General features: G+C 41.3%; 1 protein-coding gene and 1 long non-coding RNA gene across 4 annotated transcripts; one reads left to right on the forward strand and one right to left on the reverse strand.

The window, feature by feature from the left end:
• Positions 1-23,228: 23,228 nt before the first annotated feature.
• On the forward strand, positions 23,229-29,850 carry LOC118901224. The gene is made up of 2 exons (XR_005021302.1): positions 23,229-23,358; positions 27,502-29,850. It is a non-coding gene; the product is annotated as an uncharacterized LOC118901224 (long non-coding RNA).
• SNX10 (sorting nexin 10) lies at positions 25,158-101,384 on the reverse strand. Of its 3 annotated transcripts, none has more exons than XM_036864323.1 (7): positions 101,173-101,384; positions 51,280-51,326; positions 38,960-39,046; positions 35,091-35,191; positions 34,422-34,520; positions 27,447-27,659; positions 25,158-26,991 (listed from the first exon to the last, which is right to left on the reverse strand). In XM_036864323.1, exons 2-7 carry the CDS (start codon positions 51,301-51,303, stop codon positions 26,910-26,912), a joined length of 606 nt encoding a protein of 201 aa, XP_036720218.1. In that variant the 5' UTR covers positions 51,304-51,326; positions 101,173-101,384; the 3' UTR covers positions 25,158-26,909. The 3 variants fall into 3 exon arrangements, with proteins under 3 accessions (XP_036720218.1, XP_036720216.1, XP_036720217.1); XM_036864321.1 differs by lacking the exon at positions 101,173-101,384 and adding an exon at positions 66,131-66,151; XM_036864322.1 differs by lacking the exons at positions 51,280-51,326; positions 101,173-101,384 and adding an exon at positions 35,353-35,473 and having other exon boundaries at positions 38,960-39,045.
• Between the last annotated feature and the right edge of the window lie 42,795 nt (positions 101,385-144,179).

Genomic DNA, 144,179 nt, shown 5'->3' on the forward strand with positions numbered 1-144,179 from the left:
GGCTTTCTCTAGCTGCGGTGAGCAGGGGCTACTCTTCGTTGCGGTGCGCGGGCTTCTTATTGCGGTGCCTTCTCTTGTTGCAGAGCATGGGCTCTAGGTGCACGGGCTTCAGTAGTTGTGGCACACGGGCTTAGTTGCTCCGCGGCATGTGGGATCTTCCCGGCCCAGAGTTCAAACCCGTGTACCCTGCATTGGCAGGCGGATTCTTAACCACTGCGCCACCAGGGAAGCCCCTAGTTCTCTTTTAACTTTTATATACCTGAGGTAAAAAAAAGAAAGTTCTTAAGTGGTGGCTACAGTTAGATTCATATCATTTACTAAAATAATACATGGTCTTCCTTTTGTGATTATATCTTCCATCTTCTTATAAATGTATAGCTGCCTCTATAACAATACGTAGTCAGATGATGAATGTTCATATATTAATGCTACCTCTCACCTCTTTTTTCCCAAGAAGCTCAGGGCACTGCTTGCACAAAATTGGATGTATTTCAACATCACCTCTGTGAATTGTAGACCATTAAAGCCAGAATTACAGCCCTCTCATTTGATGAGTGAAGAAAGAGCCTAAAGAATTTTCTGGACGTTTCCAGGCTAGCTAGTGGTAGTGTGAGATCTCATTATCTTGTTTCCTGGTTGACTGCCCTTTACACCACATAATACTATTAATGATTAACCTTTAGGACAGAACTAAGTTTAACCAGGTTATCAAGTCAAATTCCTTATGGAGTTGGTGGCACCCACTCAGCCTAGTCCCTGCAGGGTCAGGGTTCCCATTATATCCTCAGGGGCAGAGAGCTTGTCCTCTACCTCCAGCCCATCATATCCAGAGATCCCACCTAGCACTACGAACCATCAAGCCCCACTCACAGGTAAGACCTCCTCAAGATCTCCCAAGATCTCCTCAAATCCCTGTTTTATAACATGTCCCAGCAGCCCAGGCAAAACCAGGGTACAAGAAACGTACTTGATAAGGTGCTTCTCTCTTCCACGCCTGTTTAGCTAGTGAGGAAAGGGGAAAATGGAAGAATGCAGTTGATGATGCATTGCTCTCCATCTTCTCACCATCGCAGTGAATTTAAAGCCAAATTTTAAGATTAGAATCTGACAGCTCAATCATATAAGTAGGTTTTTCGTTCTCAAATGTTAGTTGAATTTTCCCCCTTAAATAATTATCTGGACTTAGAAACCCTGGGGCCTGTATTTTCCCAATATGGAATTATTCCATTTGCATCATTTATTTAAACCCACAACTCATTTGTTCAAATCGTATACTTCTAAACAGGAGAAAGGAAAACACGCTCTAATTCTCTAATATCTTTAACAATTAAAGCATAACTAGAGAATGAAGCCTCTTCATCCCCCTCTTCCTCCTCCTACTCCTCCTCCTCTTCTTCTTTGACCAGCAATTGCTAAAATCCACAGTAATGAGGTAGACTGTGCTAAGAATTTTCTTCACTTAACATTTCTCATTATTAATAAATTTTACACTGACAACTATAAAGTGAACACTTAGGATTTATGCACCTAACCTAATTACATATGCTACATGTACGCATTTCATTATTTACTTGACAGATTCATTCCTTGATATCATAAATAATTGAACAAGAATCAAATATTAACAATCAGATACATGTTAATTCTCCTCAAATCTGTAGAAACAAACTATATTTTTATTTTCAGTTCAACAAGCACTGATTAAAATGTCTTCATTAGGCAGATTTCATAAGCAAATTTCTTGATCTACTTTTCGTACTTTCACTGAAAATTAAACCTGGACCAAATTATTCCAGGATCACTTCATGGAAAAAAAGGAATACAACAGTATTTCTAACAAGCCATTGGATTCATAATGTTTCTCAAGCACTGCTGTATCTTATATACGAAACATTAATCTGTGTGTTTTAAAAGAATTTGAAAAGGAATTTTCAAATATAGCTTTTATTATAAGCTAGGAACCAGCACCATATTGGTTCTTAGTAGTATATTACCAGAGCTTCTTGTCTTATGGGATGATGGGTTTAACCACACAATAATTATATAACTTGTTTAAAGAATAATTTCTAGGCATTGTGGATAATAGTAGAACTAAATTTATTGGGGCTGAAAATTTGCCCTGAGATCAAAGTACAGCTGTTACTTTTTCTGCTTTCATGAGCTAGGTTTAAATTTTTTAATTCATGTATATCAACATCTTCACCGATCAAACTATTCCCACATTTTATCAGATTTGCTTTGGTAGAGCATACCATATAATTTCATCATTTAAAAAATATTAAAGATTCATAGATAGCCACATTATTCATAATACAAGATTAATGCCAGGCTGACAGGTTTTTGTAAAGATCTGACTCTTTTTTTCTAAGTGCATATACCATATCTGTGTGAAATGTACCTCTGATGTTGCATATTGATTACTCCCTTCTCTTCTCTTCTAATGCTAAAGAGAGAATATTATAGAATGATTGTCAGGGTTAGTGTGTCTCTGACCTACGCATGTACTATTAATAATTTATGAGCTGACTTGAAATACAGCACCAAGAAACCAACTGAGGACCACTGCCGCTGCCTGGAATGACATATACTCGGTTTTGACAGCATGTGCACCCGGATTTTGAGGTTCTGTTGTTAAAATACGTAGAGAGACACAAGTGCTGTAAGTGCCAGGGCTAACTGAATGGAAGGAAGCCATGCTTCTTTGTTAGAAATCTCAAGTAGCTACATTTATCTCTTTTCATCCTATCCTTTCCATGCCATGAAATTTCCTTTTTAAATTATTTAATCAGATTTCCAAGTGAACTCATGGTGTCTATAAACATTAGAGAATCTACATTCAAGCAATATGGAGGTGTAGAAAGCAAAAGATCAGGTCTTCTTATTTCCCACATTCCTTCACACTCAGAGTTTGTCTGGTGTGGATCCTTCCAGACTGTGTTCTATGCTCACGCAAAGATCGTGGAGGTAGGGATAGAGCTTCCCCTACCCTCAAAAATGGTATCACACTCTACATACTGCGCTGCAATTTGCTTTTTCACTCAACAATATATCAAAGACATTCCCCATATCAGCACATACATTTGTAGTTCAGTTTTTAAACAACAATATAGTGTTCTATTTTATAGAGGTACCATGGCTCATTTATCCATCCCCTTATTAACAGATTGTTAAGCTGTCTCAGATTTTTCACAATTAAAGAACAATGCCACATACACTGAACATACTATGCACTTGCTTAACTATTTCACTAAGGCAGCGTCCTGGAAGTGGAATTGCTAGGTCGGTAACTGATTGTTTAAATCCCCTTAACCGGTCAGTTAGGCGAGAACCAATAAATATTACCATTTAGGATTTAAATATTATAACATTTCATTAATAGATGTGTTCATAATATTTAAGTGTATTTTTAAAAAAACATACTTTTAAAACTTTAAGAATAGGGAGTAATTTAGGAAAAAGATTATGTAAGGTTTTAGTTACATTAATTTCATATGTGAGTAGCTTTCTGCAAAAGCAGACTAAAGCCGAAGTCATTTCTAATGGTTTAGCAATATGTCATCAAGCCACGTGTCTGTATATACTATTTTTAACATCAATGTCCAAAGCAGCCAGTCTTCATTCTAGCAGTGCTACCCATAACTAAGGATGTTTATAGAGATTGACAACTGTTAAACCACTGAATGTTTTTCAAAATATATTCAAAGAATTTTATGTTTGAAAACATTTCATCTAGGAAATCTAATTAAAAACAAGGTTATATTTATTTGAAACCACCACAGGTAAGTATATTTATAAAATGTTCTGCTTTTCACCTAAATTGTTTGAAGCCTTCTACAAACAGTGTAATGGTTACCTAGTGTGTCTGTCAAGTTCTATTATGTGAACTAGAATATGCTTTCAGAAAGATGCCTTGCATCTGATGACAGGCACTTCCTATCTGCTAGGATTCATAAAAATTGGAACATTGATCATTTCATGTAGAGATTTTCCTTAGCAAGAAGATAAAGGGAAACCTTATTATGCTAAATGACTTACTAGTCAAAAGTAGCCAGGACACTGAAACCTAGAAACTAGTTAATGGTTTGTAACAAGTCAGAAATATAAAGATGTTCAACCAAGAAAATGACATCAAGCAGCACTGGCTACAAGAGAAAAGAGCAGCCTGTCAGAATCACGCGAAGACTGTGGTGACAGGTAGACAATAAGATGGGATGACACCGGTTCCTCTCACCGGGGGTGTTTTCAACAGCTTTCTCTTGGGAGTTTCCATGCACTTCCTTTGTAGGAAACCTTCCCTCTAAAAATGGCAGCAGACCCCTTGGAGGTCTTGTTAAAATTCTTGTTCTGTGTTATGAAGTGTGTTGTTTAAGGCAGATGGCAGTATGCGAACAGTTCATTCTTTGTTGTATAAGGGAAAGTGGGAACAACAGTCACACCAGTAAGGTAGCTCATGGCTGACATATCCCAGTAATATTGCACAGTAGGCATCGTGAAACAGGAAATGAGTCAAAGGGGAAAATCGGTCCACAATCCCACCTAAGATGGCAGACAGCATGAATCCAAACAGAAGCAATATGGCACATAATGAATATTTCATATTCAGATTGGTATCCATTATATCTGCAAACAAATTTCATACACCAGCTGAAACCTCCACATCACCATTAGGATGAACATCGTTTTTAGTTTTAAGAGAAATTTTCTTTCATTCACTCTCCACTACAAAACTGCAGCTATAACAGTGTACCTCTACCTACCTCATTATGGACTATAAAGGCTATGCCACAAAAGAATTGAAAGAAAGCACGGAGCCCAACTATTGCCCAATGACTTCTTTAATACCAGTAATTTTAAGGAATCCATCTACTTTATCTAAAATAATGCATCTCTGTTTTTTACTTAACCCTGTTCTAATGTAAAGTTATATCATTTCCTATATGTCTACTTAAAGTGTTATAATACCACTAAACTATTTCCAATAGGGTAATAGCTGTTAAAACAGTCTTCTAAACTATTTCTCTCTTTTTTTATTCTATTCCCAACATATTTTAAGCTGTATGACAAAATAAACATTTCATAACCTTTTTCAGCTAAATTTTTTTTCTATTAATGTCATTTCAACCAGTGGGAGATCTGTATTTTCCGCACTGCAGTTCTACATCTAAAATTATTTCTGATATAGATTAGCTGTCCCTCAGTGAGCCATGAAAGACAAAATCTTAGCCTCTTTAAGCCCGTCTTGTTTGACAGCATGCAAGCATTTACATGAAATATAAAGCAAATATTTGTTCTTTTCATACAAGCTGTCAGCACAAACTTGGGTTGTTTAGAAACCTGTTCAGACAAACAGAATTGGCATTTACTACATGACATACGGTAAAAGGTCAACAATAGGTAAAATCAAAGATTACTGAAAAAGAAATAAAGAGTTGACATGCATTTGTGGAACCAAAGTTGATCACATTATGCCATAACTTATATAGTAAATTGACAATTAAAACTTCATTGTTTATTCATTTGATTGTTTAAGAAAATGTGGGGCTTGATTTTAGTTGCTTACTTACCAGATATTAACTTTTGGTTCACTGCAGGGATAGGTATAAGAAAATTCTTATTACCCTGAAAAGTTCCCAATTAAAGTTGCTTTTCAGCTTTTTTCTCCACGGAAGTTTCTAATAGCTAATAGGAATGTATTCTGGAGATTTCTTGATATTACTGCCACCTAATCAGGGCCACTAGGCCACCACCTCCAATTGCTCAGCAAAGTCAGGCTTCTGCTTTAAGGAACTGGTGATTCCTGAGTGTGCAGGAGCAGTGGTTTACCAAAAGATGCAAATTTGCTTTCCTCGTGCCTCTAGGATTTGCACTATAATGGCTTCCCTGGGGAATACCTCCATCGTGGAGGCACATTTCCTCTGACCCTAGACCCGCTCTGTTCTGAAGCCACAAGCATGGAACTTGTCCTGCTTCCTGTGGACAGCGTCCCATCTGCTGAACACACATTTTAATAAGGAAACTCTATTTCCAGGGAAATACCTATTGGTATTAACAAGAAAATAGCATCTCTACAAGATTCTCTGAAAAGAAATCCTGTCAGTGCCACTCATTCTGCTTTCAAAGACAAGTCCCTGTAATTACTTTCTCCCCTTCGTTTCCTTGTCTGGATAAAGCAACAAGATCAAGAGAATCTATCCATTTTCCCCAGATACCTTCCAAAATGTGCATCCACTTTGCAAGCTGGGATCAGAAATTTCATCATCTGTATTTGTATTAGTAATTCACTGCACAAAGAGAACAGGGGGCAGAGGAGGAGAGCAAGCATGCAAGCAAACATCAGACAGACAATTGTATATATGCAAATGCTTGCAAATTTCTGCCAGCATCTCCCTATCTATAACCAAGCAACATGGAAGCCTATTCACCCCTCAGCTTCTTCACTGCCAAATATGGTTGTGGATTTGGAGGAAGATACTCAGGAAACATTGAACTTTCAGCCACTGGGACTAAACCTAACTCAAAACCTACTATATAAAAAGCTAATGCATAAATATAATCAATGATTTTCTAGAAAGACACAAGATATGCAACCTCCTGGCTACATAGGGCAGAAGAACAAGATGCCCTGCGAGCGGGCAAGGGAAGGGAACGGTTGCAAGCGGCTCTCCAGCCCAACTGACAGAGGACTGAAGGGTTGCCTCCTGGCTTCAGGGCGGTGCATGTGCATAAACAGCCTGGGCAAGAAGGGGCATGGGAAACCAGAAAGAGGCAGCATGCAGAAAATGCCCCAAATTCAAATTCATAAATACAAAGTACTCACTTTCAAATGAATATATACATGGTGTTTGAAAATGACAGCAAAAATCATCCTGTATTTTGTTTTGTCTTGAAATCAATTATTCCCAAACAATATTGGTAATAGAAAATTTCATGACTTTCTTTATTCTTATATATTTATTTTACTCACTGCAAATCAGAAATAATGGTAATAACTCATATATACATGCTTTTCACAGACAGTAATTCCATTCATCCTCAAAATGATGCTTCGAGGTAGGGTCAGTATACCCATTTTATAGGTAAAGAAACCTGGACATGGAGGTTGAATCAGCTCCACTGCGAACTGAGAGTGAAAGGTGTGGCCCAAAGAAAGCCAAGAGACTTGTGAGAAGAGAAGGGACAGTGGGCAGGTGAAACAATGGATGTTTACTATGTCTACTAGTTGTCCCTCAGCTACCGCCCCTGATTCATTCTGTCTGGTATTATGGTTAGATGTTTTCATGTGTATCTGCCCTCGGATTGAGAGCCCCTGAGAACTATATATCTGGACTATGTATTTGTTATCACTGTATCTCCTGGAGGACCCAGGACAATCCTCCGAATATAGTATATGCTCAGTAAATATTTCTTGACATTATTGTTTCATTAAACTAGTTTAAACCAGTTCATCTTTTGCTCATTTTAAGTTCTGTGGTGCCTTGTTCTTTTTACTACATGGATATACATAAAATCTCACACATACATACACCTTTTAACACCATCAGAGACAGGATTTCAACAGCAGAAGCAAATATCCTATGTTCATAATTTACACATATATTGACTGTCCTGTAAAATCATTCCCTCAGCTAACTTTACACAGGTGAGAAAAAGCAAGCTTCTGCGGTGCCTTTCTAAATCATTTCATTTTGCTGTTCTGTTTTTGTTCAGCAAATGGTGTATTTGCTGAAAATTCAAGTGCCTACAACTCTGTGTCCTTTCACAAGGTGTTAGTATGCAGTTGTCATCATTTGGATTTTACTGCGGTGTAGAAATGTCCTTACTCTTTCCTTGAGTCATTTAATTTCCATCTCTCTGGCCTTTCTCAAGGACTCCCCTCAAAGCCTATAATCTCAAGTATGGCCTTCTTTCCTTCTTCCTGGGTTTACAGCTGCCCAGCTAGAGACTCTGCCCAGCCTTGCTTGTAGCTAGACGTGGCCATGTGACTGAGTTCCTACCAAGTGATGCAGCGATGTGTACAACTTCCAGATCATCTGCTTAAAGATGTCTGGGATTTGATTTCAAATAATCCAGCAAAGGAGGACATATCTGGGGGATATAATTGTACAAGTCCGACCATGTGAAGATAACTTGAAGCTGAGTGATGGGCACATGGGGATGTATTATACTACATTATCCCTACCTTTATATGGATATGTTTGTAATTTTCTATTGAAAAATAAATTCAAAGGTGCTTGCGCCAGATGTGTTGTCCCCTTTCCTTCTTACTGGCTGGAAATAGAAATGACTGGAGTGACCTTGGAAAGCACCTGTGGAGGATGGCAGAGCCACCCCACCAGACTGGGTCCCTGACTGACTTCCTGGAACAGGGCTTACTCACTTGCCTCGGAGACTTACTGAAAGAGAAATTGATTTCTCGCTCATTTGAGCCATTGCATTGTGGGGTCTCTTTGTTACAGCTACGGAGTTCTCTACATAACCCAGCCCCCTATTTACTTACATTCTGTTTCAAAAGTCTCCTTTACTCTAACAGAAAGTAGAATCTCACCTGCTTTCCCCATTCCTTTACTTTTCTCTGGCTCTCTTTTAGATTGGCAGAGTGTTAGAACTCAATCAACCTTTACTATGGTTACATTTTTTGTTCCTCTGGAGATCAGGCAGAACCACAAGCCACACAAATAACTAGATTGCACTAAGACCAACTTAAATTAAATTGCTCACAATCCAACTCACTGTCAAAACCCTTACAAAAATGTCACTTTTGAGTTTGAAAGTCTACTATTTAATATAGCTATTGACAAACTTTATTCAAAAAAAGAACCCTACATTATTACAGCAAAACTTAGGATGAAATAGTAATGTTGAAAACATTTCAGCTAGACAATAAAAGGTTAAGAAAAAATTTAATTTTCTCCACACAAAATATGGTTGTATTCTAAACCACCATTTAGGCTGCATCTGACCCATCAGTGTCTTGTCTCTCCCTCTCCAGGGCTGGCAGAGTCCAGCACAGTGCTTTTAGGACTTTTGAATTTCAGTGTGTGTACAGGGAAGATACTCTCCAGTCCAGAAGAGTTTCTGCCCTTCCCTGTGGCCTCACAGCAGCCTCTTCCACACTGACCCTGGCCATAGATTGGGCTTAACATGTAGCATGAGGCGTGTGGGTTAAAATAATTTTCTAAAAGGAGTCGTTAATCCTTGTAATAAATTGCCTAAGAAGGTCACAGACTCTCTCTCCAATAGTCCTTAGAAATAAGGTAGATTTTCACACAATGGCTTTTAGGGGAGGTCCTGTGAAGGTCAGAGGGTGAACTTGGTAGGTAAACCAACAAAGAGGAAAGCAAAAATGAGATGCAAACTAATGTTTCTTATTCACTGAAACTAAACAAAATGAGGAGTTTCGGGAAGTTCTCTTTGCAGGGTTAGACTGCAGGTTTCACTTTGCCCACTTTTGCTCACAGGAAAAAAAATAATCGGCTGTGAGTATAGCTGACCTGTTCCCACCCTCTGCCCCCCAGCACACTCCACACTCCACTCCCAGCCCTCCTGCCCCCACCCTTCAGGAGAATTCTGTCTTTGCCAGATTAGTTCCTGAGCTATGGCTGCACAGGTTGGAATTAGTGTGGGCAGGAATCGAGAGGATTGGGTTTACACCAAGAGCTACTGGGAGAAGTGCAAAGAAGGTTAGAGAAAAGGAGGAGAAAGACAAGAGCCAGTGTGGGCTGGGATCTGGAAGTTTGGAAAGAGGTTACAGTTGTCAGGAGTTTGAAAAAAGCTGACAAGGAATGTGAGGTGTACATAGATAGATAGACCTATATCTATCTACAGATAGAGAGGGAAGAGGGACTGGGGCTTTTAAGAAAGTTTTGGATGTTAATATTAGAATCCTTCAGTGTTTTTTAAGGAGAACTTAGTAAAGCTTTAAATTATTTTTCAATTGCTTTTTGAAAGCCAGACCGGGTTTCAGCTTTATGGGGTTATATGACATAGCAGCATACATTTGGAGAACATGCTAGTCTGTCCATATAGTCAAGTATTTCAACTTAATCATCAACCATTTATTGAACGTCAATCTAGTATGTACACACTGCGCTAGGCACAATGCCTTAGAAACAAGGTGACCAAATGAAATATTTCACCAAAGTATTTCATCAAATGGTCTCTTTGATCAAAGAAAAGAGGAATCTTGAGCAAAGCATTGATTGACCGCCACGTAGACCTCACGAATGGACAACTACATCACCATTTCAAGGTCTACTGCTGGAGAGAAATGAGAAATGAGGCACTGTAACAGAGGGTTCTCCTACACCCTCAGGACGACCAACATTTTCAAGTTCAAGGAGGCAGACATCTCTGAATTACCTACTACCATTCCTGAAGTTCTTCTTCAACTACTTTTGCTGGTTCTGCCACAGGAAAGGGGCTTTAAGAAGGGTCCTACATAGAGGAGACCTTCAAGATGGCAGAGGAGTAAGACGTGGAGATCACCTTCCTCCCCACAAATACATCAGAAATACATCTACATGTGGAACAACTCCTACAGAACACCTACTGAACGCTGGCAGAAGACCTCAGACTTCCCAAAAGGCAAGAAACTCCCCACGTACCTGGGTACAGCAAAAGAAAAAAGAAAAAACAGAGACAAAAGAATAGGGACGGGACCTGCACCAGTGGGAGGAAGCTGTGAAGGAGGAAAAGTTTCCACACACTAGAAGCCCCTTCACTGGTGGAGACGGGGGTGGGCAGGGAAGCTTCGGAGCCACGGAGGAGAGCTCAGCAACAGGGGTGCAGAGGGCAAAGCGGAGAGATTCCCGCACAGAGGATGGGTGCCAACCAGCACTCACCAGCCTGAGAGGCTTGTCTGCTCACCCGCCGGGGCGGGCGGGGCTGGGAGCTGAGACACGGGCTTCAGAGTTCGGATCCCAGGGAGAGGACTGGGGTTGGCGGCATGAACACAGCCTGAAGGGGGCTAGTGTGCCACGGCTAGCCGGGAGGGAGTCTGGGAAAAAGTCTGGAACAGCCTAAGAGGCAAGAGACCATTGTTTTGGGGTGTGTGAGGAGAGGGGATTCAGAGCACTGCCTAAACAAGCTCTGGAGATGGGTGCGAGCCGTGGCTATCAGCGCAGACCCCAGAGACGGGCATGAAACGCTAAGGCTGCTGTTGCCGCCACCAAGAAGCCTGTGTACAAGCACAGGTCACCATCCACACCTCCCCTCCCGGGAGCCTGTGCAGCCTGCCACTGCCAGGGTCCTGTGGTCCAGGGACAACTTCCCCGGAAGAACACATGGCGCGCCTCAGGCTGGTGCAACGTCACACCGGCCTCTGCCGCCACAGGCTCGCCCCACATTCCGTACCCTGCCCTCCACCCAGCCTGAGTGAGGCAGATCCCCCTAATAAGCCGCTCCTTTAACCCTGTGCTGTCTGAGCAAAGATCAGACACACTTAGGCGACCTACATGCAGAGGCGGGGCCAAATGCAAAGCTGAACCCCGGGAGCTGTGTGAACAAAGAAGAGAAAGGGAAATCTCTCCCAGCACCCTCAGGAGCAGCGGATTAAATCTCCACAATCAACGTGATGTACCCTGCATCTGTGGAATACCTGAATAGACAACGAATCATCCCAAAATTGAGGTGGTGTACTTTGGGAGCAATTGTAGACTTGGGGTTTGCTTTCTGCATCTAATTTGTTTCTGGTCTTATGTTTATCTTAGTTTAGTATGTAGAGTTTATTAGCATTAGATTTGTTTATTGATTTGGTTGCTCGCTTCCTTTTTTATTTTTATATATACAGACGTATATATTTTTTTCCTTTTTCTCTTTTTGTGAGTGTGTATGTGTATGCTTCTTTGTGTGATTTTTTCTGTATGGCTTTGCTTTTACCATTTGTTCTAGGGTTCTGTCTGTCCTTTTTTTTTTTTTTTTTTAGTATAGTTTTTAGCGCTTGTTATCATTGGTGCATTTGTTTTTTGGTTTGGTTGATCTATTCTTTCTTTCTTTCTTTTTTCTTTTAGTTTAGGTTTTAGCACTTGTTATCATTGGTGGATTTCTTTTTTGGTTTGGCTGCTCTCTACTTTCATTATTTTTTTTTCTTTTTTTATTACTTTTTAATTTTTTATTTTAATAACTTTATTTTATTTCCTTCCTTCCTTTCTTCCTTTTTTTCTCACTTTTCTTCTGAGATGGGTGGCTGATAGGGTCTTTGTGCTCCAACCGGGTGTCAGGCCTGTACCTCTGAGGTGGGAGAGCCGAGTTCAGGACATTGGGCCACCGGAGACCTCCCCGCTCTATGTAATATCAAATGGCAAAAATCTCCCAGAGATCTCCATCTCAACGCAAAGACCCAGCTCCACTCAACGACCAGCAAGCTACAGTGCTGGACACCCTATGCCAAACAACTAGCAAGACAGGAACACAACCCCACCCATTAGCAGAGAGGCTGCCTAAAAGCATAATAAGGTCACAGACACCCCAAAACACACCACCAGACGCAGTCCTGCCCACCAGAAAGACAAGATCCAGTCTCCTCCACCAGAACACAGGCACCAGTCCCCTCCACCAGGAAGCCTACACAACCCACTGAACCAACCTTAGCCACTGAGGGCAGACACCAAAAACAACAGGAACTACCAACCTGCAGCCTGCAAAAAGAAGCCCCCAAACACAGTAAGTTAAGCAAAATGAGAAGACAGAAAAAAACAGAGCAGACGAAGGAGTAAGGTAAAAACCCATCAGACCAAACAAATGAAGAGGAAATAGGAAGTCTACCTGAAAAAGAATTCAGAGTAATGATAGTAAACGTGATCCAAAATCTTGGAAATAGAATGGAGAAAATACAAGAAACATTTAACAAGGACCTAGGGGAACTAAAGAGCAAACAAATGATGAACAACCCAATAAATGAAATTAAAAATTCTCTAGAAAGAATCAGTAGCAGAATAACTGAGGCAGAAGAACAGATAAGTGACCTGGAAGATAAACTAGTGGAAATAACTACCGCAGAGCAGAATAAAGAAAAAAGAATGAAAAGAATTGAGGGCAGTCTCAGAGACCTCTGGGACAACATTAAGCTCACCAACATTCGAATTATAGGGGTCCCAGAAGACGAAGAGAAAAAAAAAAGGACTGAGAAAATATTTGAAGAGATTATAGTTGAACACTTCCCTAATATGGGAAAGGAAATAGTCAATCAAGTCCAGGAAGCACAGAGAGTCCCATACAGGATAAATCCAAGGAGAAACATGCCAAGACACATATTAATCAAACTATCAAAAATTAAATACAAAGAAAACATATTAAAAGCAGCAAGGGAAAAACAACAAATAACATGTAAGGGAACCCCCATAAGGTTAACAGCTGATCTTTCAGCAGAAACTCTACAAGCCAGAAGGGAGTGGCAGGACATATTTAAAGTGATGAAAGGGAAAAACCTACAACCAAGATTACTCTACCCAGCAAGGATCTCATTCAGATTCCACGGAGAAATTAAAACCTTTACAGACAAGCAAAAGCTACGAGAGTTCAGCACCACCAAACCAGCTTTACAACAAATGCTAACGGAACTTCTTTAGGCAGGAAACACAAGAGAAGGAAAAGACCTACAATAACATCCAAAACAATTAAGAAAATGGTAATAGGAACATACATATTGATTACTACCTTAAATGTAAATGGATTAAATACTCCAACCAAAAGACATCGACTGGCTGAATGGATGCAAAAACAAGACCTGTATATATGCTGTTTACAAGAGACCCACTTCAGACATAGGGACACATACAGACTGAAAGTGAGGGGATGGAAAAAGATACTCCATGCAAATGGAAATCAAAAGAAAGCCGGAATAGCAATTCTCATATCAGACAAAATAGACTTTAAAATAAAGACTATTACAAGAGACAAAGAAGGACACTACATAATGATCAAGGGATCAATCCAAGAAGAAGATATAAAAATTGTAAATATTTATGCACCCAACAAAGGAGCATCTCAATACATAAGGCAAATGCTAACATCCATAAAAGGGGAAATCGACAGTAACACAATCATAGTAGAGGACTTTAACACCCCACTTTCACCAATGAACAGATCATCCAAAATGAAAATAAATAAGGAAACACAAGCTTTAAATGATACATTAAGCAGGATGGACTTAAATGATATTTATAGGACATTCCAGCCAAACACAACAGAATACACTTTCTTCTCAAGTGCTCATGGAACATTCTCCAGGAGAGACCATATCTTGGGTTACAAATCAAGCCTTGGTAAATTTAAGAAAACTGAAATCGTATCAAGTATCTTTTCCAACCACAATGCTATGAGACTAAATATCAATTACAGGAAAAAATCTGTAAAAAATACATATACATGGAGGCTAAACAATACACTACTAAATAACCAAGAGATCACTGAAGAAATCAAAAGAGGAAATCAAAAAATACCTAGAAACAAATGACAGTGAAAACACGACGACCAAAAACCTATGGGATGCAGCAAGAGCAGTTCTAAGAGGGAAGTTTATAGCAATACAATCTTACCTCAAGAAACAAGAAACATCTCAAATAAACAACCTAACCTTACACCTAAAGCAATTAGAGAAAGAAGAATAAAAAAACCCCAAAGTTAGCACAAGGAAAGAAATCATAAAGATCACATCAGAAATAAATGAAAAAGAAATGAAAGAAACAATAGCAAAGATCAATAAAACTAAAAGCTAGTTCTTTGAGAAGATAAACAAAATTGATAAACCATTAGCCAGACTCATCAAGAAAAAAAGGGAGAAGACTCAAATCAATTGAATTAGAAATGAAAAAGGAGAAGTAACAACAGACACTGCAGAAATACAAAGGATCATAAGAGATTACCACAAGCAACTATATGCCAATAAAATGGACAACCTGGAAGAAATGGACAACTTCTTAGAAAAGCACAACCTTCCGAGATTGAACCAGGAAGAAATAGAAAATATAAACAGACCAATCACAAGCACTGAAATTGAAACTGTGATTTAAAATATTCCAACAAACTAAAGTCCAGGACCAGATGGCTTCACAGGCGAATTCTATCAAACATTTAGAGAAGAGCTAACACCTATCCTTCTCAAACTCTTCCAAAATATAGCAGAGGGAGGAACACTCCCCAACTCATTCTACGAGGCCACCATCACCCTGATACCAAACCAGACAAAGATGTCACAAAGAAAGAAAACTACAGGCCAATATCACTGATGAACATAGATGCAAAAATCCTCAACAAAATACTAGCAAACAGAATCCAACAGCACATTAAAAGGACCATACACCATGATCAAGTGGGGTTTATCCCAGGAATGCAAGGATTCTTCAATATATGCAAATCAATCAATGTGATAAAACATATTAACAAATTGAAGGAGAAAAACCATATGATCATCACAATAAATGCAGAAAAAGCTTTTGACAAAATTCAACACCCATTTATGATGAAAACCCTCCAGAAAGTAGGCATGGAGGGAACTTACCTCAACATAATAAAGGCCATATATGACAAACCCACAGCCAACATTGTTCTCAATGGTGAAAAACTGAAACCATTTCCTCTAAGATCAGGAACAAGACAAGGCTGTCCACTCTCACCACTATTATTCAACATAGTTTTGGAAGTTTTAGCCCCAGCAATCAGAGAAGAAAAAGAAATAAAAGGAATCCAAATCAGAAAAGAGGACGTAAAACTGTCACTGTTTGCAGATGACATGACACTATACATAGAGAATCCTAAAGATGCTACCAGAAAACTACTAGAGCTAATCAATGAATTTGGTAGAGTAGCAGGATACAAAATTAATGCACAGAAATCTCTTGCATTCCTATACACTAATGATGAAAACTCTGAAAGAGAAATTAAGGAAACACTCCCATTTACCATTGCAACAAAAAGAATAAAATACCTAGGAATAAACCTACCTTAGGAGACAAAAGACCTGTATGCAGAAAACTATAAAACACTGATGAAAGAAATTAAAGACGATACTAACAGATGGAGAGATATACCATGTTCTTGGATTGGAAGAATCAACATTGTGAAAATGACTATACTACTCAAAGCAATCTACAGATTCAGTGCAATCCCTATCAGACTACCAATGGCATTTTTCACAGATCTAGAAAAAAATTTCAATTTGTATGGAAACACAAAAGACCCCAAATAGCCAAAGCAATATTGAGAAAGAAAAACGGAGCTGGAGGAATCAGGCTCCCAGACTTCAGACTATACTACAAAGCTACAGTAATCAAGACAGTATGGTACTGGCACAAAAACAGACATACAGATCAAGGGAACAGGATAGAAAGCCCAGAGATAAACCCACACACATATGGTCACCTTATTTTTGATAAAGGAAGCAAGAATATACAATGGAGAAAAGACAGTCTCTTCGATAAGTGGTGCTGGGAAAACTGGACAGCTACATGTAGAAGAATGAAATTAGAACACTCCCTAACACCATACACAAAAATAAACTCAAAATGGATTAAAGACCTAAATGTAAGGCCAGACACTATCAAACTCTTAGAGGAAAACACAGGCAGAACACTCTATGACATAAATCACAGCAAGATCCTTTTTGACCCACCTCCTAGAGAAATGGAAATAAAAACAAAAATAAACAAATGGGACCTAATGAAGCTTAAAAGCTTTTGCACAGCAAAGGAAAACATAAACAAGACGAAAAGACAACCCTCAGAATGGGAGAAAATATTTGCAAATGAAGCAACTGATAAAGGATTAATCTCTAAAATTTACAAGCAGCTCATGAAGCTCAACATCAAAAAAAACAAACAACCCAACCCAAAAATGGGCAAAAGGCCTAAATAGACATTTCTCCAATGAAGATATACAGATTGCCAACAAACACATGAAAGGATGCTCAACATCACTAATCATTAGAGAAATGCAAATCAAAACTACAGTGAGGTATCACCTCACACCAGTCAGAATGGCCATCATCAAAAAATCTAGAAACAATAAATGCTGGAGAGGGTGTGGAGAAAAGGGAACCCTCTTGCACTGTTGGTGGGAATGTAAATCGATACAGCCACTATGGAGAACAGTATGGAGGTTCCTTAAAAAACTAAAAACAGAACTACCATACGACCCAGCAATCCCACTGCTGGGCATATACCCTGAGAAAACCATAATTCAAAAAGAGTCATGGGGGCTTCCCTGGTGGCGCAGTGGTTGAGAATCTGCCTGCTAATGCAGGGGACACGGGTTCGAGCCCTGGTCTGGGAAGATCCCACATGCCGCAGAGCAACTAGGCCTGTGGGCCACAACTACTGAGCCTGCGCGTCTGGAGCCTGTGCTCCGCAACAAGAGAGGCCACGATAGTGAGAGGCCCGCGCACCGCGATGAAGAGTGGCCCCTGCTCGCCGCAACTAGAGAAAGCCCTCGCACAGAAATGAAGACCCAGCGCAGCCAAAAATAAATAAATAATTAAAAAAAAAAAAAAAAAAAGAGTCATGTACCACAATGTTCATTACAGCTCTATTTTCAATAGCCAGGACATGGAAACAACCTAAGTGTCCATCAACAGATGAATGGATAAAGAAGATGTGGCACATATATACAATGGAATATTGCTCAGCCATAAAAAGAAACAAAATTGAGTTATTGTAGTGAGGTGGATGGACCTAGAAACTGTCATACAGAGTGAAGTAAGTCATAAAGAGAAAAACAAATACCGTATGCAAAAACAAATAGTTCTGAAGAACCTAGGGGCAGGACAGGTATAAAGACGCAGACGCAGAGAATGGACTTGAGGACATGGGGAGGGGGAAGGGTAAGCTGGGACGAAGTGAGAGAGTGGCATGGACATATATACACTACCTAATGTAAAATAGACAGCTAGTGGGAAGCAGCTGCATGGCACAGGGAGATCAGCTCGGTGCTTTGTGACCACCTAGAGGGGTGGAATAGGGATGATGGGAGGGAGACACAAGAGGGAGGAGATACGGTGATATATGTATATGTATAGCTGATTCACTTTGTTATAAAGCAGAAACTAACACATCATTGTAAAGCAATTATACTCCAATAAAGATGTAATAAACAAATAAATAAATAAAATTAATAAAAAAAAAAAAAAAAAAGAAGAAGGGTCCTACGTAGGACAGTAATTCATCCCTGACTCTGGAACGTGCTCCTTATTAAACTGTGGCTGGCGCTGGGAGGGCGGGGCGGGTCAGAGATAAAATTCAGTCCTCGCCCTCCGGGGGCTACTGCCTGAAGAGAAGATGGGTGAACAACGATGCAGCACAGGGGGATGGGGGCTGCCAGAAAGGCATGTGCGAATGTGAGGCAGGTCCTGCCCAGAAAACACTGCAAGCGTCCCTGCTCTGTAGAGGGTGTGGTCAGAGTGGGCATCTGCACCAGGAGGCATTTCATCAGAGTCCTGAAAAGGAGAAATTAGCCAAGCAAGAAGGCATAGGAGGGGAAATGAAAAGACCCTTCCAAGTACCGGGAACACGCAGTGATTTCATCAGCACCTCACACCTGCTCTCAGGTTGTATTATTATCTTCATGTGGTAAATGAAGAAACAAACTCCAAAAGGTTGAGGGACCTGCCCCAAGTCACTCATCTTTAGACAGTGAACCTAAGATTTAAACTTAGCACCATACTCCCTGCCTCTTTACAGAATGTAGTCTCAGAAGGGGATTCCTTCTCATTTGGTGATGTCCACACATCCCTCACACCTTGGCCTCAGGAACACTTAGGATGAACACAAGTGTCCCTTAACCATTCTGGGAAGGAATCCAAAGTATTATAGATTCAAAAGATCATAAAATTTTTATTGTCTTCTTGGATACGGTTTTAAAAAACAGTATTCCCCCCCCCACCACACACACACACACACACACACACACACACACACTCTCTCTCTCTCTCACTCACTCACTGTATATCAACATATGAAAGGCACTGAGAAGTCCTGCAGAAATAACAGACCATGAAAACCTCTGCCCTCTCTCTTTCTTCCTTCCTTCCTTCTTCCCTTTCTTTTACTTTCTTTCTTCTTTCTTTCTTTCTCTTTCTTTTTCTTTCTTTCTTTCTTTCTCTTTCTCTCTCTCTCTTTCTTTCTTTCTTTCTTTCAATAACGCTTATTAACACCTTTAAAGACATTCTGTATTGTCTTCTTATTGTACTGATGAGGAAACTGCAGTCTACAGAGGGTGGGAGTTGCCTTTGGGTACACGTTAGTGGCAGAGCCAGAACCCCGTTCACTAGACTTCCTTCCTGTCAACACCCTCTTGGCTAAATCACACTTCAAAGTGTCCATTCCATACCTCCAATATATAAACAGTACATACAGCACATGAGCTGATAACCTTGTAATTGTCAACTTACAAATTACCCTTTTAAAAAAATACAAAGAAATCCCTAGGTGAGAGCTGAGATGGTGTATACAAATTTGAAGTGTGTTTATATACACTATTAATCGCCCTTGTCAAGGTTTATACTAGTTATCCAAGTCTTGTTGATATCAATTGTTTATCTTCACAGACTTCCCACTGAAATAATAATACCAACAACAACTACTAGCTCTTTTTTTGCTCTCAAAGTGAAGGATAATATTAATATACTGATGCAAATTTCCAGTCTTTATGCACGCACTTAAATGGAACCAAAGCTGAAGAAATCACACCTTAACAAGATAATCACAAAACAAATCTTTGTATCAAGCACTTCACTGCTAGATCATATCCCATTATAACTAAATTAAAAAAAAAAATTCTTTACTTTGGAATTTGGTTGGAATCAAGACAGCAAAAAAAGTGGGAGAGGAGATTGGAAATCCTTTCGTTTTTGCAAAGATTCACACTGTAACAATATTTCTTATATTAAAATTAAAGTTGTTTGGAAAATTTTTTAAGTAATATACAAATTTTAAAACATATTTCAAGAGCAGTCAGTATCCAACTTTGAAGAGTATTTATGAATATTCTAGTATGAATAACATACTAGAAAAGGTCAACTGGGCTTTATGTCTACAAAGTTAAATATGCAGTGCTTCTATTCTGCATTAGCAGAAGGAGGCAAATGATACCCTGAAAATGTTTTAAACGTGCAACTTTGCTTATCTTCCTGTATTAATGATCCTTATGGCAGTTGTTATTTAACCTTATCATGTTGCACAGTAATTGGGGAAACCTATTGTGAAAGAAAGGAAAAGAAAAAGCATTTAGTTTAATCTTGGAACTTTTTTCCAACCTAGCATTTTTCTGGTTATCAAGGAGGGTGAAAATGAAAGTTAGATTTCTACTGGATTTTCTTAAAATCTCAAAGAAGAAACTAGAGAGTTCCAAATGGGTGATTCATTAAACATCGTATTCTGTGAAAAGGACACAAATTAGATTATCGACGAACTGCTCATTATGTGAATTCTGGGTTTCATGAGGTCCACGAAGGAGCTCTGACTAGGAGACAGTCAGTGGCTCCTGAGAAAGCCAGTTTCTCCTTCAGGGCTCTGAATCGCTCATTTGTGGATATGATATTCAGAAAATGCCATTTGCCCCTCATAAGACTTCTATGTCCTTCTTCATACATTTCTGTGTGCACACAGAGGAAATTCAAAGCCTCCATCTTTTAGTCCCTTTTAACTTTGACAACTATACTAAACCTGACCCTGAGACCCTTCTACCTTCACATGCTCTCAAGGTGCTTGAGAAACCAGCTAACTTTATGATTGAAATTAATGTTTTCATTCAACTGCAGATGCTTGAGCTCAATACACATACCAGCAGTGTGAGCACCAGCCCCTTCTGCTCCTTCAGCCAGGTAATATGCTTTTTCCTTTTTTTTTTTCTCACTTTTTTTTTTCCCATTATCCTTTTAATACAGAGCAGGGCTACTGATTACAAAGAGGCAGTTTGACTCCAGCAATAGGTCTTCTTCACTAATCCTCACTGTCATGGAAATTCCAGCTGCTACAAGAATAAGAGGCTCAATCCATATTTGCCAGCTCTAATATGAAATCTGTCAGAACCCAAATTAATGAGATCCAAATTCCTTACATCACGATAACAGGTTAAGACTGGTCAATTAATTACATAAATCCTTCCCGATTCATTGTGCATTTGCAGCCCAGATTGTGTCTTACATTACTCCATGACACAAGGCCTTTTGGCTCCTGTTGTTCTGCAGAAAGGCCCCATTTAAGTGGAGGCTGCCTGCCACAGCAAAATGTTAAATGTCACACGTTAAATTTGCACTTTTCTGTAATTGCTTTTGTTAAAAAAAAAAAAAAAATTTAAACTACAGCACAGGGCTCCCAGTACACCACTATGCAGAGGGCTGGGATTGTACTGAATGGATCCCAGGGCAGGCAAGCTATCTTTTACAGTTTACACAGGTCTGAGAGTTTACAGTCTCCTTTGTACCTGGTGCCCAGTAGGCAGCAGAGCCCAGAACGTGCATGTTTGTGAAAATAAACCAAGTTTCCCTAAGATCTGTGGCAACAAAAGCATATATTCAGAAGATTCTTTTCCTTATGAAAGGATTAAAATAGGATTCTTTAGCCAGTTTCCTTTTTGTTTACCAGTAAAAGTATTAGATATATAAAACACTGTTGATCTACTCACCTTTTCAGGACCATATATTGTACAAATATATGTTATACTTGTGCAGGTCTTTGTGTAGGCTTTGCTATTTGTATTTGTAACTGGCACACACCTACAGAGGGAGAATAATTGAGGATTAAGATCTCAAAGGACTTCAAAAATTATCCTGGCCTTATCCTTCTTAAAACATCAAAATGCACCTGGAATCACAACTAGTTAGATTTAGACCTAGAACTATAGGCGTCCAGTGCCATCTCTCTTCACCACACTACATTTCCTGGTGGGGTGGACTTTTTAAGTACCTAGGTACTCTGTATCCAATGGAACTTGTTCCGGTTGTGTTTCCTGCATCATCCTTTTGAGGGCTGGGTGTTCTGCGAATACACAAGCGAGCAGGTGATGCACCGACGGAAAGCTGTGTGAGGCGTGGGTTCTTTCCACTTGGGAGCCCTAACACCACGCCACCACGCCACCACACAGACAGCTAGCCAGACCCCAGGCGGCGCGTTCTGCCGCGGACCGCCGGGCCACCGCGCTGGCCCGGCAGCGCCCCCCTCTGTCCTCCCGCAGCCTTGCATCGGGTCGCCACTGGCCGCGCGCTTTCTTCCAAGGTAAAGGAAGCTCGGCCTCCGGGCTCCGAGCCTGATGGGGTGAGGGACTTGTCCCTCCCTATACGTCCCCCACCCTCCCACACACACACATTAAACCCTGACCCTGGGCCGTTTCTGGACCCAGAGGCACGCGCTTCTTCCCCGGCGAGCCAGTCCCGACACCAAGCGTCGTCGGTCCGCTCCCTTCCCAGACAGATTAACGGATTAACGCGACGGCGCGCCCACCCGCAGGTTTTATTTAGGGTTCTGGGGAGACTAGAGGAGAAAGGGGTCGACTAATGTGTGCGGTGCGTGCGCAGGTAAAACTTTCGCAATGCGTGGTCTTGGCCCCAACCCCGCCGCGACCCCGGGACGCTCCGGGGCCGCTCTAGGCCTGAACCACACCCGCGCCGGCGGCGCGTCGTCGCCCCTTCTCGGGCCGGGCGGCGGGGCGGAGGCCTTAGTGCCGCGCGAGCATCTGCAGAACAAAGACTCGGGTCCAGCCCTAGACTGAGAACGGCCGCCGCCGTCTCCCCGGCCCGGCCGCCCTGACCCAGCTAAGCCCGAAACCCACCCGAGCAGCGGGGGCCGGCTCCACGCGCGCTGCCAAACCAGCGGGGCCCCGGAGACGACTGAACCCGGAGGCCCCAGGGGGTCCTCGGTATTCAAAGCTCCCTCCTGCACCAAACCCACCACCCCAGGCCCCTCTGCATCATTATTATTTTTTTTTCTCAAGCCGCCAAGCTGTCATTCTAACGCTGGGAAGGGGGCCTCGCGGTGCCCACGTTCGAGGCAGGTGGGCAGTGGAGGGGGCGCTGCAGGTCGGTGCTGTAAATCCTGTCTTTTTGCGGTTGTTGTTCCCACTCACCACCCGCCGCCCCCCTCCACCCGGGTCCCCCCCCTTTCTTTCCGCCGCGCAGTTGCTATGGGTTACCCGGGCGGTTGCCATGGGTTACCGGACCGAGGCCGACTGGCTCGCTACCTGCCACCCAGTCACCGCCGCCGCCGCCGGCGGAGCGGCCAGGGCGGGAGGCAGCGGGAGCGCGCGTGTGCGGGCCGCAGCGCGGGGAGTGTGCGCGAGCCGGCCGGGCGCTGCAGCCAACAGGCGGGCCGGGTGCCGCCGCGGGAGCGCCGCCGCCGGTGGGGTGGGGGGCAGAGCTATAAAGAAGGCCCAGAGGTAAGAAACAAGCAAAAACACAACCGCAAGTTATGCCCGTGCTGTGCCTCTAGCGGCAAAGACAAGCGGTGTGGGGCTTTGGATGCGTCTACACTTCTCGTCGGGGGAGAAAGGGTATTTTCCTCTTTAGCATAAACCATTTGCATAGTGTCTTTAGACCAGAGTTTAAATTCCGCATAAAATTGTAGCTTAATTTTTTTTTCTCGTTTCCTATCTTTTGAAAGCAAGTCTTTGGAATTTTGGAGAAAGAGAAAAGGGTCACTACCAGAGTTTGCGCAGCTAAAATAAATTAGTGTCCAATGCACTGTTCATAACAATGATCTAGAAAAGTTTCCAGCAAGAGTGAAGAGCAATTGTGCCTGACTTAAAAGAACAATGGTGACTCGTTTGTGAGCTGCATATGGCAAAGAATAGAGCCAAAATCCTTTGTTAATACTTCAAACTTAAAGAAATTGTTGCTTATTTACGTCCTAAACTTTTTGAACTCCATTCTACTAAAATGTATTAATTTCTTGTGACCTTTATGTGCAAAGGAAATTGTATCTATGCTTTGACTGTCAAACTGCAATAACTAATTTCAGACAGCTTTGTGTATTTGAAAATATGTGTATATATATTATATATATAATAAAGGTCTATATTCCAAACAAAAGCAGAAAATTGTATTGAAATAAGTTGTTCCTACATTGAAAAGATGCTGCATTGTATTCATAGGATACCAACTAAGTGATTTAAATATTAAGAGGAAAACTATTTAGAAATAGAATTAACTTTTGTTATTTTTATCTTAAAATTTTAGAGGCCTTTCATGGAAAAGGGTCTTCCTTTATAGCTGAAATACTGAAAACCTTATTTGTACCACAGTAGCTCAATAATGATGACTCCTTAAGGCACCAAAAAACATAAACTGAGTTCAAAACAACATTCAGTTTACTGTTGGGATATAATGGTAATTGTGGCTAGGCTAAATGAATTTGTTTAAATTCTTAATAGCCATAAAAGAAATTTTTTTTTTTACCAGACTATAGTAAGGTTATTGCGTATCACTTGTTTGTATTTAATTACTTAGTAAAATGTGAACTAGGCTTAAAAAGCTCCTGCAAGATATTTAATATCTTAATGGACATAACTACTTAAAGATTAACATTTCTGTTTTTCCTTAGTAATTTTTAAAACTTGAAATTTTAACTAGAATTTAAATCACTTTCTTCCAAGTGAGACTTTAAAAGAAGCCCTAAGTAACAGGTTATTGACTTTCATTGTTGACACCTTTGGGTTATATATAAAACCAGTTCTCAAACAGAACACATAAACTATCTTTATAGGTGAATAAGTGTGCCCTTTAAGAATTAGCCAGGGAAATACAGTTTTTTGTATGTAAATCATAAAGCAACCAGGATTAGAATTCTTTAAATCTGTTACATTTAAAATAGTTTTAAATAAACATCTATGCTATTTAGTTATTTAAGTAATTGTTTTCTTTTTCTAAAGAAAGCTTTATAAAAATATGGCAGAGAAAAATAAGAGACTTGAACAAAACAAGAAAGCCATTGGGGGCTGAAGTTCATTTAAATATCTCAGCTGCAGGAAATCAGTTTAAAGAAGCCAGTGCTTAGATATCAAAACAACCAAACCAAGGCTAAACGCCTTAAATGTACAAAACTACAGTGAATATGAAACCAAATTTTACCAAAATTATTCATTAAAAATTACTAATCATTCAGAAACACACTGAATTTAGATCTAACACAGAAGAAATATATTCTCTTGTATAAAATAAGCGATCCAACAAACTGAAGTTGATTTTTTCATGTTTAATGTGAAAATGAAGATCTCATGAAGTTTACATATCACAGTATTAGGCATTACTTAATATCAATTTTGATAGCTATAGTTACATCATCTAAAAATCACATGACGATTGGTGGCACGTTATATGCTTTTCAAAACTGCAGTAAAACAGAAATAACGTGAATGCAAATACGTATTGCCAAGGACCTAGGGATCACATTCAAATGACTGGATGGCAAACTACATGTTGGCAAGATAAAAAGAAATTGCTTAATCTTTTTTTCCCCCTGTATTAAAATAATGAGTCTTAAATGACAAAGTAACAAGATCCAAGATACCTTAAATCAAAATATTTACGAAAAGTTCAATAATGTTTTAGAGCAAACAAAAAACAAAAAGGCGAAATTAAGGAGATCATGCGTATTCTAAATTTAATTTTTTCTGTTGGTTCTTAGTTACAAGCATTTCAAAGGCTCTTTAAATAATACTTTTAAACTCCTAGTTAAAATAAAATGAGGTGAGGTAATATTTAATTAAAGCAACAAGTTATACCGGTTATGTAAAAATATCTTCCTGTTAATGTCAGAGATATTTTGTACCATTCAACAGGAAGAAACTTGAACAATTATCTCAAGAAAATGCTGCTTTATCTGAAAGTTTGAAGTTCAATGTACTTTATCTAAGACATTTAATCTTTGGGCCACTAAAAAAAGAAAAAAAACATTTAATTAATGCTTTATAAAATAAGCATTTATAGATGCTCAGGCAAATGCCTTAAAAGAAAGGACTTTTTAGAAATGAATAATTAATTCTGAAATTAGCAAGTTCATATCCTTTTCTAAATTATGGGAATATTTATTGGCAAAATTTATTAATTTTTATAAGATCCTACTTTTAACTTAAAAAAGTAACAAGCAACTGTCACTGACACTGAAAGTTATCTAGTGATAAGAAATTGCACATTAAGTCAGAAAATAAATCATGAACCTGTAATTCTAATTACACATAGATAATGAAAACAAATGGTTTGTTTCCAGAAACCATGTGTTAAAGCTGATTTTGGACAATGAAAATGTATTTCTGAATCTATATATTGCAAATATAAGCAAAATGACTAGTGCTATTTCTGGGCTTTTTCTCTAAGATGTAAACATTATTTTAACATGTCTCTCTATTCATAAGATACATTTTCCATTTACGTGTGAAATAGAATACTGGAAAGGTTAAACACTCTTAAAATATTTCAATCAACCACCCCAAAAGTAAGTGTTTTCCCAGTGCAGGGGAGGTACCCACAGAATTCCAACCGCCTGTCTGAGAGGCATTCTGGTCTGTGCCGAAAGTCGTAGTGGCTAAGACCATACCTGCTGTGTTTATGCTAACACTGCCCCAGTGATACAAGAAGGAATTCTCTATCTGGATTTCAAATGCTACCTATTTACCTATCTTTTAAAATGCAATAAAGCCAACTAGGTTTTTTTAAACATATAAATCATTTCATTTGAGGGCAGGATCTTGTTTTACCAATAGCGTGCGCCTATCAAGGAGAATACTGCATTCACTGGCTTTTAGCTTTTTACAGAAGCTTAGCCAAAATAGGACAACATAAAAATACCACTAATAAACAACACAACATCTTTACGAATTTAAATACTTAATATGACAGTGAGCTTTAGGTAAGAATATATTATTAGCAAGCTTTCTGCTCTATGACTGGACACAGTTTGCTATTCCTAAAATGGTAACATTACAATTATTTTTCAGGATTCCTGCAGAGCTGTGCTCATTTTACATCCGTGTGAACTGCTGTCATCACTACTATGTCCAAACCCAGAGGATGAACTGGAAAAGAAGAGAGGGGGAAAATAATAAAAAGAGGAAATTGGTTTTCACAACACACTCAAAGCCTGAGTAACAGAGGAGAACTTTAATTATCTCCAGTCACAGAGAGAGACAGGAAATTTGGACTTTTAATTAGCCATTTGGAGTGCAGTTGGATATTTTTTTAGCTAGATAATTTAAACGCGAATAATTCAAGTCTGACTAAATGAAAGTCACATAATCAGAATGCAGATAATTGAATTTCTACTGCATTCATTAATTCAGTGTGGAGGTGTGTGTGAAGACTTCTATGATGAACTGTCACAGCTCAATGAAATCTCAGTCAATTAATTTTTTCATTATCTTAGTATTACATCAACAAAAAAGTGGAGTGTGTGTATATATCTATACACACGCATATGTGCACGATGTGTTATATAAATACGTATACATTAAATCAAAATGCAAGGAAATACCTTTCCGAATCATAATCTATATCATTTTCTTTTTTTCCTTCTTCTTCTTCTTCAGGGAAACGTCTGTTCATCAAGGCAAACTTGTGAATTGCTTCTTCTACGGAGTACTTAGTCTGCCCGGAAACACATGCCTCAATGTCTTCTGAATTCAGATGGCTTTGCAGGAAGAGGTGAAGGCTGCTATCTGAAAGCAGAAGTGCATTCTGTAGGACCCTACATAAAAGAAAAAAGGAGACATGACCAGTGGACGGGGATGGACAATTATAGGGTGGGAAAGAGAAAAAACATTAGAAATGTGCCACTGAAGTAATTTCTCTACTATGGCAAACTTGGCATCAATTGCGACTCTTCCTATTAAAGGGATGAAAGCATATGTTAACTTTTATTCGATTATTTGGAAATTTAGGTGAGTAAAAACATGAAGCTAATAGTTAAGAACATCTGTTAAAAGAATAACTTCAAGGACATTTCTTCAGTTTAACCATCTGTTGTGACCATGTGGATTAATTATGGAAATATTTTGCTTAGATAGTCCCAGAAATTTATTCTGCTTTTAAAAAATTTACTGCCAACCAGCATGTCAATTCTGTGATCTTTATTGGCTAGGCTGTCATGAAACATCAAAACTTTCAACGACTATTAAAAACTATATTGAAAAGTCAATAGATTTCTCAGCATGTCTTACATTTTCAAACTTTACGAGGATGCTTATATACACGTTCACAAGGGCTCGTTGCGAGGTGGCTTTTTTGAATACTTAAAATTGACTGGAAATTTCTATAAAATCTTCAGCAGCACTGCGTATCTATTTTAAAATGAGTCCCTAAATAAAATTGCTCCCAGCCAATTTTACCATATATGTAATTAAAGTATGATAATTTTGTAATAAGTACATACTAGCCTTCCCACATGCAAGATCAAAGTTTACAAAGAGAGTACAAATTTCAGCAGGTGCATCAGAACTACATGGAGAATGAAAAACTGCCCTGTAGCAAAATCTGCACGTGCTCAAATTCATATTAGCAGTGAATGTGTCTTTTTCTGAAATGCATGTCAAAGAATACCCTTATATTTAAATAAAAACTGGTTTTCTCTTTTTAGCAAAGATTTTGATGTATGATAATTTAGTCTATTAATAGCTCGATAATGATATAACACAGACACTAAAACCAGATATAGGGGACAAAACTGAAACACTGAAACCCAAGTATAACTCTGTCCAACATGGGATTTTTCATATAGAGGTCTATGAAAAAGAGTATGTATTTCATACCAAACGAAACTTAGTTTATATTCTGCATTTTTTAAACAAGTAATTAGATAAGTAAATCTCTTTTGGCCATTCATATCAATTTACTAAAAATCCAAGGCCACTGGAATACTTCCTTCTCTTCCAAATAAAACAGAATTATTTCTTCAAGAAGGCGAGCGTCTAAAAATGCACAGTATCAAAACCAAAATCTAGCTGTCCTCTTTGCTTCAAATAAGCTTACAAATGTAGTTTGAGAAATATTCTTTACTGACCTACTAAAAGGAAAAGGAAAACCTTTGTGCCTTTTTAAAAGGCAAAGTCTCAAGCAAAGCAGTTAAATATTTACACTCCCTCCATGTCCTCTGCCCTGGGTGCCCTCAGAAGATGACCATATCACATGATAAAGATTAATTTACCAAGTATAAGGAGTAAAGTAGTAAATCCCTTTTACTACTCTTTGAGATTTATTTTCTACCTTTATAAATGTTTACCACTCTTGTTTTAAATGCTTCAAATCAAGAGAAGATTTATATAGCAACGACCCATTAATATTACCTTGCATTTGCTGTGAAGTTTGAACGGAGTGTTTCCTGTGTCCTTTTGTCAGTGGTTTCCTGCCAGCGATGTTACAAGTAACTGTTCATGGGATTATACTTACTGCTTTGTTTCTGTTGGAAATGTATTTTCTTGATAAAATAATGGGTAATCTTTAAAATTGATTTTAGATGGTTTGAGGCATTACACCACAAAAGTAATGAGCACTAATGCCAATGATATTGGACACAAATTCATTTTAGCGTTATTTCATGTCTAAAGCAATTCTACTGAGCCTTGAACTGGTCATACACTGTTATTAACTTGCTAGTAACCTAACACATGGGTACAGCAAACAAAAGTGATCGAGTCCAGGTTGATCGGGACCTCAAGGCTACTGTCCTTTTTCTTGAGCTATAATTCAATTTCCAATTTTACTGTGCATTAGACTCATTTCCCAGTGTTTTCTTTTCTGCTTAATACTGCCATCTGGAGGACACACAGGTGAACAGCCAGAGGGAGCCTGGCACACCCAGCTCACAATTCTAAACTGGGAGAAGGATGTTCAGGGAACATCTGAACACCCACACAGGCCCTGAGTTCAAAAACATCTGCCAGGCACAGTTTAGGTTTTTTGAATTGCTTCTGTCTGATTGGCTAAATTTATGCCACCGTACTCCATGGGTATGAGTTTTAAATAAGCAAAAATACTTCTTTATTGTATTTAGGATTTTTATTTTCAGTCCCGTATTTCATTCCAAAATTAAAAATACAAAATTTTTAGAGTGCTTTCCCATCCGGTTCAGTGAGCATAATTAGTTCATTTTAAGTAATATCTGGTTTATTATACATCAGAGAGTGTTGTGACTGCCATCATAATATTAAACCTTATTTTTACCTTAGTCATACTTGTGCCACATTTTCCACCAACAAATCTAACAGCAGAAAATCAACTTCAAACTTAATATAAAGAGTACTTTGTAAAACAGTCAATAAAATGTCATCTTTATAAGCCTCCATAAAAATAAATGTATACAATTTTCAAGCCTTTATAAAAGGAACAAAAAATAGCCTCTAGAATTTTAAGGGAATTTCTGAAAGGATATTTACAACACAAGTCAAAAGTTATTCCTTTCTCCATACCAACTTATAAATTAAACAAAGCAAAACCTGTTCTTCCTTGAATTAAACACAGCTGAAAATCTGGTTTTCCTCAACGTGATTTTATTAGGTGTATTATATATTGGTTCAGCTGAGAATATATATAGCTATGCAAAACCATGTAATCCTAACTAAGGATGCCCTGAGTCTACTGAACCCAATATAGTGATATATATACACATCTGTATAGCGTGTGGAAGGTTAGCAGTTTGATGTAGGAAAAAAAAATTAATTCAGCCTGTTTACCTCTTACCATGAGAAAAAAATAAAACCTACAAATCTTCATTGAAGACACTCATGATCTGTGCTGTGGTGCCCTCTATTGAACACAAAGTCTTATAAAAATTATGTGTGTGTGTGTGTGTGTGTGTGTGTGTGTGTATAAAACTAGCTGTAGTGTTTCCATGGTATCCTTGTGCAAAAAAAATTTTTTTATTCAATTCCTTAAATTTTTAAGAAATACAAAACTGTAATACAAAAGTCTACATTGTAAGGTACATGTAGTTATATTAATGGGGTGGATTCAGTAAAGAAGGAAAGCTGGCTCCCATGTGTGATAGCAATCAAATGTAAAAAATTAGTAGGAATGCCATTTTCATAGTTAGAGACTTACCAACAGTTTATAATTTAGTCTATAACTTCTTTTTTCATAACTATTAGTAAAAGTGACTTACAATTTAAAAGTAGCCGGGGGGCGGGGGGAGACCCAAAAGGGAGATTATAGCCAAGACTGAGGAAAAATGAATATATTTGAAAAATCTCACAATCATACTGACCAAATTTAGCTAGCATTTAAGAGTTCTAATTATAAACCTGCCAGTTCCTGGGATTAATATAGTGCCTCTACCTTTCTTATAATTTCCTTGTCTATAAAATTGAGATGAAACCTGACTCCTAACATTGTAAGTATTGAGATAAAACATGTAAAAAGCTAAACATAGCCAGTGTTCAATAAAATAGTATAAATTACTCTTATTTGATATCCTGGCAAAGAAACAACTTTCTAATTCCTCTATGAAGACCGGCCTGGATATGTACTTTGCTATTAATTATGTATTACTTCACAAATGACCTTGAAATGGAAAAAATATATATTTGTATTACAGACACACACCTATGCACAGAGACAGCAGCATTTTGGTTTCAAAGGGTTTGAACATATATAGCGCTCTTAGTTCATAACTTCAAAACTTACCTAAAAACCAAGTTTTAAAAATACCTGCTAAAAATCTACAACACAGGCATGTTTCACATTTTAATGCTGTGGTGTTTCCCTCTCAAGTTCCGAAAGTGCTCTACAAACAAGGTACAGGCTACTAACAGTGGCCCTACTTAATGGGTAACCAACAGGGCCTCAGAGGACATCAAGGTGGGGTCAGGACACAGATGGCTGAGTTGCATGTCACATCCAGTTTCCCAAAGTGGACTTAGGCTGGGGTGACAGAGGGGGTGTACCCAGGGCAAAGATATGCGAGGTTGCTATTTCTACACAAACTACACAAAGAACATAAAGACTATGCATCAGAATCTGAGGGGCACAGAAAAGAAGGTGGGAGGATTGGAAGGGCCACAGTATTCAGGGCATTTAGGTCAGGACTGAATCCAGCCGTGTGGTATTAGACTTCCTTCAGGTTCAAACCACGTAGAAGCACCAGCTTTCATTTTTAATGTGAAACTCATCACTTGGAGACTAATGTTCACAGACCATAATGGAACAAATAACATCACAAGAGAACTTGGTGTCTGTTTCATGATTTGACTTCTGGATGGTAATCCAGATCCAATTTTAATGAATCTAGCCATCCCTGGTATGTATATAGTTGCTTCCCACTAGAATGGAAGCTTCAAGAGGTCAAGGATATGTGTCCATCTTGTGCAGTCCTATATCCCCAGTACCCAGCCTGGTCCAAAGCAGTCACTTAATAAATAGGTTTGCAGAGTCCTTTCCAAGCCATCCTCTGAATGACTTAACTACCCATGAGGTCGGTAATACATGTGTTACATTATTGCATTCTTTCTAGCAAACCAAGGCTCACAGGAATGAAGTGACTTTTCCAAGGTCAAAGAGCCAGAAAACAATCAGGAGCCAAGATTCACAGGAGACCTGGAACCCCGTTCCTCAAGCCCCTGACCCACGACACTTTCCATTATGACCTCTGCATCAAATTCAACCAGCAAACTGCCAAACGACACAGCATGCCAAAACAACCTAGAGTAACTAAGCACAACCCCTCTGCAGCCCAATGACTCTCACTCTGGCATGAATCTGGTTGACCAATTGTGCAAGGAAAGGTCATGTTTAAAACAATGAAGTGATTCCTGGTCGAAAAACACATGCCCTGCACTTAACCAGCAACATAAATATAGAGACACAGGCTGTCCTTTGATCTCAAATAAGGAGATTTCTCTACCAAAAACACGTAGCTCCCCAACGCTTATGGGGACTGCAGGATTTGACTAGCTCTGTCCAGGCCTCACTGGCGATGGCCAGTCTGCAGCTTCCCTGAGCAGCATCTGGAGCGACAAGCCACTCTGCAAATTTGGCTGCGGGGACCACGTCTTAAGGGAGAGGCCATTAGCCACCTGGGTCCCATACAGACAGTTAAAATTGGAGCTATCCCCAAAGGGAAAGGGCAGAAGAAAGTTGACTGGGTCTTTGTCATGCCTATGATACCCCAAAGAACACCACTGTGAGGTTTTCCGAGAACTTGGCGGTTAATCAATTCTTCTGGTCTCTTGCCATTTTTATTCTTCTGCCTTCTTGTTCTCTTCCGGCCCTCCCTCAATTTATAATCTTGGATGTTTCTGTATGTCTCCATGACCCTCTCAAAGGAAAAGCATGATATCAATCTAATAGAAATAAATGTTAATATTCATGTGGATACTTAATACCCAAACCCTTGATGAGTGAGCCATATGGGGAGAGGGCAGTATATTATTTCAGGCTAGCTCAAAGTTACCGTGTAGCAAACTCAAAAGGAGATGGCTTCAGATCCTGAAGCTAGTAGAAAAAGACAGTTCAGGGTCTCCTGTTAGTGGCCCTGCCACTAACTAGTGGTCATAGGACTCATCCTATTTCCTTATCTACAAAATAGGAAGATAAAAAAATTAGCTCAAAGCTATTTCATTTAAGTGCATTAAAATAATGGCCGATACTTGGATACCACACATTATATGTCAGTCTGTTGTGAGTGCTTTACATTTGTTAACTGATTTAATCCTCTCGACAACCTTATGAAGTAGCTACTATTATTACCCCATTTTATAGATGGGCAAACACAGGCACAGAGGAGGTAAAAGACTTGCCCAAGTCCCCAGCTAATAAGTAGCAGAAGCAGGATTTGAACCCAGGCAGTCTGGCCTTAGGGTCTGTGTGCAAACCACTGTGTTGTCCCGTGGGATAGGTAGGTATTCCAGCATTCCAGAGTGGAAAAAAAGGGGAATTATAGCAGTGTGAATTCAAGTCACTTTCACTGCAGTACCAACCATCACCAAGTACCCCAGAGTTAATAACCCACCGAGACTATTCAAACACCAATTAATACTCCCTTATAAACATTCTCTCCAAAGAGTATCATTAAGCTATTCATTTAGAGGAGCTCAGAAGGGTATTAGCAGCCCAACGTAGAGCTGATTTTGGTCTGTCGATCCTAAATGTTGTAAATAAAGAGAATTTCTAAGAAGTGCCTTTTTAATAAGGCACATTTGTTTCCTGGCAAATTTTACTTTTGTCAGCTAAACTCTCAAGCAATTTGGCTCTGCTTTATAGCTTAAGGGAGTATATATTTATTATCTGATTCAATTAGTTTATTGTTTTCTTTCTGGAAAGTTTGGTCCTGAATATGCACTGTGTAATGTGAGCCACAAGATGGTGCTCTAATATAGGAAATGAACTACTGAGCGTCCCTCCAGAGCACATTACTAGCATTTTAGAAACGGGAACATTCTCTCCGACTTGATCACAGGACACTCAACTCTTGCAAAGAGTTATATCTCCCGTCTGGCTGCAAAAGTTTCTGCACACTTACTTTCTGAGGAAATCTTCCAAACCCTGACGGCGCTGATCTACATGCTGGCGATTGTTCATGTTGAAAAATAGGTTTTTAGATGGAAGTTCTGGCAGTTGTCTTATGAGAAAGAAAAAAAATGTTTTTAATCATCAAATTAAGGTGGTTTTGTTACAGAAATCCCTCAAAATGAAAGCAAATTGTGCATGCACACAACTATTATATACATATTATATGGTTATATTATACAATAAGGGTGTGAGAAAATCAATTAACTTAAAGAAAAAACATTTTTAAACATTTTTGAGGACTTTCATGGTCAATACTCATACAAGTTGGTATAATTCAAGTGATAAGTTTTGAATTCAGATGCAGTGGCCAAAAAAAATAACTAAAGCTATATATTGCGATCAAGAAGAAAGCCTACAAAATCCTTCATATTTTATATATCTTAATACATGTCAATTTTTTAATTGAAGTATAGTTGATTTACAATACTGTGTTAGTTTCAGGTGTTTTCCATTGTTTTTCAGATTGTTTTCCATTATAGGTTATCACAAGATATTGAATATAGTTCTCTGTGCTATACAGTAAATCACTGTTGTTTATTTTATATATAGTGGCATGTCAAATTTTAAAATATTGAATATAACAATAAGGTCTCCTCAATATACTCTTTAAATCACTTACACCAGTAATGCATTACTTTGGAGTCTCTGCCTCAGCCACACAAATTCTCTGTATCTTCTTCGTACACAGGATGTTTTCATTGTAAAACACATGCTATTGGTCTGTTTAAAGAAAACAAAAAATATAAGCCTCACTTGAGGAAAAAATGCTTTTCTTATATCTGTAACTCCCTATATGCCCCCAATATTCATCTAAAGTAGGATTTTAAAAATCAAAACTACATTTGCATTTATGCCAGACTCAAATCGTGCACATAACCCACCAATATAGCATCCATGAAGACAGCTGGGGTGACATAAATGAGCAGTGTTGTCCTGGGGCAAGGCATGACCCTGCCCTTCCCTGAGTCCTGAAGTAGCTTCCTGCTCACCTATTAGCACTCCCTTCAGAGACAAATCACAAACATTAAACAAATCCTGAAGAATAAATGACCAATAAGAGCTCAGGGTCATCCACTGCATTCAACCCCATCCATCCATCCGTGGAGAAGCCTTTGGGGATTAGAAACACCTTCTCTTGGTCCTTGACATGACATCGCAGAAGCTGTTGTGTCCTTGATATGGCCATCGCCACAGATCACACAAATGACCCAGAATCCTGAAATCACTTTTAAACAAGAGATCAGCATTTCCCTTCTCTACTTAGATGTGCAAGGAAGCATGATCAAGTAAAAAGAGACATGTGGTGCACAGGACGAGCATGTGCATGGAGGACCCAAATTCCAGTCCTGGCTCTGCTATAAGGCAAGTCACTTAAACTCCAGTGTCCTGAATGGTAAAATAGGGATGAAATAGTACATCCCAATTTCACAGGGTTGTTGTTATTAGGATTGATAATATGCACATGGCAAATGTTATCTCTTAATAGTATTATTAGTTACTAGACATTGGTTTCCTTCCAGCTACCTTAAGGCAGACTTAGAAAAAGCCACCCTCAGAGTCCCTACCCAAAGCAAAACAGCAATGCTTCTCCTTTGGGTAAACACAAGGCTGGTAAATATGTGTGTTTCTCCTTTCTGTAAAACAAGAGACTGGCTTATTTGTCTGTTGGTTTTGTAAGAAGATCTCTATTCTGCCTATTAATTTCAAAATTCTATTTCATAATCTTTACACTGCCAAATGGGAAATTTTTTTGCCCCCAAGATTTATATCATTTCAAAAACTGTTATCAATCTACCACTTAATAAGCACCCAGCCGCTGTTTTCCTTGGGAAGTGTCAGTGATGGCGTGCATTAGTTCCTAACCATTCCCATGAAATGTATGGCACAGTTCCTGGTATTCCTGAACTTCCTAAAATTCAAAGAACCTCAGGATGCAGAGAGGTTAAGAGACTTGCCCCCAAAATACTTACTGGCCTAAATCCCGTCATGGACGATACAGCAGCAAACGCACTGGATGGAGTCTGTGGCACAATAATAACGTTGTGGGACTTCCCTGGTGGCGCAGTGGTTGAGAATCCGTCTGCCAGTGCAGGGGACATGGGTTCGATCCCTGGTCCGGGAAGATCCCACGTGCCGCAGAGCAACTAAGCCTGTGCGCCACAACTACTGAGCCGGCGCTCTAGAGCCCACGAGCCGCAACTACCAAAGCCCGCATGCCTAGAGCCCGTGCTCCGCAACAAGAGAAGCCACCGCAATGAGAAGCCTGCGCACCACAACCAAGAGTAGGCCCCGCTCCCCCGCAACCAGAGAAAGCCTGAGCGCAGCAACGAAGACCCAACACAGCCATAAATAAATAAGTAAAATAAATTTATTAAAAAAAAAATAATAATAATGTTGTGTGTGTGGATTTCAAAGCACACCAGGGCCTCCCTCTAACGTGACCCTTAGGGACTCAGGCAGCAGGCGTTTACTCCAGAATTCGTGCCCTAACAAGGCCTGGGTGAGTATCCTCTCAGTGCTCTCTCCCCAGAGGGGACCAGGCCACTGCAGGGCCTCTTGAACCTCAGGCAGAGATGGAGTTCAGTTCAACTGCCTTTCATTTCTCTGCTCAGAATCACTGTGCATGCAATAAGTGGAGATCCATCTGGTGCCTGCACCAGACAAGGGTCTGTCTATAAGTCCTTCATTTGCAGGACAAGCTCAGGAGAGGATATATGAAGGACTACCCACCTCGGCAGTGCACTAGTTTAAAATTCCAGGTAAATGCTACAACTTCGGAGTTGCCTGGTATCATTTCCCTTGAGGTTAATTTAAGCGCGTTAAACACCAGCTTCTCTACCTGCAAAGCTCTATGGGTACAGCATCTAAGTGAGGGTAACTAGAACTCTCCAGTCTCCCCACCCATTCCTAATCGTACAACAATAGGTAGAAGCCTCTCCAGGATCAGGCTACACTGAGATCACTAATTTATTAAGTTCCTCTAAATCTAGTTGCTTGTTTCTGCTATCTATCAAGCCAAGAACATTTATTCATTGTCAGTTTATTAGCATCTCAGAGAAACACCAGAGCCGCCACCAAATAACATGTGTGGAACCCATCTTTTCTGGTTTTAGGTGGACATTTCTGAATTCACGTCATGTTATTTATGTAGAAGAGAAGGATCTATACTTTCATTAACTCCCTGAAGATAATTAAATGTCATGCCTACTATAGTGTGTCATAAGGACCCACAAATTTTTTAGAGGAAGTCAAAAGGCAACTAAAGAATTTCATTTCATTTTCAAATGCTTAGTCTTACGTATTTGTGTTATAATTTTCCACACAGAATGCATATCTGGTGTGACCTCATGAGTAAAACCAAGACAAAATCAAAATACATGGCATACCCTGGCAATGGCCTTCAACACAATCATCAAAAAAAGCAATTCTGAGTTTTTACTTTATGTTCTAAGTTGGGGAACTTTGAAAGAAAAAAGGGAAGAAAGGAGAAAAAAGAGAAGTTTTGTGGGTGGTATCTGGGTACCCAATATACCAATGTAGCTATTAACAATGTGAAGATCAAAGGATGGCTAAATTTTATCTCACCTGTTCTATACAGTCACAGATAAAATCTGAGCCCATTTCTATGCTCTCAAGAAAAGTCTGGACTAAATTAGACAAAAGAAGTGACTATCTTCATGATCAAGGGCCAATAAACTATATACACCTGTGGGCCAAATCCAGCCACCACCTGTCTTCACAAATAAATTTTTATTGGAACACAATTACACTCATTCATTTACGTATTGTTTATGGCTACTTTCGCCCTATGACAGCAGAACTGAGTAATTTTGAGAGTCTGTATGGCCCACAAAGCCAAAGATATTTACTACCTGGCCTTTTACAGAAAAAGATTGCTGACCCTTATTCAAGATAATCAGAGGAGGCGACACACCACACAACACTGCTCAAGAGATTATGATACAGTACTATTTCCAAGTAAAGTAAATCATTTCTAGTTATTTACTTATCTTAATTACTCAGAATTGAGACTAAGGCAAAATAATTCCATATATTCATTTCCTACTTTCCTGTTCTACATATAAAACACTGCACATCTCTTTTCCCAGAGAACTCTACATCCTCTCAAAACCTAAGATTTATCAGGCAATATAGTCTCCAGAAATATGCTGTAACAGATCATAAAGAAATACCATTAATGAGCTCTAAAAACTCTTTCTGAATTTTAGATGTATTCACATCTTCATACATGAAGGCAATAAACATTAAAATATTAACAAAGGTACAATAAGGAATTCAAATAAAGAACTTTAGGAACCATCGTACTACTTCATTTAAGAGACAAGCACTAATTGTAATCATTCAAATTCAGTTCTTTGAATTAGAAAAATTTTTATAAATTTCAATTAAGTATATCATAGTATCCCATCAAATGTATGCTACCTAAAAATTACTATGATTTCTATGGACTACTGACGGCATACTTACATGAATACATATCTCATAGTCAATATAAGAATGCCAGAAGTCCTCCTTCTGAATCCTAGGATCTCGAACCCAAACACTTACAAATTCCTGTAAGGGCATCACAAGCAAAGAAATAGGTTTCAGAATCGCAAGTAGGGCTAAGAAGGGCTGAGAGAAACGACTGTACAAGAACAAAACTGAAATGAGCTTTAACCGATGTGGTTGTAATCCTTTAAAAAACAAGAAGTTAATGAATCAGGCACCACAGGAAGTCTAAAAAACGCTGTTGCCACAAATGGAATTTTTACAATAACGCAAAACCGAGCTGGTTGCACTTTTGGATAGCTTTACAGGTTATGTGAAGACAATAAGAACAGATACTCTAAAACTGATTTTTAATTTTGCATCATGAAAAATAGGTTCACATTTTTATCAAGTTTTAAAAGTGGTCATTTCTTACCTTCTTCATTTCTCTCAATTAAAACTATAGGCCCTGGGCTTCCCTGGTGGCGCAGTGGTTGAGAGTCTGCCTGCCAATGCAGGGGACACGGGTTCGAGCCCTGGTCTGGGAAGACCCCACATGCCGCGGAGCAACTGGGCCTGTGAGCCACAACTACGGAGCCTGCGTGTCTGGAGCCTGTGCTCCGCAACAAGAGAGGCCGTGATAGTGAGAGGCCCGCGCACCGCGATGAAGAGTGGCCCCCACTTGCCACAACTAGAGAAAGCCCTCGCACAGAAACGAAGACCCAACACAGCCATAAATAAATAAATAAATTAATTAATTAATTAATTAATTTAAAAAAAAAAAAACAAAAAACTATAGGCCCTGCCTGATAAATCACTTGCTAGAACACAAGTAAGAAAGAGTGACAAAGGTCATGTGAAAAGCAAGCAAGGAGAGCTGAAAATGACTTTGTGTGTGCACCCCGACTTCCTGAGAATAAGCACTACTAACTTAGTAATAGAAAGATGAGCACCTTTGACACACTCTTCTATTTTAAAAATATACTTTCCTATGTAGTAAATCATTTCATCTTCATAACAACCTCATGTTATAGATAAGAGTTAGAAAAGTTAAGAAAAATACAAAGTAGATCATTTTGTTCCTTTTTAAAGATAATAAGAACAGGAGATAGGGGGTAAAGTTTAAAATACAATATTTTTTTTAAAAAGTGCTCTTCGCTAAATCAGCTTAATTTTAAAATATGAAAACGTACAACCAAAAAAGTGTTATGTTTGGCACAACAATTCATTGCTAACTGTATTTCATTTTAAATATTTTAACTTTCTGTTTTGAAAAAAAAAGACTTCAGGGCTGAAATTTTAGGCATTTTTTACTGCTTTGCTTTGGCACATCTGAAAAGCAGGCCGTCAGTGCTCTAGAGCAGAAGAAGAAAAAAGATTATGAGGTTTTCTGGACAGAGCACCTCCATTCTGTTATGCAGATAATAAAATGAGAATTTTCAGGACAGAGGATTAAGAGAGGAGGAGAAAAATAGTCCACATTCCCTTAAATCGCTTTTGCCACCTATCAAGTTCGCCTTCTAAAGTAATGCTTTGCTCTTGCATTGGAGACTTCTGCCCCACTGTTTGCCCTCAGTATATATACAGGGATGATGAGTTAATGTTCCAAAAAGTCTTATTTTAAAATCTTTTCATTATGTATTTTTAAAGTCATTTAGAAGACAGACAATAAAAACAAGACAACAATATAGCAATACTCTAAACGTTTTGGCCATTTTTCTTAACAGCGTACTCTAAATTATAAGAGGGACTGTAAAGACAATTGTTAATAAGAAGCCCTCTTACATATAGTGTGATTGGGTCAGGGTACAGTAGATCCTGCCCAGAGGTGGAAATGAAACAGAACCCAGGCACCCTGCCCTTAGTGCGTGTGTGTGCGTGTGTGTGTGTGTAACTCATTTTCCCAGAGTGCTTTTCACACATCCATAGTTCTTAGAAGGAGTGAATCAATCATCAATGAATCAATGAACAGAAGGACAAATAGGTCAGGAATAGGAGAGAAGACCAGAATCCAGGGTAGACCACATCTAACCCTCCAAATGCCCCCAACACACCCAGGGCAAGGCAGAATGTTGACAAGGGCTGACAAGGTTATCCTACCCCCGTTAAGCCAGCCTAAGGGAGAAGGCTGCTAGTCATCAGGTCACATGTAAGCCACACTCCCTCACAGGGTGCTGGCAGCTCCACTTTTCCACTGGAGAGGCAGAAGTTCTTGAATATCCCACAGGGGAAATTAAATATTTTCAACAGCTCAATGTTCCATATTAACAGTAGAAGATATGCACCTGTTACTGAAATAGTGGGCCTCCACTCAGGTTAAACAAAAATGAAAACACAAAGAAATGCATTTGTCAATTTTCTACAAACCTGTCATTTAAAAAAAGGTTTCTGAACTAAAATTATAAAATCCACAGTTACCACAGCATCACAGACCCCTTGAACACTCAACATATTATTAATTGAAGATGGTAGTAATGACAAATAGTTCTCAAAAAAATCAGGACTTTTCTCCCCGTATTTGTTCGCTACTGCCTAACTACTTACATCTACACTTTTGGTAACATGTCCCTTTTCATGGAAAGAGCATTGAAATTGTGGTCACAAGACCACGGGTAAATTCTGGTTCACTTACTTCCTAAATTATGAAATTATTCACTGAGCCTCCGTTTCTACATCAGGAAAATAGGAATGATGCCTGTCCAGCCCATCTCAGCTGTTGGTTAGGAGGATCAAATTTAAAAATACCTGTGAGAGCACTGGGAAAATTTTCATTAAGTGCTACATGAAAGTCAACTATTATTACATAGAAAGGAAAATGCTTATAAACCCAAAGCACAGAGGTCTTCCCATAGACCTTGGCAATAAGCAATTCAGAAAAGCTAATCCAGATGTATATCTTTTTTTAAGTAAAAATTTATTAATTTAAGAACCTAGTTGCAAATACTTTAATACTGTAATTTTTCAGGGAAAGGCAGAGTGACCTAAAGATTTCACAGAACTTGCTTGGAGCAGGCCCCTCATAATATTTGTAAAAGGAATGAACACCATAATGAATACTGTAGATTCTACAGTAAAGAATCTACTTTCCTCATCTTAGTGGACTGTAATTCTTGGATTGTACCATTATTATTACTCATTATGACTAATCTTTATGTAGGAAAGATATGTTGAAAACATATTCTAAAGCCATGCTGGAAAAAGAATCTCCTAAGAACACAGCAATGCACTTTAAATGAACACTCAAAATTAACTGTGGTGCTAAGGCTCCAAATGCTTTTTCAATCCTGAAAATCTTTAACTTGGTTGAAGTGCTAAATGGCGAACTTTCTTCCTTCTCGTTCCCTTCAACGTTGCTGTTGCCCTGAGAGCCATCCCAGGCTGCTGTTCTTCACACCCTGTTAGGATTCCAGGACGACCTCATCCAAACATATGATTTCAAGTGCTCAGCATGAGCTGATGATTCTCTCTCCATCCCAGCCCAGGCATCTCCCCACATACCCAGCCTCCTGCCTAGACAGCTCACTGGGAAATCCCACGAGCACAGAGAGTCCACACCCTTCCCACATCCTCCTCCGCATCTCATCCCCAGCAACCCCAGCCAGAAACCCAGAGTCCCCAGACTTCTCTATTTGACTCACTGACCACGTCCTCCAGATTCACCCTTCTTTGATCCACCCACAACTCTATTCCCTCTGTGAGTGCTTTGACCCAAGGACTGCTTGCCCAACATTAATGCAAGGGCTGCTAATTGATATCTGGGCCCGTAATTCATCCCCCACACTAAAACAAGAATGGTTCCAAAGCACACATCTGATGATGTCCTTTTCCCGCTGAAAATCCTACAAAACCTGCCCCATAACCTTCAAGATCAAGTTCAAACTCTGTAGTTAGCACAATATAGCCTTTCATGATTTTCACTCTCCTTATCTCCAAAGGCGAAGCTTACATCCCCATACACAACATGCAATTTCACACCTGCATGCCTTTGAACATGCTGTTCTCTCTGCCTGCACTGCTGTCCTCACTCCAGTTTCTGCTTTTTCTTTCATCGCCATCATCTGGTTCTTTCTTTTATGTTCTGCTAACTCCAATCCATTTTCAAAATGTAACTCAGTCTCCAGAAATTCTTCTGGAATTCCTCTGGAAATCCTCAGATTCACCCAGTCTGATTAATTTGACTCTACTCCGAGCCCCTACTGCCTCTGGGCATACCTTGGGCATCCTCCCTCTTCACCATGCCTTACTGCACTGTAATTACCTGCAGGCCTCCTCCACTAGATGCTAAGCTCCTTTAGGGTAGCTTAGGCTGTCCAGCATGACTTGAGTGCCTGGTACAACCAATGCAGTCCGTTAATATCATTTAATGAATAAATGCATGCCTGCAGGAATAAATGAACTGGCTTCAGGAAAAAAAAAAGATGAGATCAAACTTCAACTGAAATAAAAACCTCATCCACCTGGGTTCTTGGACTCCACGAATTAATGGTAAGTTATTTAGCAGCTGGTCTAAAGTTTATCTTAATTTAACAAACCCCTTCCTCTCAGGGTGTGCCAATTAACAGCACATGGCTACAAGAGCAATGCTTAAGATCTATGAGAATCAACTGTTTTCAAGCACCCTAAAGAACTCCAGAAGCACCTATTTACATAGAAATAATTGAAAATCATTCTGAGAGCGCCAATAACTTGAGTCCCCTAAGACTTGTACCAGACAACAATTTGTTCGCATAGTTGGAGTTAAAATATGTACTTGAAAGTAATAAAAGTACATTTATTTTAAAATATTCTATAATTCAGATGGGCCCCCCTCCCCCAATCTGCAATTAGTAGGAATTAGTGAAGTTTCGCGATACTTCCAGCTATGAATAGCACACCCAGGAAGCCAAGGTTCACCTATAATCTCTTAATTAGACGCATCCCTCATGACGCTGCCCACCATCCTTCAAAGGAATGTTGACAGCCTGTCAGCCGCAGAGGACAGCTCCAAGTTCCATAACTAGAATCATATGGATTTCCTATGAAAATTGCTTCAGTAGCAGCAGTTAGTCAATTTAATAACCTTATTAAACACTTTAATGACTTCTTGGGCCTAATGATTATATCTAGTATGAAGGAAGAAGTCAGGCCAAGGAGAATTAAAAATTTAAGCTAACTGATCCCTGTCAAGCTAACTGTTCTCCATGTGAAAACAAAGTTCTGAAGAAAGAGAACTGCACTCTTTGAAAATCGAATTCCTGTGTTGTCTTATAATAATCACTCTTCAATTTCAATGTACCCCCTTCCCTCCCCAACTCCCACCCCAGGTTCAACCTTTATCCATTTATCCATCTACCTCGTCTTTTTTTCCTTAGCCCTGATATATGAGAATAAATCAACAATAAAAATAACCATACTGAACAAGGCATGTGCATGTGCCAGGCACTGTGGTTAAGTGTTTTATACATGTTTTCCTTTCATCTTTATGACAATCCTAAGAGGTCAGTAATATTATCACCCCCTTTTTACAGATAAGAAAAATAAGGCTTCTTAAGCTTAAGCAACTGGCCCAAAGTCAAATGGCCAACAGGCTGAGCTAGGTTTCAAACTCTGTTCTGCCTTGCTCCAAAGCCTGTGCTCTCAAACATGTTCTACTGGGTGGTTCTTTAACAATAAATAATACATCTCCGATTTCACTATATTTCCAATGTCACATAAGTGCATTATTTTGGAGGGGAAAAAATTATTTTCTTTGCTATTAGCTAAAACATCAGTTCAAACAACATGTTCTTCTGAAACTCTGTCCCACTAGCTTCTCAAAGGCCTTGTATTTCATTTTTATATTTCTAGCACCAAGCACAGTATTGGCACTCATTAGTAAGTGCTCATGAAATGTTTGAGAATTAACCAATTGATTATAAAGAAGATTCAAAAACAAAGGATGTACAGGTTCTGTATGCTGAAAACTATAAGATGCTATTGAAAGAAATCGAAGAAGTATATACTTCTTTGTATATATCTGTGTAAGTATATTCTATACTGTGTTCATGTATTGGAAGAGTCAACACAGTAAAGAGATAAATTCTCCCCAAATTGATCTATAAGTTTAATGCAATTCCTGTAAAAATCCCAGCAAGATTTTTTGAAGACACAGCTGACCTTATTCTAAAATTTACATGGAAAGGAAAAGACCCTAGAATAGTCAAAATAATTCTGAAAGAGAATAAAGTGGGAGGAATCCTTCTTCCTGATGTTAAGGCTTACTATACAGCTATAGTAATCAGGATAGTGTGGTACGGGTAGAGGGGCACAGGTCAATGGAACAGAACAGAAAACCCAGAAATAGACTTATGCAAATATGCCCAACTGATTTTAGACAAGGGTGTAAAAACAATTCAATGGAGGAGAGATAGCCTTTTCAACAAGTGGTTCTGGACCAACTGGACATCCCCAGGCCAAAAGATGAACCTTGACCTGAACTTTGCCCCTTACGTAAAAATTAACTCAAAATGGACCGTAGATTTAAATGGAAACATAAAACCATAAAACTTTTAGAAAAAAACATAGGAGAAAATCTTTGTGACCTATGATTAGACAGAGTTCTTAGACTTGACACCAAAATGATAATCCACGTAAGGAAAGAGAGCTAAATTAGACCTCGCCAAACCTAAAAACCTTTGCTCTGCACCTCCTGTGAAGAGGTTGAAAAGAAAAATTACAGGCTGGAAAATATCTGCAAATCACTCATCCCTCCAAGGACTTGTAGCTAGAATACATAAAGAACTCTCAAAACTCAACATGTAAAAAAAACAAAGAATTCAATTAGAAAATAGGCAAAACACATAAAGAGGCATTTCACTAAGGAAGACATACAGATGGCAAACAAGCACATGAAAAGATGTTCAACATCATTAGCCATTAGGGAAATGTAAATTAACACCACAATGATATGTCACTACATACCTATCACAGTTTCTACTATTTTTATAGTACAGTAAACATAACTGTGTGCTAACTGTAAAAATATTTATTCTTATTACAAAAAGATGAGTACAGACAAAAGCTAACAAACAAAGAATCTCTAGGTGTTAGTATTAGTTTTTCATAGCCTTGATGAGAATCTTCTACCACAAAAATGAAAACTTGTTTCATTTTGTGCTCACTTTCTCAGGCCATTTTTATCCTATTCCAAAGTATATATACATTTTATATGTTTATGTATTTGAACTGGAGACTCATTCATTCAATTAAAATGTATTGAGTCCTGGTTCAGTGCGAGGCACTGACATTTAACCAATGTCTTATTCGCCAAGGTTCTATCCAGGACTCCCACATAACAATCTCAAAACTAAAATTTAGCCCCTTTAACACACTATACATTCTTTACAAATAACATGCTTGAAAGGCAGAAGGAATGTATCAAGTAACCTTCCTTTATTTCCTAATAATATTTATGACAAATAACCTAAAAGACATACTCCAAGGAATGTTACTTGTCACTTTATAGCTTTGAGTGTGTTTAAATGCCGTTCTCTGGCAGTTTTGAACGATGACTTTTAAGAAAGCTTTTATTACGTCGGGATAAATAGCTGTGAATGAAATTCAACTAGGCCTGCCTTTTACATGACTTATAATAATTCATGATGTTACGAGTTTCTTTACACAAGCAGTGTCCAGAATTAAGGAGAGTTACCTTTTGGTATTTCATAATACATTAGTGGAAAAAACTCATCTTTTACAACAAGAAATAACTGCCAACCTGTGTTAAACTACACCACAAGGACACGATCAACAAAATCCAGAATGTGAAAACATCTATAGGTCAAAAGATGCAGTTTCTTCAACAAATAAATTGCACAAGGGGGAAAATGGGCAGAATGAGAGGTTTTAAGCAATATATTAACCAAATGCAATGTGTAGTTCTTATTTGGATCATGATTAGAACAACCAAATATACAATTTTTTTTTCAACATCATCAGGGAGACTTGAACACTGACTGAATATTTGATGATATGAAGGAATTAATGTTAATTATTTAAGGTGTGATAATGTGGTTTGTTTCTAAGAAGGGTCATTTGTTATAAATGCATACTAAAATATTGACAGATGAAATTACACTATGCCTAAAATTCGTTTCAGATAATTCACTGTGTGGTAGCAGGAGGGAATGGGTGGCAGTGGGGCAATAGCTTGGTCATGAATTAATAACATGTTAACTCTTGAACCCTCAGGTACATAAGGGCTCATTATATTAGTCTCTCTATTTGTGTATGTTTAAAATTTATAATGAAAAGTTAAAACCAGTAAAGGAAGAGAAGGAAGGGAGGAAGGGAAGAAGGGAAGAGGTCATCTCAAGGGGACTGCTTTATGAAAAGAGACACATGTGGCACTTGAAAGCGAAACTAAGTCAGAAACATGAATCTGAAAGCATTAACCATGAGTTCAACAGGTACTGACACCGTTAACATAATGACATCCTAATACTTATCCACATTTGAAAAATTAGATTTTTTCATTATTATAAAAATAAAATACGTATGTGGTTAAAGAAAGAGAAAGAGATCATTTCAAGCACAGATGAGAACACCATGAAAATGAAGTCCCCCTCCTACTGGACTTCCAGTTTCCTGTCAGCCTATCTAGGACTTTTATATACTTTTTCTATTATACACATAATTGGCACATACATGTATATATATGTTTGTATATATACATGTATATATAATTTTTAATGCAAATGGGAGCACACTGTAAATACTGTTTTGTACCTTGGTTTATTCATTGCACAGTCTTTTAGAAATCTTTATGTGTGAGCACATATAATTCAATGTTATCTGTTTTAAAACTAACTGTTTTAGAGCAGTTTTAAAAATACAGAAAAATTGTTCAAAGACAGTAGAGAATTCCCATATATCCCATACCCAGTTTTCCCTATTATTACATCACGTCACATAGGCAGGGAGGAAAGGAGGAAGGAAGAAAAATTGAGTTTTGGGGATTGGGAAAGGGTCTTGTCTTGTCACTTCCCTTCAAAGTCCCCAGCATCGCAGGACACCAGGTGGAGGTCTTGCTTATGGGATATTCTTTAACGTTATTCACTGGTTCCAGCTCAGTCAGTTTCCAATCAGAAATCAATATTAAAACCATGCTTTCCTAGAGCAAGCCCAAAATGTTACCATCAATCAGTGTAAGTGTATCTTGAACACTTAAATGTTAAGCTTAGAGCCAACACATCCAAAACAGCAGCACATCCTTCCCACCTCTCCCTGTAGGGCCCTGTGTGGCAGGGTCCTCATGGTGCCTGGAACTGTCCCGGGCCCACTTGGGTCTGCTCCACTCAAGGGATCTCCTGCCACGGAGCTTTGGATTTACTGTCACTCAAGTGTCAATAAATGCTAATTGCCATTATATCCAATATAAAGCATGTAAATTTTGAAGGAGAAAAAACTCTTATACAAAAGGTATGAATCTCTAAAGGTAGAATTCAGCCATCATGATCCAGGAGAGTTGGGGAGATACACACACACACACACACACACACACACACACACACACACACACACACACACACACACAGAAAAGAGGTTTCAGCCCACCCTTCCAGTCACATCACATATGAAGGACTATCCCACTTCCACCAAGCAAGCCCTGGGCAGAGACACAAACACAGTTCCTTGGAGAGGCTAGAATGTCAGACTCCATGAAAGAGTGTAAACTGCTTATTTACATACCACATAAGATGAGCTCAATGTGACTGAAGCCAAAGGTCCTTAGTGATGCAGGAAAATCAACCTGTTCATTCTGGGTGTTAGAATATAAAGAGAACGAAAACGCCTGGCTCCACACAGGACGCCGTCTGAAACGCGTTTCCTGTCACAGCCACCTGCCTTTTCATTAGGGTTCTGAGTTCTGTCTCATTAAACAGAAGAGTTGATTCAGTTGGGTCCACCTAATTATTCTTATTAAAATATGTAACCATAATATTTTAATTGTAAATTAAAGCTGCATGCATGAATGAATCTGAATTCATTTTAATTTCACAATGGCCCAATGCCAAGGCCTTTTTACAGGGAAGATCCATCAGCACGGATACTGCTCTCGTGGGAGTTCAAACCAATGTGCAAATGGAACATGTTTAGCTAACAAGGGAGCCTCTCCCTCCCTGTTCTCCTCTCTCTAGATTTATTGCGGTAATAAAGCTATTTTAACAAGAGAGACTGCAATCGACTCCCCACTCTACCCACCCCATCTTTAAAAAAAAAATTTTACCAAACTCCTAAGCTGGCACTACCAGCTTAGGTAGAACCAAGATGTCAGTCCTGGGCCGTTTGCATCTTGAACAAGGATGGTAACTAGGTCTCAATTGACATGTCAACCTTACGATTAATTAGCAATGTCTCCTGTGGGCACCAAGCGCAAAGGGCTTACACACACGCTGCCCCCTGGTCTAGATTCTAGAACAATCAGTGATATTGCATTCAGCTCTTACATATGCAGTTAGGTGGGACTTGAATTATTTTCCACTAAACAACCACCAGCCACCAGGATATTTAAAGGCTCAGCCAAAACCTCCTCCACTTCTAACTGGCATTAACTACAGGGTGCTGATGCGGTAGCTGCTGAGATAAAAATATCTTGATAACTGAGGCTTTAGGAAAGCCTCTCCTTGACTTCTAAGCTGAGGCCTGAAAGATAAGAAGTCGTCAGCCTGTCAAGGTGGTGTGAAGGCTGGGGAGAGAGATTATTCCAGGCAGTGGGAAAAACATCTGTGAAACCCCAGGGGCCCAGGGCACACAGAGCAATCAAGTTTCCAAAATACGGCGTGAGAAGGGCAGTGGGCGGAGGGAGGAGCAGGAGACGAGCCTGGGGAAAGAAGTAGGGTCAGATCATACAGGGCCTTAGAAACCACATTTAGGAGTTTGGACTTTGTTCTAAGAGCAACATGAGAGAAACCAAGAAATTCTGGCCACACACAGAAAATGAATTGGTATGTGATGAACAGGAGTATGTTACGGCACATCCAGAATCTCGCCTTGCTGTGCTTATTTCTTGCTGACAGAGGCTCAAGTAAATTTCTGGGCATTATACCTCTTTCTCCTTAATGGTATTTTCCTTTTCAATTGAAGGACTTTCCAGTTTAAAACTGCTTAATGTTATAATATTATATAATTAATTATAATAAAGGACTTTGCAAGGTCAATATAATGCTTTCTTTATGCAGTTGGTTAAAGTTTGTGTCTAGGTTTTATTAACTGAAATGATCTTTAAAAATCATGATTAAACCAACCAAGCAAAAAAAAAAAAAAAAGAAAGAAAAAGCTTCTCATTGGAAAAAAGTCTTTGTTGCTTTCATGGGTAGCTTTCTCCCGCCGAGAACAATTTTTAAAATGTGCCTTTGGAATAGTGCCGGCTGTCAGCACAGCTCCACTCTCAGGCCAATACAGGTGTGTAGTGAAGCATTCAGCTTACCTGAAAGGAGGCCTGGCCTCTGCCCTTGGCTTCTGGGAGGTGATCTCTAGGCCCCTGGAATGTCTTGCCTGACAAGAGTATCTTTGTTTGCCTGGGCTTTGGCCACTGGACAGTCTAACAATGTGAATATGATGGAGGCTTAGGGCCACGCTCTATCAGCTGTGACCTCTGGAGGAACTAGAGACTAATGGTACTAGCCTGATCCCAGGAGAAGCGGACAAAAAGGTCGGCCATGCAGGCAGGATGAGCCCCAATAAAAACTCTGGACACCAAGGGCACAGGGGAGCTCCCCTGTGGAAATTATCACACACTGACTCCTTGTGGAGAGAATAAGCAGTAGCTCTGCGTTTGGGCCCCTTCCCAACTTGGCCCTCTGCATCTCTTCCTTCAGCTGGTTCCAACTGGTATCCTTTCCCTGTAATAAACCATAACGGTGAGTATAACTGCTCTCAGTGAGTTCTGTGAGTCTTTCTTGTGAATTATCAAAACTGAAGATGGTCTGGGGAACCTCCAAACTTGAAATTGGTATCAGAAGTGAGGGCAGTGTGGAGACTTGCAGTTTGGCCACCTTCACAGAGAAGGTATTTCCTGAAGCAGGCACCGTGGTCCCAGCACTGTTTAACACAGGGACAAAGAAGAAGCATGCCTGGTCTTCGTACTGGGTAGGGCCAAGAAGGCTGCACTGATGCTGGGGAGTGGGGGTCAGCAGGTTCAGGAGGGCAGCTGTTTTGTTCTTTCATTAGCCCCCTTCTATGATGTCCTGTGGTATATCTTGACTCTCCTCTACAGATTTATGGTTAGAGAATGAAGAACTAACCTGTAGTGAGTCAAAGCACATGGATTATCTATTTGGGGATTTCTGATGACATACCTCTTTCTGCTGTTCTGGAAACATCTTCAACACAGGACACGATCGACCTGAAAAATAAGATACCAACACTCAGTGATTTGGAACCTCCATACAGGAGCAGATATGCCTCTCAGGGCCTCCCACCCAGATCCCCCTTGAAAGCCTGCCCTCCCACAGTCTCTGAAAAGTATACCTATGCTTCTCCCCCACCCTGTCTCCTGCTGACCCAACCAAGGTGAACATCGGTCCATCTGGGAATTGGGAGTTTAGGACATGGCAAGGCCAAGACAGCCAGATGATGACCGGCCCTCAAACTGAAGGCCAGGCAGAGTCAGGCTGGAGGTGGAGCCTTGGGGAAATCAGAGGAGGCTGGAGATGTTGGGGAGCAGAGGACCACGAGGGGCAGCAGGGGATGCTGGTTGGCAGTGAGGTGAAGAGAATGGAAAAGATGCCCAGAGATCCACCACTGAGAACAGCCCTGACGGTTTCACCAGCAACCCAAGCTTTCAAGGGACAGGTCACTCCTGTGACATTTAAACTACTCCAGAGTTCAGATAAGAGACGGTGTGGCCCCAATAGGGATGAAGATCGGAACCTTGATTCTGAGCCTCCAGTCAGTGCAGTCAGCCTCTGGGCTGATTCCAGGCCCTGCAGGTTCCTAAGATTGTCTATTGTTCCTTAAAACCCCACTTAGCTAGTTGGACTTAACACCTACTCCCTGCCAAAAAAAAAAAAAATTTTAATCCCCTCACTCTATGCATGCACATGTATTTTACAACAGAAAGGTGGCTATGGCTGCATGGTCACGATTTGCCTTTATTTTGATAATATAAGTCTGACCCCACTTTCCAGATGATTATTATCATCCACAAGTATTTCCTGAGTCTCCACGAACGTCCCTGGCACTGCAGGGAATACGAGGAAGCAAGAATTCCAGTTCTGGTCTCCAGTCCCACATGGTGGGTGTCGGGGAGGAGAACCGAGAGCAGGCAGAGGAAAGAGCTCCCGAAGGAGGTGAGCGAGCCACACCGTGAGCAGTGGCTGTGCTTCCAAGGGGAAGGAAGGTCCTTTCAGCCAGAGTGAGTGAGCGAGCAGGAGGACCCACAGGGGAATTTCAGTGTTCACGGAAAGAGGAGGAAGAGGTGTGACAGTGGCATACACAGAGGATGGGGGAAAAGCGTGATGGACAATCCAGAGATGGGGGCCAGGCCCGTTCAGCTGAGGGAAAGGGTTCATGGAAGGTGGGAAGCTGCCAAAAAGGTAGGTCTGCATCCTAACCTCTGGAACCTGTGAAGGTGATCTTATTTGGAAAAGGTGTCTTTGCAGATGGGTGGGCCCCAAATCCAATGACAAGTGTCCTTATAAGAGACAGAAGAGAAGAAGTCATCCACACACAGAGGAGAAGGCCATGTGAAGATGGAGGCAGAGACTGGAGTGATGCAGCCACAAGCCAAGGACACCTGGAGTCACCAGAAGCTGGAAGAGCAAGAAAGCCTTCTCTCCTAGCGCCTACAGAGGGAGCGCAGTCCTGCCAACACCTTGATTGCAAATTTCTGGCCTCAGGAATGGTGACGAGAATAAATTTCTGTTGTTTTAAGCCACAAAGTTTGTGGTAATTTCTTATGGCAGCCACAGGAAACTAATACAGAGAGGTTCTCTGGGGATTAGACTAGAAAGGTAGGCTGGAAACGTAGCTGGGGAAGGGGGAATTCATTCATTCACTCACTCACTCACTCAGTATTTATGTGCCATGTGCTGGAGTAGGAGTGAAACATACAGTAGAGTGCAGAGCAGACTCAGAGCTTAGGAGATGACTTCATAAATATAGTGTAGAAATGACAGGAAAGGAAAGGAAAGGACAGCCTCTTGAAAGAACAGAGAGACTAAATAGGGAGGTGGGGGAATGTCGCCTGGGAAGGCTGTACTGAGAAAGTGGCACTTAAGCTGAGGCCTAAAGGGTGGTGTGACTTAGCCAGGAAGGCTACAGGAGAAAGGCATTTTAAGCAGAGGGCCTGGCGTGTGCAAAGGGGCGGAGGCTGGAAGGAGGAGCAGCTCAAGAGTTCGGGTTATTGAAGGAATCCCTGCATTGGCTGAAGGCTAGGCCATGGGTTACATCCATCTTGGGATTCCGCCCGAAACACTGATTGGGTGGGTCCTTGACCCCATGCCTCCACCCCTTCCAGATCCTCCTGCCACCTCCCACTCCTCTTCCCCACCCCTGCTCAGAAACCACTTCCCCGCTCCTGCCCCAGCTCTTCACCCCCATTACACAGCGTGTTGTGCAAGTCCCTGCTGGCATTAACCTCACTTGCATCATAATACTTGTATATTCTCTTTCTCCCAGTTGACTGAATGTCTCCAACAAAGCACATCTGCGTTTTCTTGTGTAAACTTCACAAGCATTCTGTGAGGGAGATTTGAGTGTCCTCACTTTACAGGTAAGAAAACAGAAGGTTGGAGGGAGCGGGTTGCCCCAAGTCACATAGGGAGGGAGAGAGCTCGATTAGTCCAGTGTGAACTCAAGCCAGTCTGCTTCCCAACCCAGGTCTTCCCGTTGCCTGAGGCTGCCTCCACGACTGTGTGGCTGGACAAACGGTTCAAATTTTGGGTCTTAATTTAATTCTCCCCAAAGGACTTGAGCTTTTCACCCACCCCCACCCAAGGCAGGAGGATTGAACAGTTCTCACAGGGCATTGGCCACCCTGAGATGCTACAGACCAAGTCAAACTGTACAAATAGGAAACTGAAAGTTTAAACTGGCTCCAAAACATCACAGATAACACACAATCAAGCTTTAATATTTTAAAGCTGGATAGAGGGATGGGGGTGGGGTTAGAGGGGAGAAGACTTTCATTTTCCACTCCATCCACTTCCACATTGTTTGAATTTTTCCAGTGAACACAAATTAATTTTACATTTTTTCAGGTAACAATCATTTAAAAATAAACACAATAATTCTATCAGAAGTATTAAAAAAGAAATGACAGGCCCAAAATGGAGACACCTGTGCTAAAACCAAGACTTAATACCTAACCAAACTGCCATTACAACCTTCCCCAGGAATGTAATCCCAACTAGAAAATGTGAAATTTTCTAGTCAGCACCAATTAGGTCACTCTTTTGATCCCCCCAAAGGAAGATGAGGTAACTCCTTCGGTCCCCCATAGGGAGGTTACCTAAGCCAGAAATAATCTTTTTGTTTGTTTATGGCTTGTCTTGCCTTTGAAAACCTCTCCCTCTCTGCAGCCCTTTGGAGCTCCCCTCTACTTGCTAGATGGGATGCTGCCCAATTCATGAATCGTTCAATAATGCTAATTAGATCTTTAAATCTACTTGGTTGAATTTTTGTTATTCAGCAGAAGAAATAATGACTCAAACATAAATTATGGAAGATTTTTACTTCATGTAAAATAAACAGCAGATTCAAACGTAGGAAAAGATGCTACCTTTATAACGTAATAGAAAATGTCATCTGGTACTAGACCTTGCCATGGCATTTACTGATGGGGAGAAGGAAATTAAATGATAGCACAATAGCATGGTTTGTGAGAAAAGTTAGATGTCTATAATTTAGCAAACCGAAGCCACTAGTCAGAAACTGCCCCCTGATAAACTATGCCCTCCTGGTGGGTTGTAAAATTTTTTATTTGTTTAGATTTCCAAATTCCCCAGGCTAGCCCCTATGCCTGTCAAAATAATGGATATGGAGAATTCTTGCCTCACTGAAAGACTTACAGGAACCAGTGTGGAGATCTGACCCCAGGTGACCATCAACAAGGCTGTGCTTGGAGCATTTTCTCTCCCCACCACAACCAGGGAACCCACAGCATACGTCCATGGTCACCCACTGCAATCCATTCTCCCTCCCGCTTACCTTCCTCACAAGAATTGGTCAATCTCACAGCCATTCCAAACAACAGGGATGATTTCTTAAACCTGTTATTCAGGTTAGAGTTGGGGACACACAGATGACGGAGCTACATGGTGACCCCCCCACTGGAAAATATGGCAGCTACCGAGAATCCTCTGAGAGACTCAACGTGTGTCTTCATGACTGCATCACCACCTTGAGAGTAGGATTTGCCAAAACCAGAAACTCCAGGAGAAACCTGCCTCCACTTTTCACCCTGGAATATTTCTTCTATAAAACAGAAAACATTTGTGAAACAAACAGAATACTCTAGAGCAGAGGTCAGCACTATTTTTCTATGAAGGGCCAAATGGTAAACATTTGAGGCTTTGCAGGTCATATGGACTCTGCTGCAACTATTCAAATCTGCCATTTGTAGTAAGAAAGTCCCCACAGACGGTAAGCAATCAAATGAACACGGCAGTGTTCCAGTAAAACTTTATCTACAAAAACAGGTGACAGTAGTTTGCAGACCCCTGCTACAGAGCAATTGAGTATTGTGCTTTCAGTTCTATACCTTAAAAGCCCTTTCTTAAATCAACAGGGGACAACCTTCGTATCTCTAAGCTTGGTCTGTACACCTAATGGTGGTCTCCTCTCTGCCAAGCAAATTACTGACCAAAACTAGGCTCTATATGTGAGTGGAGTGAAAAAGGGTTACACATGTTCTCCACCGGTAAAATAAGGAATAACAAGCACGGTTTATAGATTTCTTTAAAATGAAAATAGAAGGGGGTGAGGTTCAAGTAGCACAGTTTTGGGTTTTCCTACCATCCCATGTCCAAACAACAAATTGTTAATCATGAAACAAGATCTGAATTTACATCAAAGTCACAAGGATATCCTGAACAGAATGAAACTGGTTTTATCAAAAATCTACAGTTATTGACCCACCATAACAATATACAATTTCATAAACCAAATAGACACGTTTTCCTGTACTTCCAATACAGAAACCAAGAGAAACCTCCTGTGTTTCCAAACTAAAGTGCAGGTGGATTCATAACTAACCTCACGGTGGACAAGGCTTAAGCATAAGTGGAGATGAGTGTATTTTTATAAGGAAACAACTTTGTTATCTTTCTTTTCTTTGCTGTGTTAGGAGGAGTAGTCAACCCTCAAACAAAATATACTTAACCTCTTCTCCCTTCGGGAAGCGTGGCCAGGTTCCAAGAGTGGGGGGCTTCAGGCTGGGGACAGGCCTGTAAGTTGGGTGTGGAGAAGGCAAAAAACTAAAACAGATACCATCTGATTATTATTTCCCTCCGTGTCTCACCGTCTTGCTTTGACACTGCTTCCTGCCTAGTCTTAGAGAAGAGACTCCACTACGGGACACCCGTGCTTGGGGAATGGCATCACTTACCTGGTTCCTTTCCTATTACAATTCTGCCTCCAGAGAGGGTTATTTTATAGACAGTTAGACAAGAGCCTTGGTACTGAGGTGGGGGAAAGGGTGTGAGATAGGAACCCCAGGGAGCACCTGAGAGGGTCCAAGGGGAGTTGGCCGAATAGCCTGGGTCACTCTCAGAGGTATCTAAGAAGTGGGGGGGGGGGGGGCTTCCCTGGTGGTGCAGTGGTTGAGAATCTGCCTGCAAATGCAGGGGACACGGGTTCGAGCCCTGGTCTGGGAAGATCCCACATGCCGCGGAGCAACTAGGCCTGTGAGCCACGACTACTGAGCCTGCGCGTCTGGAGCCTGTGCTCCGCAACAAAAGAGGCCACGATAGTGAGAGGCCCGTGCACCGCGATGAAGAGTGGCCCCCGCTTGCCACAACTAGAGAAAGCCCTCGCACAGAAACGAAGACCCAACACAACCAAAAAAATAATTAATTAATTTAAAAAAAAAAAAGAATAGCTCTTTAAAAAAAAAAAAAAAAAAGAAGTGGTGGGCGGGGGGTGGCTACTTCCAGGGGCATCCAGTAGCTGTGTTGATCTGGGGTTCTCAAAAGCTTCGTGCCCACCCTTCAAAGGGAGAACTTCCTCCCACTGCACCAGTCCTGTGCCTGCGGCTCCTCGAGTGTGCACAGAGAAGAGAGCCGTGTTCTGCCATGCCTGTGTCTCACCAGCTCACTGCCTCACAGGGGAAAGGCTGGTCATGCCAGGGAGTTTATGCTGTGGCCATCATGCTCCCTAGGGCACTGAAGTCCCCAAGGAGTCCTCTAGGACACCGAGAGGAATTGGTCCTAGTAGTATGGTTAGTAAACATCTCCCTACCCTCACATAAACATAAAAACAATACAAAGAACTTGAGAAAACAGTGATAGACATGACCATATGAAAATTTAAACCTGCTGTATGTTTGAAAAGGGATTTAAAGACAAATGTCACATAATAATAATATTTATAATATGTATGACAAAGTATTAATATTTCTTAATTTGTGGAAAGCTCTTACAAATCCATAGCAAAGAATATTCCTGTAGAAAAGTGAACAAAGGTTACTAACAATCAGTTCACAAAACAACGACAATAAAGGTCAAACTCAACAAGAAAACAACCTGATTTTTAAAATGGGCAAAGGACCTGAATAGATATTTCTCCAAAGGTAATGTACAAATGGCCAAAAAGCTTATGAAATATACTCAATATCACCTCACATCCATAAGGATAGCTACTACCAAAAAAACAGAAAACAAGTATTGGTGAGGATATAGAGAAATTGGAACCTTTGTGCTGGTGGGTGGGAATGTAAAATGGTGTAGCTGCTATAGAAAATAGTATGGAGGTTCCTAAAAAAATTAAAGTAGAATTACCTTATGATCCAGTAATCCCACTTCCGGGTATATATCTAAAAGAGTGGAAAGCAGGATCTCAAAGAGACATTTGCACACCCATGTTCATAGCAGCGTTATTCATAACAGCCAAGAGGAGGAAGCAAATCAAGTGTCCATCAACAAACGAGGGATAAGCAAAATGTGGTGTGTGTATACACAATGGAATACCATTCAGCCTTTAAAAGGAAGGAAATTCTGACACACTCTACAACATGGATGAACCTTGAGGACATTATGCTAAGTGAAATAACCCAAACACAAAAAGACAAATATTTTATGATTACACTTACTTTATGAGGTTTCTGAAGTAGTCAAATTCATAGAAACAGAAAGTAGAACGGTGGTTTGCCAGGGCTGGGAGGAAGGGGAAATGGCGAGTTCTTGTTTAATGGGTATAGGGTTTCAGTTTCAAAGATCTGGAGATTTGTTACACAACAATGTGAATATACTCAACACTATTGAACTGTACGCTTAAAACAGGCAAGACGATAAATTCTATGTTTCTTACCACAATTAAAAATAACATTTTTTTTGATAAAAAGGTCAATAATCTATTTCAAGTGTTTAACCTTGCTGTAAGTGCAAATAAAAATGAGATGCCATATTTCTGTCTATCAAATTAGAATGTTTCTTCAATGATATCCATTGCTGGCAAGCATCATGGGAAATGGAACTGAATGCTGCTGGTAGGAATGTGAGCTATTTCAATATTTCTCAAAAACAATTTGGCCATATGTTTCAAAAGCATTTTGAAATTGCTTATGTTCTTTGACTCAATTATTCCACATCTGGAATCTCAACCTAAAAAAACTGGTCAGACATGTGCAAATAATTTTTGTATAAATGTTCACGATGCAGTATTTTTCATTTAAAAAATCAAATAAAATAGAAACCTAAATGTCCATAAGTAGTACACTAGGAAAAGTGAATTATGGTAGGGCTGCATAAGAGACCACCTTGTAGCCATTCCAAATTATGTTACAGAAGAATATTAAATGATAGGAACTGTTCAAGAAGTATTAAGTGATCTTTTTACATATGTTTTTATTTCTTTACTTATTTATTTAAGAACCGAAACCTACATTTGACAAGTCAACAGTGGTCACTTCTGTTTTATTTCCTTCTTTTCTGTATTTTTCCAAAAGTTTACAATGCGTCTGTTAAAGTAAGAAAACCATAATGATATCACTTATATTCAGAATCTTAAAAGATGATACAAATGAACTTATTTACAAAACAGAAATAGACTCACAGACATAGAAAGCAAACTTACAGTTACCAAAGTCGGGGGGGGGATAAATTGGGAATTTGGTATTAACAGATACACACTACTATATATGAAATAGGTAGACAACAAGGATACTGTATAGCACAGGAAAGTATATCAATATCTTGTAATAACCTATAATGGAAAAGAATCTGAAAAAATCTGTGTGTGTGTGTGTATGTGTGTGTGTGTGTATATATGACTGAATCACTTTGTACACCTGAAACGTAAATCAACTACATCCCAATAAGAAAGTGGGGGGAAAAAAAGAAAAAAAAAAAAAAATATATATGGATTTCTTTTCTTTTTTGGCCATATGGCTTGGCGTGCAGGATCTTAGTTCCCCAACCAGGGATTGAACCCAGGCTTACGGCAGTGGAAGCACCAAGTCCTAACCACTGGACCACCAGGGAACTCCCAGAAAACCATATATTTTTAAAAAGATAGTAAACAATGTATTCAATTACTTTTATTATTCCCCCCTCCAAAAAAAAAAACAATAGCTAATTTCACTTTCAGTGTTTGTTTCATTTCCTCCTAAATGTTCAGCAATTTTTCTATTTAAATTAAAAAAATCACTGGCTTCTTACTTTCATCTGTATAAGGATATGCCATCAGTGGTATTATTTAAAATTCAAAATTTAATTTAGTGCCAGTTTTTCCCAGACCTGCTCTCAGTGCTACCTATGTCCTTTGCAGGTCTGTAGTGGGGACAGGGGCGGGGGGGGGCGGTGGTATAGCCCTCCCAAATCTCCCCTAGGGGGAAGTTCTTGGCCAGGGTCTTGCTGGAGGGGTAGTTCTACAGGTAGCCCTGTTTTCTATCACCTGTGGGGCCCTCCTCGGACACAGGAAACAGCATCAGTGATGGGCATCGGGCTCCAGGGAAGCCCATGTACAGGTTAGCCAGGTGCCTGAGGCACGGCCTGGCATGGAAAGCAGGGACGGCTGGACACCAGCTCCCTCCCAGCATTTAGACTAGGAAACACCAAGACTTGGCAGTTCTCTGGGTCCTGAAGCTAGGAAATGATGATGAGAAAAGGGAGAGATAACGATGTCTTAACTGGAGTTCTAAGGGACCAGAGCTTACACTTAAACAGAAGCCATGATGTAAATAAAAGATCTCTTGAGATATTAAAGAAACCGGCCACCAGAAAAGTTGAATTACAGAAGCCGGCTTCAGCTGCTGATGTCCGCAGGGCTGCCTGGTGCCAGCGCCGTAACCCAGAGTTCTTACTTCCCCAGTGGCTTAAGTGCCCAGTGTCTCCTGGGTTCCCATGCACAGTGTCCTTACAATAAGCAACCCTGTACTTGATGTAGCTTGAGGGAGATCCCAATTTGTGCAATCAAAAGAGCTCAACCAAAATGAAAAAGGAAAAAGAGCTACACCAAACATGAGAATGGACTGAAGTGGGGCAGTCATGCGCTTTTGAGGAGGGCCGGCAAGGTGTGCAGAACCATGTGTAAATCAAGCCCAAGCTGTTCTTCCTCAGTCTGATCTTAGAACTTTAAAAAGGCAAAACCAAAATGGAAAATGGAAAAAAAAGCAGAAATCTGAAATTCAGTGAACGTTGGAAAGACAAATAAAACTACCATTAAATTTTTCCAGCATTTATCACACATACACAAAAATATATTAAAGAGGGTTAGCAGTCTAAAAAAATACTGGTTCCTAACACATAAAATAATGAAACCACTAACTTGCTAATCTCTATGATATAATCTCTATAATGGGTTCCATTTATAGTCATGAATATGATGCTAGGACAAATTTAGGGTTTGAAATCCAGAGACAAGAAAAAGAAAAAATATATATATATATATATACATATATATATATAATTTTAGCCTCACAACCATTTTGGTGGCATTTAGGAAAAGTGCTACCTTAGACTTACAGATGCTCCGGATACAGGCATGTGCATGTTGGGCCTGACCTCCACCTCCCTTCATACACATGCTAAGGAGAGCCACTGAGGGGAGAACAAAACACAACTAGGATAAACAGAGGAAGGAAAATAGCCATAAAAAGCAGATGTAGGAGAGAGGAGCAGACCGCTAGAGCAGACAGGCAGGTAATAATGGACTTCCTAACTTGTGCTGTGACATCTTCTTTCCTCACAAGAAACTTAACCTCCCAGATCAAATCCAAAAATACTTTTCACACTTCCCAAATGGTCTCCTTCCTTTTTTATGCTACTAAGTTTCTCCTATTACTGATTCATCTGGGCTACTCATTTTCCCCTTTTAGAAAAGCAGACAAATCTCAGAAGTTGGGGGAGGGGTATTAGTAACTTAAATATTAATGTGAATTAGTCCAATCGGATTGTATTCCTATTAACCAAGAGTGATCAATCTTCAGCTACTCACTCTCCTCCCCCACCACACAAAACCATCAGCTTTTGGGTTTATGGAGTTCTTTGCAGGCTGATGTATCCCTCAGTGCCCTGCCACAGGACCGTGAAAGACCTAAACACACAGCCTCCTAAAGAATGACAGAAAATACCCTGCTCCTCTCTCCAGCCAACAGTTGGAGAGACATTTTTTTTAACTCTCCACTCACCCTACCCCTTCACCTGAGAAGAAGACTTTGCAAAAGTATTACCACAAAAGTTCCCATCAAAACACTACCTGAAGAAAAGCAACAAAAGAATAAAATACCTAGGATTAAATTTACCAAAAGTGCAAAACATATACTCTGAAAACTACAAAACACTGTTGAAAGAAATTAAAGAAGATCTAAATAAATGGAAAAACATCCCGTGTTCATGGATTGGAAAACTTAACATTGTTAAGATGGCAATTCTCCCCAAAATGATCTATAGATTCAGTGCAATCTATCATAATCCCAGCTGAATTCTTTGTACAAATTGACAAACCGATTCTAAAATTCACATCTAATTGCAAGGGACCCAAAACAGCCAAAACAACCTTGAAAAAGAACAAAGTAGGAGGACTCTCACTTCCTGATTTTAAAACTCACTACAAAGCAACAGTACTCAAGACAGTGTGGGACTGGCACAAGGATAAACAAATAGACGAACAGAATAGAAATGAGAGTCCAAAAATAAACCCATATTTCTATGATCAACTGTTTTCATCAAGGGTACCAAAACCATTCAATGGGGAAAGAACAGTCTTTTTAATAAATGGTGCTGGGACAAGAGGATAGCCAAGAATTAAGTTGGACCCCTACATTATACCATATATAAAAATTAACTCAAAATGGATCAAAGACCTAAATGTTAAGAGCAAAAACTATGAAGTCTTAGGAGAAAACAGGTAAATTTTCATGGCCTTGGATTTAGCAAAGGATTCTTAGATATAATAAAAGCATGAGCAATAAAAGAAAAAATAGATAAATTAGACTTCACAAAAATTAAAAACTTTTGCGCTTCAAAGGATACCATCAAGAAAGTGAAAAGTCAACGCACAGAATGGGAGAAAATATATGCAAATTGTTTATCTGATAAGGAACTTGTACTATCCAAAATATATAAAGAACTCTTACAACTCAGTAATAAAAAGACTTAAGGATCTAATGTATAACATGGTGACTATAGTTGATAACACTGTACTGTATAACTGAAATTTTCTAAGAGAGTAGAATTTAAATGTTCTCACCAAAAAAAAAAATAAAACGTAAATAAGTGAGGTGGTGGATGTGTTAATCAACTCAGTGGGGGAACCTTTCACAACGTATACACATATTATCACATTGTACACTTTAAATACCTCACAAATTTGTCAACTGTACCTCAATAAAGCTGGAAAAAATAATAAAAAGACTAATAACTCAATTCAAAAATGGGCAAAGGATCCTGAATAGACATTCTTCCAAGGAAGATATACAAATGGACAATAGGCACATAAAAAGATGCTTGATGTCATTAGTCATTGGGGAAAGCAAATCAAAACCACAGTGAGATACCACTTCACTCCCAGTAGGCTGGCTAGAATCAAAAAGTCAGATAATAACAAATGTTGGCAAGAATGTAGAGAAATTGGAACTGTCATATATTGCTGGTGGATATATAAAATGGTGCAGCCACTTTGGAAAACACTCGCATTTTCTCAAACAATTAAACATAGTTTACCATTTGACCTGGCAATTCTATTTTAGGTATATACACATATGTCCACAGAGAAACTGGTATATAAATAGCAGCATTATTCATAATAGTCAAAAAGTGGAAACAACCCAACTGTCCAGTAATGGGCGAATGGATAGACAAAGTGTGGTATATCTATACAATGGAGTATTATCCGACAATAAAAAAGAATGAAATACTGACACATCCTACAACAGAGATAAACCTTGAAAACACCATGGTAAGTGAGAGAAGCCAGTCACAAAAGTCCACATATTATATGACTTCCATTCACATGAAAGTCCAGAATAGGGAACTCTATAGAGACAGAAAAGAGATTCTGGGTTGCTTGGGGCTTGAGTGGAGTGGGTGGAAAGGTGGAGATTGGGGGTACAGAGGGTGATAGCTAAAGGACAGTGAAATGAGGTAGTGAAATATTCTAAAATTGGCTGTGATGATGGTTGCACGTATCTGTGAATATGCTAAAAACCACTGAATTGTACACTGCAATTGGGAAATTGTATAGTATGCAGATATCACAACAAAGCCACTTAAAAAAAGAAAAGTAAAGTACTATCTGAAACCCTTCATTCGTGGCCCTAGTGTCACTCATCCTGCAAACCACAACGTCTGCCAAGCTGAAGGCCCTCCAGGCATCAACCCTCCCCTGGGGTTCTCTCATCCCTACCTGGCTCCTGTCCTTCTGCCATCTCTCCTAACCCTGCCTTCCAATATGCCCCTGGAACCCTCAATCTAGAGCCAGCAAATATCCCACATTTGCACTTATCTCAGTAGCTTTATCTTAGCTGGGTCCTGGTTCTTCCACCCTCCCCTTCCATGGTAACCCTCCCAAGTCAAAACTGCTCATTTCCTCAGCCCTCCTGTTTTTCAGGACCAGGATAAACCAAATTTCCCTGGTCACTGTTATCTCCAGACAGTAACCTACCAAGAAGTACCCAGAACCTAGGCATGGGACCAACTAACTCCCTTCTCCTCACTTCCTAGCATCAATTCCTTCTCTCCAGGCTCCTGCTCCTCATTTCTACATTTTTAGGGACCTCCTCCTCTGTGTGTTCCTCCCCACTTTTTCCTGATCCCTCCAAGGAGAACCTCATTCACAGAATGACCTAACATTCCCTGGTCTCACCTTAGCCTGTTCTCCTTCATTCCTGTGACCTAACACTTTGTTTACCAACAATGTATTTACCATGTGGCTACATCCCAACCAGGAACTGTTCTTTGAAATGGAAAACTAAAAAGTCCCCTCTGACCACCACCTTCCCACCCTTCCTTTTCTCACTTCCTCATTCTCACCCAAATTGCTCTTCCACTTGAATGAAAAGCCACTAAAACTTTTGATCCTACCCTTCTTATTCTCCCTCTGGACTTCACTTCCTTCTACCATTCAAATATTCTCCCCCCTCCAGCATCCTTTATTTCCTGCTCCATTGACACATAGCTCCTTCTACCTGCCAGCCCCCCAAACATGGATCAACATAGGCTCTGCCTCCTCCACTTTCTCTCTTGTCCTATCCAATACTGAAGAAAAATCCAGTCGTTCTGTGACAGGCTCCATCACCAGGTTCTGAGTTCCAGCCTAAGTGCAGCCCTCCAGGGTTCAGGAGTCTTTCCACTCATCCAGCAGCTTCAGACCATTATCTCTCATCCCCAGCCTCCTTCCTCCTCCCAGTCTACTCCTCCTCTATCATCTGATAACTGTATCTCCCACTTCATCAGATAGTAAGACCATCAGGTTTACACTCTTCATCTTGATCTTCTGCCGCCTTGAAATCTACCCATATATTCACCCACTTCCCTTAGTCTCAAAGAAAAGCATCAAACTCTCTCTTGTCTTCATGATCTTATCTCCCTGACCTCCTCCAAGGCCTCAGCCCATCAATTATTCCACCCCCTTAATAACTACAGCTTCTTTCTTTTCATTAGTCCCTTCTCCTTCCCCAACAAGCAAGCTCAGGTTCTTCTCATCCCAGTGTAGATGGGCAGCCCTGCCTAATTCATCAACCTATGAAAGACCAGGCGCTGCTGCAGACATTGGAGATGGGGCAACAAACAAAACAACCCCAGGTCCCGGGTTTCACTTACATCAGAATGGGAGGAGAAGGAAAGTTCTCCAATAAATGTACAACTCAGCCATAAAAAAAGAATGAAATTTTGCCATTTGTAATAACATGGATGGACTCGGAAGGTATTATGCTTAGTGAAATAAGTCAGACGGAGAGAGACAAATACTATATGATATCACTTATACGTGTAATCGAAAAAATACAACAAAACTAGTGAATATAACAAAAAAGAAACAGAATCACAGATATAAAGAACAAATTAGTGGTTACCATTGGGGAGAGGGAAGGGAGAGGGGCAATATAGGGGTAGGGGATTAAGAGGTACAAACTATTAGGTATAAAATAAATAAGGTACAAGGATATATTGTATAACACAGGCAATATAATCAATGTTTTATAATAACTATAAATGGAGCATAATCTTTAAAAATTGTGAATCACTATATTGTACACCTGTAACATATACTATTGTACATCAACAGTACTTCAATTTTTAAAAAGATAATAAACAAGCTTAATGACGAAAATGGAACAGGTGTACAATATAGTGATTCACAATCACTTGGTGGGGACTTGGTGGGGACGACTTCACATTCGGGTCATCAGGGAAGGCTTCTCTGAGGAGGTGACATTTGAGCTGAAACCTGAAAGGCAGGAGGGAGCCAGTGCAAGGCAGTCTGGGGAAAGAGCACTCCAGGAGGAGCAATCACCTCGTGCCAAAGCCCCAAGGCGGAACAAGCTTGGCTTACCTGGGGAGCCAAGGAAGCCATGTGGTCAGATGGAGTGTGGGGGATGAGAGAGAGGAGCTCAGAGAGGGAGGCAGGTGCCCTGTGGACCACAGTGAAGAATCTGGAAGCCATGGGAGCATTTCCAGCAGAGGAGTGACATAATCTGACTTATGCGTTAGCAGGATCCCTCTGGCTGCTGGGTGGGGAATAGATTATCAGGGGCCACAGCCGAAGCAGGGAGGCCCGTTGGGAGGCTACTGACATGGTGCAGACCAGAGGTGATAGTGGCTCAGACACAGGAGTAGCAGCAGAGGTGTGTATGAGGGGAAGTAGCTATTGGTGTGCTTCCTCATCTGTGCATATCCAATCAGACAAGAGAGAAAGTGATGAGCCACAGTTGCTAAGAGAGAGGGACCACAGCATCTATTCAAGAAGGGTTCTATGAGACATGCTGCAGGGGAAGGAGACAGACACTCGCTGCAGCTTAGGGCCTGCAGGTGATGCAGTGAGGCCCCCGTGGGAAAGAGGGCATTCTTCTCCCCACCTCCGCACTGACACCCCAAAGGCTGGTCTTGACCTGCAGACAGTGAGCGGTGTGTGGTTGGCGGAGGACATGAGCAGTTTCTGTGGTGAGGAACCACACGTGGCTTCCCAGGAGAAGCCACAGACTCACTGTCACCTTCCACTTTAATCAGGGCAGTTCCCCAAAGGGCCACTGGCAGCCCTCTTCTCTTCCACTCTACACTCTTCTCCGTCTCGGCCACCACTCCCATCTCACATGCAAAGGAGTCCACAATCAGAACCTCCTAGTGGACATCCAGGTCCAGACATCCTTCAGGCACCTCAAACTGACTGTGTCCAATCCAAGCTGGTTGTCACATGACACCTCTTCCTGGCCCTTCCAAAATGCAGCCAATTTACCACCTCCTATGCCGCCCATTTTAGTTAGTGGTGTCAGTATCCACACGTTGACTCAAGTGAGATCCCAGAGGCTGTCTTTGATTGCTTCCTTTCCCTTACTTTCCAAATCCAGCTGGTCAGCAAGCCCTGACCATCCTCTCTCTCAATGCCTCCTAAGTCCATTCCCTTCTCACAGCCCCCAATGTCACTGGCCTAATTCAGGCTCTTGTCATTTCTCTCCTGGACCCGAGCTGGAACAATGGTAGATTCTTGGGCCCAACACACTTAGCAACTTCTCATAAATGATTTTTGAACAAATGAGAGAGAATGCATGAATAAAGAAAATGACTGAGTGGACAGAAGAATGAGGAAAACAAACAAAAGAATCAATCAATGCTGTGTAGAAACAAAGAAAACTAAGGAATATATAGTCTAATGGAGGAGATGCAACCAAGCAGGTACAAGGCATCAGGTGATAAACAGAGTGCTATGGGGGGAGGAGGACGGAAAATAACACAAATAGATTGTCTTCCAGTTGTCAAGTGCTGCCAGGCACTTCACACATGGTTCACACATGACTCACCCAGAAACCATGTGATATATTGTGCTCCAGATGGGGAAACCAACATTCAAAGAAGTTAAGTAACCATCCAAGGCCACCCAACACATAAGGGGCAGTGTTCAGACTCAAACTTAGGTCCACAGTCCCTAAATCCCATGTTGGTTAGTGGACACAGGCTTATACGACAGGCCAGACTTCAAAAGATAATAATAATAACCAAGACCCAGAGAGTCCTTCTGACCAACAGTCACTGTGCTAAGCACTTTACATATATCCTCATAAAAACCCTATGAAGCAGATATGAACATTATCCCCCTTTTACAGTTAGGAAAACAGAAGTACCAAGAAGGTAACAAGTCATTTGTCAAAGGTCATACAGCTACTAAGCGACAGAACTGAGATTTGAGCCCAGGCGGTCTTGCTGCAGTGTCCATGCTGGTCGTCCCTTTAAGCTTCTGTTGTGTTGCCCTAAGGATGGAGGTAAGATGGCAGAGGTGGGTTCCAGGTGGAGGGGACAGTCTGCTTACCTCCAGGGAGGCAAGAAGTTGCAAGCCACTTTGGGGAACAGGAAGTGGCTCGCTGTGGCTGGGCTCCAGGGAGTGGTGGAAAGTGAGACTCCAGGCAAAGGTGGGATCGGACATGCGGCTTCCTGTCACCTGGCCCAGGTCCTTGGCCTGTCTTGTTTGATATATAAAGTTCCTCCCTCTTTCACAAGGTAGTGAACAGTTGGAGGAGTACGTTCACTCTGTTTTCTTAACCAGAGTATTTCGTTCTCTTGCATCTGAAGGTGGAAAAGCTAAAAGGCAAAGGAATCACTGATTTGTTGGTCTTACCATTAACTAGACGGTACGACCTTCTCTCCCACAGTCCATGCAGATAAGTATCAGTGCCATGATCCCTTGGCATTGATTCTTTTTTTTCTTCTTCTTTTTTTTTTTTTTTGGCCGCGTTGGGTCTTCGTTTCAGTGCGCGGGCTTCTCATTGCGGTGGCTTCTCTTGTGGCGGAGCACGGGCTCTAGGTATGCGGGCTTCAGTAGCTGTGGCACGCGGGCTCAGTAGTTGTGGCACGCAGGCTCTAGAGTGCAGGCTCAGTAGTTGTGGCGCACAGGCTTAGTTGCTCCGCGGCATGTGGGATCTTCCCAGACCAGGACCAGGGCTTGAACCCATGTCCCCTGCATTGGCAGGAGGACTCCTATCCACTATGCCACCAGGGAAATCCCGGCACTGATTCTTGACACAGATTTAGTTTGAAAAGATTACACATACTTTAAAAATCTGTCTCTGATTTTATTTCCTGGTACTGTAAGTGTGAGCCGATGCACTGCCATCTTTTTTTTTTTTAATTTTTTTAATTTGTATTTATTTATTTATTTATGGCTTGTGTTGGGTCTTCGTTTCTGTGCAAGGGCCCTCTCTAGTTGCGGCAAGCGGGGGCCACTCTTCATCGCGGTGCGCGGGCCTCTCACTATCGCGGCCTCTCTTGTTGCGGAGCACAGGCTCCAGACGCGCAGGCTCAGTAATTGTGGCTCACGGGCCCAGCCGCTCCGCAGCATGTGGGATCTTCCCAGACCAGGGCTCGAACCCATGTCCCCTGCATTGGCAGGCAGATTCTCAACCACTGCGCCACCAGGGAAGCCCACACTGCCATCTTTACAGCTCACTACTACAAGGTTATATACAAGTCGGTCAAACATAAATTTATATTAGGAACACTTTAGTAGAAGAAATTAAAAGGAAGATCCCCAAAACTAACATTTAATTTGAAAACTGCTTTGGGAAATTAAAAAAAAAAAAAAGAAGAAGAAGAAGAAGACCAGGTCTGCCAAGTAATCTAAGCAAGCCCTTGGGTCATTTTGAACCTACTGGGGTCATAATCTCATCAGTCACAGGAAAAGGTCATCTTGGAATCTGTAAGTGCTATTCTGGTTCCTTCCTGCATTAAAATCTAGGGGGGAAAAATGATCACAACTGGAAAGCCTCCCAACTTGAAGGAGACCAACATAGTCATTCCACATGGTCAGGAGGACAGTCTAAGTAAAAGAGCCCAAAGAAAAGTTCTCTGACCTCCGAGAGTAAATATTCTAAAGCAAAATAATTATTTTTACATATTTTAGTTCAAATTAAATTTAAAGTAGTAAAATTCAGGAAGTTTGAAAAACAGAGGAGTAAAATTACCACCCATAATTAGGGTGACCACATACCCTGGGTTAGTCAGGACAGTCCTGGTTTATACTCCTCACACTGTAATTATTAATAGCACACACACACATACACACACATTTTAAGAGTGCTCAGAAGTACTGTGGTTTAAATGTAAGTTATTTCTGGTCACCCTAGCATAATCCACTGCTATAAACAATCGTCACCACAGTTCTGGTATATTTCTTTGCTGTCTTTTTCTCACATGCATATTTTTTATCATCGTAATCAAGTGTTTTCACAAACCTGTATATTCTTTTCTTCAATTTTCATTACAACAAAAATAGCATTCTATGTTCCTAGATAATAGGTCATAGCATTCCACTTGGGTAGATGCTACCTTTCCTCTATTGTTGAACATTTAGGTGGCTTCAAGATAGTTTTAAAGGAAATGAATTTGTGGGGTACTTAGAGGACCAGTGTATAGGTGAGGAAGAGTCAAAACAATAGTAATGAGGAGGAAATTTCACAAATTCTATTTTTTATGAACAGGGGAGTGCCCCTGTTCCCTTCTAGACCAACGAATTTCTTCATTCTTCCCTGATCAAGGGTTCCCAGACCCATTCCAGTGTGTGTGTGTGGCCTTTGCATTCTTGCCCATACAATCCGTGCTCCAAACATGCAGAGTGATCCTCTCAATACAAAATTCAGATCAAACGCCTCTCCTGCCTGAAGTCCCCCCACGGCTGCCCACTGCAATAAGAATAAACTCCAAAGCCCTTGCCATGTCTTATAAGCCCCATGTGGTCTGATCCCAGCCTACATTCCTGCTTCACCTGCTTCCCCTCTCTTCTTTACTCTCTGCCCCTCTGGCCTTCTCTCCATCTCTCATGTATACCAACTTCATTCCATCCCAGGGCCTCTGCACTTACTAGTCCCTCTTTCTAGAATGTTATTCTCTGTATCTTCTCTGACTATGTCCTCAACTCAGGCGTCACCAGAGTCATCTTTGCTGCAATACCTTAACTAAAGTTTCCTCCCAAAGTCATTCTCTTTCCAGTTACACTATTTTATTTTCCTTATGGCACTCAACACAATCTGAATCTATATTATTTGTTTCTATGTATTTTTTTCTTCCCTGTGATGTGGGCTCCAAGAGGGCAGAGACTCTGCCCAGTTCACTGCTGCACCCCAGTGCCCAGCCCGTAACAGCAGATGGAAAGCAAGTAACTAGAATGAGTGAACAACAGTGGACAGGAGAGTTGCCTTGAGAACAGATCCTTATTCAATCAGCAGAGTACTACAAACCCCTTTTTGTTATTCTGCAAAATGATCAACCAGTACTATTATGTGGAAATAATGAAATTAATGAAACAAAATATTCATCCAAGAACACATCATCAACACCAATAAACAGTATCACCTGGATTAAAGGAATTAAATTTTTGCTTTGTAGGACCCCCCCCCCACCAAAATATAAAGAAAAAACCTCTAGCAGTCTGAATATATAACAGAGGTCCCTATATGGCATTTAGGTCCATGACCAAGTTTTTAACGGTCCACAGTAAAATGGGAAAAAGAAAACAATGCATTCAATTTTTAGAAAGCTAAAATCTTTCAATTTAAAGGACTCTCCATTATTCTTAGATTATGCCTTTCCTACTTTTGGGGTATCAAAATATTCTTTTATATGACAACAGGGATTGTATCCGATAGGTTGTGAGGAGCTTTTTATGCCCTTTATATGGAAAGCAAAAAGTTAGCGATCCTGGGGCTTCCCTGATGGCACAGTGGTTAAGGATCTGCCTGCCAATGCAGGGAACACGGGTTCAAGCCCTTGTCTGGGAAGATTCCACATGCTGCGGAGCAACTAAGCCCGTGCGCCACAGCTACTGAGCCTACGTGCCGCAACTACTGAAGCCTGCGCGCCTAGAGCCCGTGCTCCGCAACAAAAGAAGCCACTGCAATGAGAAGCCCGCGCACCACAACAGAGTAGCTCCCACTTACCACAACTAGAGAAAGCCCTCGTGCAGCTATGAAGACCCAAAGCAGCCAAAAATAAAATAAATAAAATAAATAAATTTATTTTTTAAAAAAAAGGTTAGTGATCCTGTGCTAGGCCTCAATCTTCTTTTATCATTTTAGAAATCCAAGAATTTCACAGATCTGGGTACCATTCATCTCTGCATTCCCCTCACTCCTTCTTCTCAACTGTGGCCCTTGGAGGTTTTACTAGGCCCACAGTTGTACCAACTCTAATCCTAGAGTGCCAGGCCCTCTGGCTCTATGGGAAAGAGGCAGGACCAATCAATGATTCAATCAATTAGTGACGCCTGCCATGGTGAGGAGGAGGGTGGGCAGGAGATGGGAGATGCGGTGGAGGGAGAGTGGCATGAGCAATGCGTCTAGAAAAATAACCCCTCCCCCTAAGACATGTCAGAGCCCAATATTAAAACTACTTGGAAAAGTATAAGTGAGAAATCTAAGTGACTTGTTCAGTCCCTTAACATGAGTTGTTGCTGAACACAAAGAAGTGAGGACAATGAAGTCACGAGGGTGCCCAGCGGTCAGCCAGCCTCCCTTGCTACCTCCTGGTACATGACTCATTGCCTGCCTCAACAAAACTGTGGGAAGCTGTCAGTGCGGAATCCATGAGCTCACCGGGCTGCGGTGCACCTGGGAAGGAACCTTGGCCAAGGTAGTTTGGCCAGGAAAGGGCTCAGTGGGGAAGGGGTCACAAAACTGACCAAATTAAACTAAGCCAGTGGGAGTCGTTTTCAAAGAAGGCTAATCTTGTGATCTTGTCAGCAATTTTAAAGTCCAACGGTTAACAAAATACCAAGAAGGAAAACAAATGCAGGTGGTTGGGGAGTGGGAAAGAAAACGAAGACCAGCCTTGTTCTAGGAGCAGACCTGGCATACTGGAGTTCTCTGTGAATTCATCTGGAGTGAAGCAAAAGTCAAGATTTGAAACTTGTTACCTTCATAAATTGGAAAAGGGTGAAACAGCTGGGACAAGCATCATGCCCATTAACTAGCTCTGTCCAGGCCCAGGGCTCCGGGTGCTGCTGCTTTGCCCGCCTCATGGAAACCAAGACAGGATTCCATCCAAGTCAGGCCAGAGCTCACACCTCCACCCTGACCGGAACACAGGGTCACTGGCTCCGAAGTCTAGAGCTCACACACCCTTCGACCTGGCAGCCCCACCTCTGGGAAGGGATCCCCGAGAAAGACCAGCACCCAGGTGCCAAGCCACACATGTGAGGCTGCTCACTGTGGCCGTGTTTATAACTAAAGAAGTTGAGACAACCGAATGCCCATTCCTAAGGGAGTGATCAAATAAAGTGAGCCGCATTCACGGAATAACTTGCCGTTGTTCAAAAAAGAGGGAAATCTGGAAGTGCTAAGGTGGGGGGATGTCCATGATGCACTAAGTGGAAACAACAAATTGCAGAACAACATGCAGTGTGATCCCGTTGTTTCAGTGTGTACGTACACTTGTATACACTAATATGCTTAGAGATGCATAGAAAAAGACTCCAGAAGAATTAAAAAAGACATATGCACCCCAATGTTCATTGCAGCACTATTTACAATAGCCAGGACATGGAAGCAACCTAAATGTCCATCAACAGAGGAATGGATAAAGAAGATGTGGTACATATATACAGTGGAATATTACTTAGCCATAAAAAGGAACAAAATTGGGTCATTTGTAGAGACGTGGATGGATCTAGAGACTGTCATACAGAGTGAAGTAAGTCAGAAAGAGAAAAATAAATACTGTACATTAACGCATATATGTGGAACCTAGAAAAATGGTACAGATGAACTGGTTTGCAGGGCAGAAATAGAGACACAGATGTAGAGAACAAACATATGGACACCAACGGGGGAAAGTGGCAGGTGGTGGGTGGTGGTGTGATGAATTGGGAGATTGGGATTGACATATATACACTAATATGTATAAAATGGATAACTAATAAGAACCTGCTGTATAAAAAAATAAATAAAATAAAATTCAAAAATTCAAAAAAATAAAAGATGTGGTACATATATACAATGGAATATTACTCAGCCATAAAAAGGAACGAAATTGGGTCATTTGTAGAGACATGGATGCACCTAGAGACTGCCATACAGAGTGAAGTAAGTCAGAAAGAGAAAAACAAATATCATATAATAACACATATATGTAGAATCTGATAAAACTGGTATAGACAACCTTATTTACAAAGCAGAAATAGAGACACAGATGTAGAGAACAAACGTGTGGACACCAAGGGGGAAAGGGGGGGGGGATGAATTGGGAGATTGGGATTGACACATATACGCTATTGATACTATGTATAAAACAGATAACTAATGAGAACCTACTGTATAGCACAGGGAACTCTACTCAATGCTCTGTGGTGACCTAAATGGGAAGGAAATCCAAAAAGGAGGGGATATATGTATACATATATATACGTATAGCTGATTCACTTTGTTGTACAGTATAAATTAACACAATATTGTAAAGCAACTATACTCCAATAAAAAAAAATCTTTAACTTAAAAAAAAATGAATGCAATTGGAGCAGGGGAGGGGGACTTCCTTTTTTTTTTTTTTACTTTATACACTCCTGGATTGTTAACTTCTTTTTCTTTTAATATATTACCTTTGTGATTTGAAAATACAGATCAAATAAATATGTAAGTACATATAACATATATAAAATAAACAAGAGCCCCGCCCAAATCATCTTTATTCCTCTTGCTGAATCAGGAAAAAACAATTACTAGGACAGAAAGCAAGGCTGGAGAAGGGACCACTCAAGCCCTCTCTCCAGCAGCTGTTTGATATTTCTCCCTCCCTTAGCTGACATGTCAGGTTGGATTTTTATTTAGTTCTGATCAAGAACACTTACTTTTTGAAGCAGGATTTGAATTAGCAGAAAACAAAACAAGAAGTGCAGAGCAAATCGGTTTAGATGAAGAACCTAGTGGTAAGATGGGAATAAAGACACAGACCTACTAGAGAATGGACTTGAGGATATGGGGAGGGGGAAGGGTAAGCTGTGACAAAGTGAGAGTGGCATGGACATATATACACTACCAAACGTAAAATAGATAGCTACTGGGAAGCAGCCGCATAGCACAGGGAGATCAGCTCGGTGCTTTGTGATCACCTACAGGGGTGGGATAGGGAGGGTGGGAGGGAGGGAGATGCAAGAGGGAAGAGATATGGGAACATATGTATATGTATAACTGATTCACTTTGTTATAAAGCAGAAACTAACACACCATTGTAAAGCAATTATACTCCAATAAAGATGTTAAAAAAAAAAAAAGAAGTGAGCTCTGCCAGTTTGCGGCGCTATCAGGCACTGACAGCCAACAGCTTTTTTGGCCCAAGGTCTCATTGATATACCTTTCCAACTCCACCCACAGAGCCTGCACCCATCTCTGAATATACTCTTTATTTATAATGCATCCTCCCCTTGCTTCCAAATGAATGTGAAGTAGTTCCCCAATAGATTCAAGGCAGTGAACAATAGTTGACCTAAAGATGGTAAAGCTATTAATATAGGAATTGAGGTAAGAATAAAGAAAAAACTAAAATGTTATTTTAAGTATAAACCCTTAACACACATAAGCATATTTAATTTTTGGTTGATATACACTAATGCTCCTTAAGGTCTCTACTGCAAAACCAAGGTTTATAACAATCAGGAAAATCACCTAGAAAGACATTGCTACAGTGTCCACTTCTGATTCACTGAATAAATCTAAATTCCACAAGCTTCCTCATGCTCTTCAGAGGCACCAACATTTTTCATAAGCCTTTCTCATGACCATATAAAAGTATAATAAATCTTTGGACACATACCTACCTTGCTGACACAGGGGTTTGATCATCTTCAAAAACTAGCTTGAAAGGCAGCATCAGAGTGTTTGGAGCTCAGGTTTGGAGCCACTCACATCTGGGTTCAATCCCAACTATGCTACTCATGGCTGTGTGACGTTGAACAAGTTATTTAACCTCTCTGAGCTTCCATTTTCTTGTGGGGGGGGGAAAGCATCCTTAATAGTGCTTATTTCATAAGGTCACTGTGAGAACTAAATCAGGTAAGTAATTAAAGCACTTAGCAAGCATGCAATAAAAATTAAGTTTGACCACTGGCTGAATTCTTGGTACCTTTCTTTTCAAAATGTAAGAACAATGGAAAATGCATAAAATTATATATCCAATCCAGTAAAAAGCTGGACTGGATATATGCATATACATGTGTATCTCCACAGATCAGAGAGAGAAAAGCAAGACTTGCCTTTCCCAAAGGATGCACAGGGACCCCTGCACATTTAGCTATAAGAAATATCCATCCATAACTACAAACACTGCAGCAAAAATCACTGGGCAAATAGAATATGGTATTAGAACAGAAAATATACATTAGCCTAGCTACGTATGATTGACTGCCATGAGAAATGTAGGAAATGTGATGTAATAATACTCGTGTCTTAAAATCCTAGTATATTCCAATTGCTTCCAAGGCAGCCCCATCATGAATGTGACTTCACACCAAAGGCTCTATAAGAACCTTTCCCACATCTTAGATGCTGAGGACACTTGGCCTATTTGACGACCATCATTAAATCTCCCTTTAGCTTCCATTTTCCAAGTAAACTATTCTCAGTTATTTAGTGGCTCCTGCTAACCAGAACAAGGAAAGATTTAAGTAAGTATCTTTTCAAAGTGTCCAGCAAAATAAACAGAAAGCACAGACAGTAATAAAAACAGCTACCATTTACAAGCGTCAACTGTATGCTGGCACCATGCTGAGTAGATGCTGTGCGCTGTGTCATTTAATTCTCACAACCATCCAGTTCACAGATGAAGACACTAAGGCTTAGAGAGGGGAAGTAACTTGCTCAAGGTCACCACCACAAGGTCACCAACTTGGTCAAGGGCAATGCTGGAATTCAAACCCATCTGTCACTAGATAACTGCTACTCACTTTTCAGATCTCAGTTCCATTCTCACTAACTCAGGGGAGCTTGCCCTAACTTCCTCCAGCACAGGCAAATCCCCTTCGTTACACTTCCTCTGTACCATGGTCTAACTCTGTAGTTCTGATCTCAGCGATAGTCTTACCCTTATTCATTTAAGTACTGAATTCATGTCTGTCTCCCCACCAAACTGTAGGCTTGGGGACAACACAACTCTCACTGTTCTTTATTGAGGGCCTCTGGCCTCTATCACAGCACCAGGCACTTAATGGGTCCTCTGCACACATTTACACTGATTGAACAAATAAATGGGAAAAAACAGTGCTCAGAAATCACCCAGCCACTTGTGCACCGCACTAAGGAAGCACAGGCAGCCCAGTGTTCGTCAATGTGCAGGCACCACACGCCAGCTGCTCACTCGGAGGGGGAGGGTCAAGATAACACTGAGGCAGAGGTCTTTTTCGGAACGGGAAAAGGATCTCAGGTACAAAGCGCTGCAGTGGTGAGACGGACACAGCTGCATGTTTGCATTTGAAGGAGGGCAGCGCGAGGTATGGACTCTTCATCAATCCAATTAATACCCTGTTAACAATAAATCGCTTTTCTGATTCATTTTGGTTGAGTTTTTTCACTACGTATGGCTCATTTCTGTTTTGATTACTTTTCCCGCTATTGTAATCTGCTTTCTAGTCCCTTCCTCGAATATCTTTTTTGTTAAAATATTTTAAGCAGAATCACATGCCATTCACAGGCTAGGTTCTTAACACTCGACTAGAAAACTGAAATCAACTGTAATAAAGGAAGCTATATACACAACAAAAAACAGTTATCAAGGGGACTTCCCTGGTGGTACAGTGGTTAGGAAGAAGCCTGCCAATGTAGGGGACACGGGTTCGATCCCTGGTCCAGGAACATCCCACATGCCATGGAGCAACTAAGCCCGTGCGCCACAACTACTGAGCCAACCTGCTGCAACTACTGAAGCCCGCGTGCCTAGAGCCCATGCTCCACAAGAGAAGCCACCGCAATGAGAAGCCTGCGCACTGCAAGGAAGAGCCAATGCAGCAAAAAAAAAAAACAAAAACAAAAACCGTTATCAAATCTCAGCACTTCTTCACAAGTCACGGTCATAAGGAAAAGCCCAAGGGTTTCAGAACACTATATTTTAAGCAAGTCATATAGCACCATCCCACATTATACTCACTCCTAGTATAAAAATATTAAACCAGAAGAAGGATTAAGTCCTTTATGAGAATAGACTACCCTTTGAAAACATATCCACAGGCAACTTATTTTAATCTAAAAAGATTTTTTTAAAAAAAAGGAAAAAGAAAATTATATGTGTTGCCTGTCAAAAAGTGAGGTTCTTAGGGTCTCAGGATTTGATTATCACGATGACAGGCTCGATTTCTTAATGTTTTTATTTTTATGCCACAAGTGAACAATGAACTTTAAGAGGAGAGAGAAAGTAGAGACAAGCAGGAGGTGGGGCTTTACTACATGAATGTTCAGGAAAAACAGGGAAATAACAAACTTAGCTACACTGGTTTGGCAGAGCCTCAAATCCACATAAGGCCTAAACTATTTGCCCCTTTTTAATAGGTAGATAATTCCTCTGCGTAGTCTTTTCAGAGAGTTACGGATAAAGCAGGTCCCACCAGACAAGCAAAACCATCTTGAAAAGCCCAGTTAAGCAACCTCCTGACCAAGAAAGGTGCCTCAGGTGAGTGAAACCTTGGGGAGGCCTTGGGGAGGAAAGAATTCCATTTACAGGTTCTAACAAGATCAAGTATCTGCTAGATGAGTACATTCTAGAGATCGGCTATACAACCTTGTACCTATCGTTAACGATACTGTATTGTTCACTTAAAATTTTACTAAGAGGGTAGATCTCGTGCTAAATGTTCTTACCACGATAAAATTATTATTATTTTTTTTAATAATCAGGTATCTGCTAAGTGTTTTCTAGTGAGCCCTTCAGGAAGGACTAAGGGAGAGAAACACCAATATCCCTAAAATGCTGCTGACACAATCACCCCTTCATGCCTCTCTGACACACACACACACACCCTAGCTTCTCTCTCCTTTTCCTTGCTAACTTCACGTTTTTGTTTCATGTGACCCCTCGGTTCTCTCCTGAGAGGCAGCGCGGTGCAGGATGTGCCTGCGGTGCAGGATGTACCATGTGATATCTTGTGCTCCAGGTGGGGAAACCGGCTGAGGGAAAAGGAAAAGCACAGCGCTCTCAGCCGTCTCCCCACCACCGCCCAGGACCAAGGAGGCCACCAGCCAGGCCGCTTGCTTCACGGGGAGGCCTCGGTCCTGGTCAACCGAAGGCCGCCATTTCAAATCACAACTCGGCCCTGTCACAGACATTACCGTGTACCTGTAAGCCGACATCACATAACGCTTTTATTGGCTGTTTGTTATCTGTCTCCACAAGAGCAGGGCAGGCGCTGTGTCTGTCTCATCACTAGTTGTTACCAGCTGCTTGGCACAGAACCGGCCACAAGGCAGGTGCCCTTTTTCGGGACGGATCCCTGATTTCTGGGCCCTGGGCAGCCCAGAGTCAGCAAGAGGAATCTGAGCAGCTGTGGCAGAAAAGGGATTTCGAAAAGGCAGAGGGAGAACACACGGGGAAGAGGCCCTGGGTCTGGGAAATGCAGATTCCCATTTCTGCTTAAAGGGCCCCTGCCCCAGGGCCGTTCTCTCCAAGAACCCCGAAGAGCCTGGTGGCTCAGCAGCTCTACGTGCTGAGCGGCAAAGCCCAGATGGCCGAGGCCGGAAGGGAGCCAGCTTCTGAAAGACAACACGGCAGGCCCAGCCGTCAGCCCCTGGGGACCTGCCAAAGCCACAGGGCTGGGGTTTCTTCTCCTCTCTCTGCGGGGACACAGCAGAGGCCGAAAACTGGCTTTGAAGAAGCAGGTAGCCATGAGTGTCCATTCAGGAGAGCCATTATAGACCCCAGAGTGTACTCTCTCTAGAGACACTGAGCCCTGGGGTCTAGTACCAGGTACTAGGTGGTGGCCCCTGATCCAGACATACCTCCAGGGTGGCTCGGGGGGGCAGAGAGGGAGGATGAGGTGTGATCATCTTGGTTAGAGGTCAGGCCACTCAGGGTAAGGAGACAGAGAAGACAAGGGGAGGAAGAAGATTCTGGAGTCAGGGCTCAGAAACTAAGCCTGCCTCCCCACTTAAAGAAACCTGATCAGCACCCTAACTGCACTCATTGTCATCCTACCTGCTGAACCCCCTCAGGCACTAAGTGGACGCGCCTCAGCCCAGCTTCCAAGGCCACCACCATCTGGCTCCATGCTCCTCACCAGTGCTCCCACCACTGAGGTGAGCGCCCCCTCCTCCTCTCCCCCGCAGGAGGCCTGGCATCCCCGGATAACCCCCCCTCCCCTCTCTGTCTGCCCCTGCCTTACCCACCCCAGTTGAGGGCAAAACATCAACCACAAACACTCCCACATCCCTTAGGAAGGCCAGGAACTACTTCAAGCACTTTACACACACCCACTCCTTTCCTCTGCACAACAGCCCCTTCAGGAGGCATCATTAGTATACCCACTTTACACATTAGAAAACTGAGGCACAGAGAGATTACGTGACTGTCTCAAGGCCCCATAGCTAGCAGGAGGCGGAGCCAGCATGCAGCACCTGAGTCCCTGCTCCCAAGCAGGGAGTTGCAGTGCCTCTCACAGCACAACTCAACTGCCACCTTCTCCCCAGGCCTCCCTGACCCCTCATGGACAGCCCCTTGCAAATCTCCATGCCACTTTCCACACTGGCTGGGCGTGAGGACTGGCTAGGTTCTTGTCTTCTCTCCCCTTCTAGATTAGAAAGCTCATGAGTAAAGCTTCGGGGTATTTCTACATCATCTTCTTATTAGTTTCCTGTTGCTGCTGTAACAAACTGCCATTGACTTAGTGGCTTAAAACCACACAAATTTATGATCTTACAGTTCCGTAGGTCAGAAATCCAACACAGATCTCTTTTGGTTAAAATCAAGGCATCTGCAGCATCGTATTCTTTCTGGAAACTTTAAGGGAGAATCTGTTTCCTGGCCTTTTCTAGGTTCCAGAGGCTTAGCCCCTTCCTCCATCTTCAAAGCCAGCAACACATCATCTCTTTGACCCTTCTGTGGTCACATCTCCCTGAGCACAGCCAGGAAAGGTTCTCTGCTTTTAAGGACTCTCATGATCAGATTGGGCTCACCTGCATAACCCAGGATACTCTCCCCATTAATCAAGGCCCTTAACTTAATTACACCTGCAAAGTTTCTTCTGCTATGCAAGGAAAAATATTCACAGGTTCCAGGGGTTAGGACGTGGACATCTTTGGAGGCCGTTATTCTACCTACCACAATCGTTGTACATAAACCTTGAACACCATGGTCCCTATCATACTTCAGCTGCACCAGCCCTGAAGGCTTGAATATATGGTCCTCTCACTGGCCTCTGATTGAGGTGGACATTAGTTCTTTGCCCCCAAGTCAACTGAGAACTCTTTGAAGGAGTATCCCCAAACAGTGATAGTGATAGTATATGGTGGACACATAAAGATGTTTGATAATCTGAGGATCAAATACAATGCTAATGGATCTACTACATTTGGTTCAATCCCTACCTCATCACTACTTTCTGTTTTTTGCTTTGTATTTTACTTTTATTATGTTTGAAAACAACATTTGTTTCAAAATGTAAATAAAATGCAAAAGGGTCAAGAATAAACATTCTCACTCTCTCTCTTCTGCCTCTTAGTCATCTTTGGTATCCTTCCAGGGAAATTTTATGCATCTGCAAGTAGAATATACTCCTATTTATTACTTCCCCCCCTTCTTTTCTGTAAATGGTAGCATCACATACAGTCCTTCCCATGCCTCCCTCTTTACTTAACAACATAGACTGCTCCACAGCTATCCACAGAGCACCCTGGTTCTCTTTCTGTGTGCTATTCCACTGTGCAGCCACAGCATAATTCATTTCACCAGCCCCCACTGATACTCTTTTGCTATTAGAAACAGTGCTCAGCGAATACCTGTGAATTTGTCTGAGGGATAAATTTCTATAAGTGGAATGTCTGAGTCAAGCAAGGCCATGTGAATTATTAACTCTGATACTGGCAACATGCCCTCTGCGGGGAACTAATACACATTCGCCAAGTGTGTATGTATGAGTTCTGTTTTCCCACATCTTCCCTAACACGGATGGTTATCAAAGTCTTTATTTTTGCCAACCCCAGATAGGTGAAATGTAGTATATTTCAATGCACTTCAATCGGTATTTTTAAAATTATGTGTGAGGTCAAGCATTCTTCATGTGTTTAGGAGCCACTAATTTATTTTATGTGGATTATTTGTTCATAACCTTTGACCATTTTCCTATAGAGTTCTGTTCTTTTCCTTATTGATTTGTAATTCTTTACGTATTAGGGAAATTAATCCCTAATGTATAACATGAAGTGCAAATATATTCTTCCATTTGTAATCTGTCTTTTGTTTTGCTTACAGGGGTTTTGCTATGCCAACTGTTTTTAAGCAATGAATTTTATCAATCTTCTCCTTATGGCTTCTAAGTTTTGTACCATACTTAGAAAGCCCATTCCTACTGCAAAGTTATAAAAATATGCTCCTTTGGATTATTCTAGAGACTAGTCATCTATGAGCAGTGAAAAGTTATTTTCTATGGTCTTGGATTACATCCTGGTCATAATGTGCTACTGGTCATAACATATGCAAACAAATTTTAATTTTTATACAGAAACTTTTATTTTCTGATACTTTGCAGTTTATAAAACATTGTCCCATGACAATCAGTGAGACAGGCAGCACAGGACTTATCTGTCTTATTTTACAGAAGAGAACTTCCCAAGCCAATACCCAGAGAGGGTAAACGACCACCCAACGCTGCACTGTGTGGTCCAGACTCACACTGAGGACTCCTGAAGCTGTTCTCTCCTCTCTGCTCCACTGCCTCTCTCCACAAAAGGACAACATCCATATGCATTAAAATCTTAAAGAACATCTCCAAAGGCATTTCCGAATAATGTCCACAGAACGTGAATAACTTTTCTATTCAAAAAACAGTATTTATTAATTTAAATGGGCCACACAGTGATCCAATTAAACAGTGACTCATCCTCAAACGTCCCATGCCAATGTTCTCAGCAACAGACAGAATTCCGTGTTTCTACACTGTGCCTATATAACCCTGCAAAATTTAATTGAAAAGTAAGAGATGTAAATGTCCCCAGATCCCAAGGCTTCTGAGTGGGTCATCAAGAGCAGTGCTTCTCAATTTATGGAGGGGGAGAAGGTGAGTTATATTTAAATTATGGAGGGCTCTTTTCAAATCACACATACCCCAGCGTTCCCCATCACCCACCCCCCAACAGTGCCACCCCAGGAGCGCATAGCATGCCCCTTCAAGTGTATTGATGGTAGAAAATTTTTGAAAAATCACTGTCCAGAGGACAGGGTCTGTGTCTGCACAATCCCTACACACCACACCCTTTGGTTCTCCAACCAACCCCAACTCTTCTGCACCATCACAGTTTCCAGTCACCCTAACCAGGTCATTTCTGAAACTCCCCCCTCAGGCCCTTTGCACCTCTTGTTCCCTCTGACATCCCCCCATCTCCCCGGCCCAACCCACCAAGGTGGCTCCTTGGTTTAAATGACACCTCCTCAGAGGAGCCTTGCCTGACCACCCACTAAAGCAAATTTCCCCAGTAATGCCCTATCCTTTTATTTTTCCTTAGAATGTATCACAGTCTGTATTATTTTTATCTATTAATTTACCTTCTTGTTTATTGCCTGTCCTCTCGAAAGTGCCATGAGGTCAGGGACTTGTCTAAATCATTCACACTTTATAACCTTAGCACTAAGCAGAGTGATTGGCATATAGTAAGTGCCCAATAAAAAATGGGTCAATTGAGAATCACAACTAGCTGCTGGACAGTCATCGACAGGAAGACACTGGAACTCACCAAAAAAGACAACCCACATCCAAAGACAAAGGAGAAGCCACAATGAGATGGTAGGAAGGGCGCAATCACAGTAAAATCAAATCCCATAACCACTGGGTGGGTGACTCACAATCTGGAGAACACTTATACCACAGAAGTCCACCCACTGGAGTGAAGGTTCTGAGCCTCACGTCAGGCTTCTGAACCTGGGCATCCAGCAACGGGAGGAGGAATTCCTAGAGAATCAGAATTTGAAGGCTAGTGGGATTTGATTGCAGGACTTCAACAGGACTGGGGAAACAGAGACTCCACTCTTGGAGGGCACACACAAAGTAGTGTGCGCATGAGGACCCAGGGAAAGGAGCAGTGACCCCATAGGAGACTGAACCAGACCTACCTGCTGGTGTTGGAGGGTCTCCTGCAGAGGCAGGGGGTGGCTCTGTCTCACCGTGAGGACAAGGACACTGGCAGCAGAAGTTCTGGGAAGTACTCCTTGGCGTGAGCCCTCCCAGAGTCCACCATTAGCCCCATCAAATCGCCCAGGTAGGCTCCAGTGTTGGGTCGCCTCAGGCCAAACAACGAACAGGGAGGGAACCCAGCCCCACCCATCAGCAGACAAGTGGATTAAAGTTTTACTGAGCTCTGCCCACGAGAGCAACAGCCAGCTCTACCCACCACCAGTCCCTCCCATCAGGAAACCTGCAAAAGCCTCTTAGATAGCCTCATCCACCAGAGGGCAGACAGCAGAAGCAAGAAGAACTATAATCCTGCAGCCTGTGGAACAAAAACCACATTCACAGAAAGACAACCAAGATGAAAAGGCAGAGGGCTATGTACCAGATGAAGGAACAAGATAAAACCCCAGAAAAACAACTAAATGAAGTGGAGATAGGCAAGTTTCCAGAAAAAGAATTCAGAATAATGATAGTGAAGGTGATCCAGGACCTTGGAAAAAGAATGGAGGCAAAGATCAAGAAGATGCAAGAAATGTTTAACAAAGATCTAGAAGAATTAAAGAACAAACAAACAGAGATGAACAATAAAATAACTGAAATGAAAACTCCACTAGAAGGAATCAATAGCAGAATAACTGAGGCAGAAGAACGGATAAGTGACCTGGAAGACACAATGGTGGAATTCACTGCTGCGGAACAGAATAAAGAAAAAAGAATGAAAAGAAATGAAGACAGCCTAAGAGACCTCTGGGACAACATTAAACGCAACAACATTCACATTATAGGGGTCCCAGAAGGAGAAGAGAGAAAGGACCAGAGAAAATATTTGAAGAGATTATAGTCGAAAACTTCCCTAACATGGGAGAGGAAATAGCCACCCAAGTCCAGGAAGCACAGAGAGTCCCATACAGGATAAACCCAAGGAGGAACACGCCAAGACACATAGTAATCAAATTGGCAAAAATTAAACACAAAGAAAAATTATTAAAAGCAGCAAGGGAAAAACAACAAATAACATACAAGGGAACTCCCATAAGGTCAACAGCTGATTTCTCAGCAGAAACTCTACAAGCCAGAAGGGAGTGGTATGATATACTTAAAGTGATGAAAGGGAAGAACCTACAACCAAGATTACTCTACCCAGCAAGGATCTCATTCAGATTCGATGGAGAAATCAAAAGCTTTACAGACAAGCAAAAGCTAAGAGAATTCAGCACCACCAAACCAGCTCTACAACAAATGCTAAAGGAACTTCTCTAAGTGGGAAACACAAGAGAAGAAAAGGACCTACAAAAACAAACCCAAAACAATCAAGAAAATGGTCATAGGAACATACATATCAATAATTACCTTAAACGTGAATGGATTAAATGCTCCAACCAAAAGACCCAGGCTTGCTGAATGGATACAAAAACAACACCCATCTATATGCTGTCTACAAGAGACCCACTTCAGACCTAGGGACACATACAGACTGAAAGTGAGGGGATGGAAAAAGATATTCCATGCAAATGGAAATCAAAAGAAAGCTGGAGTAGCAATACTCATATCAGATAAAATAGACTTTAAAATAAAGAATGCTACAAGAGACAAGGAAGGACACTACATAATGATCAAGGGATCAATCCAAGAAGAAGATATAACAATTATAAATATATATGCACCCAACATAGGAGCACCTCAATACATAAGGCAACTGCTAACAGCTATAAAAGCGGAAATCAACAGTAACACAATAATAGTGGGGGACTTTAACACCTCACTTACACCAATGGACAGATCATCCAAAATGAAAATAAATAAGGAAACAGAAGCTTTAAATGACACAATAGATGAGATAGATTTAATTGATATTTATAGGACATTCCATCCAAAAACAGCAGATTACACTTTCTTCTCAAGTGCGCACGGAACATTCTCCAGGATAGATCACATCTTGGGTCACAAATCAAGCCTCAGTAAATTTAAGAAAATTGAAATCATATCAAGCATCTTTTCTGACTACAACGCTATGAGATTAGAAATGAATTACAGGGAAGAAAACATAAAAAACACAAACACACGGAGGCTAAACAATACGTTACTAAATAACCAAGAGATCACTGAAGAAATCAAAGAGGCAATCAAAAAATACTTAGAGGGCTTCCCTGGTGGCGCAGTAGTTGAGAATCTGCCTGCCAATGCAGGGGACGTGGGTTCGAGCCCTGGTCTGGGAAGATCCCACATGCCATGGAGCAACTAGGCCCGTGAGCCACAACTACTGAGCCTGCGCGTCTGGAGCCTGTGCTCCGCAACAGGAGAGGCCACGACAGTGAGAGGCCCGCGCACCGCGATGAAGAGTGGCTCCCCACTTGCCACAACTAGAGAAAGCCCTTGCACAGAAACGAAGACCCAACACAGCCAAAAATAAATTAATTAATTAGTTAATTAAAAAAAGAAAAAATACCTAGAGACAAATGACAATGAAAACACGACGATCCAAAACCTATGGGATGCAGCAAAAGCAGTACTAAGAGGGAAGTTTACAGCTATACATGCCTACCTCAAGAAACAAGAAAAATCTCAAATAAACAATCTAACCTTACACCTAAAGGAACTAGAGAAAGAAGAACAAACAAAACCCAAAGTTAGCAGAAGGAAAGAAATCATAAAGATCAGAGCAGAAATAAATGAAATAGAAACAAAGAAAACAATAGCAAAGATCAATAAAACTAAAAGCTGGTTCTTTGAGAAGATAAACAAAATTGATAAAGCATTAGCCAGACTCATCAAGAAAAAGAGGGAGAGGACTCAAATCAATAAAATTAGAAATGAAAAAGGAGAAGTTACAACAGACGCCGCAGAAATACAAAGCATCCTAAGAGACTACTAAAAGCAACTCTATGCCAATAAAATTGACAACTTGGAAGAAATGGACAAATTCTTAGAAAGGTATAAACTTCCAAGACTGAATCAGGAAGAAACAGAAAATATGAACAGACCAATCACAAGTAATGAAATTGAAACTGTGATTAAAAATCTTCCAACAAACAAAAGTCCAGGACCAGAGATGGCTTCACAGGTGAATTCTATCAAACTTTTAGAGAACAGCTAACACACATCCTTCTCAAATTCTTCCAAAAAATTGCACAGGAAGGAACACTCCCAAACTCATTCTATGAGGCCACCATCACCCTGATACCAAAACCAGACAAAGATACTACAAAAAAAGAAAATTACAGACCAATATCACTGATGAATATAGATGCAAAAATCCTCAACAAAATACTAGCAAACAGAATCCAACAACACATTAAAAGGATCATACACCATGATCAAGTGGGATTTATCCCAGGAATGCAAGGATTCTTCAATATATGCAAATCAATCAATGTGATACACCATATTAACAAATTGAAGAATAAAAACCATATGATCATCTCAATAGATGCAGAAAAAGCCTTTCACAAAATTCAACACCCATTTATGATAAAAACTCTCCAGAAAGTGGGCATAGAGGGAACCTACCTCAACATAATAAAGGCCATATACGACAAACCCACAGCAAACATCATTCTCAATGGTGAAAAACTGAAAGCATTTCCTCTAAGATCAGGAACAAGACAAGAATGTCCACTCTCGCCACTATTATTCAACATAGTTTTGGAAGTCCTAGCCACGGCAATCAGAGAAGAAAAAGAAATAAAAGGAATACAAATTGGAAAAGAAGAAGTAAAACTGTCACTGTTTGCAGATGACATGATACTATACATAAAGAATCCTAAAGATGCCACCAGAAAACTACTAGAGCTAATCAATGAATTTGGTAAAGTTGTAGGATATAAAATTAATGCACAGAAAACTCTTGCATTCCTATACACTAATGATGAAAAATCTGAAAGAGAAATTAAGGAAACACTCCCATTTACCATTGCAACAAAAAGAATAAAATACCTAGGAATAAACCTACCTTAGGAGACAAAAGACCTGTATGCAGAAAACTATAAGACACTGATGAAAGAAATTAAAGGTGATACCAACAGACGGAGAGATATACCATGTTCTTGGATTGGAAGAATCAATATTGTGAAAATGACTATACTACCCAAAGCAATCTACAGATTCAGTGCAATCCCTATCAAATTCCCAATGGCATTTTTTACGGAACTAGAACAAAAAATCTTAAAATTTGTAGGGAGACACAAAAGACCCCGAATAGGCAAAGCAGTCTTGAGGGAAAAAAAAGGAGCTGGAGGAATCAGACTCCCTGACTTCAGACTATACTATAAAGCTACAGTAATCTAGACAATATGGTACTGGCACAAAAACAGAAACATAGATCAATGGAACAAGATAGAAAGCCCAGAGAGAAACCCACACACATATGGTCAACTAATCTATGACAAAGGAGGCAAGGATATACAATGGAGAAAAGACAGTCTCTTCGATAAGTGGTACTGGGGAAACTAGACAGCTACATGTAAAAGAATGAAATTAGAATACTCCCTAACACCATACACAAAAATAAACTCAAAATGGATTAGAGACCTAAATGTAAGACCGGACACTATAAAACCCTTAGAGGAAAACATAGGAAGAACACTCTTTCACATAAATCACAACAAGATCTTTTTTGATCCACCTCCTAGAGTCATGGAAATAAAAACAAAAATAAACAAATGGGACCTAATGAAACTTCAAAGCTTTTGCACAGCCAAGGAAACCATAAACAAGATGAAAAGACAACCCTCGGGATGGGAGAAAATATTTGCAAACAAATCAACGGACAAATGATTAATCTCCAAAATATATAAACAGCTCATGCAGCTGAATATTAAAAAAACAAACAACCCAATCCAAAAATGGGCAGAAGACCTAAATAGACATTTCTCCAAAGAAGACATACAGATGGCCAAGAAGCACATGAAAAGCTGCTCAATATCACTAATTATTAGAGAAATGCAAATCAAAACTACAATGAGGTATCACCTCACAGAATGGGCACCATCAGAAAATCTACAAACAAGAAATGCTGGAGAGGGTGTGGAGAAAAGGGAACCCTCTTGCACTGTTGGTGGGAAAGTAAATTGATACAGCCACCATGGAGAACAGTATGGAAGTTCCTTTAAAAACTAAAAACAGAATTACCATATGATCCAGCAATCCCACTGCTGGGCATATACCCAGAGAAAACCATAATTCAAAAAGACACATGCACCCCAATGTTCATTGCAGCACTATTTACAATAGCCAGGTCATGGAAGCAACCTAAATGCCCATCGACAGACGAATGGATAAAGAAGATGTGGTACATGTATACAGTGGAATATTACTCAGTCATAAAAAGGAACAAAATTGGGTCATTTGTTGAGATGTGGATGGATCTAGAGACTGTCAGACAGAGTGAAGTAAGTCAGAAAGAGAAAAATATCGTATATTAACGCATATATGTGGAACCTAGAAAAATGGTTCAGATGAACTGGTTTGCAGGGCAGAAATAGAGACATAGATGTAGTGAAAAAGCGTATGGACACCAAGCGGGGAAAGCGGCGGGGTGGTGGGGGTGGTGGTATGATGAATTGGGCGATTGGGATTGACATATATACACTGATGTGTATAAAATTGATGACGAATAAGAAGCTGCTGTATAAAAAAATTAAATTTAATTTAAAAATGTTTTTAAAAATAGGGTCAATTAAGTTTGACTGAATTAGTCCCAGCTAATTCTCTCCATTTCTGCATCACCATCAAGTTTCTAAGCAGTCCAACCACGTGGGCTCGGAGGATGGACAGAGAACACGTTCCCGGGCCCTCCCGCATCCCACCTCTGCTCATGGTTACTCATTCATCTTGGGAGAAAAGAAAGCATTTATCCAGCAACAGTCCAGGATGGAATGTCTTGAAGGCCATGTGCCTTCCTCTATTGTTTTCTCTCTTTCCTCCTGACCTAACTCCACTAGACTGTGGAGGATGAGACTGGAGAATGATGTTAAAGTCACACCATTCATAATCAAAAACAGCAACCCAACGAAAAATAACTGATTGTTAACTATGGGGCCAGACACTGTACAAAGACTATAACATGAAAGATCTCATCTCATCCTCAAGATAGCCCCACAGGCAAGTCTTATTACCCCAATTTTACAAATAAGGAAACAGCATCCAAGGTCATGCAGCTAGTAAGTGAAGGAGCCAGGGTCCAAACCCAGCTAGGTACCACACGGTACCTGCCTACATCTAATATGGCATCCAAGCTACATGCTTAGAGGTAAATGCTTAAAAGATAGAAATGAGTGGAGAATATCAACCAGTAAATTGAGTTATTAATGTCTCAAATGCTTTAGGGATGTCAGGTTGGGGGCAGAGTTCTGTCTATACATGAACTGGGAAAGCCAACAACCAAACATCTGGAAATGACTTTTTCATCCTCAGAAAGGAGGTAATATTGAGAGAAGTGTAGTGCCTTCATATGACCTCTTTAGAGTCATTAGCTACAAAGGAGGACCCCCAAGAATAACTAGAGGACAACAACAATCCACTTCAATGAGCAATCACTGAGAGCCCACTGTGTGATGGTTCTAGGATTGGTCCTGGCGAGGGTTAAGTCACACTCCCTGAGTTCTAAGACCTAAAGATGTCCAGACACAGACATGAAACAGTTTGCTTCTAATGCAGAGTTCACTGTATGTGCCAAAAAAAATAGCACTGGTAACAGGATTACAGGAAGGAGGACAGTGGAGAGAGAGAAGCTTCACAAAGAACGTAGCACTTGATGAGGCCTCGATGCTTGCATGAGGACAAGCAGAGAAAACAGGACCAGCTTGGGGTGATTAAGAAGCAGCACCACATGGGACTTCCCTGGCGGTCCGGTGGTGAGGACTCCGAGCTTCCATTGCAGTGGGCACGGGTTCGATCCCTGGTTGGGGAACTAAGATCCCTCAAGCCACATGGCATGGCCAAAAATAAAAAATAAACAAAAGCAGCAGCAGGAGCACCACTTTCAGTAGACCTAGGGGTCCAGTCAACCAAGAGTGAAGGGACTGTGTTGGCAGAATATCACAAGGAGGTAAGTCTGGAAGAGCTTCAGTGGGCATCCTAGGATGGGGAAGTCCTGAATGATGAGAGGAGGAATGCTGACTTCTGCTAGAAGGCAGGGATGTAGTACACGGAAGCCTGCCACGATGGTGATGACTCATCTGGGGATGGGGTGGAGGATGGATTGATAGGCCGTGAGCTTCATCACAGGGCTGCTGGAATGCACCGGCCAGCAGAAGAGATCATGAACTCAAGGTGGGAGGGGGGATGGCCAAGCGCATTTGAAAATAACAAGAAGCAGAGCCCAGAGGATTTGGGGGGCAGTGAAATCATTCCGTGTGATACTATAATGGTGGACACATCATATATTTGTCAAAATCCAGAGTGTACAACACTATGAGTTAAATGAACCTCAATGTAAAGTGTGGACTTTGGGTGACAATGATGTGTCAATACAGGTTCATTGTAATGACATATGTACACTCTGATGCTGAGGTTGATAATGGGAGAGGGGAGGCAGGCAGGACATAGGCTGTCTCTGTACTTTCCCTCAGTTTTGCTGTGAACCTAAAACTGCTCTTAAAAATCAAGTCTACGGACTTCCCTGGTGGCGCAGTGGTTAAGAATCCGCCTGCCAGTGCAGGGGACTTGGGTTCGAGCCCTGGTCCGGGAAGATCCCACATGCAGCGGAACAGCTAAGCCTGTGTGCCACAACTACTGACCCTGTGCTCTAGAGCCCACGGGCCGCAACTACTGAGCCCACATGCCACAACTACTGAAGCCCGTGCGCCTAGAGCCCATGCTCCACAACAAGAGAAGCCACCGCAATGAGAAGCCCACGCACAGCAACGAGGAACCAACGCAGCCAAAAATAAATAAATACGAAATGGTCATTTAAAAAAAAGTAAATAAATAACAACAACAACCAAAAAAATCAAGTCTATTAGGGACTTCCCTGGTGGTCCAGTGGTTAGGACTCTGTGCTTCCACTGCAGGGGGGCCCCAGTTCAATCCCTGGTCAGGCAACTAAGATCCCACAAGCTGTGCAGCCAAAAAAAAAAAAATCAAGTTTATTAAAAATGATGTACGTAACAAGAATAACTTGAAGACAGAGCATGATGGAAGAAAGGGTGTCAAGGGTGACTCACCAGCTGGGTGACTGGGGTCATAAGCAATGGGGAAGTTGGAAAGGAGGTCTGTTTTTGGAGGTAAGAGAGAAAGAAGCTGAGTTCAGTTAGGAACAAGCTAGGATGATGATGGACATCCACACGGAACAGTCTTCAGGCACCTGGAGAACAGTTTGGGATTGAGATAAGAAAAGGGTACAGGCATGCAAATTGGAGACAAAAGTCAGCATTAAATGTTCCCCTTTTAAACTGAGTGATAAATTCTCTTTCAAAAAGGAAATCATTGCAACACACTGGAAATAGTCTTCCCACCAAGCTCGCCACCTCTGTCACAAAGAACTGCCACTGGGGAGGCAAGTTCAATTACATGGGAAGACAGCAGCACCAGGGGTAGTGATCTACTGGTCAAGTCTCCCCAAAGTGACATCAGTCCAGATAGGAAGAACTGGCAAGTCATCTGAGGGACCAGCAAGAAGGGAGATTTCACTTTTGAGCAAGGAGTGTCCCCCTAACAGGAGTAGGAAGGGCACAGTGAATGCCAAAAAGCCTGACTGCGAATTCTTATTCTGCCCCTTGCCCAGGGAAATTCTTCCACATCTCTGTGCCTTAGCTTCCTCATCTGTAAAATGAGGATAAGAGCCTGCTTCATGGATCCACTGTAAAGATCACATGAGCGAATGTGGAGGTACGCACCTGAAGCTCACTGTGTCAGCTACTGTCACTGCTCATTATTGTCTAGATTTTTCCAAGACCCTTGAAGGGGGAAATGCTGAGGTCTCTTCCCGATGATCACAGAGCACTGTGCCTTTTAAAAATATGCCTTTTTAAAAATGTCCCCTTCAAGTATCTGATTTGTCAGGTTGGACAGTAATATTTATAGGAACAGAATATTTTAAATCCATATGCTCTGATGAAACAGCCCACGTGGTGAAGCACACACCTTGGCCACTCCCTGTGGCACATACTTACCCACGGGTGTCCAATGCCTGGCCTTGACCCAAGAAGGCTGAGATAAGACACAGAGAAAGTCCTTTTAAAAGTGAGTAAAACGCCAAACTTATTATTCCTTAAACTATCTGCCCGAAGCACTGAAAGCAATCCAAGGCATCTGACTCGTATCTGTCCACAGACTCAGTTTGGCAAAGTTCTCAAAACAGAGGTCACATTTTTTCAAGATTTCCCAACCGTCAGGGAAATGAGCTGGCTACAAAAAGCCAGCAACCAGTCTGTGCCTCCCTGTAAAAGGTTAAGTTGATTTCTTGGTGTAGGAATTTTCACGTGCACCTGGGCAGAAGGAGTCCCGATTCTCAGGGTCTGATCACCCAGAGATAGCCCACAGAAAGGCTCCACGTCTCCCGCTCTGAGACACCAGAACCCAGGGCTGTGGGAACACCTGCATTCTCCTCAGCTGTCCCAAATGCCACTCTACAGCAAACAGAGCCGCTGTGTCAGTGACAAAGGGGAGGATAATTATCAGTAATAGAAACCTCCTTCCTGTGTATTGTGTTTATAATTTCTAAGAAGCATAGGTTCCCTACGTACAATGCCCCCTGCTCTGTTCCGCACTTGGAACCATTTGGGTTTGTAAGTCTGAGAGGAACTGGGGAGCATCCATAGTCATCAAAATAAAGAGAAAAGACCCTGGAGCTCATGGGAAAGGGGGGAGAGGGAGGGGCAGGGCTGAGAGACCGAGAGAGGGACCCAGGAGAAAGTGGAAGGTCAGGAGCCCCGCAAGGTGACTGCTCCACTAGCTTAGTAAAGTCTTCTGAACCAGCAAAGCACGTGGTGGGGTGGATTTCTCCATCAACATGTCAGGGCTGTCACCAAGGTAAACCAGGAAGAACACGTGAGCCCTCCCCCAACGCACAGCCCAGGGAATTAGCAGCAAACCTGGGAGGCCTTTGGAATTCCCTGGGCCATGGGCTCGTGGGTTCTCACCAAGGTTAATTGGTTCTCTAAGGAACAAGGACTGGCAGGCCCCCAGATGACACCTAGGTTAGAAGAGAATGTGTCTTTCTTCTCCAAAACTACTTAAAGATAGTCTAATTTTACTATTTAACATCTAAGCACCAGAGGAATGCATTGAAAAGACTGAAGGGACATCCACCCCAGCTTGCTTGGTTCAGCAGGGACAGGTGCCCTGCCCTGATGACAGCCCTTTAAGGTTCTGGGCCTTTAAGGTTCTGGGCCCCCGAGGCTTGAGTTGCGTGTGTCCTTCCATGTTTTCTCTGATGTCCAGGGAACTTTGGCCAAATGCTGCAGGAGCCTCAGTGGAATCAGGGAAGCATAAAAAGGCACAAAGAAGGAAAATGCACACCTGCGATGGAAAGTGGGAAAGGAGGGTGGAAAAAAGGAGAAGAAAATAACTTTGCACCACTGATTTCAAAGCTAAAATGCTCTGAAGTGTTAAATCTACCTCACGGTTCGTAAATAATTAGGACAAAACCCTGGCGGCCTATGATATCACTGAAAATCTTTATGATAACGCAGCCTCCAAATTACAGCCTTTTATAATCTGCATGGAGAATGTCTGAGCATCAGAAATGGAAACCTCAGAGTCCTATAGCTAATAATGCACCCAGTATGGCTTTCAAAATTTTCCCCTAATCGTTTTGTCAGAGAGCATGCCATCTTGGCCCTAAAAGTAAACACAATGGTGGGAATTTTAAAATAGAGCACTGAAGAAAAATAAAAATCAGGCATGGAAGCAGCTGTGGGTTCAATTCCTGCCTTATCCACTTGGTCAAGTCATGAAATATCTCTGAACAGTATAAGATGGCTATAATAATTCCTATTTCACAGGGGTCAATGACATAATGTAAATCAAAGTGCCCAAGGCCGTGCACAGTGTGTGGTGAATTCTGCATAGGTGTCGGTCCCCATCTCTTTCCTAAACCTGCCATCATGCCAAACATATAAAAAAAATTTTCCTGGAAACAAGTCAGAAAGCTTTATCACATGCCTGGACACAGAACTAGGACTAGATGAAGTCTGTCTTGCCCTCTGGTGCCCCCTTTTATTCCCCTCCCCCTTTCCCTCTTTCTGTTTTTCCATCTCCAGGAATCCAGCACTCCCTAAAGGAGGACATCAGCTATTAGGAATTTAATTAGGAATTTCCAGTCTGAATCCGAAAGGGGTTCGAGATTTCCTTTTCTTATCTTCCTAAGGGTATCCAGGCTGTCGGGGGCGGGGGGAGGGGGGGACGGCGGACATCAAAGATATCTACATATGTAGTTCATTATAATTTCCACTATTAATGAGCCAGAGTTGTTGAGTAAGAGAGAATATACTTCCCTTATATTCTCTTCTGCAGGAGAATATGTTCTCAAGAGAATAGATTTCTTGAGCGCAGTTTTTAACTGCATAGGTGGATAATATGCAATCTGGACTCTCAAAGTCAGAAAGCCCAGGTTAGACATTTACTGGGGTCGGGGTGGAGGGGGGATGCTGAGAAAATACCATGAAAGGGTAACAGAACTAGTTTTGCACTATACCCAGGAAACAAAAACTAAATTGAGAGATGAATGCTGATATTTTTTTAAATGCTTAAAGACTACGTAATCTAGGGCCAATGTACTTCTGAACTGAGCAACTTCCTTGCTACATACAACTCCTGCCTTCAGGAGTGGGGGCTGGGGCACATCTTTGGAATGAGTAGCAGAAAGGGCAGCTGGGGAGAGGACAGCTCGCCTGGAAATCCAGAGGACTGGGTCCTCCACGCATGGGAAACCATACCCTACCCAGGCATTTATGTCATGTTATGTCCTTTTTTTTATCAAAAGCATTCTTAAGAAATGTTTTTTTATTTTCAGTACTATATACTCATTATTTTTAAAAATAAAAGATTTATTACTCTTGGTCATTGTGCTGTAAGGTTAAAATCATTTCAAAATTTAAAAGATTTTTAAAAATAGGAATCTACTGATGAAATCCTCCATACTACCAACCCCTTTCAATTCCACTGCCCAAACATAATCACTGTCTACAGATTAGGGGTATATCCTTACAGACTATTTTTTCCCCCAAAAAATGAGATCATAATATACCTACTGCTCTGTACTTTGCTTTCATTACTTAATATATAATAGACATTCTCCATATCAGCTCATTTATAGCAATTTCCTCCTTTGTTCAAGGAGGCAAGTATTTCTGAGGGATAAAGTCCTAGAAGGGGAACTGATACATCAGAAAGTAGGCAAAGTTTTAAATGTTATAAATACTGCCACAGTGCCTTTCCAAAAAGCTGTACCAATTTACACTCCCCAGAGAAGTATATGGTGACAATCTATTTTCCCACGCCCTCACCATGGTTGCTTTTTTCCTTTCTTTTTTTAAAAAAATTTTAAAATTTACTTGGCTGAGCCGGGTCTTAGTTGCGGCACACGGGATCTTTACTGCCACGTGCGGGATCTTTAGTTGTGGCATGCAGGATCTAGTTCCCTAACCAGGGATCAAACCCAGGCCCCTGCACTGGAAGTGCAGAGTCTTAACTTCTGCGCCACCAGGGAAGTCCCACCATGGTTGCTTTTAATCCACACTTACCTGATACTAATGAGGTTTAGGACTAAACCTTTCTAATAAGACTAAATATTAGTCCTATTTAGTCACTGGGGCATCAAGCTTTGGCTAAGAGGTGGCCTGGCTTCCCAGTGATTCACACCCTACCCTTAATCTCAGACTTACTGGAATTTTGCTTGAATTTACAAATCTCTCAGCAAAAACTTTCCAACACTATAATTCTACCAAGAGGCCTAAATGGCCTCCTTGTGCCTCAACCAATGCATTTTCTGACTCTTTCCAAGTCTTTTCCCCAAATTTTATCCTCTTGGCTTGTATTTTTCAGCATTGTAGATTCCCATCCTAAATCACTGTAGAGTGGTTGAGCTAACAAGATGGCATGCCAAGGATGATATATTTTGATAGCGCTTCCAGGAAGCTTCGCTGGTCTCTCCCACAGTGGGGAAGCCTAGTGGGCGAGTCGGGCGTCTTTTGGCATTTCATAATTTATTCACCTGGCACCACTCATTCCAAAAGGAGGTATTGGGGTGTGATGGAAAGAATATGAGGCTGGAAGTCAGGAGACCTGAGTTTTAGTCCCCTTTCTACTTCTACTTCTAATTAGCTGCATAGTTCAGATTAAACTATGCTGCCTCTCCACTGGGCTGCCTCATTTGTAAAACAAGATTATTGGACTAGAATAGTCATTACTAACCCTTCTTTCTACCATGGGTGACCCTTTAAGAATCTAAAGTAAGTTGTGCATTCTCACCCCCAGAATAATATACTCTTGCACAAGAGTATGAAATCATACATTTTCAGGGAGTTCACAGACTCCCTAAAGCCTATCTCTGTATTCCCAGGGTCAAGATCACTGAGACCTACCATAAGCTTTTTAAAAATAACAGAGAATACAACAGAAATGTATGCAGAATCACAAAACCTTAAGCGAAGTTGAATCATTTCCAGAACTAAAAGCATCTCCTCTGCAGAGACTGGGAGGAGGAAGTGGTTACTTAGGGAAAAATAAATGAAAATGCCAATTAAGAGCTGCCCTTGATTGAGGTCTGGCTAAGCCCTTTACCTACATTCACAGAGGAGTGGCTGAGGGAGAGTACCCATTCCAGAGCCAGGCTGCCTCGTTCAAATCGTGGCTCCATCATTTACTAATTGACTTAGGCTCTGTGCCTGTTCCTTCTTCTGTTATTAAAAAAAAAAAAAAAAAAAAGGAAAGAAAAGAAAAGAAAAAAGGAGGCGAGGATTAAAACAATACCTGTCTCAAGGATTGTTAATACACATATGGTATTTGAAACCAGGCCTGGCACACACTAAGCCCTAAATAACTATTCCATATTATAGAAATCTGGGACACATTTGCTGGGTGGTTAAGATTGTGAGCTGAAGAGTTTAGGAAAGCCATAGATATCTTGATAACTCATTTTCTCCCAGATGTAAGCAGAATCTGCTTCAGAAGTTTGCTGTAAGGATTCAAATGTATGGACACCAAGGGGGTAAAAGTGGCGGGGGGTGGTGGTGGTGGTGGTAGGATGAATTGGGAGATTGGGATTGACATATATACACTAATATGTATAAAATAGATAACTAATAAGAACCTGCTGTATAAAAAAATAAAATAGGGACTTACCTGGTGGCGCAGTGGTTATGAATCCGCCTGCCAATTCAGGAGACATGGGTTTGAGCCCTGCTCCAGGAAGATCCCACATGCCGCGGACCAACTAAGCCCGTGCGCCACAACTACTGAGCCTGCGCTCTAGAGCCCGCGAGCCACAGCTACTGAGCCTGAGTGCCACAACTACTGAAGCCCGTGTGCCTAGAGTCCGTGCTCCACAACAAGAGAAGCCACCGCAATGAGAAGCCCACGCACTGCAACGAAGAGTAGCCCCCACTCAACGCAACTAGAGAAAGCCCGCATGCAGCAGTGAAGACCCAACGCAGCCAAAAATAAATAATAAATAAATTTAATAAATAAATAAATAAAATAAATAAATAAAATAAAATTTAAAAATTAAAAAAAAAGAAGTTTGTTGTAAAGATTAATGAGCCTGCCACATAAAAACTCTTTTCACAATGCCTAGCACATAATCAGTGCTCATTAAGTGTCAACTAATGTTATGAACAATTCTGGGAGGCAAGGATTATCAGTTCCTTTTTTTATCTCTGAATAAAGGATAAATCAGACTTTGAGAGTTAAGTGCCCTGCTGACAGTACCTCAGTTAGCAAATGATTATCCCAGATTTCAACTCTAATGAGTCTGAAACCAGAAGCTGTAACCACTACCACATATAACCTCTTAGTTTGAACAGGGCTTAGAGAACATAAAAGCTGATTCATACCTACTAGATTCTAAGAAAAAAAAAAAAAAAAGATGTTGGTGATAACAGTTCAAAATGCAGGGAATTCTCCATGGAGGTCAACCATGACTTTGGCCAAAAGCCCTCCTTTGCCACTCTTAGAAACGGAAGACTGCAAAGCCCTCCTTTGCCACTCTTAGAAACGGAAGACTGCAAAGGCTGGAGCCTGGTCTTAGTCAATTCTAAACCCCTCGCAAGTGGTTCTTAAACCACAGCCCTGACACCAAAAGAGGAAAAAGAAGCCATTTCCCATAATAGCTCAACTAACAAACTGAGCCCTCTAAAATGAAAGTAGAGACCCTAAGGCTGAGAAAAGCTATTATTAAGAATGTTGCAAGGGAGGGTGGGAGGGAGATGCAAGAGGGAGGAGATATGGGGATATACGTATATGTATAGCTGATTCACTTTGTTATAAAGCAGAAACTAACACACCATTGTAAAGCAATTATACTCCAATAAAGATGTTAAAAAAAAAAAAAAGAATGCTCCAAAATCAAGTAGAAATGCTGCAGTAGAACAGAACATTAGTCTTTAAACAACAAACTTTTATGTGGGAAAGAATGAAGGTGTTTATTTCTATGTTTGGATACCAAGATCCGGGAGGCCTTCCCCTAAGTAAAATAAGAGGAAGTTACCACAGCCCAGTATGGTGGGGGGAGAAGCAGAATGCCAGTCAGTCAAGAGATATCTGGAGAGGAGCAGTGTCACCTGAGCAAGAAGTCCCCACTCTCAACACCAATATCCTCCCTAGTGAAATAGTCACCTCGGAAATGAGAATGAAATAGACCGGCAGGCGAAACAGGGTGATCCAGTGAAATACAGGTCAGTGCTAATCACCTTACTTCACATCTTATATATATTTACTTCTGGATGTATTTTATTTTGTATCTTTATTGAAAACAGTCCCATTAGGCAACCTTAAATCTCCCATGCCTTTAAAAAAAAAAAAAAAGGCCTTAGGATTAGGCATCACTGGAAGGGATGGTAGAAGCAGGAGAAGCACCTCACTCACCTCCATTCTCAGACTGAGGCAACCCAGCTGAGCTTGGTCCAAGGTTGGAGCAGCCAGTTCTCCCCAGTGGCTTCACTCACCCAGCCCACTCCCCGGGGAGAAGAGGTTGTTTATGTATTCCAAGCCTACACCCACCCCAGGCCCCCAGGGGTGGGGAGAACGCTGGAGTCGGCAGAAGGCTGGAGTCAGAAGTCCGCCAGAATCTAGGCCTGTTTCTGCTCCCACCCGGCTGAACGACTCTCCTCCCTGGGGCCTTAGTTTCCCATCCCTCAAATGAAAGGTTTGAAGGAGATCACATGAAAGCCTCCTTCCTGCTCTAAATTTCTAATTCCATTATTCTTACACGTAAACGTGCCTTGCAGAAATAGAAGCCCTTCCTTTCAAGCAGGACATGTGGCTCTACGTCCCCGTGACCATTCCCCTCAATCACCCGCAGACCATCTTACAGAAGTATAATGCATCAGAGAACAAACGTATGGACACCAAGGGGGGAAAGCGGCGGGGTGGGGTGGTGGGATGAAATGGGAGATTTTGATTGACATATATACACTAATATGTATAAAATAGATAACGAACAAGAATCTGCTGTATAAAAATTAATTAAATTAAATTAAAAAAAAAAAGAAGTATGATGCATCAGAACTGAAAAACAGGCTGTTGCTTTCCCGTGGCACCAGACCTAGTAATCAGTCAACGTGGATTTTCTCTCGGGCCTTTCCCCGAAATCCCACAATCCCACGAAAACCCCCTGCCTACCCCTCCCAATTTACCCTTCCGTGAATTGAAAAATACCCACTCACAACCCGGCCTGGTGTAAGGTGCCTCAGCACTTTTCCTGGCATCCAGGATTCCACCTCTGCCCCACCCTCTCCCCGGGGTGTCTTTTTAGCCGGATCGATCCGATCCTTGCCCTCCCCTGGCAAACAGGCCGACCAATTTCTCCTCCCCGGCAGGAAAGGAGGCAGCGCCCGGCTCCAATCCCAGGAGACCCAAACCTCTTCCCAGCCCGCAGGGAGTGGCACCTGGGCGCAGCAGGAAGGGCCCCACGCCTCGGGAAAGGAAAGGAAAGGGCGGCCGGCTCGCTCCCAGCCGCGGTCCTCCCCGCGGCGGCGCGGGGGAGGCCTCCCCAGCAGGTCTCCTGTCACTTACGGGCTGCACCTCCGGGCAGAGCCTGGCACAGCAGGACCGGCGGGCAGGCGGGCAGGCGGGCGGCGGAGTTTGCTGACTCAAAGGCGCGTCGGAGGCGGCGGCGAGCGCACAAGAGCGCAGCCCCGCGCTCCCAGCTCACGTAGCGGCCCCGCGCCCGCGCTCCGCGCCCGCCTCCCGCTTCCTTGGCCACCGCACCGCCCAGCCCAGGTGCTGCCCGGCGCCGGTCCGCCCCGCCCCCTGCCGCGGACCTGGAGGCGGCCCCTCGGCCCCGGGGGCTAGGGAGAGCCGAGCGGCCGCCGCGGGGCGCAGCGCGCTCGGAGCCCGCTTCCCCCTCCCGCGTCCGCGAAATGGGGCTGCGGAGGAGGCACCCGTGTTTGGCCCCAAGCTGAGGCTGAAGGGGTGCGAGTCGCGCCCTTGGAATCGCCACTGGAAAGCCACCTTGAGCTTGCTAACCCCGCCCCGCCCCCTTAGTTATGGGGAGGATTGATGAATGGGGAAGAGGGATGGTAGATAACGGTAGACTGTCAATAATAGAACCTAGGTGGTGGGCATATGGGTGTTTACTGAAAAACTCAACTATTATGTATGTTTGAAATTTTTCACAAGGAAACTTTGGGGGGAAAGAAATGAGGTCTGCCAAGGAGCCTGAATCAGTAAACCATTTTCCAGGTGGCACCTTGGGCTGCATCTGACCCACCTGTTTGCATGGAAAACCGCAATAATCACTTAAACCGCTAATGGGTGACTACATGGCAGAATAATAAACGTAGTGTTTAAAAAAGAAATTCCACTGAGTACATTTGAAAGATTTTATTGGCTTTATTCAGTGATTCATGATTGGGCAGCGTCCAATCCAGCAGATAGGAGGGAGCTCTAAGGAGCTGTACAAAATGAAAGACTTTTACAGACATAAGGAGGCAAGACAAGGAAGTTATCACAGCAAAAAGCAGATTGGTCATGGCAAGGTCATGTCTTTCCTCTAGGAAAAGACAGGGGTCTATCAAGGAGATTCACCTCGCCAGTGCTGACCAGGTAATTGCAGATTGACTGCATTCCTTTACTGGGAGAGGCTGAAACCACTATTAAGTTAGGTACTAAGGGGCTTCCCTGGTGGCGCAGTGGTTGAGAATCTGCCTGCCAATGCAGGGCACACGGGTTCGAGCCCTGGTCTGGGAGGATCCCACATGCCGCGGAGCAACTGGGCCCGTGAGCCACAACTACTGAGCCTGAGCGTCTGGAGCCTCTGCTCTGCAACAAGAGAGGCCACGATAGTGAGAGGCCCGCGTGCCGCGATGAAGAGTGGCCCCCACTTGCCGCAACGGGAGAAGGCCCTCGCACAGAAACGAAGACCCAACACAGCCAAAAAAAAGTTAGGTACTAAGTTCCCATTTGGTGATGTCTCAGCATAAGTGCTTAGCATAAGTGACTCCATTTGGGGCCTATTGTCTCTTTTTTTAACAGGAGCCTAACATTTCATTATTTAAGCATGAATTTTCCCATTAGACACAGCCAGCTCTGATGATCATTCAGGGCCATTACAGGCCGACCTGAAAATGTACACGTCTATCCTCCATACCCAAATTGGCTTAACATAACAAAACTTCTAAATCTACAATGTTGTGTCTTAGCATCTTGGATCCTGACATTGCATCACTGAATCTTGAATCACCTGTATTTAATTTCCTAAAATTACACCCCAGTTATAACACACAAGTGAATGTAAACATGATCACTTCTGAAAATCGAATTAAAGTGTATTTTTCAAATTCTCTTCCCTATGCTCCACAAAGAAAAGCATTGACTGGAAAACAAAATGCAATATGTGTCTAAGATCCTAAGAGCTTCTGCAAAATTAAAATCTTTCTGCATTATTATCATCAGGAGTGCACCCTTACAAATGTGGGCAGAGCAGCAAAAAAAAACCTTTAGAGAGTCTATAGGAGGTCATTTAAATATCTGTTAGAATTATGGCCCTAAAAGAAAGGAAGAATCTGAAAAGAATTCAGAATAGAATGACGCAATGGATTTTAATCCACTCCATCAGGGTAGCTGCTAGGTGGTGATTCTAGTTTAAGAATTGTACTGTGCAACCTGAATCCAGGGGACTGAGCTAAGTGACCACCAATTTTTTTAAGTTGTGACTTTTTGTTATACTATCAGTGGGCAGGTAAAAAACTGGGACTCTCTTGTGCTTAAGAAATCCTAGCATGCTAATAAAATCACCATAAAATTGCTTTTAAGAAGAAATTCCCTTACCTGCCCTAATCCTGCCTCTGCAGTAGCTCCTAGGGTCAGGTTAACTGATTCAAACCCCAGCTTTACTACCTCTCACTATGTGATCCTGGGAAAATAACTTTGTGGGCCTCATTTTACCATCTGAAAAGGGGAGATAATAATAATAATAATAGATGATAATAAAGGGGAGATGATAATAATGATGATAATAGAACCACCCTCATAAGGTTGTTGTGAGGGTTGAGTGAAATAATCCGGTAAAGCTCCTGAACTGTGCTAGATACATTGTAAGTGCTCAATAAATTTTATTCATTATTATTGAAACCAAGCGGGGCCCTATGGGGCTCCCAGGCACGGAGGCCTTTTTGTCCCGCATTTCTTGTAGGCAGGACTCCAGCCTCCATGATCTTCCCTGAGGTCCAAAGGGCAGATTCAACAGTTGCAAATCAAGGGAGGAGCAGCCAGGAAACCACCTGAGACAAGATTAAAGGGACCAGAGAAGCTCATCAAGATTAGGAGACTGGGACTTCCCTGGTGGCACAGTGCTTAAGAATCCACCTGCCAATGCAGGAGACATGGGTTCGAGCCCTAGTGCCCTGGTCTGGGAAGATCCCACATGCCATGCAGCAACTAAGCCTGTGTGCCACAACTACTGAAGCCCGTGCCCCTAGAGCCCGTGCTCCACAACAAGAGAAGCCGCCACAATGAGAAGTCCACACACTGCATGGAAGAGTAGCCACCGCTCGCTGCAACTAGAGAAAGTCCCCGCACAGCAATGAAGACCCAATGCAGCCAAAAATAATTAATTAATTAATTAATTAATTATTTAAAAAAGATTAGGAGACCAACTGAGACCCTGCACACACCCTAATCTTGTCAGCAACCCCACCCTTTTGAAACTCTGCAGAAGAAAGAAGAATGCAGGACTGTTACTGCCTTGATCCTTATCCCATACCCCTGACCACAAACCCTGACTATAAGACCTCTCCCTATTCCCCAGGGAGGGGAGCACAGTTCTTGACGTGCCAGCCTGCTGTGTTCCCCTCTTTGCCTGGCAAAGAATAAGGCCACCCTTTCTTTCTCCTCCAAAACTCTGTCTCCATATCTCATTTCGGCATCTGTGTACAGGGAGCCAAGATTCTGACAGCATTATAATGCTGTTATTATAACGTGATCCTCTTCTTGAATCTCTTCCATTTCCAGGTAAAGTGCCCTTAGTTAGGGCTTCCCTGGTGGCGCAGTGGTTGAGAGTCTGCCTGCCAATGCAGGGGACACGGGTTCGAGCCCTGGTCTGGGAAGATCCCACGTGCCGCGGAGCAGCTGGGCCCGTGAGCCACAATTACTGAGCCTGCGCGTCTGGAGCCTGTGCTCCGCAACATGAGAGGCCACGATGGTGAGAGGCCCGCGCACCGCGATGAAGAGTGGCCCCCGCTTGCCACAACTAGAGAAAGCCCTCGCACAGAAACGAAGACCCAACACAGCCATAAATAAATAAATAAACAAATACTTTAAAAAAAAAAAAAGTAAAAGTCTATTAATTACCTTCCTTGTTAAAAGAGAGGGAGTTCAGAATCAAAAGCCATCAGACTCACTGTTTAAAAAAAAAAAAAAGTGCCCTTAGTTAGACCTATTAGGGAAAGCCAGCTTTGTGCCCTGCCTCTAACTCGAGTCAATAAAAAGACACTGAGTCCTTCGTCCATCTCCTGGGAAAACTGCAAAATCCACAGACAATAAAAATGGAAGCTGCCTGAACTTGGTGTTCAGAAGTTATAATTAACTGATACTATACTATCCAAAACTCTATCTTTAAATTTACATGAATTGTCCCGCCTTCTTGAGAAACACTGTCATGGTACATACACATACTGTACAGAAGATGGTTTTATCCTCAAACAACTAATAATGGGATGGGAGCAAAAATTTTAAATAAATAATTTGGATTTTGATTTCTCATTTTACATCATAATCTTTTTTCAATAGTATGAAGATGTATAGATTAATGTGAATAAAAATAATCACTCTTGACTATTGTTGATGAAAAATTAATCAGTCAATCTAAGAAAGAAATGGAAAATTTTATTCACGCCAAATGGAGGATTATAACCCAGGAACAGCCTCTCAGAAAGCTCAGAGAACTGTTCTGCCCGTTAGAGGTCAAAGCACTGTTATATAGGTTTTTGAGACAGAGGGCTGTATATTAAATGACATAGTTTTCACCATCCGGATCTGCAGGTACACAGTGGTGGGTCACTGTGTGTGACTCCTTACGAAATCAAGAAGGAATGTTATCTTTAAGGAGTTGTCCTGTTGGTGCTAGGAGAATGCTGTTCTTTATGGTTGAGCAGGCATTTCTGCTGGTGGGTAGGTCTGGTAGATGCATAATGCAGATACACAATGCACAGTAGAGCAGGGAGAGGAGGCCAAGGGGCAGACAAAGATTTTTATATTTAAATTTTCCTTGACTTACCTTAGAATATGAATGTTATGCATGTCATCATATTCTTCCTCTCCTGCTCCAACAATCCCATATTACTGTCCACTGCCCATAAATCTACTTCAAGGAATTTCCCCTTGGTTGCTGTGATGGAGGCAAATTGGGAGAGAAACTTTGTCTCTTTCCTCTTGTGTGAACTTCAACCCTGACCTTGCCCAGATGTTCTCCCACATTGCTCTCCAGTGCATGAGACAGACTGCCCCAATCAAGTCCACCTATTGCTATGTCACTGCGCAGGAGAAGACATTTAGCTCTTTCTTCAAGGCAAGGCAGCTTTGAGGAGCATTTCAGGGACTCAGACAACCTGACAACTTCAGAATGGTTTCCTGCCAGCTATGGTTTCCCTTCCTACCCTGGCTGGCACTGGCTCTACTTTACAAGCCTCCCAGCAGCAGCTGGTCTCTGTCTCCATGGCAACAGACAGGCCTGAAGGAGCACACTCTCCAGCTTCCATCCACAGGACAAAATTAGGGTGCCCACAAGTAGTTCATTAACAAAACAAAGACAGTGGATTAAGAGAAAATGGGAGAAATAAAGGAGCAACTGATCTGAACAATGAACAAAATAAAAGAATAAAATGAACATATGGACCTAGAGATTACCATACTAGGTGAAGTAAGTCAGACAGAGAAAGACAAATACCATATGATATCAGTATATGTGAAATCTAAACAAATGGTACAAATAAGCTTTTTTACAAAACAGAAACAGACTCACAGACATAGGAAACAAACTTATGGTTACCAAAGGGGAAAGGGGGGGAGGGGTAAATTAGGAGTTTGGGATTAGCAGATACAAACTACTATATATAAAATAGATAAACATCAAGGACCTACTGTATAGCACAAAGAACTATAGTCAATATCTTGTAATAACCTATAATGGAAAAGAATCTGAAAAAGAATATATATATCTGAATTGCTTTGCTATAAACCAGAAACTAACATAACATTGTAAGTCAACTATATTTCAATTTTTTTTTGTGTGTGTGTGTCATAACCTACATGGGATCAATTTTAAAAAGTTAACAAAAGCAAGAGAAAATACGTTAAGGATGGAAAGAAGCAGTGGAAAATGGCAGGTTATAAAAGGTATGTAAATTACCCTTTCATTTTTGTTTTCTTAGAGAAGGCACATATAGTAAGTACAAAGTGGTAACCATAATCTCATTTTTTCAGCATATGACCCATTTCTCTATTTTGTTTATGAAAATAAATCAGACTCTAAACCCTACTGCACTGGATTAGTGGGAAAGTCAATCTTAGGCATTACTAAAGGCCTCTTAATGCCTTCCCCCACAATCCAATTCCTGCCTCCGTGCCCCGCTAAAAAAGGAGCCAGAGATTTTACTCAGAGCTAAATATCTGAGGAAGTTTCAGATCTCTAGTCTCCATTGGTTCTCACTGAGATGCCCATTGTCCAAAGTCTCATGGTCCTTTTATGTTATTTCTGTGCCATGGAATTTGATGAAGCTGCATGGAAAAAAAAACACTGAATGTTCTAAGGATGTTAAAAGAGACAAATAAATGAGCAATTCCATTAAAGAAAAAAGAAATTATAAATCCATAATAGGCAGAAGAAAAACAAGAATAATTGGATATAAAAAATTGCCAACTAAAACTCTGAGGAAAACTGTAGTCAATGAAATTTAGAAGTCAATGCATGAGATAAACTCTAGGCTGGACACAGGTGAAGAAAGAATTATTTATTTATTTTATTTATGGCTGTGTTGGGTCTTCGTTTCTGTGCGAGGGCTTTCTCTAGTTGTGGCAAGTGGGGGCCACTCTTCATCGCGGTGCGCAGGCCTCTCATTATCGCGGCCTCTCTTGTTGCGGAGCACAGGCTCCAGACGCGCAGGCTCAGTGATTGTGGCTCACGGGCCTAGTTGCTCCGTGGCATGTGGGATCTTCCCAGACCAGGGCTCGAACCCGTGTCCCCTGCATTGGCAGGCAGATTCTCAACCACTGCGCCACCAGGGAAGCCCGAAGAAAGAATTATTAAACTGGAAAACATAACTGCAGCATTTGCCCAGAATGTATCACAGAGACAGTTAAGAGATGTGGATAATAACATTGAGAGAATCCAAAATACGTACAAGTAGTGCTCAAAAAGAAGACACTGGATTAAATGGTAGTGAAGTGATGTTTAAGGTGATGACAGTTGAGAATTACCCAGAATTGTTAAAAGGCATGATTCTTCAGATAGAAAATTCACTCTAAAATCCAAGAAGGAAAAATAAGAATAAAACTACAGTTAGAGCAATAAAAGTGCTATTCTAGAACATCAGGGATAAACAGGTATCCATGAAGCTACCAGAGAGAAAAAGCAGATTATAAAAATTATTTACACTGGCCAGAGAACTCTCAGTGGTAGCAAGATATCAGAAATGCTTAGCAAAAACAACTGACAACCTAGAACTTTTTATCCAGCTAAGTGATCATGCAAGAGTGAAATCAAAATTTGAGATACACATAGATGAAGGGAATTTCCTACCCACAAACAAACAAAATCAGGGCTCTTGAAGCAGCCACAGCTCTGGCCCACAGTGGGATCAGGTGTTGCCGAGAAAATGCACTGGCTCTGAAAACAGTTGCCATGAATTGGTGTTCCATGTGCCAGGCATTCTTATGCACCATCTTATTTTATCCTTCAATGCCCCTGCCATGGGAGTGGTCAAAGTACATAAATGTCAAATGGGGGAAATACAGGTATTCCTTGTTATGCGTTACTTTGTCTCTGCCATAACTCATTTGCTTGACATCCTTGGGGAATAGTGTTACACATTTTCCAGATGAGATGAAATAGAAAATAATACCTCCACTCACTAGAGAATTCTGGCCAGCACAATTGCTTGCAACAAAACTCCACGATTATTACAAAGAAGGTACAAGCCCCATTCCTAAGGTCCAACATCTCACAGGTAGGAGACCCTTAAAACTCAGCCAGACCTCTTTTCCTTTTATTTACTGCAATTCTTCACTATCAGGTAGCCCAGAAAGCAGAAGTGGATAGAAAATGTTAGAGGTAGATATGACAACACCAGCAAAGAGGGAGAAAAACTTTTTGAAAGCAAGTCTGAAAAGATTCTTGAAGTTCCAACCCCACCACAGGGCTGATGTACACCCTCCCCACAACACTATGAGCTTCCTGAGGGCAAGAACTGTGCCTGCAGACATCTGTAGCTCCAGACACAGTGCCTGACACACAGACAGTAGGGCCTCAATAAATAGTCACTAGGATGGAACAGGGAGGAGATGAGGGAAGGAAAGGAAAGGAAAAAGGAAGCGAGCTAAAAGGAACGCTCTGAAAAAAAACAACCAAACAAACCCGCTGAGAAAGCCTCAGTCAGCTTATCCTAAGGTGTATTGACTTGTTTTCTCTATATTTGATGCTCTTGTATTTGGGGTCTTGATCCTGGAGAGACTGTTCCCCACCCCATCCCCAGGGCCAGCTAATTCCTAGAAAAAACAAATGACTCCCGTGCAAGTACGCTTTTGATGTACAAAGGAACCAACCAATCCAGACAATCCAGCGCTCTCACCCCAACCCTCTCTTCTTATCAAACTCTCACACATCAAGCCAGTATTCTCCCTGCCCTACAATGCCCCAGGGCCAGGTGCTGGCAATTAGGGACCACCCAAATAGCCCAGAGCCTACTGAAATTATTCAAACCATCCAGTCCTAAATCTCTTCAGTGTACCTACTCTGCCTGGCCATTCCTTTCCGAAAGAAAGAATCTCGATAAGGCTCTGGGCCATGCTCTGCCCTCTCCCACTCTTGTGCCTCCTGACTGTCCCTGGTCCTTCCCCATGTGGCCCTGTGTGGACGGCGTGGTATGCCTCCTGTATCTAGGGTTTAGGGAGGATAAACATCTTCCTTCAAGACAATCATGTCCACGTCTGTGGTCTTACCACATCTGATTAAAACAAATTCTAGGTGCATTTTTAACACATAACGGTAACCTTTCTTTCCTTAGAAATACATTTCCAACTAAATAACAGAATTGTGTGGAGAATAGAGAAAGCGTTTGTGAATTTTTCCTGTAATATCTATTTCATAAAGCAAAGGGAACCTTGAAAAAAAATCCCCAAATTTTCTGAGAAGAAAACAAACAGCCCCGTATCTTTTCATCAAGCCAAAGATATGAGTTATTTGAAGAGAAGGTCTCTTCTAACTCAGGTTACACCTTGGTCAAGCCCGAAAAAGATTATAGCTTGGTTCTGGAATTTTTTTTAAGTGTTACTATCTAGAAAGCCTATTTCAATTTCCAGTTGAGAGAAAATGAAATTAACAATAGAAATGTTCAGTTCCTTTTGTAATCAATACAAGTAGCATTGAATTGCCTGAGGCAGCGTTGAGACAAAGCTAATCACAGTCTGTCCTTTTCCAGTGCCTTATTTAGAATATTTCTCTTTCTTCAGTTTCACTGTGATTCACTTTTCCTGGAAATTAGTGTGGACCAGATGAAGCCAGTCACAGGCTGTTCTGGAGTATTTTTCCTGTACAGAAATTAATATACTTCAGCTGTATATCAATACCCTAGTTAGAAAACATCACCTCCATACCTACTTATTTTTAAAAAAATATTGAAATCTCTGTTCTCCACAATTCCCTCTGTGTAAGAAAGGCCATCAAAGTAAACTCAGAACCATAGATGATTGCCACCCTTTCCTTTGCCCCTGCTTTGGTTTATATTTATCTTCTTAAAGTTTATTCATTCATTCAATATGTATTTATTGAGTACCCACTAGGTGTCAGTCCACAAGCTGGTTGGTTCACTAGATATTGTCCCTTTCCTCATGGAGCTAACAGTTTAATAGGAGAGACAGATGTTAATCTAATAGTCAAAAAGTTAATAATTAAGTATCATCTGTATTAAGTGCTGTGAAGAAAAAGTATTGCATGTTATGAAAGTAAAAACCAAAAGACCTGACCTGGGGGAATCAAGCGAAGTTTCACTGAGAAAATGGGATTTGACACAAGATCTGGAAGGATAGGGAAAGAACACAGGAGAGTGTTTGAGGCATTTGGAACAGCATGTGCAAAGGTCCTGTGGCTGAAGCACAGAGCTGGGGGATGACAGCAGGAGATGAAGCTGCTAAGGTGGTTATAGGATAGATAATCGCCAGGTTAGAGATTTGGGGCTAAATTCTAAAACATCATGAAGCCGGTGAAGCATTTTACATAGGACAGGAATATGATCAGCTTTCTTTTGGAAGAAGATCACTCTGGATTGTGTGGAAATGGGGAAGGGAGTGGGATGGAGAAGAGTGAATACAAGGAGACTAGTTAGGAAGCTATTACAAATGTGTAGGTAGGAGATGATGGCCTAGGGTGTTGGCAATGAATGTGGAGAACATGAAAAGTTTTGAGAAACATTCAGAAAGCAAAATTGACAGTCTTGATTAACTACAAGTGGTTTGATTGGCAGTAATTTCAGAAAAGAATGCCATTCTCATAATGCCTGAGAGGTAGCAAGTTAGAATGGGAAAAGCCTGGATTTTGGAAGGAAAAGTACATTCAATTTTTAATTCTGCTGCTTATTAGCTGTGTAGTCTGGGATGTGTTATTTAAACTCTCTGAGCTTTAATTTCTTTGTTTATAAGTAACCCATATTAATGTCACTCTGTAAATTCAGGTGTGCAAGAAACATCTTGACTTTCTTTATATCAACCACCTGGCTCTGGTTCCCCATTTCACTTGACCTGTGAGAAATTCAATCTTAGTTATTCTTGGGGCTACCTCTGCTGTGGTTGGGCAAATGTCTTGGGGTCTTACACAGTGCCAAGGGACGAAGGAGACCTTGGGTCATCAGATAACAACCTATGCTAGTTACCATCAAGTCACCCACAGTTTTAGAGCCCAGGCTCTGCCTCTTTCATGCCTGGCAGGAGGAAAGGATCTTCGGTAAAACCCAGAGGTCATTTGTCATAGGTCAGACTTCTAAAGGTACCACCAAGCCCATAGGCCTCCCAGGGCCCTGGACCTGCCAGAAAATGAAATGCAGCTACCCAGTCCTTCCAGTCAGGGTTCAGAAAGAGGCATTGTGTGTAGTTAAGACAAACTACCCAGCCTGCAGTCTGGAAGAGGGTCTAGGACCCAAATATAAACTCATGTAGAGATTTTAGGCTGGGGCACCCTTGCAGGAAGGCCTCCAGTTTTTTCTACCAGGCAGAACAAACTTTTGGTGGTCCTTCTTGGAGGACTCACATACCTTCCGTCCAGGGAATCTTTCCATCACATGACATCTCAAAGGCAACCCCTTCTTTCAATCCCTCTGGGACACCTTGAAAAATGTCTCCGTCAATGATCTCACAACGGGTAGAACAACACCTTGTCAGGGTGATAGGGAGAGTAACATATGAGTAAATCTAGCTAAAGTTCTGACATGTTGTCATTCCCCTTCCCTTAAGATTCTGGAAAGGTGATAAGTTTGGAAAAAAAAAACATGAAAAAAAATGTTCAAGATAGAACAATACACTGAAGATAGTATCTAGAAGGGTAGAAGGCAGTTATAAATCTGCCAGCCTTGGCTGAGCACGGTGGCCATATGGACACAGTACTGTGGGACAGAACCACAAGAAGCAAGGGAATAGGATCCTGTTAAGGCTGAGGTTAATTTCTACCAGCCACTGAAGGAGCAGCTTTTAAAAGAGGAAGTTCAGGCACCGAATGCAGGCAACCATAAGGTTAATCCTGACAGAGAAACACAAGAGGCCAAGATAGCATAAGGAAGAAGAGTAGGCTGTGTAATTTCTCCCCAGAAAGTATCACTCTTTCCTTGTGACTCTAAGTAGTCTCTTCCCACACTCCAATATCCGGTCAGATTTTTCTCCACATCAGTTTAAACCCAACATGCATGGTCAGGGAAACAAATTACATACTTAGGTTGTTCTCAGACTTTTTCAGAATTGTTTTGAATTCTTGATGTTCTTGTCAGTTCTCAGGTCTCTACCTGAGAGTGGGACAGAGACCTGCAAGGGACAATAGGACTACACACTGAGGTGAGAGTTGGGCCTGGGGTGTTAACCTAGATGCAGGCCTGGCCTCCACACGCTAAGCTCCAGCTATCATGAACCACTGTGGCAGGATAATATTTTAAAGATATTATCTCATATTCTTCCTTCTCCTCTCCCCACCTCTTGCTCATCCACAGTGCTTTCCTTTTTTTTTTTTTTTCTCTCCATTCAAGCAAAAACCAGAAATATCATTAAGTCTCCTGGCTGGTTTCCAAAATCCTAACCCCACTGAGATTACCCTAAGTGTCCCTGCGTGACACATCAAGAAAAATCAGTATGACTATTAAGAATGCATTTAATCCAACAAACAGTGGTTTAATAAAGAGAAGTTTCTTTTTTCCTTATACAACAGATAGTCCTGAGGTAGGGCTTTGCTCTTTGGGTTCAGAAACTCTTCCATACCAGAGTTCTGGGTCCGCATCTCTTGAGTTCTATCTACCTTCCCATCATGGCTGCAAGATGGCTGCAGTGGCTCTCACAACCATTTCAACAGGGCAAGCAAGGTGTGTGTAGCAGATGCGATCACCCCATATTCCTATGGCCTGTTCCATTTTCAGGGGTGCTGGCCCAGCTTCCAACTGCCAGCAACCCACCACCCCACTTCCAACTGCCAGCATCCCTCACCCTGCTGAGGTCTCTCTCTGGCCACCCAAACCTCCTTGAGCAGCACTAAAGCAATAGTTGATGAGAGTTGGTGAGTAAATCCTGCTCCTTCGCCCCTGGAAGGGGGAATCACATTAAAGTTATGTTCTACATTGCTCCCCCCCAGGGGGAATATGTCTCAGTTAGCCACACTGGGTGACTTGCCTTGATAACTCATCTTTTATTGGCTTCTTGACCTTCCTGGTCTCTCTTCCCCACTTCCCTACCAATGTTTCCTGGGAACATCTTCCAAATAAACCACTGATGCTCAAATCCTTGCTTCAGAGTTTGCTTATAAGGGGACAGGAAGTGAGTGACAGCAGCACCAGAAGCCCCATTGCCCTGGTGCTCTCCCCTCTGGGGGGAGGGGGAATTTCCCAGAAGCCCTCTGGGGACTCCTCTTACAGCCTATTGGTCAAACTGGGTCACGTGGGCTCCCTCAGCTGTTGAGAGGCTGGGAGAGCCGCTCTGGTGGAAGACGAAGGAGAGAGCAGGGCTTGGTCATGGCGCTTGAGTTGGCCAGTGTATTAGTTAGGATAAAGCTCAGGGATAAGGGACGGAAAACCCCAAACAAGAGAGACTTAAACAAGATAGAAGTGTATTTCTAACATAAGAACTGAGAGGCCGGTACACATTGGTTAGGGAATACGCTTTTACTTTGTTGCTCCACAACGCCTGGCTTCGACCCCAAGTTCACCATGTGTTCTGGAAGTTTTCCTACGTGACAGGTACTGTTCTAAACCTCTCATATGCATTACTGCATGTAATCCTCTTAACTTTATGACGTAAGTGCTATTATTACGGAGATACGGAGGGCTTAAGTAACTTGCCTGCTGTGGCAAAGCCAAAGGCAATCTGCATCCAGAGTTTATGCTCTTGAGCCGCGTTTTAAAGATAATATCTTCCTGTCCAGGAACATGGATATATCTGCGTTTAGGTGTTCTTTAATGTCTTGTATACTTTTACTAAATTTATTACCAAGTCCAGGACCTGGGTTCTTGGACTCTTTGATCAATAGAAATTGATAAGAGGCCGGATGAGGAATTCAGGCAAGGCTTTATTGGGACTCATGGAGCAGGAGTGAGTGGGAGAGAGAACAAGTAACAGGTGCCCTTGCTTGTTCCCTGGAGGGGGAGGCGGGGGTGGGGAGCTGGTCCTTTAAATGCAAAGAGGGTTGGGGGCGGACCTGTGGGTTGGGCGGGAGGGGTGGCTTAGGTGGTCTGCCCACCCCCCTTGGTGGTGTTGTGTGCAGGGATCACGTGGTAGTACCTTGCTTTTGCTCCCTGCACCTCAGAAGTGGCAGTTGGGTTTTGGCCTTTGTGTATCTCTTTCATAATGTGCCCCAACTGTGCATGCCTGCAGTTATTTTTAGTCTCATAGTTTCTTTGTATTCTGCTGCTGGAGGAGACGTGTGTCCAGGTGCAAGCATGGCACTAAAGGGCCCCAGGTCCCAGCCTGTCTCATTACTAGGGTCTTTATTTTGCTATTGTTAATGGTGTTTTGGAAATTAAGTTATCTTTGTGGCTGGTGAATCTAAATATAACGGATTTTTTGTATATTGGCTTTATATCTGGCCATCTTACTAAATTTATTAATTTGTCTGAATAATCTTGGGTTTTCTGTGTAGATATTTATCATCCGTAAATAAAACCAATTTTGTTTCTTCATTTCTGACCCTAATGTTTGCCTGCCTTTCTTCCCTCCTTCCTTCCTACCTTCCCTTCCTCCCTCCTTCTTCCCTCTTTCCCTTCCTTCCTTAATGCACTGGCTAAAACTCTAGTACAGTGTAGAATAGAAGTGATAATAGTGAGCATCTTTTTCTTGTTCCTGGTTTTTAAGGAGAAAGTTTCTAATGTTTTATTACTAAGAATTATTTTGATTGTAGGTTTTTTGTAGATACTCTTTATCTGGCTAAAGAAATTTCACTCTATTTCCTGGTTTGCCAAGGTTTTTTCCACAAATGCTTTCTCAACAACTATTGAGAATATAGGGTTTTTCTTCTTTAATCTATTAATGCAATGAATTGCATTTATAAAACTTTTAATGCTAGATTAGACTTGTATTCCAGGAATACAGTGAATTTGGTATAGGTGTATTATCTTTTCTGCACATTGCTGGGTTCAGTTTACTGATATTTTGTTTAGGGTTTCTCAACTATGTTCATGCATGAGATAGGTCTGTAATTTCCCCTTCTTCCAGAATGAATTAAGGAGTGTTTCTTCCTTTTGTTTTTTTGTTTTGGTTTGGTTTGGTTTGGTTTCTGGCCACACCTCTCGGCTTGTGGTATCTTAGTTCCCTGATCAGGTACCGAACCCATGCGCCCTGCAGTAGAAGTGCAGATTCTTAACCACCGGACCACTAGGAAAGTCCCCCTTTTGTATTCTTTGGAAGGCTTTTATTAAATTGGAAATGGTCAATTCCTTGAAAGCTCAGCAGAATTTTCTTGTAGGCATGGTGATTTGTTTTATTTTTTCAACATTGTCTTAATGTTTTGTTTTTAAATAATTTCAGCTTACTGAAAAGTTGCAAGTACACTACAAAGAATTCCCGTATATCCTTTACCCAGATTCCCCCAATTGTTAACATTTGATCATATTTGCCTTATTTTTATCTTTACGTTGCATATGTATTTTTCTGAGAGATTTAAGAATAAGTTGCAGACATGAAGTTTTATTACCTCTTAATTCCTCAGGGTGAATTTCCTAAAAACAAAAATGCTCTTCTACATAACCACATACAACCAACAAAATTAACATAGATATTATATGTCCATCTGTCCACAGACCCTATTCACATTTCACTGTTAGTTCCAATAATGTCCTTTAAGGTCTGAGATCCAGTCCAAGGTCAAAATTGCACTTATTGTTATGCTTCTGTAGTCTTTTCATTCTGGAACAGTTTTTCTTTTTTTTAAATTTTTATTTATTTATTTATTTATTTATTTTTCCTTGGCTGTGTTGGGTCTTCGTTTCTGTGCGAGGGCTTTCTCTAGTTGCGGCAAGCGGGGGCAACTCTTCATCGTGGTGCGTGGGCCTCTCACTATCGCGGCCTCTCTTGTTGCGGAGCACAGGCTCCAGACGCGCAGGCTCAATAGTTGTGGCTCACGGGCCTAGTTGCTCCGCGGCATGTGGGATCTTCCCAGACCAGGGCTTGAACCCGTGTCCCCTGCATTGGCAGGCAGATTCTCAACCACTGTGCCACCAGGGAAGCCCTGGAACAGTTTGTCTTTCATGTCTTTCATGACCTTCACATATTTTAAAAGAACAGTTCAGTTACTTTGTAGATCGCACTGAAATTTGGGTTTGCCCGATGATTCCTCGTGATTATGTTCAAGCTATGCACTGTTGGCAAAAAAAAACACACAAGTGATGCTGTGTTCTTCTCCGTGTAACATATCAGAAGGCACATCATGTCTATTTGTTCCACTACTGGTGATGTTAACTCTTATCATTTGGTTAAGTTAATGTCTCCCATGTTTTCCCACTGTAAAGTTAATTAGTAAGTATTTTGTACTATTAATAAGTAATCAATGACTATTTCTGTAAAGAGATACTTTATATAAATATCCTGTTTCTCATCCAGGTTTCAACCCTAAACTTTAGGATATATTGATGATTCTTTAGGATTTATTGATGATTCATTTATTACTATTACAGTGGTTGCCAATTGGTGTTTTTCTAATTTTGTCATTCCTTCTACATTTATTTGTTGGCATATTACTAAAAGGTAGAAATTTACTTTCTCCACTTGTTTATCCACTCATTTATTTTTGTGACAACCGACTCAAGGATTCCTATTTTATTCAATAGGTTATAATCTGATGCAATGGCTTATATAAATCAAACTTATTTTTATAGCACAAATTATTACATATTGTACAGTGGGAGCCCCTCAATACTGGTTTTATGTCCTTCTGACATGCCCCCATAATTCTTTGAGCACTTCCTTACATTTCAGCACAATAAGACGTTCCAGGACCATTTGTAGTTTCTCTGCCCTGGCCCTGAATCAGTCATTTCTCAAGGAGCATTGATTCCTTTTCAGGGAGAATGATGTTTAGTTAATTTAGAAATGAAGACCTGGGTGCTGGGTGTGCTCATTGCTTCTGGTATGTCTTGCTTCTAGTCCCTCTCAATGGACAGAGCTGGGAAATGTAAGTATGTATACATATATATACACTTATATCTATCTCAATTTCTAATATATGTATATGTATTCAAAATCATGAGATACATCAATGCCTCCAATTCAATACCACAAGGTTTATTCTTGTCTGCCTGCCTTTCCCCAAGGGAAATCAGAGAGGTTTAAAATAACTCACAAGGTATTGGGTGTCTGGGAGATTCCCAAGAGACTTACAACTCGAGGCTTGATTAGGACTATTAGGGCAATAAATAGTAAGTGCTCAATAGCATATATTCTACAACATATATAATACCTGCTCAAGCAGTGGTCATGGATATTAATATATGCAGGGTTGAGGATGGGATAGTAGGAATTTGTCTTCCATCTGTTATTAGTCCCAGTAGCATGGTCTAACTGTCTTATGCATTTCTTGTAGGTGAAATAGGTAATTCTGGCCCTAGTTCCAAACAGCTGGCTGATAAATGAACTATTAGAAAATAGCCTCTTCATAAGTTCAAGGCTGCTGGTGCTTTTTTACTTGTTATTGTCAATTTTGATTACCAGATACCTCAAATTTCAAGTGTATATATAGTTCAGATTGGTGAGAAATGGGAATTTTCTCTTCATTTTATAGCCAGAAACAGAATATAATTGTTCCTGTGTTAGCTCACCAGCAAATAAGAATGACTGGAAGAGGACTTTGCTTCTCAATGACTGCCTGCTCTTCAGAGCCGTGCTCCATAAGGTGCATCCCAGAACCAAAAGAAGCCAACAGTAATTAAGCAGAATTTCAAAGAGATTGTGTCTTTGCATGACCAAGATATCATTCCCTTTTCACTCTAAGGCAGGTGCAAATAAGACTTGTTACTGTAGATTGAGTTAAGCTGCCTTTAAATCCTCTGTACTGGATTTTAAATGACCTGAAGCCAGACTGGAGCTACCAACCTAAGCAGTGCTGTTTCTTCATAACAACAACAACAATAATAAGTAATATGTAATATATAATATGTGATAAATTGCAACAATAGTGATATAATATGTATATTGTAAATGTAAAATAGTAGTAAAATGTCATCTGTCAAGCCTTTTCACAGGTGCCCTAATACTCTTAAAATACAAACTAATTCTTCTGGACAGATTTTTAAAAAGACACCTCTCTGAGTTTCAGATGTCTCTTCTTTAAAATGGGAATCGGGGCTTCCCTGGTGGCGCAGTGGTTAAGAATCTGCCTGCCAATGCAGGGGACATGGGTTTGAGCCCTGGTCCGGGAAGATCCCACATGCCATGGAGCAACTAAGCCCATGTGCCACGACTACTGAGCCTGTGCTCTAGAGCCCACGGGCCGCAACTACTGAGCCCACATGCCACAACTACTGAAGCCCGTGTGCCTAGAGCCCATGCTCCGCAACAAGAGAAGCCACTGCAATGAGAAGCCCGTGCACTGAAACGAAGAGTAGCCCCTTCTCGCAGCAACTAGAGAAAGCCCGCGCACGGCAATGAAGACCCAACGCAGCCAAAATTAAATAACTAAATTTATAAAAAATAATAAAAAATAAAATGGGAATCAGAAGTCCTTATCTGCCCATTGCAAAGGTTTGTTTAAAGAACCAAATGAAATCATGCATGTGGAAGAAGTTTGTGAATAGTAACAGTTGTACAGATATAAAGCTTTGGTTTTGACTTGAGAAATATTTCCAGGTCCAACAGCATTCATCTCTATAGCCATGATGAGCTCCCACCAGCTATTTGTGTCGAGCCAAAAATTAATGTTTTGGTTATAATAAGAATTATAATGACTTAAATAGAGAATAATAATAACAACAAACACTACATACAGACATTATTTTGAGTGCTTTGTATATATTACTTAATTTTTATAAAACTTTATAAGGTAGTACCATTATTTTTCCCATTTTATTAATGAGAATTTTGAATCATAGAGTGTTTAAGTAACTTGCTCAAGGTGACACAGCTAGACCCTTGTGTAAACAGAATTAAAATAAGGGGATCTTCTGATGTGATGCAATCAGAAATACACAATATCACCTATGCAGTGTTCTTGCTAAAGGATTATGAACAAAGTATTGCCTTTCTTTATTTTCTCTAAATCAATCTAATTATTATCGAGTCTTCATCCCACCACACTGGTGAGAAATTCAATCTCAGTCATTATTGGGGCTCTCTTACCTTCCACACAAGAGACTGGAGGGCTCCAGGGCATCTAGAAAACAACAGAGGACCTCAGATTTCTAGGTCATATCCATTCCATCAGTCACCACTCATATAATCATTTCCAAGCCACATGGTCCTTGTTAAGTCTGGCCACCCTGCAAAGTGGGAGTGGGGGACCAGGAATCCCTGCAGAGGCTAGGATCCCTTTGTCTGGGTCTAGCTTGCCTGCCCCCTGCTGGGGACACTACCAAGTTTGCGGCCTGTTGCCCACCTCTCCCGGGATCTATTCCTGATCCATTGTCCTCCATGCCCACTCCTGGATTCCTAGCATAATCTCTTCACAAAAGGCAGGAATAGCCATTTTCAAGAAGTTTCTTTCTTCAAGTCCTGTAAAAAAGACATAAGAAGACAAGGACATTTAAAGAACCTAACTACCTCCTTGGAGTGCAGAAATCAAGGAGAACAAAGTATAGAAAGTATCCAATCGCAAATCCAAGTGTTCCCGCTGATATCTGAAGACCAGATCCTTGCTGGTCCTAACAGAACAGTGGTGAAATTCCCTGTAAGGTGATGCATCGTCCCTACCTGCTTATGTGGAGCAGATCCAGCCACAGCCACGCCATATAACGTAAGCACCAAATCTAAAAGATGATACTGCATATAAAATCTTGATTGATTTATTTTCTGACTTGAAAGAACAACTAAGTAGAGGGCTTCTAAATGTGACACCAACTAACCAAGTTCTCACAAAACCCCTTTGGAGGACCAGTGAGAAAAGGATAATTCTACTGCATTTTTTCCCCTTAAAGATCCTCCTCTGATGGCAATCCTTCAATAGTTTCCCACTACAGAGTAAAAGCCAAAGTCCTTTCAGTGATCTACAAGGTTCTACATGTTCTACCCCTCTACCCCCAGTAATGTTAACTTTAAAACTTATTATCAAGGGACTTCCTTGGTGGCACAGTGGTTAAGACTCTGCGCTCCCAATGTAGGGGGTCCGGGTTCAGTCCCTGGTCTGGGAACTAGATCCTGTATGCATGCTGCAACTAAGAGTTTGCATGCTACAACTAAGGAGCTGGTGAGCCGCAACTAAGGAGCCTGCCTGCTGCAACTAAGACCCAATGCAACCAAATAAATAAATATTTAAAAAAAAAAGACAACTGGAGTCATATCTGACTTAAAACAAACAAACTTATCATCGAAAGCATAAGGCCCCACCTGTGATGACCAGTGCCTTGATGTTGTCACAGCATTTTGGGGTCTCATGCACAGATTTGTGGCTCTAGAAATTTGCTTTTGTCCATAAGCCAGAGTTAAGCAGACAGGCTTAGGTTAACCATACCATGTCTATTTGTTAATTTTACAATGAAGAGCACATAAGTATCCAGTGAAGGGAATAGGCATGTCCTCTATCAACTGTATTCCTCTTCTGCCCAGGGGGCAGAATTACTGACCAAAAGGCTTCCTGGAGGGCTTCCCTGGTGGCGCAGTGGTTGAGAATCTGCCTGCCAATGCAGGGGACACAGGTTCGAGCCCTGGTCTGGGAAGATCCCACATGCTGCGGAGCAACTAGGCCCGTGAGCCACAACTACTGAGCCTGCACGTCTGGAGCCTGTGCTCCGCAACAAGAGAGGCCGCGGTAGTGAGAGGCCCGCGCACCGCGATGAAGAGTGGCCCCCGCTTGCCACAACTAGAGAAAGCCCTCGCACAGAAATGAAGACCCAACACAGCCAATAAATAAATAAATAAATAAATAAAAATTTAAAAAAAAAAAAAAAAGCTTCCTGGAAGCACGGAATCAGTGTATGGATTTCTGGAGGTGAGGGTGGGGATGGTCAGACAGAGGTATATTTACCTGGAACCACAAGGGTTTGAACTGTGCTGTCTACTTATACCAGATTTTTTTTCCCACTAAATACCTCCTATAGTTCTACATGATCCACATTTCTTTGAATCCCAGGATGCAGAACCACTTATATGGGGGGCCGACTGTAAAGTTATATGTGGATTTTGACTTCGTGGAAGTTGGCGCCCCTAACCTCCAAGTTGTTCAAGAGTCAACTGTATTTAATCCACGAAGTGGATGCTCTCATACACTTTGATGGCAATGCAGATTGGTGTACCTTGTGGGGGCAATTAAGTACAGTCTGTTAAACTTTAAAATGCATATACCTTTTGGTATAATGATTTCACAACTAGGAATATAGTGTGGCTTTCACTTATGGAAAGGACTTCTACCCAAAGATATTCATTGCAGCATTGTTTAGAAACAATCTAAATATCTATTACCAGAGGATTGGTTAAATAAGGAAATGGAATATCAGCTGATAAAAAAGAATAAGGTAGTTATGGATTGAAAAATAATAATGTCCAAGGTGAATTTGTAACCACTTTGTTAAAAGTTATATAGAGACACTATCCCTATACTTATATAACCCAGGAAGGACAGATGAGAAATGGTAATAATGTGCAGCTATGGACAAACCACTTGGGTCCACCCCTACCAGTCAGGGGGAAACACCATCTCTGAAGTCAGGTAGATGAAATCTGCTTAGCATCCCTGTGATAGGAAATAACGTAAAGCCCTTTTAGTGGCCCTTGTCTCTTTGTGTCATTTCTGGACACAAATGTCCATCCCTCTATCTTGAAAAGAACTTTGGGCAGTGTGATTAGATTAAGCAAACAGGCTGTGAAGCCAGACCATCTGGGTTTGAATTCCAGCTCCACTGCTTATAAATCCTGCAACCTTGCTCAAGTTACTGAACTCTCTGTGATACAGTGTTCTCAGCTGAAAAATGAGATCATAAACTGAACATATTCTGAGAGTTGGGGGGGTGTTGAATGAGTTAATATATGTAGGAAGTTTAGTTTCTGGCACGTAGTAACCACTAAAAAAAATGTGAGCTATTATCATTACTATACCTAGAGAGGGAAGGAAAGCAGTGTCTAACTCTGGCAATCTTAAGACAAGGACACTTGCTTTTTGCTGTATAAATATTAGTAATGTTTGATTTTTTTTTCCCTTGTGAGCATGATTTCCTTCAGGAGAAAAAAATTATTCTGCTAAATAGAAAAAAAAATCCAGGTCATTGTAGGTTTGAATGAACTATCTAGCTCTCCCCCCCAGGGTACACTGGGGCAGGTCATTTATTCATTCATGAGCATTAGGGTCAGGTTCCCTCTCCCCTCCATACAACTGGCTAAATGCACCCAAATTTGTCATGCATATCATCCTCTTTTTGTTAATTCTTTCTTAAAGGACTATATAAATGATTCAGTTTGATCTTTCTTAGTCATAACCACATCAGTCCACACTGTCCTGATATTTCATCCAGATGATTTTAATTGGATTTTGACTACCCTGAAGCGCCAATCCCACCTTCACAGCCTGCTTCACACCTCAGTACTTCACATCAGGTCTCCCTGCCTCTAGGCCTCCTCCTGAAACTCCAGCCCTCACATTGATGAGCAAAGTCCTTCCTTCCCTGCTCAGAAGTTTCATTGGCTGTCTCAACTATATATAGAAATAAGTACTAATTAAAACCAAAATAGAATAGCAAGCTGAGGTTTTTATTTTGTTTGTTTGACTATCTGGTTGGCAAAAATTAAGAAGACAAGGAGTGCCCATTTTGGTAAAGATGTTGAGAAGCAAGAATTCTCATACCCTATTGGTGAGGTTAACCATCTCTTGGGATAAATCTGGGGGTATGTATTAATATTTTTTTTAAAAATATTTATTTATTTATTTATTTTTGGCTGTGCTGGGTCTTCGTTTCTGTGCGAGGGCTTTCTCTAGTTGCGGCGAGCAGGGGCCACTCTTCATCGCGGTGCACGGGACTCTCACTGTCGCAGCCTCTCTTGTTGCGGCAGAGCACAGGCTCCAGACGCGCAGGCTCAGTAGTTGTGGCTCACAGGCCCAGTTGCTCCGCGGCATGTGGGATCTTCCCAGACCAGGGCTCGAACCTGTGTCCCCTGCATTGGCAGGCAGATTCTCAACCACTGTGCCACCAGGGAAGCCCTGTATTAACACTTTTTTTTTTTAATTTTATTTATTTATTTATTTATTTTTGGCTCCGCTGGGTCTTCGTTTCTGTGCGAGGGCCCTCCCTAGCTATGGCAAGCGGGGGCCACTCCTCATCACGTTGCGTGGGCCTCCCACCATCGCGGCCTCTCTTGCTGCGGAGCACAGGCTCCAGATGCGCAGGCTCAGCAGCCGTGGCCCACGGGCCCAGCCGCTCCGCGGCACGTGGGATCCCCCCAGACCAGGGCTCGAACCCATGTACCCCGCACCAGCAGGCAGACTCCCAACCACTGCGCCACCAGGGAAGCCCTGTAGTAACATTTTTTAATGTCCATGTCCATTGCCTCTGCATTTCCCCTTCTGGAAATTTAATTTAAGAAAATAATCCAAAAATACAAAGGTGGTTGTACAAGAATTAAATGTAGCTTTAAATGATAATAGTAGAGAATTTGTTAATTACTTATGGTGTATTATAGCATGGAATATTATGTACCCATTGAAATGATTATACAGATTTATATTTATTGACATGGAAAAATAGCATAGAAAACAATGTTTTATATACTATTGTAGATATTCAGTAATATTTATTAGATGAATCCGTTTATAATATATTAGGTTTAAAAAGTTATAAAACAATATGTATGTTTCTATTTTTTGTTTTTTAAAAACATATATAGCTCTGTGTTACATTATATTATATATATTTTTTATGTCTCTGTCTCTCTGTCTCTGTCTCTCTGGCCCCCCGCTTTCTCTATCTATCATCTATCTATCTCTACCTTACTATCTGAAAAAATCCTGGAAAGATATTGATAAAGCAGTGGAGAGTAGAGTTGGGAGAAGCAGGGTTTTCACTTTCTGCTGATTGGTCTTTGGCACTGCTTAATTTTTTAAATTAACATATATTAATTTTATGATTTATTTCAATTCTGAGAGATCAAAACCATATTGTGTGGAATGTACAAATAAATAGAAATTCATATTATGATGGAATGGTAAATTCCTACAATCAAGGATAATTTGACATTTTGTTTCAAAATCCTTAAACATTAGCATATCACATGATGCATCAATCTCAGTTGAAGGAATTTGTGCTAAGGAAGCAAATAAAACTCCCCCTAAAATATCTAATAATAGAAGGTAGTTAAATAAATTATAATAGCCATATGAGGGAATAAGTTGCAGTTGAACAAAATGTAATTATGTTTTGGGGAGATTAAGAAAGGATCCCCCACATTTCCTAGAACCATTTGCTCTCTCCCCGTTCAATATGTGGTAGTCATCATCTCAGTGGAAGAGATGAAGATTTTTAAGATTCAAAAGTTGAAGAAGCCAGTGTAGATAGATGAAAATGAGCTCAGACCTGGCATTAGCCTTCTCTTCCCTCCCCCCAACCTTGGGCGGAGAAAGGGGAGGGATATTAAATCTACTGAGAGTCAATTTCTACTCCTAGATGGAAGGGGGCTTGAAAAAAATATTAAGTTCATTTATATAGAAGAGTTTCAAAAGTTACAGTCCTTGCACAGCTGAGTTTATATCTAATATAATTCTAAGATTTTTTAAAGTATGCTTGAAAAAGATTGAAGAATATATATCAAAATACATAGTGAATTTTTCTCAATTTTGCATTCTTTCTTTTAGAATGAATAAGAATTACCTTTGGAATTGAAAAATAAAACAATGCTATTAGAAATGCTTCTAAGCACAACTTCTCCTGCTTTGCCTTTAATAATATACTGTAAATACTCAGCTTCCACTTTGCTCTTACCATCAAGGTGTTTTACTAATAGTTCTTGCTTTGCCAAGCTTGCCTTTTTTACTTTGTATTAAATCCAGTTTTCTGGGGATTTTTCTCTCAATTATGCTTGTGTTTTTCCATGTTCCCATGGTGAAGGCAGAAGTAGGCACTGGAAGCTGTTGTCATGGATATAGATGACACCATGTTGTCTTAGAAGTATGTGATGACATGGAAGCAACGTAAATGCCCATCGAAAGATGGATGGATAAAGAAGATGTGGTACATATATACAGTGGATTATTAGTCAGCCATAAAAAGGAACGAAATTGAGTCATTTGTTGAGACTTGGATGGATCTAGAGACTGTTATACAGAGTGAAGTTAGTCAGAAATAGAAAAACAAATATCGTATATTAACGCATATATGTGGAACCTAGAAAAACTGTACAGATGAACCGGTTTGCAGGGCAGAAATAGAGACACAGATGTAGAAGACAAACGTATGGTCACCAAGGGGGGAAAGCCACGGCGGGGTGGTGGCGTGATGAACTGGGAGATTGGGATTGACATGTATTCACTGATGTGTATGAAATGGATAACTAATAAAAACCTGCTGTATAAAAAAATAAATAAAATAAAATTCAAAAAAAAAAAAAAAAGAAAAGATGGTGAGCGCAGAAAGTGATTGACTTTTAGGTAAATCCAAACAAATATTTCCTTATAAAAAGAATACTGTTTAGGGACAAGGGTACTACTTCTTCGTAGCTTTTTCAGTTTCATCACTGGAGATAAGAGATCAGGGAGCTGTATATATTTTCTGTCAACCACCACTTCCCACACCAGAATGTATGCTCCATGAGAATAGGGTCTCTGTCTGGTTTGTTCACTGCTTATGTCCAGTGCCCAGAACAGTGCCTGGCACACAGAAGGACTCAATAAGCATGGATCAACTAGATGAATTAAAAAAACAAAAAGTATGTGATGACAAGATAACAAAAAGTAATTATGTAGTCTCTGAGACAAAATAGTCCTGTTTTAAAAAAAATTGTCAGTGAAAGAAAATTTGACGGTGATTTCCCTGTAATATTTTATGCTTTCATTGTTCTTTTTAAATTATATGGCTATGAAGAGAGATGTCTGGTGGTGTGAAGGTCAAACCTGGACATGACACAAAGCTGATCTTACTTCCGTCACTAATCCACTGTGTTTAAGGTCCTCTGAGCCCATTTCCAAAAGGGTTTAAAACAATGACCTGGGAAAGCCTCCCAGTGTTCAGAATAGTGCCCTAGCTCCAGCTTTCAAAATCCTTTTGCATGCAGATTCTTGTGCCTTTCTCTGCACGTTATATATTCTGAAAACAATAAGGTATTTAATTTACAGATGATGAAATTGTGAAAGAGATAAATTAAAAGTTGACCGAGGTCGCTCAGCTGGGTTGGGAGACAACAGAGATCCAAACCCAGGACTTCAGCCCCTGGAACACTAATCACTACAGGAAAAATACACAAGCAACAAACGTTTGTGAAGTGCATCCCGTGAGCAGGCACCGCAACAGGACTCACATGGTGCTTTAAATTTCCCCACAGCCACGAAGGCCATGGGAGAATTATCATTCCCATTAAACAGATGAGGAATGGGAGGCACAAAAAGCATTTGTGACTTCCCCATAGGAAAGGGCAGATCTCAGGCATGAACTCAGGACTTCAGGTTCCATGTCAAATGACCTTGAATGGATTTTTGAATAACCTTTTCCCCGCGGCTTGTGGAATCTTAGTTCCCTGACCAGGGACTGAAACTGGACCCTCAGCAGTGAGAGCACAGAGTCCCTGGACTTCCAGGAATTTCCTGACCAACCTTTAAACATTAACATTATGGTTAAAATGAAGGTCAGATTACCTCTGGGGTGGGGGTGAGGATTGACTGGAAATGACCGTGAATGAACTCTGTGGGAAGAAGGAAACGTTCTCTACCTCGATCTGGGTGATTGTCCAATAGTTGTATACCTATGAAAAAAGTCATTGAGCTGTAAACTTAAGATTTAGGCATTTTATTGTATGTAAATTACGTCTCAATAAAATACTGTAAAAATATTACTCCCTGTTCTATTGCAACACCTGTTTTATATCAGTGTCATCAGTGTGTCTGTGCAAGGATGTGATGTTTTCTTTTTCATTTATTTTGAAAACATTTTCCCACGTTGTTTCATAATGTCCATATTTGTCATTTTGAAATGATGATGTTGACATGTTTAGAAATATTTCCCTATTCTTTCACTTGATTCTTAAAAGTCTTTTTTTTTTTTTTAACTTTTGGGTTTATTTATTTATTTATTTATTTATTTATTTATGGCTGTGTTGGGTCTTCGTTTCTGTGCGAGGGCTTTCTCTAGTTGCGGCAAGTGGGGGCCACTCTTCATCGCTCTAGTTGCGGCAAGTGGGGGCCACTCTTCATCGCGGTGCGCGGGCCTCTCACTGTCGTGGCCTCTCCTGTTGCGGAGCACAGGCTCCAGACACGCAGGCTCAGTAGTTGTGGCTCACGGGCCTAGTTGCTCCGCGGCATGTGGGATCTTCCCAGACCAGGGCTCGAACCCGTGTCCCCTGCATTGGCAGGCAGACTCTCAACCACTGCGCCACCAGGGAAGCCCTCACTTGATTCTTAAAGCCCCTCTGCAAGATGGGAGAGACCGACATTATTTTCTCATTTGGTAAACAGAGAAATAAGACTCAGGGAATTTATTTTCAATTTGCTTTCAAAAAATATTAGAAGTGGCAGTTAAGGGACTTGTCCAAAGCCCTGAAGAAGTAGGGGTAGAACTAAGACTAACTCTGGGATTGCTACTCATTCCCCTGGACCACAGGTTCCCATAGCTGCTCCCATCTGTGCATCTGACAGGGGTGTGTACCAGGGCTCAACACAACTGTCCACATGCCACCTGGACATCAAACTGGCCTCTGATTGTTTCAGGCAAGAAGATAAGAAAGAATATGCAGCACAGTTGTATGCCTAAATTTCTCCCCCTTTTTAAAATTACATAAGCTGTACATTTTTTTTTAACAGTTTTTTTGGGGGGGCTTTTGGTTCTTTTTTTAAAAAAATTATTTATTTATTTATTTATTTATTTATTTATGGCTGTGTTGGGTCTTCGTTTCTGTGCGAGGGCTTTCTCTAGTTGCGGCGAGCGGGGGCCACTCTTCATCGCGGTGCGCGGGCCTCTCACTATGGCGGCCTCTCTTGTTGCGGAACACAGGCTCCAGACGTGCAGGCTCAGTAGTTATGGCTCACGGGCCTAGTTGCTCCGCGGCATGTGGGGTCTTCCCAGACCAGGGCTCGAACCCGTGTCCCCTGCATTGGCAGGCAGACTCTCAACCACTGCGCCACCAGGGAAGCCCAGCTGTACATTTTAATTGTAGAAGAATTGGAAATCCAGATTAGGCAAAAATTCAAATAATCACCGAAACAGCAAAGCTCAGACATAGCCACTGTTAATATTTCGGCCTGCATCCTTTCAAACTTTGTGTTGGTACATGCATAGCTGTATTCTCTTTAGGTTAGCATCGTATCAGCAACATTTATCCATATTTATAAACATAAATCTGCATCATCTCAATAACTATACAGGTCTCAGGATGTAACCACACAGTTCTCTTGATGTAACTGACCCTATTTTTAGCAGCATAGGTTACTTCTAATATTTCTCTATTATAAATAATGCTTATTTTGAATAATCTTAAATGTATATTTTTTCTATTTTATTTTTTTAGACTACATTTCTAGAAATAGAATTGCTGAGTCAAATTTCTAGGTTTAAAAATATGAATATATTTTAAAATTACTTACACAAGCATATTTTATCAATAAAGGCAATTCATGAAATAAAGTCATTTTAATTCTACCACCTGAACAAACTTTTCTGATTTTTTTGTTTTTATTTATTTTTAACTTAAAAAAAATTATTTTATTTATTTATTTATTTTTGACAGCATTGGGTCTTCGTTGCTGTGCGCGGGCTTTCTCTAGTTGCTGCGAGCGGGGGCTACTCTTCATTGCGGTGCGCAGGCTTCTCATTGTGGTGGCTTCTCTTGTTGCGGAGCATGAGCTCTAGGCGTGTGGGCTTCAGTAGTTGTGGTGTGCGGGCTCAGTAGTTGTGGCTTGTGGGCTCTAGAGTGCAGGCTCAGTAGTTGTGGCATACGGGCTTAGTTGCTCTGTGGCATGTGGGGTCTTCCTGGACCAGGGCTCAAACCCGTGTCCCCTGCATTGGCAGGTGGATTCTTAACCACTGAGCCACCAGGGAAACCCTATTTTTCCTTTTAAGCCTTGTCCATAAGCATAAATGATTTATATAGTTACAGTTTACTTACTTTTCTGTCTTTTTTTTATTATAACTTTACTATAACTTATTAGCACCTACTCTTTCTAATTTTCATTTTTAATGACTGTATACTAGTTTATCAGCTTGAAACACTATCTTTATTTAACAGTCCCTTATTGTTGGACATTCAGATTGTTTTCAAACTTTCAATTTTATGCTATTTTCATTGCTGTGGATGCAGGCCTAATAACATTTTGGCTAGTTTTTGAAGTCCAGGATTAGCCTAAAAGGCATGTTCTTGGGTTAGTCCAGTGACCAACCACAGCTTCATGATGACATGGGACATAACAGATGACCTTGCAAAGCAGGGCCCTTAACATCTGGAGCTATAGCTGGTCCCAGTATCAGCACAATTAGGAGAGGCTAGCAAGGGCCTAGGTTGGGATCACGTAGTCCCTGCATCTCTTGATTTACCTCTGCGTCAAGAAATGGTCTTAAAACCCACTGCCTCTAAGACCCTCTCTAAATACTCCCCATCATGTAGAGATACCTATTAATACCACCAACCCCAGCCCTACCCCACCATGCTTGGTTGTACAGATTCTGCTCTGCACAACCCTAGGGGGTGCAATACAATGGGATACTCCCATTCTTACCACAAATCCAATCCCAAACTAAAATATATAGTTATGAACTTAACTGTTAAACTATCTGTGTGGCCCCTACCTTGCAAGGAAATTAAAATCACTTAGAAATTTTAAAAAGTGCAGTCATGAGTAGGGGTTATGTAATAGGTGTTATGTATTTACTAATACAGACAGTCCCCAACTTAATGATGGTTTGACTTATAATTCTTCAAGATGGTGCAAAAGTGATACGATTCAGTAGAAACCATACTTTGAATTTTTTTTATTGAAGTTGATTTACAGTGTTGTGTTAATTACTGCTGTACAGCAAAGTGATTCAGTTATACATATACATATATATTATACATTCTATTTTTTTTAAGTTACTGAATTTTTTTTAAATTTATTTATTTAATTTATTTATTTTTGGCTGTGTTAGGTCTTCGTTGCTGTGTGCGGGCTTTCTCTAGTTGTGGCGAGCAGGGGCTACTCTTCGTTGCGGTGCGTGGGCTTCTCATTGCAGTGGCTTCTCTTGTTGCAGAGCACGGGCTCTAGGTGCGCGGGCTTCAGTAGTTGTGGCACGTCGGGCTCTAGAGCGCAGGCTCAGTAGTTGTGGCGCGTGGACTTAGTTGCTCCACGGCATGTGGGATCTTCCCGGACCAGGGCTCGAACCCGTGTCCCCTGCATTGGCAGGCAGATTCTTTACCACTGCACCACCAGGGAAGCCCTAAATGCATTTTTGACTTAAGATATTTTCAATTTATGATAGATTTATTAGGACATAACCCCATAAGTTGAAGATCGGTACTTTATATTATATCTTTGGTGTGTCACAGACATCTTTCTGTCAGTTATCTGTGATTTGCCATGGTGATAGTTTAGTGGGCAAGGAAAGGTGTCTTATTTTTTATTTTGTTTCTTTTTATTATGAAAATGATATGTGTCATGCAGAAAACACAGCGAAGAGAATATGGTTGTTAACTCGTTGCTTGTTTAATATATAACATGCCCTTGTGTTAAATACATTACCTGTATTTTTTCATTTAATCTTCACATCAATCTTATGAAGTAGGCACTGACATTATTAACATTATCCCCATTTCATAGATTAGGAAACTGCAGCATAGAGAGGTAAAGATTAACTAGCAGGCCAAAAGTTATATAGTTGTTAAGTGGCACAGCTAGAATTTTTAACTCCAGACGTACTGGCTATGTTATCCTATGAGGAAACACCTCCTGCTCTACCTGCCCTACCAAAAAATTCTCCTATAATCTCACTCCCAGTGACAATCACAATTAAAACTTCATGCGTACCCCTTTTCTTCTTTAATGTATATTGCTTAGTATTACATTACGTATTCTCTCTATATATAGTGTAATACTCTATAGGTATAGTTCTATATTAGCAGTATATCCATAACATTTCTCAATTTCAATGTTCTTCATCGAAATTCTTTCAAATGGTTCCATTAAAAGTCCATAATATATCTGTGTCATAATTTACCATTCCTCCGGTGTTTGACATTTTGCTCTTCATGTGCCATTTGAATTTCATTTTTATACCTCATTTAATAGTTTTATAGAAGTAGAAGTTCAATGTACAATTATTGAGTGAGCCGCCAACCCCCTGAAGACAAATGAGGGGAAGTACATAAGTGTTTTCTCTCTCCTTTGTCTCAGCAGACATGCTCAACCTAGCATAGTTTCATGGGTATAATGAAAATTTTTTGAAGATTATACAGGTGTTAATACTTCATTAATAAGGAATAAACACTATAGGAGCCATCTAATGAGGTACTATTCCTCCTTAAAGGATTATTCACTTGCTTGATTTTTTGTCCTAGGTTTATTTATTTTTTCCCATGCTGGTGTTCTGCTAGATTAGCAAAACTAACTTCATCCAGTTTTCTTAGAGTTCTCTCGGTGAAAGACAAGGAAGTCATCTGTATTAGTTATCTATTGCTGCATAACTTAGCAGTGTAAAACAGCTATCATTTATTATCTCATACTAGTTTGTGAGAGTCAAGGATCTGGGAGTGGCTTAGCACAGTGGTTCTGAGAGTATCTCCAGAAGGTTGCAGTAAAGGTGTTGGCTGGAGCTGCGTTTACCTCCAGGCTCATCTGTCCAGTCAGAGAATCTGCTTCCAATCTCACTCACGAGGCTGTTGGCAGCCCTCAGTTCCTCACTGGCTGTCGGCTAGAAGCTTCATCTCCTGGCCAAGAGGACCACTCCGTAGGACTGCTCACCACAGAGCAAGTGATCTGAGGTGGGGAGGGAGAGGGGTAATTTGAGAGCACCCAGACAGAAGCTGCAATCTTTTATAACCTAATCTTGGAGGTGGCATACCATCTTTGCTGTATGCTCTTGGTCACACAGACCAAAGCTGGTACCGTTTGGGAGAGAACTACCTAAGGGTGTGAATGCCAGGAGGCAGAGTCCTTGGGGGCCATCTTGGAGGCTGGCTACCACAGCACCTGACCAATGCTTCCTGTCTCTGCAGTCTGCCTATGCCTCATGAAGCTCAGTAGAAACAGGGGAATATAATTTCACTTTTAAACAATGAGCTTCCTACTCAGTCACCCTGGGAATTGTAAGCTTACCCATGGTTCACCAAGCCCTTTCTGGTTTGTAGAGGCATATGTTGCTGGGAGTGGAAATTTCCTTGCTCTCTTGGTGGTATTTAATTGGCATTTTGTGCTTATCTGACACCCGGACGTTGTATACAATGTACTGTTGGTATTTGTTATTTTATCGTAGGTCTCTATTTCCCTACTGAAGAAACTAGCTTTATATAACATTCTACCAGCTCTTTACTTATAAGATTACTGGTTTGTTTTTTTTTAACATTAAATGCTTTTTCTCCCAGAAGTTTTCCACCTTTATTTTAATAATTATGACATGTTTTCATAGAGTCTTTGTTTTACTGTGAGCTCAAATTCACATATTCCAGCATGTTTTAGAAAAGAAACACACATACCATTGTGGACATTGTGGGCATGCAGCTATATAATTTACTCTTAAAGTTTCCTATACCTAAATAAAAGCTTCTATTAGTTAACCTACAATTTAACTTAAAAATCTGTGGATGAGGACTTCCCTGGTGGTGCAGTGGTTAAGAATCCACCTGCCAATGCAGGGGACACAGGTTCGAGCCCTGGTCCGGGAAGATCCCACATGCCGCGGAGCAACTAAACCTGTGTGCCACAACTACTGAGCCTGCGCTCTAGAGCCTGCGAGCCACAACTACTGAGCCCACATGCCCCAACTACTGAAGCCTGCGCGCCTAGAGCCCGTGCTCCGCAACAAGAGAAGCCACTGCAATGAGAAGCCTGTGCACCGCAACAAAGAGTAGCCCCTGCTCACCGCAAGTAGAGAAAGCCCGCATGCAGCAACGAAGACCCAACACAGCCATAAATAAATAAATTAATGTTTTAAAAAATCTGTGCATGAAAGGTATTTACAACTAATATTCTACAAAAAGGGATGAGAGATCATGGAAAAAATACTAATACTTTTGCTTTCTCCTTGTGTCATAGGGTAATAGGCATTCTGTTTCTCAATAAAGGATACAAATGCCCAGTAAAGTATATTAACTGTGATGGTAATGGTGTAATCTTAGGTAAGTGCTCTTTACAGTTAAAAAGGAATTATAGATAGAAATCCACATTTTATTTGTTTTATGGCTTAGTTTTCTTTTGCTTACTAGATTTTTGCACAATTCAAGTATTTCTGCACACTGTCCAAGGAAGTACACCCACTGTTGCAGGACTGAGGGGATTCCTTTCTGGGCCGTTACGCAAGTTGGAGAAATGACGACTTCTGACTTCTTTTCAAACAATAAGCTGTCCTCATTCTGGAGTTCTGTCTCACAGCTAGGAGTGTGCTGCTTTCTGCACTGGGGTGCCGAGTAAGATAGTCCACTCCTCAGAAGCAGCCACACTCATCACTGACTTCTGGCCTGTCTGCCACTCTCCCATTCCTACTTTCCGCAATAACATTACCAACTTCATCACCCCTCTGCTCCACCAAATCCTCCAGCTGGGGGTGCCTGCTTTGGTCTTTTGCTTTGGTCTCCTTCGTCCTCCACATCCAGTCTCAGCAGGCCCCACCATCCTAACCCACCTGAGTCTAACTCGGATCTTCATTCCCTCTTCCCAAAGCCTCCATTGAAATGCAACTGCCTGCAATAGTGTTCTCACCATATAACGTTCCTCTGACTCCAAACTCAGTCTGGCCCCTCATTATGGCACAGCTGACACGGTTTCTGTGTCTTCCTGCCACCGCAGCGCTCATGTCCTCACTTACTATGATGGACACACAGCTTGGTGCTGTGTTTCTTGTATGTCCTCTCCTGTAAACTAAACCAGTCTCTTCAAAGCAAGAAACGTTAGGGAATAATGGTGGCCAGGGGCTGTGGCAGACACTTTATATAACACCAGTGATCCTCAACCAGGGGTTGTTTGCCCCCCCCAGGGGAGAATTGACAACATCTTTGTCAATTCTATGACATTCTATGTCAATTCTATGTCAATTCTATGACATCTATGACATTTTTGGCTGTCATAGCAGGAGGGGGTGTTACTGGCATCTAGTGGGTAGAGGCAAGGGATGTTATTTAACATCCTACAATGCACGAACAGCACCCACAAGAAGAATTATCCAGCCCCAAATGTCAGTAGTGGCAAGGTTGAGAAACCGTGCTATACACTGCCTTGTTTAGTCCTCACAGAAGCCCCACAAGGATATTATCCTCTTCTTCCAGATAAGGAGGTTTTCCGTTCCTCAGTTTCCTTTTCCAAGAAACTGAGGCTGAGAAGTTTTTGCCCTAGTTTCACCCTGTGGTGGGAGGAGAATTTGCATTCACGTCTTAGAAAAGCTATGGTCTTTTTTCTACTACCTCCTGCCTGGAGCAGGGCTCTCCTGACTGCCAGTCAGGAACAGCTGGGCAGGACTGAGCATGATCTATGGCAATGTTGTTCAAACTGCAGGTTCCCATCTATTAGTGGGTTGTACATGAAATTAGTGGTGGTCTGGGACCAGCAAAATAATAATTATCATAATAATAATAAAAATTAGAAAATGTAGTACTGTTTTGTGAAACTTTAATTTCAGGTATGTGTGTGGGTGGGTGTGTATACTTATGCTCATGTGAAATTTATATCTTACTAAGATTTACCATCAAAATGTTTGAGAAACCTGCTCCATATAGTTGCTGAGTTGTGGGTGTAACCCATTAAGGAATCCTTAGCTGTGATCCCTGAGGATCATGAAGCCAATTTGATCTAATCCATGGAGGATAGGAAGGGAAAGGTAAAGTTGGGTTAATTACATACTGGAGACGCTATCTCCCCAGTAATCATTCGTTCATCAAATATTTACTAAGCATCTGCTCTACGTGGGTTTATTCTAGGTGGTAAAGGTACAGTGGGGAACAAAACAGTTATGCTCTAATAGAGCTTACCTTCTGGTGGGGGAAGGCAGGCAACAGTCAGGTAGACAAAAAGTAGAAATGACCCACCTAGTACAGACTGCAGTCACTTTCAGAGCTGCTATCTTCCTGGGAACTTTCCCCCCAACTCTCCAGTCAGCCATTCCATTCACAAGCTCTACCCTGGTTTCTAGTGATTCCAGTTCCTATCTCCCTTCAGAATCAATGCAGTGATCAGCCTCAGCACACACAGAATTTAGAGACAGGAAAAATTAAAGAAAGAAAAGGGCTGAAAATGAGTGAGAGATCAGATAGTGTAATCCCCAAACCTTATTATTTACTATAGCTTTTAAAATACTGTTAGGATGCTTCAGAATTGCCATCAGGAGATGACAATAAATTGTAGAGCTTTTAGCCCTCTAGTTAAAAATATTATAAATTCAAGCAATTTGTCCTCCCTCCCAATTTGTTTTTTGAAGAGTGGATTTCTTTACAGCTTTTTGGGCATCTATTTCATGCTTATAGATAATGAACAATGGATTCTGTCATAGGAGCAAATGAGCTATGAATTATTGATATGGAGTCAATAAATAATCAGACTAGTGTTTCCTTTGTTGCCGTCATACAGTAACACTGTGTGATATAGATGTACTGTTACAATATGTTAGACATATTTGGAATTTTACAAGATGTGTACATACATGAACTGCATCTGTCTAGGGCTGGAAGTGTCTGGTTTGTGAAGTGAGTTGAATTGTTTTGGTCAAAGGCCGGTAAGGACATTATGAAGAATAAACCTGTAAGTTTAGATGGAAATGGTCTTTAGACTCTGGGAACACGTGGATGTGTGTGGTGCTTGAACAGGTAACTGGTTGAGATTTTATTCACGTCTTTGTCAAATGGTTAATAAGAACCAGTTGTGTGTGTGCTAGACAGAGGCTCAAACAGTGACCAGGACACAGTCCCTGTCGCCTAGGAGCTTGTCATAGGAAAACAGGCAAATGAACTAGCAATTACAATACCATGAGAGGTAAGAGGTGTGATGGGGTAGAGACAGGAAGCTCATGGCAAGAAGTCTAACTCATAAATTTCTTTTTAGGGGAAAAATGTAAATTAGTAGGTAGAGGGTAACTGAAGGCAGAAAGAATTTGGTAAGAAATGGAGGAGGTAAGTAAAAGAAGGGAGAGATCACAGAATGGCAGGGCATGTCTAAGTCTACATGAGCATTCGAAGGGGCACTTTGAGTCCTCTAGCCTACCAGTAATTCCAACTTTGTGTTTGGGTATCGTTTTTATGACACTGTTGAAGTGCACACATATTTAAAGGATGAGGAAGGAGGGCCAAAGTATTTCCTTAGTTTGCCTAAATACTGTGGAAAAACAGTATTTTTGGAGGAGGGGAGTGGGGAATATATAACTCTTTTTAACATAGTAATTAAATTCCACCACAGAAGACAGTGCAAGATTCTTTCCCTCTTTTCCATTTAACAAATACAATTGAATAAAAATACTTTCTTTTGCAAGGAGACTTCCTTTCTTCCTTCTACGGATTTCACGGAAGCCCCCTGCGGCCACTCTGATGTAGCTACAACATCCACTGCTCCAGCTCCAGCTGTGTCCATATCCTCCCACACAAACCACCTTTCCCCTTTATGGAGAGGGCTGCATCTCATTTAACATGCCTGCAAATATTACTTAGATATGGTTCTGAAAGATAGGAAACAGGATCTGTGGGTTTGCAAAATGCTGCAGAAAAGAACTAAAACAGTAGTCTTGAACCAACTTTTGGTTGTAGAATTATTTGAGAATATGTTCCAATCATGGGCCATTTCCCCAGACACACACACGTGTGCACGCACCCACCCACCCACCCACCCACACACACACACACCCACACACAGTTTTGCATTAAATTCATGGGGTCTCTGGCATCAGGTTAAAAAGGCTCGGCTTAAAGCACAGGTGTGGATAGTCCCCAGTGGAGGAGACCCGGGGCAGCTGTGGAGGAACCAGTGAAGGCAAGAGGGATCTTGGGAAGTGAGGAGGAGGGACTCAAATAGAAATCTCACGATTTTCCAGACGTTGGCCCTGGAAGGTAATAGTGTACGATGATTAAAAAAAAGCTATGCCACGCTGATAATGTAGGGTAAAGATTCTTAACCATTCTTTTAGAGAGAAGGTTTATCCACACACTTAATGCTGTAGAACAGGCATTGGCAAACTACAGCCTTCAGGCCAAATCCGCCCGTTTTTCTGTGACCCATAAAGCAAAGAACGGGTTTTACATTTTTAAATGGTTGGGAAAAGATCAACAAAAGTATTTTATGACTTGTGAAAAATATATGAAATTCAAATTTCAGTGTCAATAAAGCGTTTTATTGGAACACAGCCACACTCGTTCATCTACGGCTGCTTTCCTGCTACAGTGGCAGAGTTGGTAGTTACCACAGAAATCATATGGCCCACAAAAGCCTGAACTATGTACTATGTGGTCCTTGATAGGCAAAGTTTGCCATCCTCTGCTTTAAATAAAGCTAGTAGGCATCGGAAGACCTAAGCGATGATGTGAATTATTTGGGGCTAATATCAATGAAATAATTATTCTCATAAAAACAGATCATTGCATTTCTTATACACCAGTTGGACTAGAGAGATCTTTCTTACAAAGATCTTTCTCATGTACTCACATTCATATTAATCCTTAGGGAACATATCACTGAAGCTAAGACAATTTAAAATATGCAATAAATCTACATATGAACTATTAATCTAGGGTGATTCCTTATTTAAAATATAGGGGAAAATCAAGGGATATAAAATCAAAGTATAATTTTAGAGTTAACTCACTTCACCTTCTACCCCCTTACTGGAATTGTCTGTTCACTGATTGGTATGGATAGCCATTCTGCCAGACTTCAGTGCAGTCATATTTATTTTAGCATCTCTAGCATCTTTCTATGCTACAAATACAAGTACTATGACAATCACAACTTAAAAAAAAATTCTTCTAAAATTTAGTTGACCACTTTAGTACAAGAATCCTTTCAATGAGCATGAAATGTGACGCCTCTCAGGAAAATTTCAATCAAGGTCTAAGGACTCTTCTATGATTTGCAAATTTCTAGAGCCTTTATCCTAAAGATATTTATTTCTTGTGTTTGAGAATTAAACTCCTGGCTTATTGCTGCATAGGAACAAATTGGTAATAATAGTTAACTTGACACATTAAGAGAAATTATTCCAAAAATTCACCAGTTTTTTTTAGTGCTTTATTGTAGGGTTTTTCTTTGGGTTACTTTAGAAATTGCTTTGCATGTTGATTTTGAAATTTGGTTGGGGGGGGTGTCAAGGAGAAATCAGTAAAAATCAATCAGTAAACAAACAGTAAAAAATGGGTTATTTTTTAACTTTCTGTTGAAAACCTGCCAAAGTTCAAGAATTGTCAAGCCTACCTCAGCCTTTTCTTTAAAAAAAAAAAAACTATTGAGATATAATTTATATACCATAAGGTTCACCTGCTTAAATTGTACAATTCAATGGCTTTGAATATATCCAACTGGAGGCGTGACTCTTAAATGTGGCATATTCTTTCTTTTGGCTGGCTGAACATGGTGTCACAATTGCATGTCTTTTATTCAGTGCTTTATTTTCAGGCCAACCTGATTGGGTATTCTCACCAGTGTTCATCTTAAAATGTAAACGCCAGCAGGAAGAGAAGTATGTCTGTCTAAAATAGACCTGGGTCCAACACCTAGGACAGTACCAAGCAAGAACAGAGCAAATGGACAACACTTATTTCATAATAATTATACCATTTTTAACTGGAACCTGTTTGTTGGAAGGGATGATAGTGATTTCTGTGGTGTGCTCCAAGGACAAAGAACAAGATAAATTCAAAGGGCCGGAACAAAGAGTTACAGAACTCCTATCGCTCTGTCACAATGAGACCACTGCAATGTCCCAGAGCCCTCCCAAGCAGCATGCCTTGCTCCTTTCCCATCCCATATAAAGAAAGGTATTCATCCCACTGGAAACATGCAGACCCTACCCAATCGGCAGGTGACTCACAAGTCCCTTTGTTCCCTGGCTATAAAAACAGACAAGCAACCCATGCTCATCATCGACTTTCCCTGGCTACCAGGAAGGTGGCCCGCTGTTCTTGCAGCGACCGTTCTCTTTAATAAACTCTATCTTCCTTACATTCTGCCTTGTGTCTGGAAATTCTTTTCCAACCTGCGCTCAGACCACGACAGTTTCCACCATAGATTTAATTCATCCATGAAAATGAACATGTACTCACAATCTCTAAGTTCTTCTCACTTCTCCTCCTTCCTCTTACTTCTTTCAGGTCAAAATAGAAAAATAGGACGATTTGAGTACACTTTTCTTGGAATATATATGCTGAATGGGGAATGCATATTACGCTTTAGTTAGACAAATGAGAAGTAATAGAAGGAGAAATTATCAACAGCTTAAAAACACTGATAAGCACAAGGGAGGCCATTACAAATTACGTGGGGGTAAATTAAAGTAGGCTTCATGATTCTGAAAAAAAAAGAGTGAACATTCCCAGATGTATTTTATTAATTCAGGCACTTGACTCACCCAAACTACAGCACTTTAAATTTTAAAATATATAATTTTGCCCTTTCCAGCCTTAATATGAGGTCCGTATACTGAGCTTGCTCTATTTTAGGGATTTACTTTTTTTTTGCCTTTTTAAAATGTATTTATTTTTGGCTGCGTTGGGTCTTCGTTGCTGCGTGCGGGCTTTCTCTAGTTGCGGCAAGCGGGGGCTACTCTTCGTTGTGGTGCGCGGGCTTCTCATTGCGGTGGCTTCTCCTGTTGAGGAGCACTGGCTGTAGGCACGCGGGCTTCAGTAGTTGTGGCGCATGGGCTTCAGCAGTTGTGGCTCGCGGGCTCTAGAGCGCGGGCTCAGAAGTTGTGGTGCACGGGCTTAGTTGCTCCGTGGTGTGTGGGATCTTCCCAGACCAGGGCTCGAACCTGTGTCCCCTGCATTGGCAGGTGGATTCTTAACCACTGCGCCACCAGGGAAGTCCCTGCCTTTTTAAAATTAAATTAAATTAAATTTTTTTACTGAAGTATAGTTGATTCACAATGTTGTGCTAATTTCTGCTGTACAGCAAAGTGACTCAGTTATACACATATATACATTCTTTTTTTATATTCTTTTCCATTATGGTTTATCCCAGGAGATTGGGTATAGTTCCCTATGCTATACAGTAGGACCTTGTGGTTTATTCATTCTAAATGTAATAGTTTGCATCTCCAGGGCTTCCCTGGTGGCGCAGTGGTTGAGGGTCTGCCTGCCAATGCAGGGGACACGGGTTCCAGCCCTGGTCTGGGAGGATCCCACATGCCGTGGAGCGGCTGGGCCCATGAGCCACAATTACTGAGCCTGCGCGTCTGGAGCCTGTGCTCCGCAACGAGAGGCCACGATAATGGGGGGCCGCGCACCACGATGAAGAGTGGCCCCCACTTGCCACAACTAGAGAAAGCCCTCGCACAGAAACGAAGACCCAACACAGCCATAAATAAATAAATAAATAAACTCAAAAGTTAAAAAAAGAGTGTGATCATTGGACTTCTTTAAAAAAAAAAAAAAAAAAAGTTTGCATCTCCTAACCCAAACTCCCAGTCCATCCCTCTCCCTCCCCTGCCTCCCACTTGGCAACCACAAGTCTGTTCTCTACGTCTCTGAGTCTGTTTCTGTTTCATAGATAGGTTCATTTGTGCCATATTTTAGATTCCACATATAAGTGATATCGTATGGTATTTGTCTTTCTCTTTCTGACTTACTTCACTTAGTATGGTAATCTCTAGTTGCATCCATGCATTATTTTTTATGGCTGAGTAGTATTCCATTGTATATATGTACTGCATCTTCTTTATCCATTCATCTGTCAATGGACATTTAGGTTGCTTCCATGTCTTGGCTATTGTGAATAGTGCTGCTATGAACATAGGGGTGCATGTATCTTTTTGAATTATAATTTTGTCTGGGTATATGCCAGATTGCTGGATCATATGGTAGTTCTATTTTTAGTTTTCTGAGGAACCTCCATATTGTTTTCCATGCTGGCTGCACCAACTTACAGTCCCACCAACAGTGTAGGAGGGTTCCTTTTTCTCCACACCTAGTTTAGGGGTTTACTCTTTTGGCAGATCCATTTTGAGTTTTTGAATGGTAGAAACACTATATTACAAGCCCAAATTTAAATCCAGGGCCCTCTCTCTCTCCATCACTCCCTTCCTCAAATTTATGCCAGGCCCTCTTGTAGGTACTAGGCACACTACAGTGAAAAAAAAAAACAAGTACTTGCTCCCATAGCACTTACATTCTAGAAGGGAGAAAGTAAAAGTTCAGAGTCCTCCTCTGCCCTCAGTTGCATAACACCCACCTGTAGAGAGATCAATATTCTATTTATCTATGATAATGTGAGAGAAGTGTAATTTAAGAATCCTCTCCTATTAGGTGTAACGTTCTGGTGCTAGAAGGTTGCTGAGAATGGCTTTCTCTGGAGAACAACTGAGATTTCAGAGTAAAACTGAGTTTTTCATTGTGTTGCCACTCTGTATAGCAAACTGCAAGAAAGCTACAGCATTCGCTCTGTAAAATTTACAAACACTTATCCCTTTCAGCACATCAGAGATAAGTTTCTAGTACTCCGAAAGTTTTCCTGGTGTAGAGGAATCAGATATCCATGAAAGCTAAATAAAGAGACCATAGGAGTGAGAAGGTATAATAGGAGCCTCATTGTGACACTGTTTGCTAGAAAGATGAATTCACTTTAAAGTGAGTCCACCTTGGGATCTATCCAAAGGTATTCAGTTTCTGAAATACCGAAAAAGCCTTGTTAAGTGCTAGCCTGGATCCTGAATGTAATATGAATCTTCTTTGGCTTACTAATCTCATTCTCAAATTTCTCCATGCCCATTCTCACCTAGATTTTTCCCCTGGATATCTGCCCCTCGTTTCTCTTCCCACTTGATTCTCTCCTACGGCTCATCAAAATGGCTAAGCGCTTTGAGATACTAAAATTAACCTTGGAGCTCTAAAAATATAAGCTTAACTTATACAACAACCACTTCAGGACATTGTTTTAGGGTGTTATCAGTATCCAATAAAGGCATCAGGGGAAGAGGTAGGTAGGAGTTGGTGGATACCAATGAGCTTGATCTGTATAGTCACACTGAAATATCACGATAATGAAAAAGGTTGCTATGCAAGGTCACTTAATATTAGTTTCAGTGTCATTATTTTCTCCTTTAAGAAGGTAAAATGAAGGACTTCTGAATAAGGATAAAAGGTTGAATGTATGGTTTTATTTTTAAAAAGTGAGGAATGACGTCACCAAGATGGTAGAATAGGTCATTCCTGACTTTGGTCCCCTTCACGAGAAGAACGACTAACAACTATTCAAGACATCACTGAGAGAATCCTAGAACATAAGAGTGAGGCCCCTGCACCAGAGGGCCATGCTGAGAGGTCTCCCTTGAACCTCTAGTTCCTGCAGTGGAAAAAAAGAACCCAGGGAACTAGTGGAAGGAGCTAACCCCTCTAGCCTTGGGTTGCTTTGTGGGACCCCCAACTCTGATTTCACTCCACGAGGAGTGCTCAACCACTGTGAGGCTCAACCACTGGGAATCTGTGATGGAGAAGAGGGAAGGGCTTGCAATAACCAGTGCACAGATCTTGGCAGACCAAGTTCAAACCTGCAGTGCCCAAGTAGTAATCCCAACCAGCAGCTTTGCTCATATGCAGAACCAAGTCTAGGGTGCACTCTGACCAGGGAACTCAGCAGGGTGCAGCTCTGCCTGATTTGGATCCTCAAATGAGGAGTTTTGCTGGCCATAGAGCCTGGTTTGCCCATGCCCAGGCAAAGAGCCTCACGCACTGTGAAGAGAGTCTTTCAGCTGCATCTGACCAGAGGGGCTGGTGACAATTCCCGGAAACTGTGTCCCAGTGCTGTTGGAGCTGAGAGGTGGGGGAGCACAGTCAATTGCCTCCAGAGCAAAAGCCAGTACAGGGAGGGTTCCCATGCTAT

This window comes from Balaenoptera musculus, chromosome 9, assembly GCF_009873245.2.
Source record: "Balaenoptera musculus isolate JJ_BM4_2016_0621 chromosome 9, mBalMus1.pri.v3, whole genome shotgun sequence".
NCBI classification, from domain to species: domain Eukaryota; kingdom Metazoa; phylum Chordata; class Mammalia; order Artiodactyla; family Balaenopteridae; genus Balaenoptera; species Balaenoptera musculus.

Bases quoted from the DNA above. Each gene is read 5' to 3' on its own strand.
- SNX10 (XM_036864323.1), bottom strand. From the start codon at position 51,303: ATGTTTCCAGAACAGCAGAAAGAG. The intron at 35,192-38,959 runs GTAAGTATGCCG...TTCTTTAAACAG, and splicing joins ACTATGAGATATGTATTCAT to ACCAATAGCATGTGTTTTAC. The intron at 27,660-34,421 runs GTAAGTGTGCAG...TCTTTTATGTAG, and splicing joins TTGGAAGATTTCCTCAGAAA to GGTCCTACAGAATGCACTTC.